The sequence below is a fragment of the Calonectris borealis genome, unplaced genomic scaffold (genome assembly GCF_964195595.1).
Source record: "Calonectris borealis unplaced genomic scaffold, bCalBor7.hap1.2 HAP1_SCAFFOLD_77, whole genome shotgun sequence".
NCBI classification, from domain to species: domain Eukaryota; kingdom Metazoa; phylum Chordata; class Aves; order Procellariiformes; family Procellariidae; genus Calonectris; species Calonectris borealis.
Window position 1 is genome coordinate 323,477 of NW_027441478.1, and position 131,316 is coordinate 454,792.

The 131,316-nt window shown below is 55.7% G+C and overlaps 2 protein-coding genes and 6 long non-coding RNA genes across 21 annotated transcripts; 4 read left to right on the forward strand and 4 right to left on the reverse strand.

The window, feature by feature from the left end:
- Positions 1–4,132: 4,132 nt before the first annotated feature.
- Positions 4,133–90,647, reverse strand: LOC142076650 (uncharacterized). Of its 8 annotated transcripts, XM_075138953.1 has the most exons (14): positions 88,593–90,647; positions 86,443–87,918; positions 85,016–85,083; positions 79,124–79,262; positions 74,350–74,503; positions 73,848–74,104; positions 73,367–73,452; positions 72,823–72,938; positions 72,619–72,736; positions 72,103–72,226; positions 71,519–71,647; positions 71,070–71,215; positions 70,658–70,783; positions 69,953–70,106 (listed from the first exon to the last, which is right to left on the reverse strand). In XM_075138953.1, the coding sequence occupies exons 4-14, from the start codon at positions 79,217–79,219 to the stop codon at positions 69,986–69,988; spliced, it is 1,473 nt and encodes a 490-aa protein (XP_074995054.1). In that variant the 5' UTR covers positions 79,220–79,262; positions 85,016–85,083; positions 86,443–87,918; positions 88,593–90,647; the 3' UTR covers positions 69,953–69,985. The 8 variants fall into 8 exon arrangements, with proteins under 8 accessions (XP_074995052.1, XP_074995054.1, XP_074995057.1 ...); XM_075138956.1 differs by lacking the exon at positions 79,124–79,262 and adding an exon at positions 74,942–75,003 and having other exon boundaries at positions 86,443–90,647; XM_075138954.1 differs by lacking the exon at positions 88,593–90,647 and having other exon boundaries at positions 87,405–87,693.
- LOC142076660 (uncharacterized) lies at positions 4,836–10,052 on the reverse strand. Its single transcript, XM_075138999.1, has 11 exons — positions 9,910–10,052; positions 9,124–9,185; positions 8,532–8,685; positions 8,030–8,286; positions 7,549–7,634; positions 7,005–7,120; positions 6,801–6,918; positions 6,285–6,408; positions 5,701–5,829; positions 5,252–5,397; positions 4,836–4,965 (listed from the first exon to the last, which is right to left on the reverse strand). The coding sequence occupies exons 1-11, from the start codon at positions 9,986–9,988 to the stop codon at positions 4,836–4,838; spliced, it is 1,401 nt and encodes a 466-aa protein (XP_074995100.1). The 5' UTR covers positions 9,989–10,052.
- Positions 14,387–35,049, reverse strand: LOC142076652 (uncharacterized). The gene is made up of 7 exons (XR_012671238.1): positions 34,927–35,049; positions 25,142–25,253; positions 24,756–24,954; positions 23,495–23,536; positions 20,502–22,905; positions 19,075–19,142; positions 14,387–15,840 (listed from the first exon to the last, which is right to left on the reverse strand). It is a non-coding gene; the product is annotated as an uncharacterized LOC142076652 (long non-coding RNA).
- LOC142076653 (uncharacterized) lies at positions 36,646–40,555 on the forward strand. 2 transcript variants are annotated; one of them, XR_012671240.1, is made up of 3 exons: positions 36,646–36,689; positions 37,047–37,917; positions 38,816–40,555. It is a non-coding gene; the product is annotated as an uncharacterized LOC142076653 (long non-coding RNA). The 2 variants fall into 2 exon arrangements; XR_012671239.1 differs by lacking the exon at positions 36,646–36,689 and having other exon boundaries at positions 36,709–37,917.
- Positions 43,709–44,309, forward strand: LOC142076636 (uncharacterized). The gene is made up of 2 exons (XR_012671227.1): positions 43,709–43,876; positions 44,028–44,309. It is a non-coding gene; the product is annotated as an uncharacterized LOC142076636 (long non-coding RNA).
- A 57-nt stretch (positions 90,648–90,704) lies between the features above and the next one.
- On the reverse strand, positions 90,705–100,913 carry LOC142076654 (uncharacterized). Of its 5 annotated transcripts, none has more exons than XR_012671245.1 (6): positions 100,825–100,910; positions 99,656–99,676; positions 92,144–92,195; positions 91,386–91,486; positions 91,079–91,190; positions 90,705–90,891 (listed from the first exon to the last, which is right to left on the reverse strand). It is a non-coding gene; the product is annotated as an uncharacterized LOC142076654 (long non-coding RNA). The 5 variants fall into 5 exon arrangements; XR_012671242.1 differs by having other exon boundaries at positions 91,386–91,577; XR_012671243.1 differs by lacking the exon at positions 91,386–91,486.
- A 134-nt stretch (positions 100,914–101,047) lies between these two features.
- LOC142076655 (uncharacterized) lies at positions 101,048–106,271 on the forward strand. 2 transcript variants are annotated; one of them, XR_012671246.1, is made up of 6 exons: positions 101,048–101,845; positions 101,970–102,093; positions 102,465–102,587; positions 102,945–103,825; positions 104,724–104,790; positions 105,439–106,271. It is a non-coding gene; the product is annotated as an uncharacterized LOC142076655 (long non-coding RNA). The 2 variants fall into 2 exon arrangements; XR_012671247.1 differs by lacking the exon at positions 104,724–104,790.
- A 3,345-nt stretch (positions 106,272–109,616) lies between these two features.
- LOC142076638 (uncharacterized) lies at positions 109,617–110,217 on the forward strand. Its single transcript, XR_012671229.1, has 2 exons — positions 109,617–109,784; positions 109,936–110,217. It is a non-coding gene; the product is annotated as an uncharacterized LOC142076638 (long non-coding RNA).
- The last annotated feature ends 21,099 nt before the right edge of the window (positions 110,218–131,316 follow it).

Here is a 131,316-nt window from a genome sequence, read left to right on the forward strand (position 1 = left end):
CTGCTGAGCAGTTCGGGGAGATGGGTGCTGGTGGCTTGGCATGTACCGGCGTCGAGCAAGCAGCCCGCAGCACCTGGACATGCCCAGCACGCAGGAACCCAGTGCCCCGCACACTCAGCCACCTCCAGCATTCAGCCCCTGGGCACCCGAGCACCAGCATCCGAATATCGAGCACCTGGCCGTCGCGAGCACTGCCAGCTCCTGAGCAAGCCCAGCAACACACATCCAGTACACCGTACCTGGCCGTGCCCAGTACCCAGCACCCCCAGCTCCCAGTACTTGGACATGCCCAGCACCGGGACATGCACGGCACACAGCATGCCAGTGCCCAGCATGCATCCCCTCTCCATGCCAGAGGGACATCGCACCCCACCTCAGGAGAACGTCCCCATGCTAGAGGGATGTCCCCACTCCACTTCAGGAGAATGGCCCCATCCAACCCCACGGGGCTCCAGTGAACGTCGGAGGTACGGGGTAGAGGAAGCCCAGAGCCCCTCGCTTTTCCGGCTGCGAAGGGCTTGCGAAGGGAAGGTGCGAGCCGCCAACACCTTTCGGTCTCGGCTGATTGTGAATTGGAGCCCGACGGGGTGCTTGTCTGTTTTGGAGTTGGGCTCCGGCAGGGTGGATGGTTGTGCGGCAGAGCAAGCGCCGCGCCCCGGTGTCGGGGGGGCTGTGAAGGGGCTGCCCAGGGAAGGGGAGTGCCCCCAACAGCTCCCAGTCCTGTTTTGTCCTGTATTGGAGCGCCATCTGCTGGGTGTCCGCTTCGGAGCTGGGCTCTGCTGACTCTGAGGGAGAGGGTGACGTTAGGTGGGAGAAGAAATGCAGAGGTCCGGTGTTGATGGGGCTCAGAAGGGGCCGCCAAGGGACAGGGAGTGCCACCAACATCTTTCCCTCCAGGCTAATTGTGTGTTGGAGCCGGATGGGTGCTTATCTGCTTTGGAATTGGGCTCCGGCAAGGTTGTTTGTTGTGCGGTAGATCAAGCGCAGAGCCCCGGTGTTGGTGGGGCTGTGAAAGGGCATGTGAGGTGCTGGGCACTGGGGCTGCTGGATGCTGGGTGGTGAGCATGTCCGTGTGCTGGGCATGTCCGTGTGCTGGATGCTGGGCGCTTGGCGTGCACTCTGTGGGGCGCTGGGAGTGCTGGCTGCTGGGCAGGTCAGGATGCTGGGTACCGGGGGTGCTGGTTGCTTGGCGTATACCGGTGCCCAGCACCCAGCCCGCAGCACCTGGACATGCCCAGCACCCAGGAACCCAGCGCCCCACACACTCAGCCACCTCCAGCACTCGGCCCCTGGGCACCCGAGCACCAGCACCCCAATATCCAGCACCTGGATATCGCGAGCACTGCAGGCTCCTGAGCAAGCCCAGCAACACGCATCCAACACACAGTACCTGGACGTGCCCAGTACCCAGCACCCCCAGCTCCCAGTACCTGGACGTGCCCAGCACCGGGACATGCACGGCACACAGCGTGCCGTGATGATCTGGCAGCCTAGCCGCTCACAGCAGACCACCAACGATCCCCCACCAGCGCTGGGTTAGTCCTCTGAGGCCCTGCCTATCCGCCAGGGACCACGCTGCTCAAGACTGATTAGGGAGAAGCAGAGGGGGGCGGTGGCGGAGCAGCAATCCCAGGAGACAATTAAACCAGGAGATGACTTGCCATCCACCTTCAAAGCCACCCATGGCCTCTGTCAAGATCGCACCCAGGCAGCCAGTGCAGCCAGGTCTGATTCAATTCCACCTTTTTCATGAGTTTTGCCTTTCAGCCCCGCAGTGTGCCTCCTACTAGAGCAGGGCACAGCGAGCATGCTCCTCGGGACAAACCTGCGCTTGCTGCTGCCTCCCGGGGATGCATCCACCAAGTGGAGACAGCAAAGGGCCCTGCGAGCTGGGATGCTCAACACCATGGTCCCAAGGACCAAGACGAGGTACCTTTCTAGGGGTCCGTGCCAGCAGCGGCACCCGCTAATCGTGAACCCTCGGAGGCAGGGAACCTCAACTGCTGCTACGGTTCTGGCCTCGGGGCCACCAAGAGCAGCTATGGGCCACCAACATTTTCTTGGGGCCACCTGCAGAGCGTATGCTGGCGGCTGCTCCTGAGACAACTCATTCACCTTCGTTTTCTCAGCTAATATGGGTGCTGACCAAGCCCCGGGCCATGGCCAAATGAATTAGCCTTTGTCTGATGGTTGGTGCCTCCTAAAACAAGCACAACTAGCTCGGTAATTGCCACGCTTCTGGCTCCAGCCTCCATCCTGCACGGGGAAGAGGTGTGAGGTCTCGCCGGGATGCGACTCCAGTTATCCCGAGAGGCTCACGCTGGGGGAGAACCTGGCCCAAACCCTCCTGCGGCACCACGGGGCTGCAGCGAGCTGTCCCAGGAAGCCTCACGAGAAATGCCCAGCCCAGGTCTGGAAGCCAGCTGGGAGGTGGATAGCTTGCATTAGCAAGACTAAGAACGGCGGCTGACACAGCTCCGGGGCTTCTGCGGAGGTGTCTCGCTGCAGTCAGGCCCCGACAAAGGCTTGGAGTTCAGAGAAGCCCCAAATCTCTCTTGGTGATGAGTTTGTGAGCGCTCAGCTCCACTGAGGCAGAAGCTCCGCCCCCCCAGGCCCCATGGTCGCCTCCGGGGGGCTGCCCTGGCCCCGGTCCGGAGCCCCGGTGGAGCCGGGAGGAGGAGGGGAGAGGGGCAGAGCGGCAGGGGGGGGTGGGGCAGGGCGGTGGCGTGGCCGGAGAGGGACAGGAGCCGGACAGAGGGACGGGAGCAGGACAGAGGGAGGAGGAGAACGGGGGGGGGGCTGGGCAGGGAGTGGAGGAAGGAAAACTGGAGCCTGCAGGCAGGGGAGGCACCTCGGCTCCCAGGATGCTGCAGGGTGAGGGACTACAGCTCCCAGCACGCCGCAGCCCAGGTCTTCCTTCCTCTTCGTCTGGGGTCGGTCATGTACAAATCTTCCCGCTGTCCCTCCCCAGATCAACTCCAGGTCGGCCTTGGCTTTCCTAGTCCTACCCCTCACCATCAGACAGCACCTCTCGGCTTCTCCTGGGTCACCTGCCTCTGTCCCCACCTCCTGTACCTTCCTGTCCGTGCCTGAGCTCAGTGAGGAGCTCCTCACTCATCCATGCCGGCCTCCTGCTGCCTTTGCTTCATTTCCCACTTGTCGGAAGGGTCCTTTCTTGAGCTTGGAGGAGGTGGTCCGTGACTATCAAGTAGCTCTCCAGGACCCCTTTTCTCTCCAAGGCCATATCCCCTCGGATTCTTCCAGACAAGGAAGGATCTCTGACAAGGTTGAAATCTGCTGTCCTGAAAGCCAGGGCTGTGGTCCTGCTCCTTGCCCTGCTCCCTCCCTTCCGCATCCTGAACTCCACCATCTCAGGGCCACCGCAGCCAAGGCTGCCGCTGACTTTCAAATACCCAACCAGTTCTTCCTTGTTCACCAGTGCCAGGTCCAGCAGAGCACCTCTCCTTCTTGGTTCCTCCATCACCCGTGCCACGAAATGCACTCTCAAAATCTCCTAGATTGCTTGAGCCCTGCTCGATTGTCCTTCCAGCAGGTGCCAGGGTGGTTCAGCTCCCCCATGAGGACCAGGGCCTGTGAATGTGAGGCTTCTTTCACTTGTTTGAAGAAGGCCTCATCTACAGCTCCCTCCTGAACAGGAGGTCCCTAGCAGGTACCTGCTAACACGGCACCCACATTGGTCTGCCTGCTGATCCTGACCCGTAAGCTGGCTCCTGTCCCACCCCGAGCAGGAGGCAAGTCCACCTCCTCGCCTCCCCAGACGGTCCTTCCTGAAGAGCCCGTGTCCCTCCACCGCAGCCCTCCCGCTGTGCCATCTACCCACCACACCTCCGAGGTCCCAGTGTGGTCCCAGCCCTGTCATCACACACAGACTTCTGGCCCTGCTGGTGGTTCTCCACGCCGCGTGCGGGAGCGTGCTGGCACTTCGGGGAGGCTCCAGCCGTGCTCCTCTGTCGTGCTGCCTGTGTGTTGGGATGTGCAGGAGTGGGGCTGCATGTGTTCGAGCTGTGGGCTATGTGTGGACTTTATTCCCTCCTGCCCCTGCGAGCAGTTCCGGGATCACACAGGGGGTGTGTATAATGCCTTTAGACCAATCCATCACCAGGCACAGGCCTGTCAGTCCGGCTGGGAACAGCCCCAGAGCTCTTTATTTTGTATTTATAGGTGGATCTCGGCAGCTGAGAAGCCTCCCAGCCCCTTTGCTAACAGCCGCTGCCACAGCCGCCGCTCCGGCACCTTCCCCTCTGCTGCGGTACCAGCATCTAGTGCTAGGGAGGAAGAAAGAAAAGTCTATGAGCGTATGGACAGGGAGAAGGCAGAGACATCCTGCAGGCGTAGCTCAGGCCCCCTGTGATGGGACCTGCTTGCGATGAAGCCTCGAGGTGCCTGTGAGGTGGCAGAGGCCCCTGATGCCCAAGCCCAGGAGAAGGTCCCAGGTGCAGCTGATCAGCCTGGGGCTGAGTCAGGTTGGGCCAAGACCTTGAGTGTCTTAGGAGATGTCCCCCCTCGGGGCAAGGTGTCTTGGCCCAGGACTCTGCAAGGGAAGGACATGCTCTCTGGCTTGCAAAGGGGAGAGCCAGCCATCAGAAGAATCCCTCTGCCTTCAGCCAGGACTTTCACGTCCCGCAGGGAAAGCCAGTTCTGGGTGCCCAGGCAGTCCCCTTGCGTGTCAGGGAGGTCCAGCCCAAAGCCAGCCTCCAGAACCTGCTTCTGTCTCGCAAGGGGTGTCAGAGAAATGCCCCCTTTCCCCCAGGGCTGCCCTCCGTAGAGGGATGGGCCTTGCAGCCGAGGGAAGCACCATCCCTTTTTGGAGACAGTTACCAGGGGAGCTGCCTCTGCTGCTCTTGATGCCACCTGTTGTTCTCAGCGACGTGCTTGAATATGTTCCTCTGTGCCTGATGCGGCTCCAGCCTTCTGAGGACCTGGAGCGCTCGTGGGGAAAGGTGGCTGCAACAACAGGGAGACATCATCCCTCAGCCTCTGCCGGAGACCCCTTCTGCCTCTCCCCTCATCCAGCCTCTGCAGCCACCCGGTCCCGCGTGTACCCACCCTTTCACCCTGTGGTGAGCTCTGGGCCTTGGCTGTGGGGGTAACCCAGGTCACGCCCGTGTTAGGAGACATCAGAGGGTGTCCTATGCAGCCCCAGGACGCAGGGACGGGGGTCCTGGACATCTCTGCGGGGTCACGGCTGCTCGACTGCCCCAGGCTGTGGCCAGAGCTGGCGCACACTTACTCAGGCTGGAGTCTCTTCAGCTGGGCTGCTGCTGCCATCTCCTCTGCTGGGAGAGGGTTTTCAGCCTTCCTCCACCTCTCGTTGACCTCCTTTCCCCTGGGCTGGGCGGGAGGGTGGGGAGTCCAAGCGCCTCCAGTGCCGAGTGCCTGCCAAGGAGGAGACGCTCTCAGCAAACCAGACGGCAAACAGAGGTGCCCTTTCCCAGACGACCTCTTGAAAGGAGCCCGCAGCAGGACCCGGGAGCCGGGAGACTCGGCGCCGCGTGCCCGTCGTCTTGGCTGACGGCTGCTTTTGCCCCTCGGATCCTGCTGCCAACCTCTCCCTCCTGGGGATGAGCAGGCAAACCCCTGCCCTGCAGCTGGGTGCCAGTCCTGCTCCCACCCCCTGGAGACCTGCCGCCCTGGGTGCCCCCACAGAGAGGGTCGCTGCTGCTCTCAGCGGTGTCGTACCTGGGGCGGCTGTCGGTCCTCCCCTGCAGACCAGGCTTCCCACGCCGCCCATTCTGCCTGGGCTTGCTGTCGCCGCTCTTGCCACCCGGTCTTCACTTGCTCCCACTCTGCAGACAGCTGCCAGACCTCCTGGAGGGGACGGAAACGCAGCAGCAGGCAGCATTAGTCTCGGCTCCTGGAGGGGCTTCCTTTGGGTCTGACCCGCGTTGGTGCCCCTTGCCTCAGCCGTCAGTCGGCAGCGCTTTGCCCCTAACAGATCAGGGGCCGTGGAGTCATGCCAGGCTCCTCAACTCATGGCAAACAGAGCTGAGTGACCAAAGACCTCCACTGTCAACGACCTAGAAAGGACTTGTCCATTTTCCATAGCCCCTGGCCAGCATAACGTGTTTCATGACAACCCAGGGGGCAAGAACAGGCAGGCAGGGTGTGCAGCACCCTCCTTTTCGTGAAGAAGATCCGAAGGAGGTGACAGACAGGTCACAATGAACGCGTGCCAAGGGATCCTTTCAGGATGGCTCTCTGCACAAAGAGGCTTTTGCCGAGTCTCAAACAGCACGGTAGTTACGGCAAGGCAGAGCACGTACCTGCAACGCTCTCCTGCAGCCTTCAGAGGACGGGAGTGCAGCGGTGGGCCTGGCTGGAGGAGCTGGCTCCTGCCTGCCTGCCTCCTTCGTCCTGGGGGAGCTGCCCGGACATGGGGGGAGCACACTGCGGAGAGACACCAGGAGGAGTCGGCATGAGCACGGGGCAGTTTCGTGTCCCATTTTCGTCTGGTATCAAAGCTCCCCAGGCTGGCAGAAGAAGCGGGGGAGGTGGGGCCGTTTCCCATGGCAAGGGGGAGCCTCTCCTGAACCCCATCCGATGGATGGGAGAGGACCGCACCTCAGGTCTGAAGTAAGGGCAAGCAAAGTGATGTGGGGTGCGCTCAACATCCGCCGCCTTCCCCACTAAGGGGCCTGCGATGGGGCAAACAAGCTCATAAAAACCGTGGCGCAGGTGTCGGGGACCTTCCCGAGTCCCTACAGCCAGAGTGTCCAAAGGGGATGTCCCTCCTACATGGGTGCAAGGATCCCTTTCACCCCTTCCCACAAGGGTCTCACCTGGCAGAAGTCTCCTTCCCCATGTCTTGCTGCCTTGTGCCTGGCCCCTGGCTTGGCAGCACGGGGAGGGAAAGCTTCACCCGCCTCTGCAGCAGCTTGTCAGGATGCCCCTCTGCACCTGGGAAAGGAGGAAGCTCTTCAGAGCAGCCCCATGGAGTGCGTTTTAACCGGGCTGTGGTCGCCCAGCGTGGGGCAGGGCCCCACCTGGACAGCAGGGACCCGCTCCCGTGCCTCTTCTGATCTTGTGCTTTTCTGCAGCCTTCTCGTGCCAGGTGGAGAAACCCTTGGCCACTGCTCCGCGGATCACCAGGAACTGAAACCTGGAAAGCAAATGATGACACAGGCTTGAAGAAGGGTGACCCCCTACCCTCTGCAGCTTCCCAGCACTAATCCTCCTGACTGTCGTGCAAGGCATGGCATCCCTTTCCTTTGTGGCCATGCACAGGTTTGATTGGCAAGCTCCCCCCAACACCAGAAAACGTCGCTTAAAATCCTCTCTGCGTGCAGTTGGTTCTCTCTGATGGGAATGACAGTAGGCTGGGCGTGAGAGACACGATCACGATGCCCGGTCACTCCAGGAGAATACACGCGTAGCCCCAGCTCAGCATTAGTTAACCAGAAACCAGTCAGTTCAGGATTGATCCCTGACTCCCTGCTGAGTGTCGAGCCCCGACAACGCACGCTGCTGAGCAGAAGCTGGGAAGCCACCCGCTCGGTCGCTCGAGGGCTGCAGAGGAAACGCACTCACCTTGGGAACGCGTGGGCAGGAGCAGCCTGTGTCTCCCGAGCGGTGGTGGCTCCACTGGAGACAGCTGCACCTGGCATCCACAGCCTCTGCAAAGTGACACAGAGCTGTCAGAAGGTTTCCAGGGCAGTTTTCTCTTGGCTCCCAAAGGAAGCAGACCTGTCTCCTGCTCCAACAGAAAGCCACTTCTCCAAACCCCTATTCCAAATCCTCCTCCGTGAACATTAGCCCTTGCTCTGCTCTGGAGAAGCTGCACAGCAAACACTGAGACTGCGCAGTAACACTGCTGGGCTTTCTGTAGGGCAAGGATCCAGAAACTCAGCAGAAACTTTCTTTGCTAATGGAGAAGTCAGCGGGGGTGAGCATGGGGAAAGGCGTTTGACTGGCCTGCCACGTCCAGGCTGGCCAACGGCGACTGGGTTGCTCACCCTTCAATAGGCTTCCCAAAGACACTGGAGCAGCCCTCAAAACCGGAGCGACTTACAGTGCGAAGCAGTGCAATCCGGCTGGCCTTGCTCGCCAGCCCTGTGACGCAGTCGTAATAAAACCGCATGCACAGGACGTCGTCTTTGCAGGACAGAACGCCAATGCCCTTGAAGGCGAAGGCGAGGCGCTGCCTGTTCCTCAGCTGGAAAGAGTACAAGAGTACGGTCTCTTGCACACAGTTCTTCACCACGTGCCGCGGGAAGGAGGTGGCTTGCGATAGCCACTTGTAGTTCAGTGGCTTGATCTTGACATCGCCTGTAAGGAGGAGGAACATTGTCACTGCCACAGCAGGCCAAATTTCTCTGTAAGGTTCATAACAAAATGCCATAGAAAAGGTCGTTTATAGAAACAGCCCTTGGGGAGTGGTTTGTTTTGGGGGAGCTCAAGCCGTCCCCCGACCTTTGGAGGCAATTCTCTATTTCTCTCAGCCCTTTCCAAAGAGCAGAGAGCGCGCACCCCACCCCCAGGGGGAAAGTGGAGGGTGGCCGCTGCCTTCTCACCAGGGATAACCACTGTGGGGAACGCGAGCTCCTGCAGACGTAACGCATCCACGTCCAGCCGGAAGACGGGTCTTCGGACCACATACACCTCTCCTTCGCCGTGGAATTGCTCTTGGACCATAGCGAAGGTCCCGAGTCCTGTGACCAGGACACCCTGCCCAGGAAAAAGACAAAAAGGCTCATGAGTGAGTACTTTAGAGATGGGAAAAGGGAAAGCTTTGGAAAAGGCCCACGTTCTCCATTTGTTTTCTTCCCCTCCTCAACATATTTGCTAACCTTCTCCCTTGGCTGGAGAAGACCCCAGGCGTTTCCAGCACAGGGAATACCTATGGAATCGTTCTTGGCACGGACCCAGCATAATCCCCAGTCTCTCTGCTTGGTCTCTCCACTCTGACCACAGCAAAGGGTGAAGCCCTGTCGTGTGCCAAATGCTTTCTCAGACTAGATCTGGACTTGGTTTCCCTCCTGGTTGACCAAGAAGCAGCTCTGGGCACACGGGGTTGTCTCGGCGTGCTGCTGTGATGCTCAGGGAGGGATCACTCCCCGGGGTCCAGGCTCTCCAGGGCAAAGGAGGACCAAGACGCCAGCCCACCTTGTCCAGCTTCAGCTGTCCCAGGATGTACGCAGACACAGCATCCCAGATAGACACAACATCTGGAAACAAGGGAAAGAGGTCTCAGGCTCCGGGCCAGCCAGCTCACAGCCTCTCGGCAAGCTCCTTGCCCAGGGGGTGACAGATGCAGGTGTCCACAAACAGCCCAGACAAACACCGCCACGGCTGCGGAGCTGGGCTGTGCCCCAGTTTCAGACTGCCAGCCTTACTCTGCTCCAGGGGCAGGGCTGGAGCAGAAATGGGGAGGTGGGAAGGGCTCAGGACCAGGGCTGTGGCCATCTAACCCCCAGAAAGCGATGGCACCCCAGCGCCCAGGACATGATCTGCCAGCCTGGTGGCACAAGAGGATCCCCTGGGAAGGAACAGAGGTTCTCCCAAAGGAGACTAGTTCAAGGTAAAGGGTTGATTTACAGCAGAGGCATTTCCAGCTGGCTTGTGAGAGCCCTGTGGGACCTGAAGGACACCCCAGCTCGTGGGACACAGGATCCCTTTTCATCCCAGAGCCAGAACCCCATGGCCCCGTGCAGCCCCCCTCGTGAGGGGACCGAGCCATTTCCACGGGAGCCTTGGGGCTCAGGGCAGCCCCAGCACCATGACCCGGGAGTCCTGGTTGCCACATTGTCCCGAGCCCGGTGGGATCCTCAAGCAGGGCTCTCGCGGCCGCCCCCAGCCCTGTCCAGCCACCCCCACACCCCAGCAGCTGCAGCTTTTGACAGCTGACAGCCCTGGTGCGACCCCTCGGGAAGGAGCTCCCAAAACCCATACCCTTGGTGGAGAGCTGCAGGAGTGTGGGGAACAAGCTGCTCAGCTCCAAGCCGACGGCCACGGTGCAGCAGCCCTCCATCGCGCTTGCCGCTTGCCCTCAGCTCAGGGAAAGGGATGCTCTTCGCAGCTCCTCGCCCAAAATTCCTTTCCAACGTGCCCCTGCTCTGCCTGTCAGCAAGGGTGCTGCCTGTCAGGGAGGGTCCCCCAGCGCAGCCCCGCTGCCTCCCGACCCCGCTCCTGGCTCTGGAGCAGCTCCGAAGGGCAGCAGTGGGGAGCCCCTGAGCAGTGCCCAGCAGCGCCCAGGCCTCGCCGGCAAGTGCCGGCACCGCCGCGGCGCTGGGGAGACCTCCCGGTGATGTGGGTCATCCCCCTGTGACATCAGCCCGCATCATTTGAAGGTGCATTATGACACCAGCAGGGAGACAGCACAAACGGGGAGAGAGGAGATAGATTTCCCCTCTTGTCCTGGGAAATGGTCATCCCCTTTCTCCCCACTGCTGTTCCAAAAACCCTGTCTGCCCCCTGCACCAACATGTCTCTGCTATTGGGAGCCCGTCTGGGCAGGTGGGGTTTGGGGGTTGGCTGCGGTTGGGCAGTTGCAAGAGATGGGATTGAAGGCCTGTGGGATGCAACAGCCCCTCCAGCGTGCCCGAACACTCCTCTCTGCTGTGTGTCGCTTGTGTGGCAGGAGTAGGATGGGCTTTACTGCACTGGTTTTGGCTGGGATGGAGTTAATTTTCTCCCTAGGAGCCCAGATGGTGCTGTGCGTTGGATTTGTGACCAAAACAGCCCTGATAACACACCAATGTTTTAGCTATCGCTGAACAGGGCTTGCACAGCATCAAGGCCGCTTCTGTTTCTCACGCTGACCCACCAGCAACTTGGCTGGGGATGGGCAAGAAGCTGGGAGGGGACACGGCCGGGACAGCTGACCCCAACAAACCAAAGGGATATCCCACACCATATGACGTCGTGCTCAGCAATAAAAGCTGGGGAAAGAACGAGCAAGGTGTGGTGGGGGGGTGTATGTTCGAGGCCATGGCGTTTGTCTTTCCAAGTTACTGTCATGTGTGATGAAGCCCTGAACATGATGAATAGCAAAAGGTTCAGTTGCCCTAAATTTCGGCATCTGCTGCCATTTCAATTGGCCAGAGGAATTTCCCAACAACCTCCATGAAGATGCCCCCAGATGTTGCCTGGTCTCTCAGAGTTGCTCCAGCAGAGCTTGCAGCTACCTGCACGTATCTTGGACCATCTCTAGTACCTCACATGTCACCAGGTGTTTGTGTCCGAGCAGCTCACTGCTGCCCTCCATCTCCATTAATTAGCATCAGAGCTGGGACAAGGACCCTTTCTGGCCCCAGGACTGAAAACACAGGAGGAGGCGCCTTCATTGACTCAGCTGAATCCCTTCCCTCCGCAGGGGTAAAGGAGATCCCTCCCTGGCACTGTCTGGGTGTCCTGCCTAGTGACGGGACAAGGAAAGGCAATTCTCATGCCCAGTTTTTTCCCTGAGATGAGAAACGACACTGCCGGAAAGAAATCTCTCTCCCTGGACAAGGAAGGGAACATCCGTGACGCCTTCGGCCTGTTTCACAGCAGGTTCCCCTGGAGCCCCAGGGACACCTGAAGGGAGCCCAGAGGGGGAAGAAAAAGTGACGCCTTGGGCTGGTCCTCTGCTGCTGAGCCGGGCTGGGCTCCCGGGACGGAGGGAGCTCCCGGCAAGTGGGCAGCGCTGCAGAGAGACAGCTCTGCCCAGGAGCAGCTCCTCTGCAAAGCGCAGCAGGGCTGAGGGCACTGCCTGCAGGCACCGAGGGGAGAGGAGCGAGGCAGAGAGAGGTTAAAGGCAGCCTGGAGTAGGAGGATCCTGAGAGCTGACTGGGGGAGGAACGTTGCAACCACAGAACGAGCTGAAACTGGCAGATGCAAGCAGAATGAAGAAGAAAAGGACCAAGGAAACAATTCCAAGAGAATGAGGTAACTTCAGAAGAAGGCCAGCCCAGCGACCAGGAACACCAGTATTGAAATCAAGAGACCACCGACCAGAATTAAGTGATTGGACTTGGGGATCGGGTGAGGGGTGGTACGTTTCGGGAAATCTCTCTGTAAGGGGTCTGCGATCTGCAGTAGGGGTCCCTCCTTGGAGGCAACCAGCTCGAGCTGCTCTGCATGTCAGATAAATAAACCACTTATTTACTCAGCAGATTGGCGACTTGTCTTCTGTGAGCAGGAACCTAGGGCCGAGCCCTGTTGAGGTGGCACCTGCATAATTCCTACCATGAGACCGTGGTGGCGGCTGCGTAATTCCTGAAACAAGAAGCCAGGTGCCTGCTTCTGCCCTCTCACCTCCTCAGGCACATGTGACATCACAAGAAGCTGGAGAAGCCAGCTGCATGCTCCTGCCCCAAGAGCTGCAGCGCCACCGCTAACATCACAAGCGCCTGCACAAGCCAGGTGTTCATTCATACCCAAACAGCTCCTTACACACCAGTGACATCAGAAGCAGCTGTACAAGCCAGGTCCTGCTCCTGCCCCATCACTGCTCAGCCACCTGTGACACCACAAGTACCTGCGCAGGCCAGGAGCTTGCTCCTGCCATATCAACTACTCAGGCACTTGCGACACCATAAGCAGCTGCACGTAGAATGTTCCGGCTCCTGCCCTATCACCTACTCAGGCACATATGACCTCACAAGCACATGAACAAGCCACGTGCCTCCTCCTACCCTATCACCTACTCATCCACCTATGACATCGCAAGAATCTGCACAAGCCAGGGGCTGGCCTCACACCTCCGCAACCACCTATGACAACACCAGCACCAGCACAAGCCAGGGGCCTGTTCCTAACCTACCGCCTACTCAGCCACCTATGACATCAGAAGCACCTGCACGAGCCAGCTGCATGCTCCTGCTGTAACTGCTACAAAGCCACCGGTGACATCACAACCAAGTGCACATGCTCCTGGCCTATCAGCTACTCAGCCATCAGCGACAACATAAGCAGCTGCAGAAGCCAGGGTCTTTCTCCTGCCCTATCAACTACCTGGGAATATCACAAGCAGCAGCACAAAGCAGGGGCCTGCTCCTGCCCTAACACCCACTCAGCCACAAGTGACATCACAAGCACCTGCACAGCAGGAGTGTCCTCACTGCCAACACCCCGGCTTTTCCACCATCTCCCCGTGCTCCCCTCTCCCCCAGGCACCTTTCTCACCCACGCCACCACCTCCCAACGCCCCTGTCTGTCTCTGTGTTTGTGTGGCAGATGTCACCTCGGAAGCATTGTCCCAGCCGGGTCCCCTGCACCTCCTTCTCCCTCTGCTCTCATCGTGACTGTCCCAGCTGTCTGATGTGCTTTTTGACCTCATGGGTCCTCTCGTCCTGCCTCCCTTCTGCTGTTCAATCCTGTTCCTGCAAGACAAGTGACGACCAGGCGGTGCCTCCTGTCATGAATGAGTAGTTTGAAGGCCGCTTGGAAGATCACTGACAAAGAGATCGGCAAAAGGTGATTTTAATAGAAATTTATAGAAACGTGACTTAACAGAGTTCGATGGCAAGGTTCACTCTATTACTCATTACATGGATTAAGTATACACAGAGAAAATCGTGTCAGAGTTGCGTTGGAATGATTTGTACAGAGACTGAGGATAAAATGACCAGGTGACCCGCCTGGTGGATGAGGGAAAGGCAGTGGATGTGGTCTACCTGGACTTCAGTAAGGCCTTTGACGCTGTCTCCCACAGCATTCTCCTAGAGAAGCTGGCGGCTCACGGCCTAGACAGGTGCACTCTTCGCTGGGTAAAAAACTGGCTGGACGGCCGAGCCCAGAGAGTTGTGGTCAACGGAGTTAAATCCAGTTGGCGGCCGGTCACGAGCGGTGTTCCCCAGGGCTCAGTGCTGGGGCCGGTCCCGTTCAATATCTTTATCAACGATCTGGACGAGGGGATCGAGTGCTCCCTCAGTAAGTTGGCAGACGACACCAAGCTGGGCGGGAGTGTTGATCTGCTCGAGGGTAGGAAGGCTCTGCAGAGGGACCTGGACAGGCTGGATCCATGGGCTGAGGCCAACTGTATGAGGTTCAACAAGGCCGAGTGCTGGGTCCTGCACTTTGGCCACAACAACCCCAGGCAACTCTACAGGCTTGGGGAAGAGTGGCTGGACAGCTGCCCGGAGGAAAAGGACCTGGGGGTGCTGGTCGACAGCTGAACATGAGCCAGCAGTGTGCCCAGGTGGCCAAGGCGGCCAACGGCATCCTGGCCTGTATCAGAAATAGTGTGGCCAGCAGGAGCAGGGAGGTGATCGTGCCCCTGTACTCGGCACTGGTGAGGCCGCACCTCAAATCCTGTGTTCAGTTTTGGGCCCCTCACTACAAGAAGGACAAGGAGGTGCTGGAGCGTGTCCAGAGAAGGGCAACGAAGCTGGTGAAGGGCCTGGAGCACAAGTCTTATGAGGAGCGGCTGAGGGAACTGGGGTTGTTTAGTCTGGAGAAGAGGAGGCTGAGGGGAGACCTCATCGTGCTCTACAACTACTTGAAAGGAGGTTGTAGTGAGGTGGGTGTTGGTCTCTTCTCCCAAGTAACTAGTGATAGGACGAGAGGAAACGGCCTCAAGTTGTGCCAAGGGAGGTTAGGCTGGACATTAGGAGAAATTTCTTTACTGAAAGAGTGGTCAGGCCTTGGAACAGGCTGCCCAGGGAAGCGGTGGAGTCACCATCCCTGGAAGTATTTAAAAGACGTGTAGATGAGGCGCTTAGGGACATGGTGTAGTGGGTATGGTGGTGTTGGGTTGATGGTTGGACTCGATGATCTTAGAGGTCTTTTCCAACCTTAATGATTCTATGATTCTATGAAAAGGGCAAGGGAGACCCTCCCCTTGAGTCACGAGGTTCCTCAACGGGAGGGTCCCCCTTACCCTTTTACCCCCAATCCTCACCTGCCCAATCAGCTACTCAAACACCAGTGACCTCTCAAGCACTTCAACAAGACAGGTTCCCACACCTACCCTATCAGCTAGTCAGCCACCCGTGACATCACAAGCACCTGCAGAAGCAAAGTTCCCATGCCTCCCCATCAGGAACTGGGCCACAAGTGACATCAACACCTGCACAAGCCGGGTTCCCACGCTTGCCATATCAGCTAGTGGCACAGGTGCGGGGACCTGGCTCGTGCTGGTGCTTGTGATGTCACGGGTGGCTGACGAGCTGTTATGGCAGGCACGGGAACCAGGCTGATGCTGCTGTTTTGATGTCACTGGTGACTATGGATCTCATATGGCAAGCGCAGGAACCTGGCTTGTGCAGGTGCTGATGTCACTGCTGGCTTAGTACTTGATAGGGCAGGCGCGGAACCCGGCTTGTGGATGCGATTATGTCACTTGTGGCACAGTTCCTGATAGGGCAGGTGTGGGGATCTGGCTTGTGCAGGGGCTTGTGATGTCGTGGCTGGCTGACTAGCTGATCTAGGAGGTGCGGGAACTTGGCCTAGGTGCTGCTCTGATGTCACTGGTGGCTGTGTAGCTCGTACGGCCGGCGCGGGAACCTGGCTTGTGCATGTGTTTATGTCACTGCTGGCTGAAGTATCTGTAGCTCGTACGGCAGTGTCATTTTTTTCGTGACATCCTCTCCCCATCCTGAAAGTTGTCCTCGAAGGCCGAGAATTGCCCCAGGGGTGCCCCAGAAGCCTACCATTCGGCGCGGGACACTTTACCTCCATCATCGCGCTGTACCCCCAGGAAATGATCGTTCAGGAAGGGCTCCCACTGAAAGCATAACTCGAGTAGGACTGCCTCAAGAATATGAGAGCGATGCGCCATCCTCTCCTATGCAAGATGCTCTCCCCCTTTCGACCCCAGTAATACTTTAGGAGTACGGTTTACAGACAGAAGTGCCCACTTGAAAAACGGTGTTTGGTTCGGTGAATCTACAGCCATTTCTGCAGACGGAAAAGCAGAGTTAACTGAGGAAATGAATGTTTCGCCCAATGACCTGAGTCCCTGGCCAACACCTGAGCCTTTGAAGCTGGAGCCAGCACAGTTGATACTGACTCCGAGGCTGTAGGGGCTGGAGCCACCCCGTGCCTTGGCAACTGGCAAGAGCTGCTGCACTCCCTTCAGAAAAGCTGCAGGCAGGGCTACGTCTCCACTTGTCTTTTGCCTGGGAGAACCAGGAGAACAGCAGTGGCCTCGAGCCTAACCTGGTATTTGAGCCCTGCATTGCTGCCACCCCAGTACTTCAGAAAGGCAACTAACAATTGCACTTGTGACCGGTCCCCCCTGCTCCTGACCCCTGGTAATATGGTTAGCATAACGAACCCCATTTTATGAGGCAAAGAGCCATGCCCTGTGACCGAGCTGGTCACCTAGCAGTCCCCTTTGCCCTCCTCATCAGGCCCTGAAGGTCCTGTGCACCAGGCAGACGACTTCTCCCTCTCCCTATCGTCCTCAAGTTTCCCGGGTGCCTGGCTGACTTCTTCCCTCCTTACAGGCCTTGAAGGTCCCAGGCACCCGGCCAACCCGGTTCTGATGACCCTGCCACAGAACAGGGAAGTGCAGCAGCACACAGAGCACCGTCTATAAAGTCCAGCAGCACTTTTCCCCTCTTCTCCTCCAAGGGCTAATTTGTGGAGGAAATGACAAATGGCACCTTCCTCTCTTGCAGGGCAGAAGTTTTCCGCCTTGATACAACACATAAAATTGCACGGGAATGGTGTGAACCTCACGGAGTTGCCTGGGTCTTCCACCTGCCCTACAGACCCAAAACTAGCAGCACTTACATAAAGACGCTTTAATATCGGGCAGGTACCCACCCGATGCCCAGTGGAATGAGCCCATTTTCCTGCTCTCTCCAACCCACAAACCCTTTAAAACCCCCATTGTCAGTCTGTTGTTTTTCTCACGTTGACATGAGAAAAGGACATATGGAAACCCATTTCTACATGGGGAATCCCTTTACCTATCACTGAGTCCCAGGCACCCAACCAACCAGGTTGTGATGACCCCGTCACAGAGAATTAACAGGAGGACAAACAGGAGGAGGAGAAAAAGAAGGACGACAAACGGGATGAACTGGTGGATGGCAGGTGGAGGAGGAGGAAGGGGGTGAAGAGGACACGGAACATAGAAAGAGAATGAGAACAAGGAGGAAGAAGAGAAAAAAAGAAGGAAGAGGAAGAACATGAGGAGGAGCCAGAGGAGGAGAAAGAAGAGATAGAGGAGGAACACGAGGAACAGTCAGAAGAGGAACACGTGGCACAGGACTAGGAGCAGGAGGAAGAATAGGAAGAGAAGAAGGATGAGCAGGAGGAGGAACAGAAGATAGAGGAACAAGATACAGGACACGAGGAGGACAAACATGAGAAAGAAGAGAAAAAAAGAGGAGGAAGAGGATGATGAGGAGGAGGAGGTAGAGGGGCAGGAGGAGGAGAAGGAGGAAGGAAAAGGAGAAGGAGAATGAAGAGGAAAGGGAATATGAGGAGGAGGAAGACGAAGAGAAGGAAAGGAGGATGACATACAGGATGAAGAGGAACAGAACAAAGAGGAGGTGGTGGAGGAGGCGGGGGGGAAGAGGAGAAGAAGGAGGAGAAACAGGAAGAGGATGAGCAAGAGGATGACAGGAGAACAAGGATGACTAACAGGAGAAGGAGGATTAGGATGAAGTTGGGGACGAGTGGGAGGAAGGGGGAGGAAGAGGAGGAGGATGAGGACAACTACAGCAACGACAAACAGGAGGACAGACAGAAGGAGGAGAAGGAGGGTAACAGGATGACAATGAAGAGGAGTAGGAACAGGAGGTGCAGGAAGACGATCAGGAGGAGGAAGAGGGGGAGGACAGGAGGAAGTATTGAGCGCTAAATGTTCCAAAGCACGCATACAGCAATGTACAATGAGAAATTACAAATAAATATACGTGGTCACAAGTCCCCACAGTCACCTTTTTTCCTTTTTCCCTTCCAGGTGACGCTGGTCAAGCCCCAGGCACCTGCAGCCATTTGCTGTACACAACTCCCCTGATGCTGCATATCTGATACACGTTTAATAAAACAACGTAGCCCAGAGATTTTGTCTGTTCACCTTGAGCTGGGGGGAAGGTGCGTAGGTGCGTGAGGACGATCTGCTTTATCCCTTTCATTTTTAGTCCTCAGCAAAAACACTGCAAGATTCGGACTTGAGGACAGCACTGAAATCAAAGGGTAAGCGACCAAGAAGGCTCCAACCGCACACTTCCACCTGATGGCCTTAAACAAAACACAGCTGGGATCCTGATTGCTCGCTTCAGCCTGGAATAGTCCTGTTCCTCATCTGAAAGATCCTGCGTGCCTGGCTGAGGACAGGGACAGACACAATCCACACAGAGAGCAATCAGAGCTCAACCCTGCACTTCCCTTGGTCACGTTTCCTTGGAAAACTTCTTTGCTGGGTTGTTTGAAAATCTGTAACTGCAAGAACCAGGAAGAAAACCTCCCTGACGGGTTGACTGGAACTTCCTGGCTGTGGTAAAACCATCTGCCCTCGGTACCCCCATTTCACAAGAGCCGGCAGCACAGCTGGGGTGGGGGGAAGGCACAAATCAGACCTCGGGGCCGAGAGACGAGCACAAGCATCTGCCAAGGGAGCTGCATCCAACCAGGAGCGCTCCCCACTTGCTTCTCTGGCAACAAAGCCCCGGTGCGTGCTCCCACCAGGAGGGAGAAACAACTTCCACTTCTCCAAATCCCCATTTATGAAAGACTGTCAGCAGACATGGGGCTGTCCAGGAGCATGAGAACCACATGAAGGCCAGAAGACAGCAAAGACACCTGGTCTGACCCCCCCCCAGAGCATGCCTGCTCCAAAGCGTGGCAGCCTCGTGTCGGAGGGGAGGCAACTCTACCTTCCCCTGGCCTGCTGGCGTGAAACATCGGTCTCCAGATGTGAGGGCTCGGGCTGGCGACACTTGGGGTAGCAGCAGGAACGCTTTGGCCTATGCACAAAGCGTTCCCAGAGCTTTCTGCTGGCATTTGCACAGCTCACAGCCCAGGACAGAAGCGTCCGTGACCGCCACAGGCCTCACACTTCCGTCCCACCTGAGGTGTGTATCTTAAATTTCACTTCCCACTGGTCAAACATTCCTCTTCAGAGCTCTCTTTAAACTGAGGGCTCGCGGTAAGGGAGAGAAGAGAGTTCCTTACCTCTTGCGCAGTCAGGGCATGTTCCCCTGCTAAAAGCGGCCTACTCAGGCCTCCCATTTGGGTAGGAGCTGTTAAAAGAGTAAAACCAAGTCTTAAGTTTATCCATTTGCTTGTTTAAAGAACCTACCATTTGCAGCGTTAAGCCCCCAGAAGACTACTTGCCACAGACACTCTAAGCAAGCTGCCATAAAAGGCAGCTCAAGAGAATCACAAATAACCATTTCTGTACTCTCTGGGAGAGGCTTTCAAGGCTCTTTAAAGGATTTAATTGGATTTGTGTGCTTAACACACCATTGCGTGGATTTACAATTTTACTGCCAAAGGTTTCATGTACTACAGAGATCTTTAAAACAGCAGCTGTAATGATCTCATGCGTAAATATACACAAAGATGCTCTGATATCACGCATGTTCATAACTCAGTGGATGCTCCTACCAAGGGAGTGGCTCCCTTCCGTAGCCACTGAACAAGTAAAAGGATGGAACAAAATGACACGGTCAAGCTCTGAAGCAAAATTTCTATTTTCATTTAGCTTTAATCTAGAGCTGCATTGAGTGGTGAAAAGTGCCAGCCTGACAGCTCTGAAGCACAAAGCGCTTGATCCTCTGTGCCAGAACCGCACAGGCACTGGCCAGGCAACCTGCCTGCCTACTTGTTGCCCTGCCAATACAGTCTATAATTGAGGAAAGTAAAATGGAGATATAAATGTTCTTCCTCCGAGTATTTGATGCTGACAGCTTCTCGCCTCCAGCCTTCCTGCACTTCAGGAGCTCAGAAAATGACAAGAAGAGAAAGCAACGAACACTGGCACTGCACGACTCAGGGAGTGGCTTTTCCACTCAGAACGGTGGTTGCTCTTCATCGTTATGAAGACTAAATGTCTGGTTTTGGGGGAGTGCCTTGGAAGCAATGCAGGGGCCCAATTTAACAGAGTGTCATCTAGAGAGAGGGAGACAGTCTGTGGCCCAAACGTCTCGCACAACAGCCACAGTGTGAGAGAAAGGGAAGCGTTATCCTCGCTGTATTGCTGAGACACCAACTTCACTAATGATCAGACACCAAAGATAAGTAACCTTCCCCAGGTCTCACTAAGCATGCACTCACGTTTTCCAATTTCCTTTCCCGGAACTATACAAAAACTCTCTCTACAACCATAAATTACACGTGCCCGGGACCATTCCCTGGAATGGAGGCCAACTGGCACAATTACCCTTGTCCATTTGGTTGCGTTTTGTTGTGCAAAATTTGGATGCAGGGTAACTGCATCCAAAATGCCCACGGGGAAATCCCCTGGCCCATTCCCACTCGTGAGTGGTGCCGAGGAATTTGCGGAGCTTTCCAGCTGACGTGGGACAAACCTGTACCTGTAAACCTCCAAGCGATTTAGCACTGCAGATGATCAAGGTCCAGTTCACGGGAACACTCACCGGTGCTGTTTAATTCAATACCACAGGTGCTGCCACAAGTTTTCCCTCAGACAGCACCTCACGCTAACATACGCGGGGTAGGTTTTTTCAGTACTCTCTTAGAGCAGCAGTAAACAGAAGCAGAAGAAAGCAATATGAATAAACCAAGCTCATCCACTAACTCTAGCATAGAAGAGTGGCTCATTATCTTAAGAATACAGCCTAAAGAGCATCTGGCTTCAAACCCAATGTTCAACTGGAATTAATTGTTTCCCTTACTGTGACAAACAGGTAGAAGGGGGGGGGGGGTGTTTGGTTTTTTTAGTTTTAGATTTCTTTCTTTTAAATAAAAAAGGGAACAAAAGGTATTAAGCGTCTGCAAAGAGACAAGGCACTATCAAAGGATCTAGTAACAAGAAGTGATGGGGACAGAAATGGGGACAGAAAATGGGAAGGGTCAGCAAGCACCTAAGCACAACCCACAAGTGAAGCGATCCTGCCAGCATAGCACTTTTTGCCATCAAAATACTCGATCAGCAACAGTTCAGTCCTTCAAACAAGAGGACAGGAGAGCAATTAAAAAGTGAACAGGGAACACATATCTTGAAAGACAATGCCTGAAGAGGCAGTTAATTTGGAGGAAGGAGAGATTGGAAGAGATCTCCGGGCCCATCATAAACTCACTGAACTCCATGTTAAGCAATAAGGGGTTGGCTGGGTGCTTTCTACTTTCTTTATTTCCACTGGAAGGCTGTTGCAGAACCCAAACCTTCTAAGCCTTAAAGAGTTTTCTTCCAGTTTTCAGCTTAAATTTACTCAGGGCCAGGCGGCACGCATTTTCTCTGGTGCCCACACCTTCAGGCTTAGTAACTGCTCTCCCTAAATGGTATTTCCCTCTTCTGCATTTACAGGAGTCACCCCACTCTTCTCCCACTTGCTTTTCTAGCCGAAGCAAATCAAGAACTCCTGATGCCATCACGCACCTCCATCTCCCATGTCCCAGCAATCCCTGCAGCTCTCCTCTCCAGTTATTCCAGGGGGAGTTCATCTTTCTTGTACGTGAAGGACCAGCAGAGCAACCCCGTCAGATGAGCTGGGCTCTGTGCAATGGCATTAGCTCTTCTCCACAGTTCCTGAAAATACTTTGCCTGACACACTGCAGTGGAGCACTTCCTTATGCCCACATCACACTGTTGGCTCCCAGCTGCTCTCCTGTGCTTCCCTTTAGCTACCTGTAGGTCTTCTTCCCCCTCCTCAGTTTTGGCCACCTGAAGAACACCCAGCTTAGGGCTCTAAAATTCTTGTCAGCTTTTCGTCCACCAGTACCCCCGAGACCTTCTCGGCAGGGCTGCTCTCAATCCCTTCATCCCCCAGCCTGTATTGATACCGGGGGTTGCCCCGACCCAGGTGCAGGACCCTGCACTTGGCCTTGTTGAACGTCACGAGGTTCACACGGGCCCACTTCTCGAGCTTGTCCAGGTCCCTCTGGATAGCATCCTGTCCCTCAGGCGTTGTCGACGGCACCACATATACACAAACACACAACATATACAAACATTGCCATATGTTTACACTGCCTTCTCAGCACAACGTTTCTGTTATGGCACCAAGAACTTACGGGTACGAAAATTACGAATTTTAAGTGCTCTTTTAAAGCCCGTTATAGTTAAATCAACAGTAGTGAGAAAACAGTCAAGAATTTGACTTGCAGAATGGGAGATGATTCGTGACTATCTCAACAGCTTTTACTATTGATGAAGCTTACAACCACCTCACTACCTGGGAATGACATTCTTTGTTAGGATTGGTCTGGTTAGAAACTCAGCAGGCTGGCTCGTTCATCACTGCAATTCTTCAGTCGGAGGAAAGAAAGAACTGAGGAAGACCTAAGCAGAAAGGCGGCCAGCAGGTACCAGTTTCAATTAACTTTCACCTGGGTGCAGAATGAAGCTTCTTTCTAAACATAAAAATTGCATCTCTGTCAGGGTATTGGCTCCTCCAGGAAGTGTCTTTTTTCCACCCTTTGCCTCACTAAAGAGCTTTTTGGCCAGATGCTTTTCTTCTGATGCAGAAATGTGAAAGTATTGGCAATCTTGCACATTTGCCGAGGAAAGCTGTTGCCCACTTAGCTCTGTAGCTCTGAGGGTAGATGCTGCAATGGTCACGCTCACCTGCAAACAGCGCTTGTCTTTGCCTTACGCCCTCACGTATCACAGGTGAGCCACGTCATGAGAAAAACATGCTCAGTTACAACTTCCTGGCTGGATGAGCAGGGACACCACTAGCGGGTCTGCAGGTCAGAAGCCCAGTGCTGGTGCCACACCTCAGGTTCTTGACACAATCATAGGTCAACGTGAGAAACTGAAAAGTGGGGTGGTTACTATTGGAATGCCAAAAATAAAGGAGAGAGATGGCCTGTGTGGGACTAAAGGAAAAGAAAGGAAGATCTTACTCTCTCTCTATTACATCTTCCAAAATGAAATGGAATATGTAGAAAGCAATCAAGACAGGATTAACAACTACCAACAAGCAAAACAGATTTCCTGGATTTATTCTGGAATCCTATAATCCCTCTCCTAAGGAAGCGATCTGCCTTGAAGATGCAAGACAGTCTGCTGCATTTCTACGCTTGCTCAGCTACATTTTCGTTCATCAGTTAGCACGCAGCCTGGGTTTTAAAAGAGGTTGTACTGGATAGAAGGGTCAGACTTGGATTGAACTATCACGTGAAGTCGAGGGGAGAAGAATACAACAAAACATATTTACCACGAACTGGTATATAGGGGACAAAACAGGAATCCATTTGGCACGGCAGACTTGCCATGCTTTAGATGCTGCCAACATCTCTGTCAGAAGCTGTCGTTATTTTATGGGCTATTGTTATACTCATGAAACAGCCAGCCTTCATTGGCGTGAGGACTGGACTGAGACCCTGTGAATTACTGTGCTCACTGACTCAGTCTGCAGGAACTAAATTAATTAATAATTAGAAAAAAAAAACAACCAAAACCCACCTGTAGCACAAAAGAGGGCCTTCTTCAGAAATGAATGGCGCTCTAGATAAAACAACGGATTAGATGAGTTTCTAATGAATTCTTAAGTTCTCTGTCCTCTGCTTTGGCAGGTGTTGATTCAAGATCTCTCTGTACTCAGAAGCTCTACGGTTGGATATCCCAGCAGGAGCGGTGGGGGACAGCAGCCAGCCAGACCAAGACCTACTACTTGTTCTTTCTGTTAAGTCAATAAACCTTTAGGAGCATAAAAGTTACTCCTCGGACAGAAAAAGCAGAACGGGATGAAGGAAGGGGCTTGAGATTTTTAGAACTCGTCTCCCATATATCATATCCATATAGCACGAAAAACTTTCTTTTGATCACATTTCGCAGCTCCTTCATAGCCAGAAGGAATTTCATCACAGGAATTTTCATACCACTAAACTGGCAAAAAGGTGTACAAGCCTTTTTATCCATCTTTATCCTTTTACACTTGTTCCATAAAACCATTTTCCACTCTCCAGCTCACGATCTCACCAAGCAGAAAAGTCCTATCTGCCACACACTTGTCATAAACTAGGTGGGACATGACAAAGTTTCAGAGACATCAGTGTTTATAAGATTAGAAACTTTAAAACGCAAAGAAGAAAAAAAAAAGAAAAAAGGGTGGTGGGGGAAAACTTATTTTCTACCTTGACTGCTAGGTTCTTAAGCTGCCAGTATTTAGCTTAGAAATCCAACCCTCCAAGGCATAATGGGCAAAAGAGCACGTTTTATGTGAAATTAAATTATGCTTCTCTTGATTTAAATACAAAAAGTGAGCTCCACTGCTACATTCATCCACAAGAACGCCCCCAACTTCACAGACACCCATAAATTATTTTTGTAAACAGCAAATTACTAAACATAGTACGACACTCCATGAAAGAGAAAAAGAATGCACACAATCAGCATCTTCCTTTTTGACCAGAAAATGAAAATCTCTAACAGCAGATAAGCCTGAATTAAAAATCCATCAAATCTAGACCCCACATGGGGTATGGGTTATGATACGCCACATATCTGGACTCAACTCTTGAAAGCAATCATGCACTAAGGACAATTTTAGGTTGTTATGCAGAGGTTTAACTAGAGCCTTGGCAACTTAATCTGGGACACGAATGGTATTTGCATTACACTACCATGTGCAGTAAAGAAAACTGGTCTTGCAGTTCGATTCCAGCGCCGCATCCTCAAACAAAACGAGGCTGCTACCTTTGAGGAACATGGATGGAAATCTCACCTGCCATCCCGAAGTGACGCTGTGGCATTGCTTCACTTTTTGTCACTTTCCTCGGGCTTGGTCAATCTTTTGCAGAGTCTGAAGCCAAGGCCCATAGCTTTTTCCTGTTTGTAACAGCGGATGTCTGGGTCTTCACAGGTCGGTTTGTTGTGGGGCACCGCTTGTACCCCGCCTTTGCCTTCATAAATGCATCCTTCCACTAGAAAAGAAAAGGAAAATTACCAGTCATGCCAGTCATGACATTAGACTATCCACAGGGCAACAGAGTGCACTGCTTGCAAGAGGATTTGGTACAGTAAATAATCCTTAAATATCTTGATTTACTTTCTAGTTGGAATGAAATGAAAACATACGTTTAGCAATAAATGCAGCATGATGCTCCTTACCTTGCACTCGTTCTCTCTAACAGATCTGCCTTGTGGCAGGATCACCGTCGCATGTGTATTGCTCGCTTTCATTTCCGTCTTAATCTGTCAGCTGGCACTTGCCACCTCCAGACTGTAGCAAGGATAAAAACGATTCCGTTTACAAGCAGCACAGCACCCTGTGAACCCGCTCTATGAAGTCCTGTATTTATAGAAATGGCTATAAATAATAAAAATCTGCAGGGACCACTGACCCACATACGTGCCGTATTTTTGGAATAGGGCCTAGGTATTAAATCTACAAACTAAGGACTGCGACACCTCTCACCTTGCCCCTTTCCTCCTTCCCTCCGTTTCGTGTGGGAGCTCGTTCCACCAGTGAAGGCACACCACAAAACCAGCCTCACAGAGGGGAAGGGAGGGGAGGGGCTAAGGGAAGAGGCGGAAAGGAAATACACAGAGAAGCAGCTTTGCCCTCCCTGGTTAAAGCCACAGCCCACTCAGGAATCACCTTTCCCGCCTGCAGAGGGAAAAGCACAGAATCGCTAGCAGTGAAGTACGTAAGCTCTTCGTATCAGCATCGCTGCTTGGAGTAATCGAATTGTTCTGCGGAGTCATTTGACAAGCCGACAGGCTGCTCAACAAATGAGAACCAGAACGCATGCCATTTGCGAGATGAGGCAGCAATAAGCTTCTAATCGGTTCCCAACAAGAGCAATTCAAGTGAGGTGGTGTATTAATGGATTTTGTTCTCTGCAAAGCCAAGAAGCAAACATTAACCGCACTCCCCGAAGGGGAGGGAGCAAACTGAGCGCGGGCAACTCATCGGCCCCTTTCAGAGTTTCAACACTCAAGATAAACGAAAACAAACCCATGTAAAAAGTTAAACAGTGGCCAAGAAGCACTTTTATAAAATGCATATAGGGGCCTGAACCAAACCTCAGAAAGACTTCCAACATTGATTTTCGTGACTGTTAGACCAAGGCCTAGAATGAAGCCAAAGCTTCTGCTTGCCAGGTCATGAGAAGATAACTTAAACGAGCTACACAGTAAAGAGAAAACGCCAAAGGCAATAGCGGAGCTTACTGTTTTCCTCCATTCAACCAACTGTGCAGTAAACCAACTTAACCCAGCCAGCCTAAGTGTTAATGTTAATCTTAATCAACATTAATCTTCAAAGTGTTATCATCCTGTGTATAGCCCTCACCCAGAACTGGGTTAAAAGACCAGTTAATAAGAAACCAGAATGATGAAGCTACTGAGTGGGTGTTTGATTGGAGGAGATCAAGATGTATATGTTTTAATTTAAGAACACTATGGTGATAGATAGTTTAGTTTGTTGTGGATTCTATATTGCTCGCTTCTGTAATTTTAAACAATGAAGACTTGTTGCTTAGAAGTTAGGTAACTAACAGGTGTGTGTTTTAGAAGTAGTGATAATTAATTTTAGCTATGGAAACTATAAACAGACGTGGTCCAAGCATGGCTCAGGGACAAATTGCGACCCTATAAGGTAAAGAGGAAGTAAGTTCATGAAGAGTTCACTACCCTACCGACCACCAGAGACCACCCGAGACCCCCAAGAAGACCCTAAAGGTTTTAGTGCGCATGTGTTTAAGATGATGTAATATTATAATTAGTTCTCGGAAATGTAATGAATATGTAACAAGGAAATTTAAAATATGTATGAGAAGCATGGATATAAACAGAAAGGTGACTAGACCAGGTGTGCTTGATTTGTGGCAAGTCCACCGAGCACCCAGGCCTGAATACAACAATATCTCTCCTGAGCGTGTGGAATTGGTTACTTGCACGCCGGGCACGAATCCGCTTTTCGGACAACAGTTTTTGGCGATCCAGGTGGGACTGCTGGGAAGCCTTGCCCGGATCGACTTGTCGGCTCTTGGTGGGGAGACCCTGCTCTCTGGACTCCAGCGCGCACCGACCTTTTGATCGGGGACTCCGTGAGTATTCTCCCCGACCAGAGCAGGTGAGCGACTCAACGGTGCAACGCTAAGGTAAATGAGATATTGTTCTGGAGTATAAAACTGTGCATGCATTTGGTAAGGAATTGTGGCCACAGGTAAAGAGGTATATTCATATGCGTTTGACAGTGACGACTGGAGTATATGAAGTTGTAGGCGCCAGGGGTAAACCGGTATATTCATATGCGTTTGACAGTGACGACTGGAGTATATGAAGTTGTGGTAAAGAACGTTCTTTTTTGGTAAAGATATGGGAGCTCAACCATCAAAAGTAACACCTTGTTCCCCCTTAGGATGCATCATTAAACATTGGGGAAAATTTGGGGGTGATCCTTTGAGAAAGGATAAATTAATTGAATATTGTACTAAATGGTGGCCAATGTATAAATTAGAAGATGAGGAAAAATGGCCAGAATTGGGAACCTTGCAATATAATACTATTTTACAACTAATGTTATGAGGTACCTTATGTAATTTGTTTTTTTTTTCTTTTTGTTTTGTTTTTTTTTTTCTTTCTTTTCTTTTTTCATAATCTTTTCGATTATGAAATTCGGAAAAAAAAAAATGTAAACTTTTAGGTTTAGATTCTAATGTGATGATGATGATGATGGAAAATAAGGAACCAAAAGTGCACTGTTGTTCTGCATGTAGCATAGGAAAATGATGTTTAAAACTAGGAGAAGAAGAGGAGGATACACAAATGTTAGTACCACCAAGTAAAAATGAAACTTCTGAAACCGAAGCAAGAGGAAGCAATACTTTTAGTCCGATAGCCGGCAGGACTAGAACCCAGCAAGGGTCTGTATTGTTAGCACCCCTTCGCCAGGCAGTGGGCCCAAGGGGGGAGCCAGTATTTGTGAAAGTACCATTTACAACTTCTGATTTAATGAATTGGAAAGAATTAGCAGGATCATACAGAGAGAATCCAGAAAAGGTGTATAGATCCTTTCGAACAATTATTGAAAATCATAATCCAGATTGGAAAGATATTCAAATTCTTTTGAATAATTTGTTTACTCCTGAAGAAAAGAGGGTAGTATTAGAAAAAGCAAATATGGAAAATGAAAGAATAAATGCAAGAGAAGGTCCTGCTCATTTTATGCCAACTCAAGACCCAAATTGGAATCCTAATAGTAATGATGGTAAATTGATGATTAAACAGTATCAACAATTAATTTTGTAAGGAGTAAAGAATGGAATATCCCGCCCAAAGAATTTGGCGAAATTGACTCAAATAATTCAGGAAAAAACAGAGGACCCATCCACCTTTTATGAAGGATTATGTGAGGCAGCTAGGAAATGGACAGACTTAGATCCTGAGAGTGATGAGAATAGAGCAATATTTACTACTTTGTTTGTAGGGCAAGCTGCTCCAGATATTCGAAAGAAATTGCAGAAAGTGGATGGGATTACAGGAATGACTATATCACAGTTAATTGAAATGGCTTATAAGGTGTATAACAATAGGGAAGAGGAGGAAAAGAAAAATCAGGAAAAAGAAAAAATAAAAGATAGGAAACAAAAAGCTGCTATTTTAGCAGCTGCTTTTGTAAATGCCCAAGGATCAGCTGGAGGAAGAGGCAGAAGATATTTGAGAGGTAGAGGTAGAGGGTATTTGAGAGGAAAAGGCAGAGGAGGTAGAGATATGTTTAAACAATATACCCCATTAGGATTTAATCAATGTGCTGTATGCAAGAAACAGGGACACTGGAAGAGTGAGTGTCCGGAGAACAAAGGAGCAGTCGTGACTCAGTCACAGCAGATACCACCTGAAGCTGATTTACTTATGATGGGAGGAGATTCTGAATGATGGGGACCGGGGGTAGAAAATGATATTTTCCCAGCTGAGCCCCTGGTTCCAGTAAAGCTGGGAGATGAAGTAGTCGATTTTTTAGTAGATATTGGAGCAAAATATTCTGTTATAAATACATGTAAAGGACCAATGAGTAAATTTAATGTATCTATTGTTGGGGTCACGGGAAAGAAGGAGATAAGGCCTTTTTTGAAACCTTTAAAATGTAAAATTGGAGGAAAAACACTGATGCATGAATTTTTATATATACCGGAATGCACCATGCCTCTCTTAGGACGGGATTTATTGAATAAATTGGGAGCACAAATCAACTTTAAAAAAGGAAGAATCCAAGTTCATTTTCCTGAAGCTAATGCCTGGCAAGCCCAAGTTTATTTATTACAGACAAACACAGATGAATCTGAAGAAATTCCAGAAGAGATTAAAGATGCAGTTTACCCTTTTGTTTGGGCAACAGAGAAACCAGGAAGAGCGAAAAATGTGGAACCGGTAAAAGTTGAATTGAAAACAGGAGCTCGACCGGTAAGAAAGAAACAGTATCCTATTAGTATAGAAGCCAGAAAAGGTTTGGAACCAATAATAAATACTTTTCTTAAACACGGACTTTTAAGAGAATGTCAATCTGATTATAATACTCCTGTCCTTCCAGTGAAAAAGTCACATAACCAAGGATATAGGCTGGTTCAAGATTTAAGAGCGATAAACCAGTTAGTGGTGGACATTCATCCAATAGTCCCTAATCCATATACGCTGTTAACAACTATCAATGAATCAAATGCATATTTCTCTGTTATAGATTTGAAAGATGCTTTCTTTTGTATACCTCTGGAAGAAAACAGCCAAAAGATTTTTGCCTTTGAATGGGAAGATCCGTCGACTGGGAAGAGGACTCAGCTCTGCTGGACCGTGCTGCCACAAGGGTTTAAAAATAGCCCAACCATCTTTGGAGCAGCTCTGAATAAGGAACTGGAACAGTGGTCCGGTAAGGAAGATCAAATCACCCTCCTTCAATATGTTGATGACATCCTATTGGGAGCAGATACTACTGAGATCTGCAAAGCAAAGACTGTTAGCCTCCTAAACTTTTTGGGAATGGCCGGGTATAGGGTGTCAGAGAAGAAAGCACAAATTGCAAAACAAACTGTAATTTATTTGGGGTTTGAGATTTCCCAAGGACAGCGAAGATTGGGAAATGGTAGAAAAGAAGCCATTTGCAGGATGGCACCCCCTCAATCTAAAAGAGACTTGAGAGGATTTTTAGGAATGGCTGGATGGTGTCGCCTTTGGATTCCAAATTATGGTTTGATGGCAAAACCACTGTATGAGGCAACCAAAGGCCCTGAAGAATTGTTAGAATGGACTCCAGAGTGCCGAAAAAGTTTTGATGACATTAAACAGACTTTAATGAAAGCTCCAGCTTTAGGACTTCCAAATCTGACCAAACCCTTTGAGCTATCTGTTCATGAGAAGAGACATGTAGCTATGGGGGTTTTGACTCAACTTTTGGGAGACTGGAAAAGACCAGTGGCTTACTTTTCCAAACAATTAGATAAAGTAAGCTCAGGATGGCCTAGCTGCTTGTGGGCAGTTGCGGCAACAGTTCTCATCATTCAAGAAGCTAGAAAATTGACATTGGGACAGAAAAGAACGGTTCATGTCCCGCATGCGGTACTTGCAGTACTGGAACAAAAAGGACATCATTGGTTAACCCCTAGTCGTTTGTTACAATATCAGGCTTTGTTAGTGGAACAAGACGACATCATTTTGAAAGTGAGTACAATTTTAAATCCTGCCTCTTTAATGTCAAGTGAAAAAGAGAGTGATCTTAACCATGATTGTTTACAAGTTATCGAACAGGTGTATGCCAGCAGGCCAGATCTGAAAGATGGCCCTCTCCAAACTCCGGATGAAGAATTATTTACTGATGGAAGCAGCTTTGTTGTAAAAGGAGAAAGGAGGGCTGGTTATGCCGTGGTAACTTTAACTGAAGATCGAGAAGTAAAAGCATTACCTCCAAATACATCCGCCCAGAAAGCAGAAATTATAGCCCTCACAAAAGCCTTAAATTTGGCTAAAGGTAAAAGAGTTAACATCTATACAGATTCTAAATATGCTTTTGGAGTTGTGCATGCTCATGGAGCAATATGGAAGGAGCGAGGACTTTTATCTGCTAGCGGTACCCCTTTAAAATATGGAACCGAGATTTTGAATTTGTTGGAAGCAGTACAGAAACCTAAAGAAGTTGCGGTGATTCATTGTAAAGCTCATCAAAAAGGGGACTCAAAAGTAATACAAGGAAATCGAAAAGCACATGAGGCTGCTAAACGTGTAGCATTAAATACTATGATTTATGTTTTAATTCCATCAAAAGAAATTCAGGTGGAATCCCCAAATTATAGTGAGAAAGAAAATAAATTAGCTATGCTATTACATTGTAAGAAAAATGATCAAGGATGGTGGATAACTTCACATGGACAATGTATAGTAACCCCTGAAATTATGAAGAAATTAATGGTCAAAACCCATGCTGAAACACATATGGGAGCAGAGGCAATGGTGGAATCAGTAAGACGATATGCGATAGGAACCAAAATGTTATTGATTGCTAAAAGTGTGAGTAATAAATGTGAGATTTGTCTTAGGAACAATCCGAAAATACAAATCCGACCCCCTCCTGGAGAGGTAAAAAGAGGCATAACTTCCGGTGAGTATTGGCAAATAGATTTTTCAGAGTTACCGCGATGTAACCAATACCGATATCTATTGATATTGGTAGATACCTTCTCTGGATGGCCGGAAGCTTTCCCGTGTCGAACCAACAAGGCAAAAGAGGTTGTGAAACATTTGTTGAAAGAAATAATTTCAAGGTTTGGAGTCCCTTTAGAAATGTCCTCTGATAGAGGCCCACATTTTGTAGCAGAGGTTATTAAAAATGTGAAGAACCAAATATTAAAGAAACAAATTCCTCAAATATATCCAGAAGCTCAGTGGAAATAGATTGAAGCTTTACCATTTGCCTTGTTAAGAATTAGGGTGACCCCGAGAGTTAGAGAAAAAGTAAGTTTATTTGAAATTTTGTATGGTAAACCTTATGATCCTTAATCTAACAGGAAGATCTAAACAAATGCATGTAACAGGAGAAAAAGTATTAACTGAATATCTTTTATCTTTGAGTAAGGTGTTGAATTCTTTGCATAAGTATGTCCCTTTGAAGACACCTTTACCTCTTGAATTTCCAGTACACTCATTTAATCCAGGGGATCAAGTTTATTTGCGAATGTGGAAGGATGACCCTCTTGGAGAAAAGTGGAAAGGACCTTTCCAGGTGCTGTTAACAACAAACACTGCTGTGAAACTGGAAGGAATAGATTCTTGGATTCATTATACGAGGATTAAGAAAATTCCACCTGGACTGTGGACATCTGTATTTAAGGAACCATTGAAGTTAACTTTGCGGCGTGTTCAATGAGATACTGGAGATGCTGCTAAATTAGTGTAACAATTTGATTTTGAACAGAATTAAATTAGAGAGAGAGGGAAGATGTGGAATGTGTTGTTGTTAATAATAACGATCAGTCAGATTGATTCTCAATTTTTGTTATAGAAATCAAAATATCTGGGAACTTTTAGCCCGAGAAGTAACCAACATGTCTTCCTTTTGTATTGCAGCCGAGAATTTTGTGGGAGGGATGTATAGTTCTTGTTTGGTAGGAAAAGGTATAAATTATACCTCCCAAGCACTTTCGACTATTGGTATGGAAATGACACAAATAAGAGAAGCCACACTTGAAAACAGGGCTGCAATTGACTATTTACTTTTAAGACACAATCATGGTTGTGAAGAATTTAAAGGAATGTGTTGTTTTAATTTGAGTGATAATTTACAGTTAGTAGAGAAGAAAATCCAACAAATAAAAGATTTGGCATATGGGTTTAAAGAACGGGAAGGATTTAGATTTTTCTTGGTTGTTCTCGTGGCTTCCAAATTTAAATTGGCTTAAACAATTATTTTTGTTTGTGGTACTGATCGTTATTTTAGTTATGATTATATGTTGTATGATTCAATTTGTATCTTTTTGTAGAAAATAAGTATTGTGAGACTCATGATGCTTAACATCATAAGTCTCAAAGGGGGGAATTGTTAATGTTAATCTTAATCAACATTAATCTTCAAAGTGTTATCATCCTGTGTATAGCCCTCACCCAGAACTGGGTTAAAAGACCAGTTAATAAGAAACCAGAATGATGAAGCTACTGAGTGGGTGTTTGATTGGAGGAGATCAAGATGTATATGTTTTAATTTAAGAACACTATGGTGATAGATAGTTTAGTTTGTTGTGGATTCTATATTGCTCGCTTCTGTAATTTTAAACAATGAAGACTTGTTGCTTAGAAGTTAGGTAACTAACAGGTGTGTGTTTTAGAAGTAGTGATAATTAATTTTAGCTATGGAAACTATAAACAGACGTGGTCCAAGCATGGCTCAGGGACAAATTGCGACCCTATAAGGTAAAGAGGAAATAAGTTCATGAAGAGTTCACTACCCTACCGACCACCAGAGACCACCCGAGACCCCCAAGAAGACCCTAAAGGTTTTAGTGCGCATGTGTTTAAGATGATGTAATATTATAATTAGTTCTCGGAAATGTAATGAATATGTAACAAGGAAATTTAAAATATGTATGAGAAGCATGGATATAAACAGAAAGGTGACTAGACCAGGTGTGCTTGATTTGTGGCAAGTCCACCGAGCACCCAGGCCTGAATACAACAATATCTCTCCTGAGCGTGTGGAATTGGTTACTTGCACGCCGGGCACGAACCCGCTTTTCGGACAACATAAGGACGTCTCTAAAGTCACTTAAAAAAAAAAAAAAAAAGCTAAGTCCTTATCCTGGAATGTAAAGACACCACCTTGGTTCCCACGCAGAGCGGCAGAGATGGCCCAGCAGGGTCATGTCCCCATGTTCCAGGTCAGATAAAAAAAGCACAGGATATGTTTGTGGGGTCGGTTTGATGTATCCCTTCCGTTTTGTGAAAGCTTGGGGAAGCATGCGTTATGCGGTAGGACCGGTGTGACTTTAGATCTGAGGTTAAAAAAGGTGCTGCACTTCAGTGCAACTCCCTGAGTTGCTTTCATCACCAAATAAAAAAAGATTTGCTTTCTCCAGTGTGGGGGGAACAGGAGCTCGCAAGGGGATTCCAGCTACACCGCAGGGTAGCAGTTACCACGTGCTTAACTTCAAAGCTATGCTTAAATCCCACCAAGTGGCTATTAAAGGTCACAGGAATCCCAGAGATCTAACATAAAAAAAAATCCCCAGAAAATACCACACAAAAAACCGGGTTCGCATTACACGTTACCCCTCACCCCGCGAACTCGCCAGACTCCAGCTGGGAAGCCAGAAGATTTGTCCCCTCCCACCCTCCGGCGGCTGCCAAAGCAGCGGCAGAGCAAGGACAGCAAGCTCCCGCTCGGGCTGACTGGACCTGCCAAACCACTGGCCGAGCACCGGTGGCGGGGAGAAGCGTTCAGCTCTGCCTCGGAACGGCAGCAGCCTGGATTCATCAGGCTGCTCCCTGCAGGAAACAATCCCAACTGCCTGGATCTTGCCGATGCAAGGACGCATTTAAAGATGAAGTGTTTTCGAGCGAGGGAAACAAGGCCTGAGCAATAATAATCAGGCTGGCAATTTTCCAAGGCAGCTGAATATTCCCAGTCCCCGAACAGGGCAGCTGGAGTGAAAGCCCCGGGAGAGTTAACAGAAAAACACACTACTCCTATTACTGCAGTAACGAAAAATGCTGGGGTGGCTCAGGGGGGCTCTGGGAGTCGGGCTGCCCGGTGCCTGTGCCCGGGGGGGTCTGTCTCCGTCTCCCTCCCCTCCCCAGCTCTCGGGTCACTCCCGGGGCTGCCCCGGCCGGCCCGGCTCCAGCGGACCGGGACCCCATCACACCGGGCCGTTTGGAGCGCTTCCCCACCACCCCCGGGCGGCCCCAGCCCTCACCTCAGCCGAGCCGCAGCTGGAGCAGAGGCTGCGCCTCCCGAGACCAACATGGCCGCCGCGAAGCTCAGTGTGGGGAACTGACCGCTCCCAGCATGCCCCGGGAACCAACATGGCCGCCGGGCAGCCCCGCGCCCCAGGACTACAGCTCCCAGCATGCCCTGGTGCACACCCTCTCCCAGCATGCCACGGGGCGCCCCTTCCCGCTCTCTGGCCCTGCGGGGACACCGGCCCCAGCCCGGCCCCGCCCCCCCCGGCCCCATGGCCGCCTCCCCGGGGCTGCCCCGCCCCCGGTCCGGAGCCCCGGTGGAGCCGGGAGGAGGAGGGGAGAGGGGCAGAGCGGCGGGGGGGGGTGGGGCAGGGCGGTGGCGTGGCCGGAGAGGCACGGGAGACGGACAGAGGGACAGAGAGAGGCGACAGAGAAGGAGAGAAGAGCGATGGCCTCCAGGGTGGAGGCGTAGGAGGAGCAGAAAGGGCCGGGGCAGACAGGGAGGAATTTAGAAAAAATAGGGACAAGGAGCCAGACAGAGTGAGAAAGAGGAAGAAGAAAAGAGCAAAGGGCTACCGGGTGCAAAGGGAGCAGTTAAAAAATGGGGACCCAGAGCCTGACCGAGAGGGACAGAGAAAGACCAAAAATACCAGTTCTGGGCAATTGCTCCCATTTCCTGAGCACGGCCCAGGAACTGCATTAGCGGGAGCCTCAAAATACGTGCTGCCGGCAAAAGCCCTGCCTTGGGCCCAATCCTGCACCCTAATATTGGTGATGAACATCGCCTTGCAGGGGGGCCAGGGCCAGGGCAAAGAAAAACCCGTCGGGGGGGTGCGGGTGGAATCGCCCAGCTGTTTTCTTGTTTGTTGGTTGGTTTTGCTTTTTTAAAACAATACTATTTAAGCTCTTAATACGACCTGCAAGGCAACAGGAACGAGGCATACCAGACTGGGCACGTTTGAAGCCCGACCCCATTCAACAGCCGCACAAACCACCGCTCACTGCCGCGGCGCACACTCCACCGCCTGCCTGCAGGTACAGGCAGCCCCCCTGTTTCTGGAGCCGTCCCCAGGAGCGGCACCACCAGGCAGCTCAGAAAACGTGCTGCCAGCAAAAACTTGAGCACAGCTTAATTCTGGGCAATTTTTCCTCACTTTAGGCCTGCTGGTTAAAGACTCGTCCATCGAGAGATGGCTCAGGACCACGCCAGGGCCGGCGGCGCTGCTTTCTGGATCCCGTGGTGGCGATGGGCAGAGGGACAGGCGATCAGATCCTGGGGCCAGGTACGCGTGCGGGGTGTCGGGGTCACCCCCGCCTGGTTTTTCCCAGCGAAGCCCCAGCCAGTGCCAGCCCCGTGCTGCAGCCCCGGGGCTGAGGCTCAAGGATCCGGGCGTTTCTGCGGGTGCTGCACCCGGCCAGACCCCGCCGCCGGCTGCCAGCTGCCCTGGGCTTCCCCCCGTTGTCTTCAGCTCTGCTTTCTGCCAGCAGCTGGGGCACAGCAGAACGTCTTGCCTGCGCTCCACAGCCATCCTGACCCACGTCTGCAGCTCGTACGTGGTGTCCACGTGATTTGGGGGTGGCAGGTCTCTGTTGTGGCACCCTGGGAACGGGGGCAAAGCAAACCCAATCCCTCCCTTCCAATCTTTGTCCCCAGGGTGACTGAGAAGATACCTACCGTGTGCCGGAGAGCATCCTGTGGGGAGGTGACAGCCGTTGGCAGAGCGGCACCAAGACCCGCCTGACAGCAAAGGCGCCCGGTAGCCTCAGAGCAGCCCAGGTGAGCTGTTTCTCTTGGAGACCAGCAAAGCAGCCTTCCTCCGCCCCTGGTTTTGGTGAGATATGGAGCAGCACAAAGATGTTTCTCAGGCATCCAGGCCTGAGGAGGATTTCCCAGTGCCCCCGTGAGAGATCCTGCTCCTGGAAGCACCTCCCCATACAGCAAAGGCCGTATCCAGCCACCCGGCTCTGGGCGTAGCTGCCCCGAAGGGTGTCTCAGGGTGGACGGGGTCATCTGCCTGGTGGCTCTGACAGAGAAATGATGAGCTGAAGCCCCGTGGTCATTGCCGGCTGGTTCAAAGTCCCCGAGTGCCTCAGCCTTTCTCCCTGAGAGTGTTTAACCCAGGCACTTTTTCAGGGCATGACGGATGATGTGAAGGTGGATGCTGGTGATGTCCTGGTGGCTCTGTCCCACTTCAAAGTTGTGATGTCTGAGATCTGGGGCCACCTGAAGGCTCTGGCGGAGATCTCCAGGGAGTTTGTGTTCAATGTTTTGATACCTTAAGGCTACAATGTCCTAGGGTCATGGGGTGCTAGGGTTACAGGATGCTAGGGCTATGGGGTTCTAGGGTTATGCAGTGCCAGGGTAACAGTTTTCTAGGGTTATCATGTCCCCTGTCTGCACTTAGGGAGAGCTAGAGTTATTGGGTGCTAGGGTTATGGGGTTCTAGGCTTACAGTGTGCTAGGGTTATGGGGTGGTAGGGTAACAGGATGCCAGAGTGTAAGTGGGCTAGGGTTAATGTTATGGACAGTATCTGGGCTTTTTGGTCCTGGCTTCCCTGAGTTGTTTGGGGTTTTTATGCCTTCACGTGTGTTCTGGATGTTTTTTGGAGGTCCTATTTTAGCTTGTTTTCTTTTTAGGGTTCGGACTGGGGACTCTGGTTTGTGCATGATGTGTCTTCTAGTTGTTTTTTTGCTGTTCTGGTGACTTGTTTTGCATTTTCTGTCTTGTAACCATCATTTCTGGTCTAATATGGCTGTCCGGGTCGGCTGCTGTCGCTTCTGTTGCCGTCCAACTCATTTCCAATGGATGTTGGACTGTTTTAGGTAGGTGTGGATTATTTGCGGTCGATGGAGAACGACTGCCAGATGACTAACGGGCCCTGTCGGAAGGCTAAGCGTACTTCTCCGTTTGTGTAGACTTTCAAAGACACAGTCATTTCCCCTGCCTTGAGGAAGAGTCATGGGAAGACACCAACCGCACGGAAGGACAAGGGTTTTGCCTAGGGTACGTGGCTTTTTGGTTTCTGCTTTTGAGTAAGCAACCTGCAAAGAGGCTGCTGTCATTAAGTTTAGTGGCATTTTGTGAAGTCCTGAGTTGAGTATGGCGTGACTTGAAACATGGCTGAAAAAATGGTAGAGGTTTGTCTGCATGTTCTGGCTGCTTCGGGTTTGCATGTCTGCTCGTGGTGGTGAATTCATACTGTCCTTAGCTCCTACCTCAAGGCAGGACGTGTGCTTAGGGTGAGGTTGGTGCGAATCTGTATTTCAAATAGACTTCTTGATCATTTTGAATTTTGGGGGGCCAGCTTCTTCTCAGATCTGTTCAGTCATCCTTGGTTTTGCCTCTTCACGTAACTGGTGAAGAGCTCGTAGGAGGAGCAGGAGAAGGGTCAGCACTGCCGTTTCCATGTTGGTCGCTTGTGCTGCAGTTATCAGGGTTATCTTCCACCCGCAGTTTCTTTGCAGGAATCTCGTTAAGCCACTTGTCCATTTTGTGAGGGGTAGCGGACTTAATGGGAGACCTTTTGTTCCTCATTAGTGGCTCAGGGATTTACCTGTTGGTTTTTGTTTGTTTGTTTGCTTTTTATTTGCTGTGCTTAATTTAAAAAGCTTGTGGTAGCTCTTTGGATTTCTGTCTTTAAAGAAAGTCTCTAGGATTTCTACCCAGGAGTGAAGTGTCCAGAAAAGACTGTCCTTGTACGCTGCTGTCAGCCTTCAGTTTAGAGAAATGGCTGGTAGTGGTGAATGTTTAACGGTAATGTAACTCAAATGCATCTTGAATATTCAAGCTTTGCCTTTGTTCCTGATATGCCTGGGGGACGATTCTCAGCAGGTCATAAACAGTGTGTTCTGCTGTGTTTTAGCCGTTCAAAATAGTGTATCACCAGAAGTGTCTTCCTTAGGCCTACACAGAGCAAGAACCTCCAGTAGCAAGGGCATGCTGACCCTTGGGCAGCTTCAAAGCGACAGGTAAATATAAACAGGTTAACAAACTAGACCTGTGGTAGCAGTGCGTGCATCCAAGTCCACCTGACTCTCCACACTTTCTCAGCACGTCACAGCTTTTCGTGGGTGAGGGTGGATGGAGTCCCTATAAGCAGGTGTTGTAACTGGCCAGGCAGTTGACCTAAAGAAATGAAAAATTACCTTTGAAGGGAATGGCGTGCCTTTAGATGTAGGGCTGTATTGCCTTTTCCTTCCTTGGTCTGAGCACAGTGTGCTGAGAGGTGTTTCCCTCTGGGGGAGGGAAACTCATCCAACAGCCATCATCAGCCTCAGGGCTTGTGGTCCTTGATGGAGGCCTAAGTGCTTGGGACAGTTTGACCTGTGTTTCTCATTCTGCTGCCAGGTTTTTCCTTTAATGGTTGCTCTCTAGTTTATTTGTCTTTATAGTGTTTTGTAAATATTCTCTCTTCTCCATAGCTCTGAGCACTGAACTACGTGTTCCTTTTTCTGAAAACCCATAAATAGCTTTGGAGTTTACCTTGGGAGCAGAGAAAATGGGGACTCCTTAGAGTTGAGAAGAGAATCTAATATGAGAAACGCTTCAGTGATACACATCTTCTGAGGTTGAAAGTACCTCAGATTTAACTTTTTGGTTGTTTTTGCATTCTTTAGCAATATCTACTTAAAAGTCTACTTCAGCAAAAGAAGAAGAAATGACTTCGCTTTCTGTGTCTGACTAAAAGAACTAACCTGAACATAGAGAAAACTGATGTGAAGAGCCATTTTTGGGGGTTATTGGGTACCACATCTGACTTGTCGAGCTTTCCCTGTGCGTGGGGTGGTGGTTTGTACACGGCATTGCCCAATTTTCTTTCTGAACTGAACAAGTTACTCTTTCACAGCTTTTTTTAGTAGTCTTTCACTTGACGTGCAACTTCTTGCTCTTCACGTGTCAGCTAACGGCTTCCAAAAAGACAGGAGGTGACTCGGCAAGAAGGTGGGACGTTCCTGCGTTCGTTTCTGGCATCTGATGCTCGGTCCACCTCCTGTCAGTTGCCAGATGCAAGGCAAAGGGCTTCTCCTCATTAGAAATTACTTGTCTGATTTCAGAAATGGTCTACGTACACTTGAAAATGAAACTTTTCCTAATCTCTTTGTGCACTAGTAGAGAAGCAGTGGGGATTTTTCAGGGCTGTGCCTGTGGAAGAACCTTTAGGAAATCCTATCCCTTGGCTCTCAGATGGGGAATGAAGAGTTTGAGAAAGTCATGGGTGTTTCTGGTGTTCCCCAAAGCAGTGGGTTCAGCTGCTGCAGAACCTGGACATTCCTCTGAGTACGAACAGAGGAGGGGATAAAGGGTCTTCAGAGGCTGTTTCTTCCCAGGGGCTTTGTGAGCAGAAAACTCGCCCTGAAACTTCTCCTCCTGAAAGGTTTGCTATGCTCTGTACCGGCTGCTCCATTTTGGATCGTTCTTACAAAAACAAATGGGGTTTTTGTTGCTCCTATGTGTTTTTTCCCCTCTCTGCGATGTGAAATGCCTCTGTTTTGGAGAAAACAATCAGGTCCCTCTGGATGGCATCCCTTCCCTCGAGCGTATCGACTGCACCACTCAGCTTGGTGTCACCTGCAACCTTGCTGAGAGTGCACTCGACTCCCACTATCCATGCCATCGATATTAAACCGTATCGGTCCCAGTATGGACGCTTGAGGGACACCGCTCCTTGCTGGTTTCACGTTGGGCATTGGGCCACTGACTGTTGCTCTTTGGTTAACGCTTTCCCTTCCGCATGAGGAGCTGGGGAGGCTGTTGGGGGCGGGACGGAACACGGGGAGCCCCCGCATTCCCTCCTGGGAGACCCCCAGACAGAAGGCCAGAGCCGGCAACCCCAGAGAGTCCTTAGCAGCCAACAGACAGAACGGACCATGGCGCTGCCAGCCCTGCGGCTCTCACTGTGCAGCCCCCAGGCCCCCCTAGGCGCCCCAGGTGCTTCAGCCTTTTGTCCGTCCCAAAACCTTCTACCCCCAAGGTAGGGACCGACCCTGACCCCTGCAGCCCAGGGACGCTCTTGGGGGAAGGAGCGGAGGTGAGCACTGACCATTACTCCTGTGTCTCTCTCTGGCTCAGCCAACCTGTGCCGCTGCCTGGGCAGGAGCAGCCCTTCCCGGCAGCCTGGGCACCCGCGGCGCGGATGGCACCCCAGGCACCCCCAGCAGTTATGGCATCCCCAGCAGATATGGCCATGTCTCCCATTTCACCTGCTATAAGCGAGTCTCCTCCCTGATCTGCAACCCTGTCCCACTGACACAGCAGCTCAGCCCACGGGGAGTGCCCCGGCCACAAGCTCCCCACGTGCCAGGCACAGAGCTGGGGGACGTCGATGATCGGGGCTGGCTCGGCGGGTGCCCCTGGAGGGTTACCCCGGCCCGGCACAGCTCCCCCTCAGCCATGCAGGTCTGCAGATGGCTCCATGCAGCTGCTTCTTTGACCCCCGAGTCTTCCACATCCAGTGGACGAGCACCAACCCGCCTCCACCAGCCATTGCCACACCCGGCCACGGCGCTGCTCCTCTGCCAGGTGCTGCCCTGTGGGGCCACAGGGGCTGCGGGACACCCCTGGCCTGGGCAGCCCCCGGGACCCCTCAGGGCCAACGGCAACACCTTGCACCCCACACCCGTCAGGGGAGAGCGGTGGCCCCAGCCCCCCTGGTGCTGCCGCTGTGCTTCCCCAGCTACCAGCACGTGGGGAGGCAGTTTGCACAGCTCAGACTCTCCGACGCGGCCATCCCCGCAGCAACATCCCCCTGGGCAGCGATGTCCTCCTCAGCCCCTGTGCTGCCCCCCACATCCAAGCCGCTGGGGACCCGGCAGGTGACATTGCACTGCCCAAGGAGATGCTTCTGGGTTGCTTCCTGGTCAGCCAGGATGGTCCCAGCAGCCTCTCCATGTCTGGGGACCCTGGTGGCTCCAGCAGAGCCATCCCCCACTGCAACATCAGCTCGCTTTCGCCGCCCGCGGAGCTGCTCGCCCCCGACTACGGCATCCCCGAGGCCACCATCGCAGTCCTGAGCCTCGAGCAACGCACCACCGTCAGGATGGAGCCCCAGGAGCTGTGGTGGGATGCGGGGACGGAGCTGCCACCACGCCAGCCTGGCATGTCCCAGTCTGGCATGTCAGAAGAACGGGAAAAAGCAGAAGAGCAGCTGGGCAAACCCACCCAGCAAGCCCAGGGCTCTCGCAGCCAGCACTGGGGTGGGAGCGTGGGATTAGACCCACAGCAGGCATGAGATGAGATTGGGGGGTGGTGAGGGGGGTAGTGGTGTAGTTGCAGGGGGGTGGGGGGGTGGTCTTACATGAGAAGAGATTTGATGACACATTTGCTCTTGGTTTTTTTGCATTAAAAGCAGCCACTGCTCTGTGCTTGTGTGGGAGGGGGAGGGAGCGCAGGGGGCACCGAGAAACAGAACCCGAGAAGTGCAAATGCCCCACTGAGCCCCAAATCAGAGCCGGCGAGCCCCGAAGGGCACCGAGCCACCCCCAGGGCTGAGTCACTTCCAGCAGGGGAGACAATGGGGAGGGCTGACTCCCCTGTCCCCTTGCCCAGGGGAAGGAGCCTTTTGGCAGGGGAGCCAGGACAGACGGGTCCCTGCAGGACTCACGGGCACGGCCCCACGCAGAAAGCAGCACTGAGCCCCTGGGACGAAGACAGACCTGGGGGGCTGGGGCCGGGGCCGGGACAGACACACAGGACAACAAGGGCTGCAACGCCTTTGTCTTGAACACAACCAGCGTCCCCTCCCGCGGGGACAGGGCTCAGTGCAAAGCCCTTAAAAGCCCCAAGACAATCACGCCCTTCCTCGGGTCCCACCATGCTCAGCTCCAGAGCCCAGCTTTGCCTCACTGCCACAGCGAAATAGCCCCAAATCACCCCAATAATGCTGAGGGAGGGAGGCCAGGCAGGGACCCTCCTTCCCCTGTCTGGCTGCACCTTGGGCAGCCGCAAGACCAGGAAGGGGGGAAAAATGGAAAGGGGGAAAAAAACCCGTATCTTTCCTTCAGGAAGCAGCATCGCTGTCCCGCTGTGCTGGCGAGAGCTTCCCGGGTCTGGCTTGCAGAAGGTGCAGGGTGAGGTCTCCATCGGGGCGGCCCCCCGGTGCCAGAAGTCGGGGGTCTGAGCCCCTTCCTTAGGGCAGTCCCAGCGATGCCGCTGGGGTGGTGGGTGCCGGTCTGGATGGTCCTCGCCCTGTGGGCGCTCTCCAGGGTCTCAGTGCTCCACCAGTGAGCAGCACTTGCTCAGCAGCTCAGGGAAGCACAGCGTGGACTTGCGCACGCCCAAGGGCAGCAGGATGCAGACAGAGGCGATGGCGCCGAAGGGGCTGAAGATCCCCGTGATGGTCTGCAGGAAGGTCTTGTGGAGCGGCGGCAGCACGTCCTGCTGCTGGGGCAGCAGCTCCTTGTCCTGGCTCTGCCTCACCCCAACCAATGCAGCGCGCGGGAGCTGCCAAGCACACGCAATGGTCACAAGTGCATCGGCCATGGGGCACAAGGAGGCTGACAAGCGGATGCTGCTCGTCAGTGACTGGCAGCCACAAACCAGGCAGCTCATGGTCCTGACCCAGCTCGGCTGAATCAGCCTGTTCTTTTTCCCATCAAATATTCTCCCCAAATCCCCTAAATTCACCCAAAAAAACTCCCCCCACGAGACCCGCGATCTCCTGCAGAGATGGGGGCATCTTCCTGCAGGCACGAACCTCGGGGCACCCTGCCCGCCCCGTGCTCATCCCCCTGCGGCTGCCCATCAAGGTGAGGGGGGGTGTTCCTAGGGGGGTCCCCGCCGCCCTGGGGGAGGGGTCCCCAGCGATGTCACCTCGCTGTCACCCTGTCCCCAGGGCCGTGGCCTGCTCCGTGGGGTACAACCACTGGGGCTGATGGACGACCAGGGGTGAGTCTACATGCAAGGGAGGAATTGCTACGGGCAGCTGGGGACCAGGGACTGGTTGGACCACATGGAGATCACACAGGTGACTGCCACTGTCCCCACAGGTGTCCTGTCCCCATCTCTGACCCTATCCCTCACCCCAGTGTCATCCCTGTAGGTGCCATGTCCCCATCGCTGTCCCCACAGGAGTTCTGTCCCCGTCACTGTCCCCACCCCAATCTCTGTCCTTGCAGGTGCCTTGTCGCCATCCCTGTGCCTGTGACTGTCCCCACGGGTGCCCTGCCCCTGTCCCAGATTGGCCCAGTTGCCCTCTCTTGCCGCAGAAAGCAAATTCCTTTCCATAGTGGCCATGCAAAAGGTCCCTCGGATGGAAAAGGTCCTGAAAGAAGGCCCTGCAGATGGCCCTGCTTCCAGCACCACGTTGGGCTGAGCTCAGAGCCATGGCCGTCTGTAAAAGCCTTCTTCCCTGTTGGGGTGAAGGACTGTTGCGAACAATTAAAGAAGTCGACACTGTTTTGCAACTTCTCCGTTGTGTTTTTATTCATCTCTTTCTCGAGCTCCTTGTGTCCCGAGGACCGATGGACTCCTCTGCCTGGGCTGGGTCACGAACCTCCCGCCCCAGGGCACGAGCATCGCACCACAGCCGAGAGGCCGCTCTCCCGCAGGGGAGGCAGAAAGGGTCACTGGTGCTTGGTGTCACAGGGAGCTGTCATGAGTGTTCCTCCAGGGTGACACAGTTGCAGGTCGCTGGGAGGTTTGGGCCATTCAGGCTGGTGGCTGCCCCTCTGGGGGGGGTGGGGGGTGTGTGTGTACCTGAGTCACGTGATCCCCAGCATGCCCTGGCTGCACCAGTGACAGAAACACCGGGCAGAGCCCGCACCCATGCATCACAGCCCTCTTCCAACAGCCACTGAACAAGGGAGGAAGATGATCAAAGAGCTGCATGGGAGGAGTCCCGGGGAGCTAGCGGCTATGGACCTGCCTCCTACATCGACAAAATTCCTCAGGGAGCTACTTTGGAGGAGTCTGGGGCTGACAGTCAGGACTTCAGTTGTCTCCAGAGACGGCCAAAAGTCTCTGGGAGCTGCTTGGGAGCAGTCACGGGGAGGTAGAATACATGGACCTACCTTGAACATGTACAAAACTCCTTAGCTAGCTACCTTGGAAGAGTCTGGGGCTGCTACCTGGGACTTCAGGTTGCATGATGTGTAGAGGGGACCCTCCCTTTGAACATCCAGCCCAGCACCGGCAGTCGGGGTGCCAGGAGGAGCTGTGCTTCGGTACCAACCACTTCCGAAGCAGCTCGAACCCCTTCATATGCTGCCAATATCTCCTTCCCAGTTGGAGTATAGCGGGCCTCGGATCCTCTGTATCCCCGACTCCAAAACCCTAAGGGTCGACCTCAAGTGTCCCCTGGTGCTTTCTGCCAGAGGCTCCAGGTAGGGCCATTCTCCCCGGCTGCGGTGTAGAGCACATTCTTTACATCTTGTCCTGCCCGGACTGGCCCAAGGGCTACTGCACGGACTATCTCCCGTTTAACTTGTTCAAAGGCTTGTCGTTGCTCAGGGCCCCATTTGAAATCGTTCGTCTTCCGGGTCACTTGATAGAGAGGGCTTACGATCTGACTGTAATGTGGAATATGCAGTGTCCAAAAGCCCACAACGCCTAAGAAGGCTTGTGTTTCCTTTCTGCTAGTTGGTGGGGACATGGCTGTTGTTTTGTTGATCACATCCATTGGGATCTGACGACGTCCATCTTGCCATTTTATTCCTAAGAACTGGATCTCCTGTGCAGGTGCCTTGACCTTACTTTGGTTCATGGCAAAGCCGGCCTTCAGAAGGATTTGGACTATTCTCTCCCCTTTCTCAAAAACTTCTTCTGCTGTGCTGCCCCACACAATGATGTCATCAATGTATTGCAGGTGTTCCGGAGCCTCACCCTGTTCCAGTGCGGTGTGGATCAGTCCATGGCAAATGGTAGGGCTGTGTTTCCACCCCTGGGGCAGTCGGTTCCAGGTGTACTGGATGCCCCTCCAAGTGAAAGCAAAGTGTGGCCTGCACTCTGCTGCCCTAGGGATTGAGAGGAATGCATTAGCGATATCAATTGTGGCGTACCACTTGGCTGCCTTTGACTGCATTCGTATTGGAGTTCTAGCATGTCCGGCATGGCCGCACTCGATGGCGGTGTGACTTTGTACAGGCCACGGTAGTCTACTGTTAGTCTCCGCTCTCCATTAGACTTTCGCACCGGCCATATGGGACTGTTAAAGGGTGAGCGAGTCTTGCTGATCATTTCTTGCCTCTGCAGTGGACGAACCAGCTTATGGATGGGAAGCAGGGAGTCTCGGTTGATGCGATGTTGCCACTTGTGCACTGTTGTGGTAGCGATTGGTACCTGCTGTTCTTCAACCTTCAGCAACCCCACAACAGAAGGGTCCTCTGAGAGACCGGGTAAGGTGGACAGCTGTTTGATTTCCTCCGTCTCCAGGGCAGCTCTACCAAAAGCCCACCGGTACCCTTTTGGGTCCTTGAAATACCCTCTCCTGAGGTAGTCTATGTCAAGGATGCACGGAGCCACCAGCTCGTTTACGGGTTCTGCCTCTTCCTCCTCCTGTTCTCGTGATGGCCCTGGTTCATCTTCATCCCTTACTAAACGAGCTGATTTTCTTGTGCATTTCTTCTTCTGTATAGAGGCGTCTGATACCGGCACAGGTTGGTTCTCTGGTTCAGCCGCAGTGACTGTCGAGGGGGTTGGAGTAACTGCAGGGCCGGTTGCATCACTGTGTTATCAACACAGTTCTCGTACTAAATCCCAAACACAGCACTATAACAGATACTAGGAAGAAAATTAACTCGCTCCCAGCTGAAACGAGGACACATCACCGGTGCCCAGCACCTGGACGTGCCCAGCACCCCCAACATGCAGCACCGTGAGTGTCCAACACCAGCCATGCCCAGCACCGGGTCGTACCCAGCACCCAGCACCCGGGCACTCCCGGCACCTGGGCACCTGCAGCATCCCACTCCCAGCCACCTCCAGCACCCAGCACCCTGAACCCCACACCCAGTCATGCCCAGAACCCAGTACCTGGACGTCCCCAGCACCCCACAGCCAGCCACCTCCAGCAACCCCAGGAACCAGCAACCCTAGTGCTCAGGACCCAGCACCCCGAGCGCCCAGCACGCACCATCCCCAGTACCCAACAGTAAGCACCTGCACATGCCCAGCACGTGGACATGCCCAGCACCCAGACAAGTCCAGCACCCACTGTACCCAGGGACCAGGACGCGCAGAGCCCAGCTCCCCGCACCCGGACATGCCCACCACCCAGTACCCCCAGTCCCCAGCACTCCCAGCATCCAGCACCTGGCTACGTGCAGCATCCCAAACCCAGCCACCTCCAGCACCTCGCACACAGCCATCCCCAGCACCCAGAAACTGGGCACCCACACCCAGCCACCTCCAGCAGCCCCAGGACCCAGCACCCTGAGCGCCCAGCACGCACCATCCCCAGTGCCCAACAGCAAGCACCGGCACATGCCCAGCACTCAGCAAACCCAGCACGCTAGTGGCCAGCACCCGGACATGACCAGCATCCCCAGTGTCCAGCACCAGTACCCGGATATGCCAGCACCCAGACATGCACAGCACCCTCACATGCCCAGCATCCAGCACCTCCAGTGCCCAGCAGCCAGACATCCCAGCACCTGCACATAGCCAGCAGTCCCAGCGCACAGCAACCAGCACCCCATGCCAAGCACCCATCACATGGACATGCCCAGCACCCAGCACCCCCAGAGCCCGGCAAACCAGTGCTCAGCACCTCAACACGCTCAGCACTCGGACATGTCCAGCACTCGGACGTGCCAAGCACCCAGCACTCCCTGTGCCCCACAGCCAGCAACCCCAGCACCAGACACACACCATCTGGACGTACAGAACACCTAGCACCCAGAGAAGCCTAGAAGCCGGACATATGCCCAACTCCCAGCAGGCACAGTGCCCAGCACCCATCACACAGCAGCCGGACATGCCCAGCAGCTGGACATGCCCAGCACCCAGACATTCCCATCACCCAGGCATGCCAGGCAATCTGGACCCGCAGCATCACACACCCATCACCGGGAAATGCCCAGCCCACAGCACCCCATTGTACAGCAACCCCCAGCACCCCCAGAGCCCAGTACCCTGGACCTCAACATGCCCAGCACAGGTACATGGCCAGCACCAAGCAGCCCCAGTGCTCAGAACCTAGCATCCAGCACCTATACATGACCAGAACTCCCGAGCCCAGCATCCGTTCTCTCTGCATGCCAGAAGGATACCTCACCTCAGGAGAACAACGTCATCGAACTCATGCAACAGGGTTCTCTGTGGAACTGAAGAACCCCAAGAGGTTCCCTACAAGGGCATGGATGCATCTCACAATCATGGGGCTTGCCAAACCCAGGGTAGTGGCCACGATCACGAGCAAGCCCAGTGCTGTTGAGCCTGTGAACTGACTGCCAAAGGACGGTGAGGGCCACCAACATCCTTCAGTCCTGGCTAATTCCGTGTGGAAGCTGGATGGGGTGCTTGTCTGTTTTGGAGTTGGGCTCCGGCAGGGTGGATGGTTGTGCGGCAGAGCAAGCGCCGCGCCCCGGTGTCGGGGGGGCTGTGAAGGGGCTGCCCAGGGAAGGGGAGTGCCCCCAACAGCTCCCAGTCCTGTTTTGTCCTGTGTTGGAGCGCCATCTGCTGGGTGTCCGCTTCGGAGCTGGGCTCTGCTGACTCTGAGGGAGAGGGTGACGTTAGGTGGGAGAAGAAATGCAGAGGTCCGGTGTTGATGGGGCTCAGAAGGGGCCGCCAAGGGACAGGGAGTGCCACCAACATCTTTCCCTCCAGGCTAATTGTGTGTTGGAGCCGGATGGGTGCTTATCTGCTTTGGAATTGGGCTCCGGCAAGGTTGTTTGTTGTGCGGTAGATCAAGCGCAGACTCCGGTGTTGGTGGGGCTGTGAAAGGGCATGTGAGGTGCTGGGCACTGGGCCTGCTGGATGCTGGGCACGGCTGGGTGAGGGCACTTGGGTTGCTGCATGTTGGGTGGCGAGCATGTCCGGATGCTGGGCGATTGGGGAGCCCTCTGCGGAGCGCTGGGTATGCTGCTTTTTGGCACGTACCGGTACCAACCACGCAGCCCGCAGCACCTGGAAATGCCCAGCATCCAGGAAACCAGCTCACACCCAGCCACCTCCAGCATTCAGCACTCAACCCCTGAGCACCAGCACCCGAATGTCCAGCACCTGGCCGTCGCGAGCACTGCCAGCTCCTGAGCAAGCCCAGCAACACACATCCAGTACACCGTACCTGGCCGTGCCCAGTACCCAGCACCCCCAGCTCCCAGTCCTTGGACATGCCCAGCACCGGGACATGCACGGCACACAGCATGCCAGTGCCCAGCATGCATCCCCGCTCCATGCCAGAGGGACATCGCACCCCACCTCAGGAGAACGTCCCCATGCTAGAGGGATGTCCCCACTCCACTTCAGGAGAATGGCCCCATCCAACCCCACGGGGCTCCAGTGAACGTCGGAGGTACGGGGTAGAGGAAGCCCAGAGCCCCTCGCTTTTCCGGCTGCGAAGGCCTTGCGAAGGGAAGGTGCGAGCCGCCAACACCTTTCGGTCTCGGCTGATTGTGAGTTGGAGCCCGACGGGGTGCTTCTCCGTTTTGGAGTTCGGCTCCGGCACGCTGAACGGTTGTACGGCAGAGCAAGCGCGGAGCCCCGGTGCTAGTGGGGCTGTGAAAGGGCATGTGTGGTGCTGGGCACTGGGGCTGCTGGATGCTGGGCACGGCTGGGTGAGGGCACTTGGGTTGCGGCGTGTTGGGCACGGGGGGTGCTCAGTGCTGAGCATGTCCGTGTGCTGAGCATGTCCGTGTGCTGGATGCTGGGCGCTTGGGGTGCCCTCTGCGAGGCGCTGAGAGTGCTGGCTGCTGAGCAGTTCGGGGAGATGGGTGCTGGTGGCTTGGCATGTACCGGCGTCGAGCAAGCAGCCCGCAGCACCTGGACATGCCCAGCACCCAGGAACCCAGTGCCCCGCACACCCAGCCACCTCCAGCACTCAGCCCCTGGGCACCCGAGCACCAGCATCCGAATATAGAGCACCTGGCCGTCGCGAGCACTGCCAGCTCCTGAGCAAGCCCAGCAACACACATCCAGTACACCGTACCTGGCCGTACCCAGCACCCCCAGCTCCCAGTCCTTGGACATGCCCAGCACCGGGACATGCACGGCACACAGCATGCCAGTGCCCAGCATGCATCCCCGCTCCATGCCAGAGGGACATCGCACCCCACCTCAGGAGAACGTCCCCATGCTAGAGGGATGTCCCCACTCCACTTCAGGAGAATGGCCCCATCCAACCCCACGGGGCTCCAGTGAACGTCGGAGGTACGGGGTAGAGGAAGCCCAGAGCCCCTCGCTTTTCCGGCTGCGAAGGCCTTGCGAAGGGAAGGTGCGAGCCGCCAACACCTTTCGGTCTCGGCTGATTGTGAGTTGGAGCCCGACGGGGTGCTTCTCCGTTTTGGAGTTCGGCTCCGGCACGCTGAACGGTTGTACGGCAGAGCAAGCGCGGAGCCCCGGTGCTAGTGGGGCTGTGAAAGGGCATGTGTGGTGCTGGGCACTGGGGCTGCTGGATGCTGGGCACGGCTGGGTGAGGGCACTTGGGTTGCGGCGTGTTGGGCACGGGGGTACTCAGTGCTGAGCATGTCCGTGTGCTGAGCATGTGCGTGTGCTGGATGCTGGGCGCTTGGGGTGCCCTCTGCGAGGCGCTGAGAGTGCTGGCTGCTGAGCAGTTCGGGGAGATGGGTGCTGGTGGCTTGGCATGTACCGGCGTCGAGCAAGCAGCCCGCAGCACCTGGACATGCCCAGCACGCAGGAACCCAGTGCCCCGCACACCCAGCCACCTCCAGCACTCAACCCCTGAGCACCAGCATCCGAATATCGAGCACCTGGCCGTCGCGAGCACTGCCAGCTCCTGAGCAAGCCCAGCAACACACATCCAGTACACCGTACCTGGACGTGCCCAGCACCCCCAGCTCCCAGTCCTTGGACATGCCCAGCACCGGGACATGCACGGCACACAGCATGCCAGTGCCCAGCATGCATCCCCGCTCCATGCCAGAGGGACATCGCACCCCACCTCAGGAGAACGTCCCCATGCTAGAGGGATGTCCCCACTCCACTTCAGGAGAATGGCCCCATCCAACCCCACGGGGCTCCAGTGAACGTCGGAGGTACGGGGTAGAGGAAGCCCAGAGCCCCTCGCTTTTCCGGCTGCGAAGGCCTTGCGAAGGGAAGGTGCGAGCCGCCAACACCTTTCGGTCTCGGCTGATTGTGAGTTGGAGCCCGACGGGGTGCTTCTCCGTTTTGGAGTTCGGCTCCGGCACGCTGAACGGTTGTACGGCAGAGCAAGCGCGGAGCCCCGGTGCTAGTGGGGCTGTGAAAGGGCATGTGTGGTGCTGGGCACTGGGGCTGCTGGATGCTGGGCACGGCTGGGTGAGGGCACTTGGGTTGCGGCGTGTTGGGCACGGGGGTACTCAGTGCTGAGCATGTCCGTGTGCTGAGCATGTGCGTGTGCTGGATGCTGGGCGCTTGGGGTGCCCTCTGCGAGGCGCTGAGAGTGCTGGCTGCTGAGCAGTTCGGGGAGATGGGTGCTGGTGGCTTGGCATGTACCGGCGTCGAGCAAGCAGCCCGCAGCACCTGGACATGCCCAGCACGCAGGAACCCAGTGCCCCGCACACCCAGCCACCTCCAGCACTCAACCCCTGAGCACCAGCATCCGAATATCGAGCACCTGGCCGTCGCGAGCACTGCCAGCTCCTGAGCAAGCCCAGCAACACACATCCAGTACACCGTACCTGGACGTGCCCAGCACCCCCAGCTCCCAGTCCTTGGACACGCCCAGCACCGGGACATGCACGGCACATAGCATGCCAGTGCCCAGCATGCATCCCCTCTCCATGCTATAGGGACAACCCAGCTCACCTAACTGAACGTCCCCATCCATCCTGTCCCCATGCCAGAGGGATGTCCCCGCTTCAGGAGAATGGTCCCATCCAATTCCCCTGGGCTCCAGCGAGTGTCAGAGGTACGGGGTAAAGGAAGCCCAGAGCCCCTTGCCTTGTGCGGCTGTGAAGGGCTTGCGAAGGGAAGGTGCGAGCCGCCAACACCTTTCGGTCTCGGCTGATTGTGAGTTGGAGCCCGACGGGGTGCTTCTCCGTTTTGGAGTTCGGCTCCGGCACGCTGGACGGTTGTACGGCAGAGCAAGCGCGGAGCCCCGGTGCTAGTGGGGCTGTGAAAGGGCATGTGTGGTGCTGGGCACTGGGGCTGCTGGATGCTGGGCACGGCTGGGTGAGGGCACTTGGGTTGCGGCGTGTTGGGCACGGGGGGTGCTCAGTGCTGAGCATGTGCGTGTGCTGGATGCTGGGCGCTTGGGGTGCCCTCTGCGAGGCGCTGAGAGTGCTGGCTGCTGAGCAGTTCGGGGAGATGGGTGCTGGTGGCTTGGCATGTACCGGCGTCGAGCAAGCAGCCCGCAGCACCTGGACATGCCCAGCACCCAGGAACCCAGTGCCCCGCACACTCAGCCACCTCCAGCACTCAGCCCCTGGGCACCCGAGCACCAGCATCCGAATATCGAGCACCTGGCCGTCGCGAGCACTGCCAGCTCCTGAGCAAGCCCAGCAACACACATCCAGTACGCCGTACCTGGCCGTGCCCAGTACCCAGCACCCCCAGCTCCCAGTCCTTGGACATGCCCAGCACCGGGACATGCACGGCACACAGCATGCCAGTGCCCAGCATGCATCCCCGCTCCATGCCAGAGGGACATCGCACCCCACCTCAGGAGAACGTCCCCATGCTAGAGGGATGTCCCCACTCCACTTCAGGAGAATGGCCCCATCCAACCCCACGGGGCTCCAGTGAACGTCGGAGGTACGGGGTAGAGGAAGCCCAGAGCCCCTCGCTTTTCCGGCTGCGAAGGCCTTGCGAAGGGAAGGTGCGAGCCGCCAACACCTTTCGGTCTCGGCTGATTGTGAGTTGGAGCCCGACGGGGTGCTTCTCCGTTTTGGAGTTCGGCTCCGGCACGCTGGACGGTTGTACGGCAGAGCAAGCGCGGAGCCCCGGTGCTAGTGGGGCTGTGAAAGGGCATGTGTGGTGCTGGGCACTGGGGCTGCTGGATGCTGGGCACGGCTGGGTGAGGGCACTTGGGTTGCGGCGTGTTGGGCACGGGGGGTGCTCAGTGCTGAGCATGTGCGTGTGCTGGATGCTGGGCGCTTGGGGTGCCCTCTGCGAGGCGCTGAGAGTGCTGGCTGCTGAGCAGTTCGGGGAGATGGGTGCTGGTGGCTTGGCATGTACCGGCGTCGAGCAAGCAGCCCGCAGCACCTGGACATGCCCAGCACGCAGGAACCCAGTGCCCCGCACACCCAGCCACCTCCAGCACTCAACCCCTGAGCACCAGCATCCGAATATCGAGCACCTGGCCGTCGCGAGCACTGCCAGCTCCTGAGCAAGCCCAGCAACACACATCCAGTACACCGTACCTGGACGTGCCCAGCACCCCCAGCTCCCAGTCCTTGGACACGCCCAGCACCGGGACATGCACGGCACATAGCATGCCAGTGCCCAGCATGCATCCCCTCTCCATGCTATAGGGACAACCCAGCTCACCTAACTGAACGTCCCCATCCATCCTGTCCCCATGCCAGAGGGATGTCCCCGCTTCAGGAGAATGGTCCCATCCAATTCCCCTGGGCTCCAGCGAGTGTCAGAGGTACGGGGTAAAGGAAGCCCAGAGCCCCTTGCCTTGTGCGGCTGTGAAGGGCTTGCGAAGGGAAGGTGCGAGCCGCCAACACCTTTCGGTCTCGGCTGATTGTGAGTTGGAGCCCGACGGGGTGCTTCTCCGTTTTGGAGTTCGGCTCCGGCACGCTGGACGGTTGTACGGCAGAGCAAGCGCGGAGCCCCGGTGCTAGTGGGGCTGTGAAAGGGCATGTGTGGTGCTGGGCACTGGGGCTGCTGGATGCTGGGCACGGCTGGGTGAGGGCACTTGGGTTGCGGCGTGTTGGGCACGGGGGGTGCTCAGTGCTGAGCATGTGCGTGTGCTGGATGCTGGGCGCTTGGGGTGCCCTCTGCGAGGCGCTGAGAGTGCTGGCTGCTGAGCAGTTCGGGGAGATGGGTGCTGGTGGCTTGGCATGTACCGGCGTCGAGCAAGCAGCCCGCAGCACCTGGACATGCCCAGCACCCAGGAACCCAGTGCCCCTCACACCCAGCCACCTCCAGCACTCAACCCCTGAGCACCAGCATCCGAATATCGAGCACCTGGCCGTCGCGAGCACTGCCAGCTCCTGAGCAAGCCCAGCAACACACATCCAGTACACCGTACCTGGCCGTGCCCAGTACCCAGCACCCCCAGCTCCCAGTCCTTGGACATGCCCAGCACCGGGACATGCACGGCACACAGCATGCCAGTGCCCAGCATGCATCCCCGCTCCATGCCAGAGGGACATCGCACCCCACCTCAGGAGAACGTCCCCATGCTAGAGGGATGTCCCCACTCCACTTCAGGAGAATGGCCCCATCCAACCCCACGGGGCTCCAGTGAACGTCGGAGGTACGGGGTAGAGGAAGCCCAGAGCCCCTCGCTTTTCCGGCTGCGAAGGGCTTGCGAAGGGAAGGTGCGAGCCGCCAACACCTTTCGGTCTCGGCTGATTGTGAGTTGGAGCCCGACGGGGTGCTTCTCCGTTTTGGAGTTCGGCTCCGGCACGCTGAACGGTTGTACGGCAGAGCAAGCGCGGAGCCCCGGTGCTAGTGGGGCTGTGAAAGGGCATGTGTGGTGCTGGGCACTGGGGCTGCTGGATGCTGGGCACGGCTGGGTGAGGGCACTTGGGTTGCGGCGTGTTGGGCACGGGGGGTGCTCAGTGCTGAGCATGTCCGTGTGCTGAGCATGTGCGTGTGCTGGATGCTGGGCGCTTGGGGTGCCCTCTGCGAGGCGCTGAGAGTGCTGGCTGCTGAGCAGTTCGGGGAGATGGGTGCTGGTGGCTTGGCATGTACCGGCGTCGAGCAAGCAGCCCGCAGCACCTGGACATGCCCAGCACCCAGGAACCCAGTGCCCCGCACACCCAGCCACCTCCAGCACTCAGCCCCTGGGCACCCGAGCACCAGCATCCGAATATCGAGCACCTGGCCGTCGCGAGCACTGCCAGCTCCTGAGCAAGCCCAGCAACACACATCCAGTACACCGTACCTGGCCGTACCCAGCACCCCCAGCTCCCAGTCCTTGGACATGCCCAGCACCGGGACATGCACGGCACACAGCATGCCAGTGCCCAGCATGCATCCCCGCTCCATGCCAGAGGGACATCGCACCCCACCTCAGGAGAACGTCCCCATGCTAGAGGGATGTCCCCACTCCACTTCAGGAGAATGGCCCCATCCAACCCCACGGGGCTCCAGTGAACGTCGGAGGTACGGGGTAGAGGAAGCCCAGAGCCCCTCGCTTTTCCGGCTGCGAAGGCCTTGCGAAGGGAAGGTGCGAGCCGCCAACACCTTTCGGTCTCGGCTGATTGTGAGTTGGAGCCCGACGGGGTGCTTCTCCGTTTTGGAGTTCGGCTCCGGCACGCTGAACGGTTGTACGGCAGAGCAAGCGCGGAGCCCCGGTGCTAGTGGGGCTGTGAAAGGGCATGTGTGGTGCTGGGCACTGGGGCTGCTGGATGCTGGGCACGGCTGGGTGAGGGCACTTGGGTTGCGGCGTGTTGGGCACGGGGGTACTCAGTGCTGAGCATGTCCGTGTGCTGAGCATGTGCGTGTGCTGGATGCTGGGCGCTTGGGGTGCCCTCTGCGAGGCGCTGAGAGTGCTGGCTGCTGAGCAGTTCGGGGAGATGGGTGCTGGTGGCTTGGCATGTACCGGCGTCGAGCAAGCAGCCCGCAGCACCTGGACATGCCCAGCACGCAGGAACCCAGTGCCCCGCACACCCAGCCACCTCCAGCACTCAACCCCTGAGCACCAGCATCCGAATATCGAGCACCTGGCCGTCGCGAGCACTGCCAGCTCCTGAGCAAGCCCAGCAACACACATCCAGTACACCGTACCTGGACGTGCCCAGCACCCCCAGCTCCCAGTCCTTGGACACGCCCAGCACCGGGACATGCACGGCACATAGCATGCCAGTGCCCAGCATGCATCCCCTCTCCATGCTATAGGGACAACCCAGCTCACCTAACTGAACGTCCCCATCCATCCTGTCCCCATGCCAGAGGGATGTCCCCGCTTCAGGAGAATGGTCCCATCCAATTCCCCTGGGCTCCAGCGAGTGTCAGAGGTACGGGGTAAAGGAAGCCCAGAGCCCCTTGCCTTGTGCGGCTGTGAAGGGCTTGCGAAGGGAAGGTGCGAGCCGCCAACACCTTTCGGTCTCGGCTGATTGTGAGTTGGAGCCCGACGGGGTGCTTCTCCGTTTTGGAGTTCGGCTCCGGCACGCTGGACGGTTGTACGGCAGAGCAAGTGCGGAGCCCCGGTGCTAGTGGGGCTGTGAAAGGGCATGTGTGGTGCTGGGCACTGGGGCTGCTGGATGCTGGGCACGGCTGGGTGAGGGCACTTGGGTTGCGGCGTGTTGGGCACGGGGGTACTCAGTGCTGAGCATGTCCGTGTGCTGAGCATGTGCGTGTGCTGGATGCTGGGCGCTTGGGGTGCCCTCTGCGAGGCGCTGAGAGTGCTGGCTGCTGAGCAGTTCGGGGAGATGGGTGCTGGTGGCTTGGCATGTACCGGCGTCGAGCAAGCAGCCCGCAGCACCTGGACATGCCCAGCACGCAGGAACCCAGTGCCCCGCACACCCAGCCACCTCCAGCACTCAACCCCTGAGCACCAGCATCCGAATATCGAGCACCTGGCCGTCGCGAGCACTGCCAGCTCCTGAGCAAGCCCAGCAACACACATCCAGTACACCGTACCTGGACGTGCCCAGCACCCCCAGCTCCCAGTCCTTGGACACGCCCAGCACCGGGACATGCACGGCACATAGCATGCCAGTGCCCAGCATGCATCCCCTCTCCATGCTATAGGGACAACCCAGCTCACCTAACTGAACGTCCCCATCCATCCTGTCCCCATGCCAGAGGGATGTCCCCGCTTCAGGAGAATGGTCCCATCCAATTCCCCTGGGCTCCAGCGAGTGTCAGAGGTACGGGGTAAAGGAAGCCCAGAGCCCCTTGCCTTGGCGGCTGTGAAGGGCTTGCGAAGGGAAGGTGCGAGCCGCCAACACCTTTCGGTCTCGGCTGATTGTGAGTTGGAGCCCGACGGGGTGCTTCTCCGTTTTGGAGTTCGGCTCCGGCACGCTGGACGGTTGTACGGCAGAGCAAGCGCGGAGCCCCGGTGCTAGTGGGGCTGTGAAAGGGCATGTGTGGTGCTGGGCACTGGGGCTGCTGGATGCTGGGCACGGCTGGGTGAGGGCACTTGGGTTGCGGCGTGTTGGGCACGGGGGGTGCTCAGTGCTGAGCATGTGCGTGTGCTGGATGCTGGGCGCTTGGGGTGCCCTCTGCGAGGCGCTGAGAGTGCTGGCTGCTGAGCAGTTCGGGGAGATGGGTGCTGGTGGCTTGGCATGTACCGGCGTCGAGCAAGCAGCCCGCAGCACCTGGACATGCCCAGCACCCAGGAACGCAGCGCCCCTCACACCCAGCCACCTCCAGCACTCAACCCCTGAGCACCAGCATCCGAATATCGAGCACCTGGCCGTCGCGAGCACTGCCAGCTCCTGAGCAAGCCCAGCAACACACATCCAGTACACCGTACCTGGACGTGCCCAGTACCCAGCACCCCCAGCTCCCAGTCCTTGGACATGCCCAGCACCGGGACATGCACGGCACACAGCATGCCAGTGCCCAGCATGCATCCCCTCTCCATGCCAGAGGGACATCGCACCCCACCTCAGGAGAACGTCCCCATGCTAGAGGGATGTCCCCACTCCACTTCAGGAGAATGGCCCCATCCAACCCCACGGGGCTCCAGTGAACGTCGGAGGTACGGGGTAGAGGAAGCCCAGAGCCCCTCGCTTTTCCGGCTGCGAAGGGCTTGCGAAGGGAAGGTGCGAGCCGCCAACACCTTTCGGTCTCGGCTGATTGTGAGTTGGAGCCCGACGGGGTGCTTCTCCGTTTTGGAGTTCGGCTCCGGCACGCTGAACGGTTGTACGGCAGAGCAAGCGCGGAGCCCCGGTGCTAGTGGGGCTGTGAAAGGGCATGTGTGGTGCTGGGCACTGGGGCTGCTGCACGGCTGGGTGAGGGCACTTGGGTTGCGGCGTGTTGGGCACGGGGGTACTCAGTGCTGAGCATGTGCATGTGCTGGATGCTGGGCGCTTGGGGTGCCCTCTGCGAGGCGCTGAGAGTGCTGGCTGCTGAGCAGTTCGGGGAGATGGGTGCTGGTGGCTTGGCATGTACCGGCGTCGAGCAAGCAGCCCGCAGCACCTGGACATGCCCAGCACCCAGGAACCCAGTGCCCCGCACACCCAGCCACCTCCAGCACTCAGCCCCTGGGCACCCGAGCACCAGCATCCGAATATCGAGCACCTGGCCGTCGCGAGCACTGCCAGCTCCTGAGCAAGCCCAGCAACACACATCCAGTACACCGTACCTGGCCGTGCCCAGTACCCAGCACCCCCAGCTCCCAGTCCTTGGACATGCCCAGCACCGGGACATGCACGGCACACAGCATGCCAGTGCCCAGCATGCATCCCCGCTCCATGCCAGAGGGACATCGCACCCCACCTCAGGAGAACGTCCCCATGCTAGAGGGATGTCCCCACTCCACTTCAGGAGAATGGCCCCATCCAACCCCACGGGGCTCCAGTGAACGTCGGAGGTACGGGGTAGAGGAAGCCCAGAGCCCCTCGCTTTTCCGGCTGCGAAGGGCTTGCGAAGGGAAGGTGCGAGCCGCCAACACCTTTCGGTCTCGGCTGATTGTGAGTTGGAGCCCGACGGGGTGCTTCTCCGTTTTGGAGTTCGGCTCCGGCACGCTGGACGGTTGTACGGCAGAGCAAGCGCGGAGCCCCGGTGCTAGTGGGGCTGTGAAAGGGCATGTGTGGTGCTGGGCACTGGGGCTGCTGGATGCTGGGCACGGCTGGGTGAGGGCACTTGGGTTGCGGCGTGTTGGGCACGGGGGGTGCTCAGTGCTGAGCATGTGCGTGTGCTGGATGCTGGGCGCTTGGGGTGCCCTCTGCGAGGCGCTGAGAGTGCTGGCTGCTGAGCAGTTCGGGGAGATGGGTGCTGGTGGCTTGGCATGTACCGGCGTCGAGCAAGCAGCCCGCAGCACCTGGACATGCCCAGCACGCAGGAACCCAGTGCCCCGCACACCCAGCCACCTCCAGCACTCAACCCCTGAGCACCAGCATCCGAATATCGAGCACCTGGCCGTCGCGAGCACTGCCAGCTCCTGAGCAAGCCCAGCAACACACATCCAGTACACCGTACCTGGACGTGCCCAGCACCCCCAGCTCCCAGTCCTTGGACACGCCCAGCACCGGGACATGCACGGCACATAGCATGCCAGTGCCCAGCATGCATCCCCTCTCCATGCTATAGGGACAACCCAGCTCACCTAACTGAACGTCCCCATCCATCCTGTCCCCATGCCAGAGGGATGTCCCCGCTTCAGGAGAATGGTCCCATCCAATTCCCCTGGGCTCCAGCGAGTGTCAGAGGTACGGGGTAAAGGAAGCCCAGAGCCCCTTGCCTTGGCGGCTGTGAAGGGCTTGCGAAGGGAAGGTGCGAGCCGCCAACACCTTTCGGTCTCGGCTGATTGTGAGTTGGAGCCCGACGGGGTGCTTCTCCGTTTTGGAGTTCGGCTCCGGCACGCTGGACGGTTGTACGGCAGAGCAAGCGCGGAGCCCCGGTGCTAGTGGGGCTGTGAAAGGGCATGTGTGGTGCTGGGCACTGGGGCTGCTGGATGCTGGGCACGGCTGGGTGAGGGCACTTGGGTTGCGGCGTGTTGGGCACGGGGGGTGCTCAGTGCTGAGCATGTCCGTGTGCTGAGCATGTCCGTGTGCTGGATGCTGGGCGCTTGGGGTGCCCTCTGCGAGGCGCTGAGAGTGCTGGCTGCTGAGCAGTTCGGGGAGATGGGTGCTGGTGGCTTGGCATGTACCGGCGTCGAGCAAGCAGCCCGCAGCACCTGGACATGCCCAGCACCCAGGAACCCAGTGCCCCGCACACCCAGCCACCTCCAGCACTCAGCCCCTGGGCACCCGAGCACCAGCATCCGAATATCGAGCACCTGGCCGTCGCGAGCACTGCCAGCTCCTGAGCAAGCCCAGCAACACACATCCAGTACACCGTACCTGGCCGTGCCCAGTACCCAGCACCCCCAGCTCCCAGTCCTTGGACAACCCAGCACCGGGACATGCACGGCACACAGCATGCCAGTGCCCAGCATGCATCCCCGCTCCATGCCAGAGGGACATCGCACCCCACCTCAGGAGAACGTCCCCATGCTAGAGGGATGTCCCCACTCCACTTCAGGAGAATGGCCCCATCCAACCCCACGGGGCTCCAGTGAACGTCGGAGGTACGGGGTAGAGGAAGCCCAGAGCCCCTCGCTTTTCCGGCTGCGAAGGGCTTGCGAAGGGAAGGTGCGAGCCGCCAACACCTTTCGGTCTCGGCTGATTGTGAGTTGGAGCCCGACGGGGTGCTTCTCCGTTTTGGAGTTCGGCTCCGGCACGCTGGACGGTTGTACGGCAGAGCAAGCGCGGAGCCCCGGTGCTAGTGGGGCTGTGAAAGGGCATGTGTGGTGCTGGGCACTGGGGCTGCTGGATGCTGGGCACGGCTGGGTGAGGGCACTTGGGTTGCGGCGTGTTGGGCACGGGGGGTGCTCAGTGCTGAGCATGTGCGTGTGCTGGATGCTGGGCGCTTGGGGTGCCCTCTGCGAGGCGCTGAGAGTGCTGGCTGCTGAGCAGTTCGGGGAGATGGGTGCTGGTGGCTTGGCATGTACCGGCGTCGAGCAAGCAGCCCGCAGCACCTGGACATGCCCAGCACGCAGGAACCCAGTGCCCCGCACACCCAGCCACCTCCAGCACTCAACCCCTGAGCACCAGCATCCGAATATCGAGCACCTGGCCGTCGCGAGCACTGCCAGCTCCTGAGCAAGCCCAGCAACACACATCCAGTACACCGTACCTGGACGTGCCCAGCACCCCCAGCTCCCAGTCCTTGGACACGCCCAGCACCGGGACATGCACGGCACATAGCATGCCAGTGCCCAGCATGCATCCCCTCTCCATGCTATAGGGACAACCCAGCTCACCTAACTGAACGTCCCCATCCATCCTGTCCCCATGCCAGAGGGATGTCCCCGCTTCAGGAGAATGGTCCCATCCAATTCCCCTGGGCTCCAGCGAGTGTCAGAGGTACGGGGTAAAGGAAGCCCAGAGCCCCTTGCCTTGTGCGGCTGTGAAGGGCTTGCGAAGGGAAGGTGCGAGCCGCCAACACCTTTCGGTCTCGGCTGATTGTGAGTTGGAGCCCGACGGGGTGCTTCTCCGTTTTGGAGTTCGGCTCCGGCACGCTGGACGGTTGTACGGCAGAGCAAGTGCGGAGCCCCGGTGCTAGTGGGGCTGTGAAAGGGCATGTGTGGTGCTGGGCACTGGGGCTGCTGGATGCTGGGCACGGCTGGGTGAGGGCACTTGGGTTGCGGCGTGTTGGGCACGGGGGTACTCAGTGCTGAGCATGTCCGTGTGCTGAGCATGTGCGTGTGCTGGATGCTGGGCGCTTGGGGTGCCCTCTGCGAGGCGCTGAGAGTGCTGGCTGCTGAGCAGTTCGGGGAGATGGGTGCTGGTGGCTTGGCATGTACCGGCGTCGAGCAAGCAGCCCGCAGCACCTGGACATGCCCAGCACGCAGGAACCCAGTGCCCCGCACACCCAGCCACCTCCAGCACTCAACCCCTGAGCACCAGCATCCGAATATCGAGCACCTGGCCGTCGCGAGCACTGCCAGCTCCTGAGCAAGCCCAGCAACACACATCCAGTACACCGTACCTGGACGTGCCCAGCACCCCCAGCTCCCAGTCCTTGGACACGCCCAGCACCGGGACATGCACGGCACATAGCATGCCAGTGCCCAGCATGCATCCCCTCTCCATGCTATAGGGACAACCCAGCTCACCTAACTGAACGTCCCCATCCATCCTGTCCCCATGCCAGAGGGATGTCCCCGCTTCAGGAGAATGGTCCCATCCAATTCCCCTGGGCTCCAGCGAGTGTCAGAGGTACGGGGTAAAGGAAGCCCAGAGCCCCTTGCCTTGTGCGGCTGTGAAGGGCTTGCGAAGGGAAGGTGCGAGCCGCCAACACCTTTCGGTCTCGGCTGATTGTGAGTTGGAGCCCGACGGGGTGCTTCTCCGTTTTGGAGTTCGGCTCCGGCACGCTGGACGGTTGTACGGCAGAGCAAGCGCGGAGCCCCGGTGCTAGTGGGGCTGTGAAAGGGCATGTGTGGTGCTGGGCACTGGGGCTGCTGGATGCTGGGCACGGCTGGGTGAGGGCACTTGGGTTGCGGCGTGTTGGGCACGGGGGGTGCTCAGTGCTGAGCATGTGCGTGTGCTGGATGCTGGGCGCTTGGGGTGCCCTCTGCGAGGCGCTGAGAGTGCTGGCTGCTGAGCAGTTCGGGGAGATGGGTGCTGGTGGCTTGGCATGTACCGGCGTCGAGCAAGCAGCCCGCAGCACCTGGACATGCCCAGCACCCAGGAACGCAGCGCCCCTCACACCCAGCCACCTCCAGCACTCAACCCCTGAGCACCAGCATCCGAATATCGAGCACCTGGCCGTCGCGAGCACTGCCAGCTCCTGAGCAAGCCCAGCAACACACATCCAGTACACCGTACCTGGCCGTGCCCAGTACCCAGCACCCCCAGCTCCCAGTCCTTGGACATGCCCAGCACCGGGACATGCACGGCACACAGCATGCCAGTGCCCAGCATGCATCCCCGCTCCATGCCAGAGGGACATCGCACCCCACCTCAGGAGAACGTCCCCATGCTAGAGGGATGTCCCCACTCCACTTCAGGAGAATGGCCCCATCCAACCCCACGGGGCTCCAGTGAACGTCGGAGGTACGGGGTAGAGGAAGCCCAGAGCCCCTCGCTTTTCCGGCTGCGAAGGCCTTGCGAAGGGAAGGTGCGAGCCGCCAACACCTTTCGGTCTCGGCTGATTGTGAGTTGGAGCCCGACGGGGTGCTTCTCCGTTTTGGAGTTCGGCTCCGGCACGCTGAACGGTTGTACGGCAGAGCAAGCGCGGAGCCCCGGTGCTAGTGGGGCTGTGAAAGGGCATGTGTGGTGCTGGGCACTGGGGCTGCTGCACGGCTGGGTGAGGGCACTTGGGTTGCGGCGTGTTGGGCACGGGGGTACTCAGTGCTGAGCATGTGCATGTGCTGGATGCTGGGCGCTTGGGGTGCCCTCTGCGAGGCGCTGAGAGTGCTGGCTGCTGAGCAGTTCGGGGAGATGGGTGCTGGTGGCTTGGCATGTACCGGCGTCGAGCAAGCAGCCCGCAGCACCTGGACATGCCCAGCACCCAGGAACCCAGTGCCCCGCACACCCAGCCACCTCCAGCACTCAGCCCCTGGGCACCCGAGCACCAGCATCCGAATATCGAGCACCTGGCCGTCGCGAGCACTGCCAGCTCCTGAGCAAGCCCAGCAACACACATCCAGTACACCGTACCTGGACGTGCCCAGTACCCAGCACCCCCAGCTCCCAGTCCTTGGACATGCCCAGCACCGGGACATGCACGGCACACAGCATGCCAGTGCCCAGCATGCATCCCCGCTCCATGCCAGAGGGACATCGCACCCCACCTCAGGAGAACGTCCCCATGCTAGAGGGATGTCCCCACTCCACTTCAGGAGAATGGCCCCATCCAACCCCACGGGGCTCCAGTGAACGTCGGAGGTACGGGGTAGAGGAAGCCCAGAGCCCCTCGCTTTTCCGGCTGCGAAGGGCTTGCGAAGGGAAGGTGCGAGCCGCCAACACCTTTCGGTCTCGGCTGATTGTGAGTTGGAGCCCGACGGGGTGCTTCTCCGTTTTGGAGTTCGGCTCCGGCACGCTGGACGGTTGTACGGCAGAGCAAGCGCGGAGCCCCGGTGCTAGTGGGGCTGTGAAAGGGCATGTGTGGTGCTGGGCACTGGGGCTGCTGGATGCTGGGCACGGCTGGGTGAGGGCACTTGGGTTGCGGCGTGTTGGGCACGGGGGGTGCTCAGTGCTGAGCATGTGCGTGTGCTGGATGCTGGGCGCTTGGGGTGCCCTCTGCGAGGCGCTGAGAGTGCTGGCTGCTGAGCAGTTCGGGGAGATGGGTGCTGGTGGCTTGGCATGTACCGGCGTCGAGCAAGCAGCCCGCAGCACCTGGACATGCCCAGCACGCAGGAACCCAGTGCCCCGCACACCCAGCCACCTCCAGCACTCAACCCCCGAGCACCAGCATCCGAATATCGAGCACCTGGCCGTCGCGAGCACTGCCAGCTCCTGAGCAAGCCCAGCAACACACATCCAGTACACCGTACCTGGACGTGCCCAGCACCCCCAGCTCCCAGTCCTTGGACACGCCCAGCACCGGGACATGCACGGCACATAGCATGCCAGTGCCCAGCATGCATCCCCTCTCCATGCTATAGGGACAACCCAGCTCACCTAACTGAACGTCCCCATCCATCCTGTCCCCATGCCAGAGGGATGTCCCCGCTTCAGGAGAATGGTCCCATCCAATTCCCCTGGGCTCCAGCGAGTGTCAGAGGTACGGGGTAAAGGAAGCCCAGAGCCCCTTGCCTTGTGCGGCTGTGAAGGGCTTGCGAAGGGAAGGTGCGAGCCGCCAACACCTTTCGGTCTCGGCTGATTGTGAGTTGGAGCCCGACGGGGTGCTTCTCCGTTTTGGAGTTCGGCTCCGGCACGCTGAACGGTTGTACGGCAGAGCAAGCGCGGAGCCCCGGTGCTAGTGGGGCTGTGAAAGGGCATGTGTGGTGCTGGACACTGGGGCTGCTGGATGCTGGGCACGGCTGGGTGAGGGCACTTGGGTTGCGGCGTGTTGGGCACGGGGGGTGCTCAGTGCTGAGCATGTCCGTGTGCTGAGCATGTGCGTGTGCTGGATGCTGGGCGCTTGGGGTGCCCTCTGCGAGGCGCTGAGAGTGCTGGCTGCTGAGCAGTTCGGGGAGCTGGGTGCTGGTGGCTTGGCATGTACCGGCGTCGAGCAAGCAGCCCGCAGCACCTGGACATGCCCAGCACCCAGGAACCCAGTGCCCCGCACACCCAGCCACCTCCAGCATTCAGCCCCTGGGCACCCGAGCACCAGCATCCGAATATCGAGCACCTGGCCGTCGCGAGCACTGCCAGCTCCTGAGCAAGCCCAGCAACACACATCCAGTACACCGTACCTGGCCGTGCCCAGTACCCAGCACCCCCAGCTCCCAGTCCTTGGACATGCCCAGCACCGGGACATGCACGGCACACAGCGTGCCAGTGCCCAGCATGCATCCCCGCTCCATGCCAGAGGGACATCGCACCCCACCTCAGGAGAACGTCCCCATGCTAGAGGGATGTCCCCACTCCACTTCAGGAGAATGGCCCCATCCAACCCCACGGGGCTCCAGTGAACGTCGGAGGTACGGGGTAGAGGAAGCCCAGAGCCCCTCGCTTTTCCGGCTGCGAAGGCCTTGCGAAGGGAAGGTGCGAGCCGCCAACACCTTTCGGTCTCGGCTGATTGTGAGTTGGAGCCCGACGGGGTGCTTCTCCGTTTTGGAGTTCGGCTCCGGCACGCTGGACGGTTGTACGGCAGAGCAAGCGCGGAGCCCCGGTGCTAGTGGGGCTGTGAAAGGGCATGTGTGGTGCTGGGCACTGGGGCTGCTGGATGCTGGGCACGGCTGGGTGAGGGCACTTGGGTTGCGGCGTGTTGGGCACGGGGGGTGCTCAGTGCTGAGCATGTCCGTGTGCTGAGCATGTCCGTGTGCTGGATGCTGGGCGCTTGGGGTGCCCTCTGCGAGGCGCTGAGAGTGCTGGCTGCTGAGCAGTTCGGGGAGATGGGTGCTGGTGGCTTGGCATGTACCGGCGTCGAGCAAGCAGCCCGCAGCACCTGGACATGCCCAGCACGCAGGAACCCAGTGCCCCGCACACCCAGCCACCTCCAGCACTCAACCCCCGAGCACCAGCATCCGAATATCGAGCACCTGGCCGTCGCGAGCACTGCCAGCTCCTGAGCAAGCCCAGCAACACACATCCAGTACACCGTACCTGGACGTGCCCAGCACCCCCAGCTCCCAGTCCTTGGACACGCCCAGCACCGGGACATGCACGGCACACAGCATGCCAGTGCCCAGCATGCATCCCCTCTCCATGCCAGAGGGACAACCCAGCTCACCTAACTGAACGTCCCCATCCATCCTGTCCCCATGCCAGAAGGATGTCCCCGCTTCAGGAGAATGGTCCCATCCAATTCCACTGGGCTCCAGCGAGTGTCAGAGGTACGGGGTAGAGGAAGCCCAGAGCCCCTCGCTTTTCCGGCTGTGAAGGGCTTGCGAAGGGAAGGTGCGAGCCGCCAACACCTTTCGGTCCCGGCTGATTGTGAATTGGAGCCCGATGGGGTGCTTGTCTGTTTTGGAGTTGGGCTCCGGCAGGGTGGATGGTTGTGCGGCAGAGCAAGCGCCGCGCCCCGGTGTCGGGGGGGCTGTGAAGGGGCTGCCCAGGGAAGGGGAGTGCCCCCAACAGCTCCCAGTCCTGTTTTGTCCTGTGTTGGAGCGCCATCTGCTGGGTGTCCGCTTCGGAGCTGGGCTCTGCTGACTCTGAGGGAGAGGGTGACGTTAGGTGGGAGAAGAAATGCAGAGGTCCGGTGTTGATGGGGCTCAGAAGGGGCCGCCAAGGGACAGGGAGTGCCACCAACATCTTTCCCTCCAGGCTAATTGTGTGTTGGAGCCGGATGGGTGCTTATCTGCTTTGGAATTGGGCTCCGGCAAGGTTGTTTGTTGTGCGGTAGATCAAGCGCAGAGCCCCGGTGTTGGTGGGGCTGTGAAAGGGCATGTGAGGTGCTGGGCACTGGGGCTGCTGGATGCTGGGTGGTGAGCATGTCCGTGTGCTGGGCATGTCCGTGTGCTGGATGCTGGGCGCTTGGCGTGCACTCTGTGGGGCGCTGGGAGTGCTGGCTGCTGGGCAGGTCAGGATGCTGGGTACCGGGGGTGCTGGTTGCTTGGCGTATACCGGTGCCCAGCACCCAGCCCGCAGCACCTGGACATGCCCAGCACCCAGGAACCCAGCGCCCCACACACTCAGCCACCTCCAGCACTCGGCCCCTGGGCACCCGAGCACCAGCACCCCAATATCCAGCACCTGGATATCGCGAGCACTGCAGGCTCCTGAGCAAGCCCAGCAACACGCATCCAACACACAGTACCTGGACGTGCCCAGTACCCAGCACCCCCAGCTCCCAGTACCTGGACGTGCCCAGCACCGGGACATGCACGGCACACAGCGTGCCGTGATGATCTGGCAGCCTAGCCGCTCACAGCAGACCACCAACGATCCCCCACCAGCGCTGGGTTAGTCCTCTGAGGCCCTGCCTATCCGCCAGGGACCACGCTGCTCAAGACTGATTAGGGAGAAGCAGAGGGGGGCGGTGGCGGAGCAGCAATCCCAGGAGACAATTAAACCAGGAGATGACTTGCCATCCACCTTCAAAGCCACCCATGGCCTCTGTCAAGATCGCACCCAGGCAGCCAGTGCAGCCAGGTCTGATTCAATTCCACCTTTTTCATGAGTTTTGCCTTTCAGCCCCGCAGTGTGCCTCCTACTAGAGCAGGGCACAGCGAGCATGCTCCTCGGGACAAACCTGCGCTTGCTGCTGCCTCCCGGGGATGCATCCACCAAGTGGAGACAGCAAAGGGCCCTGCGAGCTGGGATGCTCAACACCATGGTCCCAAGGACCAAGACGAGGTACCTTTCTAGGGGTCCGTGCCAGCAGCGGCACCCGCTAATCGTGAACCCTCGGAGGCAGGGAACCTCAACTGCTGCTACGGTTCTGGCCTCGGGGCCACCAAGAGCAGCTATGGGCCACCAACATTTTCTTGGGGCCACCTGCAGAGCGTATGCTGGCGGCTGCTCCTGAGACAACTCATTCACCTTCGTTTTCTCAGCTAATATGGGTGCTGACCAAGCCCCGGGCCATGGCCAAATGAATTAGCCTTTGTCTGATGGTTGGTGCCTCCTAAAACAAGCACAACTAGCTCGGTAATTGCCACGCTTCTGGCTCCAGCCTCCATCCTGCACGGGGAAGAGGTGTGAGGTCTCGCCGGGATGCGACTCCAGTTATCCCGAGAGGCTCACGCTGGGGGAGAACCTGGCCCAAACCCTCCTGCGGCACCACGGGGCTGCAGCGAGCTGTCCCAGGAAGCCTCACGAGAAATGCCCAGCCCAGGTCTGGAAGCCAGCTGGGAGGTGGATAGCTTGCATTAGCAAGACTAAGAACGGCGGCTGACACAGCTCCGGGGCTTCTGCGGAGGTGTCTCGCTGCAGTCAGGCCCCGACAAAGGCTTGGAGTTCAGAGAAGCCCCAAATCTCTCTTGGTGATGAGTTTGTGAGCGCTCAGCTCCACTGAGGCAGAAGCTCCGCCCCCCCAGGCCCCATGGTCGTCTCCGGGGGGCTGCCCTGGCCCCGGTCCGGAGCCCCGGTGGAGCCGGGAGGAGGAGGGGAGAGGGGCAGAGCGGCAGGGGGGGGTGGGGCAGGGCGGTGGCGTGGCCGGAGAGGGACAGGAGCCGGACAGAGGGACGGGAGCAGGACAGAGGGAGGAGGAGAACGGGGGGGGGGGCTGGGCAGGGAGTGGAGGAAGGAAAACTGGAGCCTGCAGGCAGGGGAGGCACCTCGGCTCCCAGGATGCTGCAGGGTGAGGGACTACAGCTCCCAGCACGCCGCAGCCCAGGTCTTCCTTCCTCTTCGTCTGGGGTCGGTCATGTACAAATCTTCCCGCTGTCCCTCCCCAGATCAACTCCAGGTCGGCCTTGGCTTTCCTAGTCCTACCCCTCACCATCAGACAGCACCTCTCGGCTTCTCCTGGGTCACCTGCCTCTGTCCCCACCTCCTGTACCTTCCTGTCCGTGCCTGAGCTCAGTGAGGAGCTCCTCACTCATCCATGCCGGCCTCCTGCTGCCTTTGCTTCATTTCCCACTTGTCGGAAGGGTCCTTTCTTGAGCTTGGAGGAGGTGGTCCGTGACTATCAAGTAGCTCTCCAGGACCCCTTTTCTCTCCAAGGCCATATCCCCTCGGATTCTTCCAGACAAGGAAGGATCTCTGACAAGGTTGAAATCTGCTGTCCTGAAAGCCAGGGCTGTGGTCCTGCTCCTTGCCCTGCTCCCTCCCTTCCGCATCCTGAACTCCACCATCTCAGGGCCACCGCAGCCAAGGCTGCCGCTGACTTTCAAATCCCCAACCAGTTCTTCCTTGTTCACCAGTGCCAGGTCCAGCAGAGCACCTCTCCTTCTTGGTTCCTCCATCACCCGTGCCACGAAATGCACTCTCAAAATCTCCTAGATTGCTTGAGCCCTGCTCGATTGTCCTTCCAGCAGGTGCCAGGGTGGTTCAGCTCCCCCATGAGGACCAGGGCCTGTGAATGTGAGGCTTCTTTCACTTGTTTGAAGAAGGCCTCATCTACAGCTCCCTCCTGAACAGGAGGTCCCTAGCAGGTACCTGCTAACACGGCACCCACATTGGTCTGCCTGCTGATCCTGACCCGTAAGCTGGCTCCTGTCCCACCCCGAGCAGGAGGCAAGTCCACCTCCTCGCCTCCCCAGACGGTCCTTCCTGAAGAGCCCGTGTCCCTCCACCGCAGCCCTCCCGCTGTGCCATCTACCCACCACACCTCCGAGGTCCCAGTGTGGTCCCAGCCCTGCCATCACACACAGACTTCTGGCCCTGCTGGTGGTTCTCCACGCCGCGTGCAGGAGCGTGCTGGCACTTCGGGGAGGCTCCAGCCGTGCTCCTCTGTCGTGCTGCCTGTGTGTTGGGATGTGCAGGAGTGGGGCTGCACGTGTTCGAGCTGTGGGCTATGTGTGGACTTTATTCCCTCCTGCCCCTGCGAGCAGTTCCGGGATCACACATGGGGTGTGTATAATGCCTTTAGACCAATCCATCACCAGGCACAGGCCTGTCAGTCCGGCTGGGAACAGCCCCAGAGCTCTTTATTTTGTATTTATAGGTGGATCTCGGCAGCTGAGAAGCCTCCCAGCCCCTTTGCTAACAGCCGCTGCCACAGCCGCCGCTCCGGCACCTTCCCCTCTGCTGTGGTACTGGCATCTAGTGCTAGGGAGGAAGAAAGAAAAGTCTATGAGCGTATGGACAGGGAGAAGGCAGAGACATCCTGCAGGCGTAGCTCAGGCCCCCTGTGATGGGACCTGCTTGCGATGAAGCCTCAAGGTGCCTGTGAGGTGGCAGAGGAGCCCAAGGTGAGGCCAGGAGAAGGTCCCAGGTGCAGCTGATCAGCCTGGGGCTGAGTCAGGTTGGGCCAAGACCTTGAGTGTCTTAGGAGATGTCCCCCCTCGGGGCAAGGTGTCTTGGCCCAGGACTCTGCAAGGGAAGGACATGCTCTCTGGCTTGCAAAGGGGAGAGCCAGCCATCAGAAGAATCCCTCTGCCTTCAGCCAGGACTTTCACGTCCCGCAGGGAAAGCCAGTTCTGGGTGCCCAGGCAGTCCCCTTGCGTGTCAGGGAGGTCCAGCCCAAAGCCAGCCTCCAGAACCTGCTTCTGTCTCGCGAGGGGTGTCAGAGAAATGCCCCCTTTCCCCCAGGGCTGCCCTCCGTAGAGGGATGGGCCTTGCAGCCGAGGGAAGCACCATCCCTTTTTGGAGACAGTTACCAGGGGAGCTGCCTCTGCTGCTCTTGATGCCGCCTGTTGTTCTCAGCGACGTGCTTGAATATGTTCCTCCGTGCCTGATGCGGCTCCAGCCTTCTGAGGACCTGGACCGCTCGTGGGGAAAGGTGGCTGCAACAACAGGGAGACATCATCCCTCAGCCTCTGCCGGAGACCCCTTCTGCCTCTCCCCTCATCCAGCCTCTGCAGCCACCCGGTCCCGCGTGTACCCACCCTTTCACCCTGTGGTGAGCTCTGGGCCTTGGCTGTGGGGGTAACCCAGGTCACGCCCGTGTTAGGAGACATCAGAGGGTGTCCTATGCAGCCCCAGGACGCAGGGACGGGGGTCCTGGACATCTCTGCGGGGTCACGGCTGCTCGACTGCCCCAGGCTGTGGCCAGAGCTGGCGCACACTTACTCAGGCTGGAGTCTCTTCAGCTGGGCTGCTGCTGCCATCTCCTCTGCTGGGAGAGGGTTTTCAGCCTTCCTCCACCTCTCGTTGACCTCCTTTCCCCTGGGCTGGGCTGGAGGGTGGGGAGTCCAAGCGCCTCCAGTGCCGAGTGCCTGCCAAGGAGGAGACGCTCTCAGCAAACCAGACGGCAAACAGAGGTGCCCTTTCCCAGACGACCTCTTGAAAGGAGCCCGCAGCAGGACCCGGGAGCCGGGAGACTCGGCGCCGCGTGCCCGTCGTCTCGGCTGACGGCTGCTTTTGCCCCTTGGATCCTGCTGCCAACCTCTCCCTCCTGGGGATGAGCAGGCAAACCCCTGCCCTGCAGCTGGGTGCCCGTCCTGCTCCCACCCCCTGGAGACCTGCCGCCCTGGGTGCCCCCACAGAGAGGGTCGCTGCTGCTCTCAGCGGTGTCGTACCTGGGGCGGCTGTCGGTCCTCCCCTGCAGACCAGGCTTCCCACGCCGCCCATTCTGCCTGGGCTTGCTGTCGCCGCTCTTGCCACCCGGTCTTCACTTGCTCCCACTCTGCAGACAGCTGCCAGACCTCCTGGAGGGGACGGAAACGCAGCAGCAGGCAGCATTAGTCTCAGCTCCTGGAGGGGCTTCCTTCGGGTCTGACCCGCGTTGGTGCCCCTTGCCTCAGCCGTCAGTCGGCAGCGCTTTGCCCCTAACAGATCAGGGGCCGTGGAGTCATGCCAGGCTCCTCAACTCATGGCAAACAGAGCTGAGTGACCAAAGACCTCCACTGTCAACGACCTAGAAAGGACTTGTCCATTTTCCATAGCCCCTGGCCAGCATAACGTGTTTCATGACAACCCAGGGGGCAAGAACAGGCAGGCAGGGTGTGCAGCACCCTCCTTTTCGTGAAGAAGATCCGAAGGAGGTGACAGACAGGTCACAATGAACGCGTGCCAAGGGATCCTTTCAGGATGGCTCTCTGCACAAAGAGGCTTTTGCCGAGTCTCAAACAGCACGGTAGTTACGGCAAGGCAGAGCACGTACCTGCAACGCTCTCCTGCAGCCTTCAGAGGACGGGAGTGCAGCGGTGGGCCTGGCTGGAGGAGCTGGCTCCTGCCTGCCTGCCTCCTTCGTCCTGGGGGAGCTGCCCGGACATGGGGGGAGCACACTGCGGAGAGACACCAGGAGGAGTCGGCATGAGCACGGGGCAGTTTCGTGTCCCATTTTCGTCTGGTATCAAAGCTCCCCAGGCTGGCAGAAGAAGCGGGGGAGGTGGGGCCGTTTCCCATGGCAAGGGGGAGCCTCTCCTGAACCCCATCCGATGGATGGGAGAGGACCGCACCTCAGGTCTGAAGTAAGGGCAAGCAAAGTGATGTGGGGTGCGCTCAACATCCGCCGCCTTCCCCACTAAGGGGCCTGCGATGGGGCAAACAAGCTCATAAAAACCGTGGCGCAGGTGTCGGGGACCTTCCCGAGTCCCTACAGCCAGAGTGTCCAAAGGGGATGTCCCTCCTACATGGGTGCAAGGATCCCTTTCACCCCTTCCCACAAGGGTCTCACCTGGCAGAAGTCTCCTTCCCCATGTCTTGCTGCCTTGTGCCTGGCCCCTGGCTTGGCAGCACGGGGAGGGAAAGCTTCACCCGCCTCTGCAGCAGCTTGTCAGGATGCCCCTCTGCACCTGGGAAAGGAGGAAGCTCTTCAGAGCAGCCCCATGGAGTGCGTTTTAACCGGGCTGTGGTCGCCCAGCGTGGGGCAGGGCCCCACCTGGACAGCAGGGACCCGCTCCCGTGCCTCTTCTGATCTTGTGCTTTTCTGCAGCCTTCTCGTGCCAGGTGGAGAAACCCTTGGCCACTGCTCCGCGGATCACCAGGAACTGAAACCTGGAAAGCAAATGATGACACAGGCTTGAAGAAGGGTGACCCCCTACCCTCTGCAGCTTCCCAGCACTAATCCTCCTGACTGTCGTGCAAGGCATGGCATCCCTTTCCTTTGTGGCCATGCACAGGTTTGATTGGCAAGCTCCCCCCAACACCAGAAAACGTCGCTTAAAATCCTCTCTGCGTGCAGTTGGTTCTCTCTGATGGGAATGACAGTAGGCTGGGCGTGAGAGACACGATCACGATGCCCGGTCACTCCAGGAGAATACACGCGTAGCCCCAGCTCAGCATTAGTTAACCAGAAACCAGTCAGTTCAGGATTGATCCCTGACTCCCTGCTGAGTGTCGAGCCCCGACAACGCACGCTGCTGAGCAGAAGCTGGGAAGCCACCCGCTCGGTCGCTCGAGGGCTGCAGAGGAAACGCACTCACCTTGGGAACGCGTGGGCAGGAGCAGCCTGTGTCTCCCGAGCGGTGGTGGCTCCACTGGAGACAGCTGCACCTGGCATCCACAGCCTCTGCAAAGTGACACAGAGCTGTCAGAAGGTTTCCAGGGCAGTTTTCTCTTGGCTCCCAAAGGAAGCAGACCTGTCTCCTGCTCCAAAAGAAAGCCACTTCTCCAAACCCCTATTCCAAATCCTCCTCCGTGAACATTAGCCCTTGCTCTGCTCTGGAGAAGCTGCACAGCAAACACTGAGACTGCGCAGTAACACTGCTGGGCTTTCTGTAGGGCAAGGATCCAGAAACTCAGCAGAAACTTTCTTTGCTAATGGAGAAGTCAGCGGGGGTGAGCATGGGGAAAGGCGTTTGACTGGCCTGCCACGTCCAGGCTGGCCAACGGCGACTGGGTTGCTCACCCTTCAATAGGCTTCCCAAAGACACTGGAGCAGCCCTCAAAACCGGAGCGACTTACAGTGCGAAGCAGTGCAATCCGGCTGGCCTTGCTCGCCAGCCCTGTGACGCAGTCGTAATAAAACCGCATGCACAGGACGTCGTCTTTGCAGGACAGAACGCCAATGCCCTTGAAGGCGAAGGCGAGGCGCTGCCTGTTCCTCAGCTGGAAAGAGTACAAGAGTACGGTCTCTTGCACACAGTTCTTCACCACGTGCCGCGGGAAGGAGGTGGCTTGCGATAGCCACTTGTAGTTCAGTGGCTTGATCTTGACATCGCCTGTAAGGAGGAGGAACATTGTCACTGCCACAGCAGGCCAAATTTCTCTGTAAGGTTCATAACAAAATGCCATAGAAAAGGTCGTTTATAGAAACAGCCCTTGGGGAGTGGTTTGTTTTGGGGGAGCTCAAGCCGTCCCCCGACCTTTGGAGGCAATTCTCTATTTCTCTCAGCCCTTTCCAAAGAGCAGAGAGCGCGCACCCCACCCCCAGGGGGAAAGTGGAGGGTGGCCGCTGCCTTCTCACCAGGGATAACCACTGTGGGGAACGCGAGCTCCTGCAGACGTAACGCATCCACGTCCAGCCGGAAGACGGGTCTTCGGACCACATACACCTCTCCTTCGCCGTGGAATTGCTCTTGGACCATAGCGAAGGTCCCGAGTCCTGTGACCAGGACACCCTGCCCGGGAAAAAGACAAAAAGGCTCATGAGTGAGTACTTTAGAGATGGGAAAAGGGAAAGCTTTGGAAAAGGCCCACGTTCTCCATTTGTTTTCTTCCCCTCCTCAACATATTTGCTAACCTTCTCCCTTGGCTGGAGAAGACCCCAGGCGTTTCCAGCACAGGGAATACCTATGGAATCGTTCTTGGCACGGACCCAGCGTAATCCCCAGTCTCTCTGCTTGGTCTCTCCACTCTGACCACAGCAAAGGGTGAAGCCCTGTTGTGTGCCAAATGCTTTCTCAGACTAGATCTGGACTTGGTTTCCCCCCTGGTTGACCAAGAAGCAGCTCTGGGCACACGGGGTTGTCTCGGCGTGCTGCTGTGATGCTCAGGGAGGGATCACTCCCCGGGGTCCAGGCTCTCCAGGGCAAAGGAGGACCAAGACGCCAGCCCACCTTGTCCAGCTTCAGCTGTCCCAGGATGTACGCAGACACAGCATCCCAGATAGACACAACATCTGGAAACAAGGGAAAGAGGTCTCAGGCTCCGGGCCAGCCAGCTCACAGCCTCTCGGCAAGCTCCTCGCCCAGGGGGTGACAGATGCAGGTGTCCACAAACAGCCCAGACAAACACCGCCACGGCTGCGGAGCTGGGCTGTGCCCCAGTTTCAGACTGCCAGCCTTACTCTGCTCCAGGGGCAGGGCTGGAGCAGAAATGGGGAGGTGGGAAGGGCTCAGGACCAGGGCTGTGGCCATCTAACCCCCAGAAAGCAATGGCACCCCAGCGCCCAGGACATGATCTGCCAGCCTGGTGGCACAAGAGGGTCCCCTGGGAAGGAACAGAGGTTCTCCCAAAGGAGACTAGTTCAAGGTAAAGGGTTGATTTACAGCAGAGGCATTTCCAGACGGCTTGTGAGAGCCCTGTGGGACCTGAAGGACACCCCAGCTCGTGGGACACAGGATCCCTTTTCATCCCAGAGCCAGAACCCCATGGCCCCGCGCAGCCCCCCTTGTGAGGGGACCGAGCCATTTCCACGGGAGCCTTGGGGCTCAGGGCAGCCCCAGCACCATGACCCGGGAGTCCTGGTTGCCACATTGTCCCGAGCCCGGTGGGATCCTCAAGCAGGGCTCTCACGGCCGCCCCCAGCCCTGTCCAGCCACCCCCACACCCCAGCAGCTGCAGCTTTTGACAGCTGACAGCCCTGGTGCGACCCCTCGGGAAGGAGCTCCCAAAACCCATACCCTTGGTGGAGAGCTGCAGGAGTGTGGGGAACAAGCTGCTCAGCTCCAAGCCGACGGCCACGGTGCAGCAGCCCTCCATCGCGCTTGCCGCTTGCCCTCAGCTCAGGGAAAGGGATGCTCTTCGCAGCTCCTCGCCCAAAATTCCTTTCCAACGTGCCCCTGCTCTGCCTGTCAGCAAGGGTGCTGCCTGTCAGGGAGGGTCCCCCAGCGCAGCCCCGCTGCCTCCCGACCCCGCTCCTGGCTCTGGAGCAGCTCCGAAGGGCAGCAGTGGGGAGCCCCTGAGCAGTGCCCAGCAGCGCCCAGGCCTCGCCGGCAAGTGCCGGCACCGCCGCGGCGCTGGGGAGACCTCCCGGTGATGTGGGTCATCCCCCTGTGACATCAGCCCGCATCATTTGAAGGTGCATTATGACACCAGCAGGGAGACAGCACAAACGGGGAGAGAGGAGATAGATTTCCCCTCTTGTCCTGGGAAATGGTCATCCCCTTTCTCCCCACTGCTGTTCCAAAAACCCTGTCTGCCCCCTGCACCAACATGTCTCTGCTATTGGGAGCCCGTCTGGGCAGGTGGGGTTTGGGGGTTGGCTGCGGTTGGGCAGTTGCAAGAGATGGGATCGAAGGCCTGTGGGATGCAACAGCCCCTCCAGCGTGCCCGAACACTCCTCTCTGCTGTGTGTCGCTTGTGTGGCAGGAGTAGGATGAGCTTTACCGCACTGGTTTTGGCTGGGATGGAGTTAATTTTCTCCCTAGGAGCCCAGATGGTGCTGTGCGTTGGATTTGTGACCAAAACAGCCCTGATAACACACCAATGTTTTAGCTATCGCTGAACAGGGCTTGCACAGCATCAAGGCCGCTTCTGTTTCTCACGCTGACCCACCAGCAACTTGGCTGGGGATGGGCAAGAAGCTGGGAGGGGACACGGCCGGGACAGCTGACCCCAACAAACCAAAGGGATATCCCACACCATATGACGTCGTGCTCAGCAATAAAAGCTGGGGAAAGAACGAGCAAGGTGTGGTGGGGGGTGTATGTTCGAGGCCATGGCGTTTGTCTTTCCAAGTTACTGTCATGTGTGATGAAGCCCTGAACATGATGAATAGCAAAAGGTTCAGTTGCCCTAAATTTCGGCATCTGCTGCCATTTCAATTGGCCAGAGGAATTTCCCAACAACCTCCAAGAAGATGCCCCCAGATGTTGCCTGGTCTCTCAGAGTTGCTCCAGCAGAGCTTGCAGCTACCTGCACGTATCTTGGACCATCTCTAGTACCTCACATGTCACCAGGTGTTTGTGTCCGAGCAGCTCACTGCTGCCCTCCATCTCCATTAATTAGCATCAGAGCTGGGACAAGGACCTCACATGCAGGTGGCCATTTTGTGCACACCTGAACTGAGGCGAGAGGAATCCCACCTCCTTTGATGGATTTGTGGGTTTGTGGTGTGCATGGGAGGGAGCCGAGTCCCTTTCTGGCCCCAGGACTGAAAACACAGGAGGAGGCGCCTTCATTGACTCAGCTGAATCCCTTCCCTCCGCAGGGGTAAAGGAGATCCCTCCCTGGCACTGTCTGGGTGTCCTGCCTAGTGACGGGACAAGGAAAGGCAATTCTCATGCCCAGTTCTTTCCCTGAGATGAGAAACGACACTGCCGGAAAGAAATCTCTCTCCCTGGACGAGGAAGGGAACATCCGTGACGCCTTCGGCCTGTTTCACAGCAGGTTCCCCTGGAGCCCCAGGGACACCTGAAGGGAGCCCAGAGGGGGAAGAAAAAGTGACGCCTTGGGCTGGTCCTCTGCTGCTGAGCCGGGCTGGGCTCCCGGGACGGAGGGAGCTCCCGGCAAGTGGGCAGCGCTGCAGAGAGACAGCTCTGCCCAGGAGCAGCTCCTCTGCAAAGCGCAGCAGGGCTGAGGGCACTGCCTGCAGGCACCGAGGGGAGAGGAGCGAGGCAGAGAGAGGTTAAAGGCAGCCTGGAGTAGGAGGATCCTGAGAGCTGACTGGGGGAGGAACGTTGCAACCACAGAACGAGCTGAAACTGGCAGATGCAAGCAGAATGAAGAAGAAAAGGACCAAGGAAACAATTCCAAGAGAATGAGGTAACTTCAGAAGAAGGCCAGCCCAGCGACCAGGAACACCAGTATGAAATCAAGAGACCACCGACCAGAATTAAGTGATTGGACTTGGGGATGGGGTGAGGGGTGGTACGTTCCGGGAAATCTCTCTGTAAGGCTATAATTGGGGTCTGCGATCTGCAGTAGGGGTCCCTCCTTGGAGGCACCCAGCTCGAGCTGCTCTGCATGTCAGATAAATAAACCACTTATTTACTCAGCGGATTGGCGACTTGTCTTCTGCGAGCAGGAACCTAGGGCCGAGCCCTGTTGAGGTGGCACCCGCATAATTCCTACCATGAGACCGTGGTGGCGGCTGCGTAATTCCTGAAACAAGAAGCCAGGTGCCTGCTTCTGCCCTCTCACCTCCTCAGGCACATGTGACATCACAAGAAGCTGGAGAAGCCAGCTGCATGCTCCTGCCCCAAGAGCTGCAGCGCCACCGCTAACATCACAAGCGCCTGCACAAGCCAGGTGTTCATTCATACCCAAACAGCTCCTTACACACCAGTGACATCAGAAGCAGCTGTACAAGCCAGGTCCTGCTCCTGCCCCATCACTGCTCAGCCACCTGTGACACCACATGTACCTGCGCAGGCCAGGAGCTTGCTCCTGCCATATCAACTACTCAGGCACTTGCGACACCATAAGCAGCTGCACGTAGAATGTTCCGGCTCCTGCCCTATCACCTACTCAGGCACATATGACCTCACAAGCACATGAACAAGCCACGTGCCTCCTCCTACCCTATCACCTACTCATCCACCTATGACATCGCAAGAATCTGCACAAGCCAGGGGCTGGCCCCTGGCCTCACACCTCCGCAACCACCTATGACAACACCAGCACCAGCACAAGCCAGGGGCCTGTTCCTAACCTACCGCCTACTCAGCCACCTATGACATCAGAAGCACCTGCACGAGCCAGCTGCATGCTCCTGCTGTAACTGCTACAAAGCCACCGGTGACATCACAACCAAGTGCACATGCTCCTGGCCTATCAGCTACTCAGCCATCAGCGACAACATAAGCAGCTGCAGAAGCCAGGGTCTTTCTCCTGCCCTATCAACTACCTGGGAATATCACAAGCAGCAGCACAAAGCAGGGGCCTGCTCCTGCCCTAACACCCACTCAGCCACAAGTGACATCACAAGCACCTGCACAGCAGGAGTGTCCTCACTGCCAACACCCCGGCTTTTCCACCATCTCCCCGTGCTCCCCTCTCCCCCAGGCACCTTTCTCACCCACGCCACCACCTCCCAACGCCCCTGTCTGTCTCTGTGTTTGTGTGGCAGATGTCACCTCGGAAGCATTGTCCCAGCCGGGTCCCCTGCACCTCCTTCTCCCTCTGCTCTCATCGTGACTGTCCCAGCTGTCTGATGTGCTTTTTGACCTCATGGGTCCTCTCGTCCTGCCTCCCTTCTGCTGTTCAATCCTGTTCCTGCAAGACAAGTGACGACCAGGCGGTGCCTCCTGTCATGAATGAGTAGTTTGAAGGCCGCTTGGAAGATCACTGACAAAGAGATCGGCAAAAGGTGATTTTAATAGAAATTTATAGAAACGTGACTTAACAGAGTTCGATGGCAAGGTTCACTCTATTACTCATTACATGGATTAAGTATACACAGAGAAAATCGTGTCAGAGTTGCGTTGGAATGATTTGTACAGAGACTGAGGATAAAATGACCAGGTGACCCGCCTGGTGGATGAGGGAAAGGCAGTGGATGTGGTCTACCTGGACTTCAGTAAGGCCTTTGACACTGTCTCCCACAGCATTCTCCTAGAGAAGCTGGCGGCTCACGGCCTAGACAGGTGCACTCTTCGCTGGGTAAAAAACTGGCTGGACGGCCGAGCCCAGAGAGTTGTGGTCAACGGAGTTAAATCCAGTTGGCGGCCGGTCACGAGCGGTGTTCCCCAGGGCTCAGTGCTGGGGCCGGTCCCGTTCAATATCTTTATCAACGATCTGGACGAGGGGATCGAGTGCTCCCTCAGTAAGTTGGCAGACGACACCAAGCTGGGCGGGAGTGTTGATCTGCTCGAGGGTAGGAAGGCTCTGCAGAGGGACCTGGACAGGCTGGATCCATGGGCTGAGGCCAACTGTATGAGGTTCAACAAGGCCGAGTGCTGGGTCCTGCACTTTGGCCACAACAACCCCAGGCAACTCTACAGGCTTGGGGAAGAGTGGCTGGACAGCTGCCCGGAGGAAAAGGACCTGGGGGTGCTGGTCGACAGCTGAACATGAGCCAGCAGTGTGCCCAGGTGGCCAAGGCGGCCAACGGCATCCTGGCCTGTATCAGAAATAGTGTGGCCAGCAGGAGCAGGGAGGTGATCGTGCCCCTGTACTCGGCACTGGTGAGGCCGCACCTCGAATCCTGTGTTCAGTTTTGGGCCCCTCACTACAAGAAGGACAAGGAGGTGCTGGAGCGTGTCCAGAGAAGGGCAACGAAGCTGGTGAAGGGCCTGGAGCACAAGTCTTATGAGGAGCGGCTGAGGGAACTGGGGTTGTTTAGTCTGGAGAAGAGGAGGCTGAGGGGAGACCTCATCGTGCTCTACAACTACTTGAAAGGAGGTTGTAGTGAGGTGGGTGTTGGTCTCTTCTCCCAAGTAACTAGTGATAGGACGAGAGGAAACGGCCTCAAGTTGTGCCAAGGGAGGTTAGGCTGGACATTAGGAGAAATTTCTTTACTGAAAGAGTGGTCAGGCCTTGGAACAGGCTGCCCAGGGAAGTGGTGGAGTCACCATCCCTGGAAGTATTTAAAAGACGTGTAGATGAGGCGCTTAGGGACATGGTGTAGTGGGTATGGTGGTGTTGGGTTGATGGTTGGACTCGATGATCTTAGAGGTCTTTTCCAACCTTAATGATTCTATGATTCTATGAAAAGGGCAAGGGAGACCCTCCCCTTGAGTCACGAGGTTCCTCAACGGGAGGGTCCCCCTTACCCTTTTATCCCCAATCCCCACCTGCCCAATCAGCTACTCAAACACCAGTGACCTCTCAAGCACTTCAACAAGACAGGTTCCCACACCTACCCTATCAGCTAGTCAGCCACCCGTGACATCACAAGCACCTGCAGAAGCAAAGTTCCCATGCCTCCCCATCAGGAACTGGGCCACAAGTGACATCAACACCTGCACAAGCCGGGTTCCCACGCTTGCCATATCAGCTAGTGGCACAGGTGCGGGGACCTGGCTCGTGCTGGTGCTTGTGATGTCACGGGTGGCTGACGAGCTGTTATGGCAGGCATGGGAACCAGGCTGATGCTGCTGTTTTGATGTCACTGGTGACTATGGATCTCATATGGCAAGCGCAGGAACCTGGCTTGTGCAGGTGCTGATGTCACTGCTGGCTTAGTACTTGATAGGGCAGGCGCGGAACCCGGCTTGTGGATGCGATTATGTCACTTGTGGCACAGTTCCTGATAGGGCAGGTGTGGGGATCTGGCTTGTGCAGGGGCTTGTGATGTCGTGGCTGGCTGACTAGCTGATCTAGGAGGTGCGGGAACTTGGCCTAGGTGCTGCTCTGATGTCACTGGTGGCTGTGTAGCTCGTACGGCCGGCGCGGGAACCTGGCTTGTGCATGTGTTTATGTCACTGCTGGCTGAAGTATCTGTAGCTCGTACGGCAGTGTCATTTTTTTCGTGACATCCTCTCCCCATCCTGAAAGTTGTCCTCGAAGGCCGAGAATTGCCCCAGGGGTGCCCCAGAAGCCTACCATTCGGCGCGGGACACTTTACCTCCATCATCGCGCTGTACCCCCAGGAAATGATCGTTCAGGAAGGGCTCCCACTGAAAGCATAACTCGAGTAGGACTGCCTCAAGAATATGAGAGCGATGCGCCATCCTCTCCTATGCAAGATGCTCTCCCCCTTTCGACCCCAGTAATACTTTAGGAGTACGGTTTACAGACAGAAGTGCCCACTTGAAAAACGGTGTTTGGTTCGGTGAATCTACAGCCATTTCTGCAGACGGAAAAGCAGAGTTAACTGAGGAAATGAATGTTTCGCCCAATGACCTGAGTCCCTGGCCAACACCTGAGCCTTTGAAGCTGGAGCCAGCACAGTTGATACTGACTCCGAGGCTGTAGGGGCTGGAGCCACCCCGTGCCTTGGCAACTGGCAAGAGCTGCTGCACTCCCTTCAGAAAAGCTGCAGGCAGGGCTACGTCTCCACCTGTCTTTTGCCTGGGAGAACCAGGAGAACAAGAGTGGCCTCGAGCCTAACCTGGTATTTGAGCCCTGCATTGCTGCCACCCCAGTACTTCAGAAAGGCAACTAACAATTGCACTTGTGACCGGTCCCCCCTGCTCCTGACCCCTGGTAATATGGTTAGCATAACGAACCCCATTTTATGAGGCAAAGAGCCATGCCCTGTGACCGAGCTGGTCACCTAGCAGTCCCCTTTGCCCTCCTCATCAGGCCCTGAAGGTCCTGTGCACCAGGCAGACGACTTCTCCCTCTCCCTATCGTCCTCAAGTTTCCCGGGTGCCTGGCTGACTTCTTCCCTCCTTACAGGCCTTGAAGGTCCCAGGCACCCGGCCAACCCGGTTCTGATGACCCTGCCACAGAACAGGGAAGTGCAGCAGCACACAGAGCACCGTCTATAAAGTCCAGCAGCACTTTTCCCCTCTTCTCCTCCAAGGGCTAATTTGTGGAGGAAATGACAAATGGCACCTTCCTCTCTTGCAGGGCAGAAGTTTTCCGCCTTGATACAACACATAAAATTGCACGGGAATGGTGTGAACCTCACGGAGTTGCCTGGGTCTTCCACCTGCCCTACAGACCCAAAACTAGCAGCACTTACATAAAGACGCTTTAATATCGGGCAGGTACCCACCCGATGCCCAGTGGAATGAGCCCATTTTCCTGCTCTCTCCAACCCACAAACCCTTTAAAACCCCCACTGTCAGTCTGTTGTTTTTCTCACGTTGACATGAGAAAAGGACATATGGAAACCCATTTCTACCTGGGGAATCCCTTTACCTATCACTGAGTCCCAGGCACCCAACCAACCAGGTTGTGATGACCCCGTCACAGAGAATTAACAGGAGGACAAACAGGAGGAGGAGAAAAAGAAGGACGACAAACGGGATGAACTGGTGGATGGCAGGTGGAGGAGGAGGAAGGGGGTGAAGAGGACACGGAACATAGAAAGAGAATGAGAACAAGGAGGAAGAAGAGAAAAAAAGAAGGAAGAGGAAGAACATGAGGAGGAGCCAGAGGAGGAGAAAGAAGAGATGGAGGAGGAACAGGAGGAACAGTCAGAAGAGGAACACGTGGCGCAGGACTAGGAGCAGGAGGAAGAATAGGAAGAGAAGAAGGATGAGCAGGAGGAGGAACAGAAGATAGAGGAACAAGATACAGGACACGAGGAGGACAAACATGAGAAAGAAGAGAAAAAAAGAGGAGGAAGAGGATGATGAGGAGGAGGAGGTAGAGGGGCAGGAGGAGGAGAAGGAGGAAGGAAAAGGAGAAGGAGAATGAAGAGGAAAGGGAATATGAGGAGGAGGAAGACGAAGAGAAGGAAAGGAGGATGACATACAGGATGAAGAGGAACAGAACAAAGAGGAGGCGGTGCAGGAGGCGGGGGGGAAGAGGAGAAGAAGGAGGAGAAACAGGAAGAGGATGAGCAAGAGGATGACAGGAGAACAAGGATGACTAACAGGAGAAGGAGGATTAGGATGAAGTTGGGGACGAGTGGGAGGAAGGGGGAGGAAGAGGAGGAGGATGAGGACAACTACAGCAACGACAAACAGGAGGACAGACAGAAGGAGGAGAAGGAGGGTAACAGGATGACAATGAAGAGGAGTAGGAACAGGAGGTGCAGGAAGACGATCAGGAGGAGGAAGAGGGGGAGGACAGGAGGAAGTATTGAGCGCTAAATGTTCCAAAGCACGCATACAGCAATGTACAATGAGAAATTACAAATAAATATATGTGGTCACAAGTCCCCACGGTCACCTTTTTTCCTTTTTCCCTTCCAGGTGACGCTGGTCAAGCCCCAGGCACCTGCAGCCATTTGCTGTACACAACTCCCCTGATGCTGCATATCTGATACACGTTTAATAAAACAACGTAGCCCAGAGATTTTGTCTGTTCACCTTGAGCTGGGGGGAAGGTGCGTAGGTGCGTGAGGACGATCTGCTTTATCCCTTTCATTTTTAGTCCTCAGCAAAAACACTGCAAGATTCGGACTTGAGGACAGCACTGAAATCAAAGGGTAAGCGACCAAGAAAGCTCCAACCGCACACTTCCACCTGATGGCCTTAAACAAAACACAGCTGGGATCCTGATTGCTCGCTTCAGCCTGGAATAGTCCTGTTCCTCATCTGAAAGATCCTGCGTGCCTGGCTGAGGACAGGGACAGACACAATCCACACAGAGAGCAATCAGAGCTCAACCCTGCACTTCCCTTGGTCACGTTTCCTTGGAAAACTTCTTTGCTGGGTTGTTTGAAAATCTGTAACTGCAAGAACCAGGAAGAAAACCTCCCTGACGGGTTGACTGGAACTTCCTGGCTGTGGTAAAACCATCTGCCCTCGGTACCCCCATTTCACAAGAGCCGGCAGCACAGCTGGGGTGGGGGGAAAGGCACAAATCAGACCTCGGGGCCGAGAGACGAGCACAAGCATCTGCCAAGGGAGCTGCATCCAACCAGGAGCGCTCCCCACTTGCTTCTCTGGCAACAAAGCCCCGGTGCGTGCTCCCACCAGGAGGGAGAAACAACTTCCACTTCTCCAAATCCCCATTTATGAAAGACTGTCAGCAGACATGGGGCTGTCCAGGAGCATGAGAACCACATGAAGGCCAGAAGACAGCAAAGACACCTGGTCTGACCCCCCCCCAGAGCATGCCTGCTCCAAAGCGTGGCAGCCTCGTGTCGGAGGGGAGGCAACTCTACCTTCCCCTGGCCTGCTGGCGTGAAACATCGGTCTCCAGATGTGAGGGCTCGGGCTGGCGACACTTGGGGTAGCAGCAGGAACGCTTTGGCCTATGCACAAAGCGTTCCCAGAGCTTTCTGCTGGCATTTGCACAGCTCACAGCCCAGGACAGAAGCGTCCGTGACCGCCACAGGCCTCACACTTCCGTCCCACCTGAGGTGTGTATCTTAAATTTCACTTCCCACTGGTCAAACATTCCTCTTCAGAGCTCTCTTTAAACTGAGGGCTCGCGGTAAGGGAGAGAAGAGAGTTCCTTACCTCTTGCGCAGTCAGGGCATGTTCCCCTGCTAAAAGCGGCCTACTCAGGCCTCCCATTTGGGTAGGAGCTGTTAAAAGAGTAAAACCAAGTCTTAAGTTTATCCATTTGCTTGTTTAAAGAACCTACCATTTGCAGCGTTAAGCCCCCAGAAGACTACTTGCCACAGACACTCTAAGCAAGCTGCCATAAAAGGCAGCTCAAGAGAATCACAAATAACCATTTCTGTACTCTCTGGGAGAGGCTTTCAAGGCTCTTTAAAGGATTTAATTGGATTTGTGTGCTTAACACACCATTGCGTGGATTTACAATTTTACTGCCAAAGGTTTCATGTACTACAGAGATCTTTAAAACAGCAGCTGTAATGATCTCATGCGTAAATATACACAAAGATGCTCTGATATCACGCATGTTCATAACTCAGTGGATGCTCCTACCAAGGGAGTGGCTCCCTTCCGTAGCCACTGAACAAGTAAAAGGATGGAACAAAATGACACGGTCAAGCTCTGAAGCAAAATTTCTATTTTCATTTAGCTTTAATCTAGAGCTGCATTGAGTGGTGAAAAGTGCCAGCCTGACAGCTCTGAAGCACAAAGCGCTTGATCCTCTGTGCCAGAACCGCACAGGCACTGGCCAGGCAACCTGCCTGCCTACTTGTTGCCCTGCCAATACAGTCTATAATTGAGGAAAGTAAAATGGAGATATAAATGTTCTTCCTCCGAGTATTTGATGCTGACAGCTTCTCGCCTCCAGCCTTCCTGCACTTCAGGAGCTCAGAAAATGACAAGAAGAGAAAGCAACGAACACTGGCACTGCACGACTCAGGGAGTGGCTTTTCCACTCAGAACGGTGGTTGCTCTTCATCGTTATGAAGACTAAATGTCTGGTTTTGGGGGAGTGCCTTGGAAGCAATGCAGGGGCCCAATTTAACAGAGTGTCATCTAGAGAGAGGGAGACAGTCTGTGGCCCAAACGTCTCGCACAACAGCCACAGTGTGAGAGAAAGGGAAGCGTTATCCTCGCTGTATTGCTGAGACACCAACTTCACTAATGATCAGACACCAAAGATAAGTAACCTTCCCCAGGTCTCACTAAGCATGCACTCACGTTTTCCAATTTCCTTTCCCGGAACTATACAAAAACTCTCTCTACAACCATAAATTACACGTGCCCGGGACCATTCCCTGGAATGGAGGCCAACTGGCACAATTACCCTTGTCCATTTGGTTGCGTTTTGTTGTGCAAAATTTGGATGCAGGGTAACTGCATCCAAAATGCCCACGGGGAAATCCCCTGGCCCATTCCCACTCGTGAGTGGTGCCGAGGAATTTGCGGAGCTTTCCAGCTGACGTGGGACAAACCTGTACCTGTAAACCTCCAAGCGATTTAGCACTGCAGATGATCAAGGTCCAGTTCACGGGAACACTCACCGGTGCTGTTTAATTCAATACCACAGGTGCTGCCACAAGTTTTCCCTCAGACAGCACCTCACGCTAACATACGCGGGGTAGGTTTTTTCAGTACTCTCTTAGAGCAGCAGTAAACAGAAGCAGAAGAAAGCAATATGAATAAACCAAGCTCATCCACTAACTCTAGCATAGAAGAGTGGCTCATTATCTTAAGAATACAGCCTAAAGAGCATCTGGCTTCAAACCCAATGTTCAACTGGAATTAATTGTTTCCCTTACTGTGACAAACAGGTAGAAGGGGGGGGGGGGTGTTTGGTTTTTTTAGTTTTAGATTTCTTTCTTTTAAATAAAAAAGGGAACAAAAGGTATTAAGCGTCTGCAAAGAGACAAGGCACTATCAAAGGATCTAGTAACAAGAAGTGATGGGGACAGAAATGGGGACAGAAAATGGGAAGGGTCAGCAAGCACCTAAGCACAACCCACAAGTGAAGCGATCCTGCCAGCATAGCACTTTTTGCCATCAAAATACTCGATCAGCAACAGTTCAGTCCTTCAAACAAGAGGACAGGAGAGCAATTAAAAAGTGAACAGGGAACACATATCTTGAAAGACAATGCCTGAAGAGGCAGTTAATTTGGAGGAAGGAGAGATTGGAAGAGATCTCCGGGCCCATCATAAACTCACTGAACTCCATGTTAAGCAATAAGGGGTTGGCTGGGTGCTTTCTACTTTCTTTATTTCCACTGGAAGGCTGTTGCAGAACCCAAACCTTCTAAGCCTTAAAGAGTTTTCTTCCAGTTTTCAGCTTAAATTTACTCAGGGCCAGGCGGCACGCATTTTCTCTGGTGCCCACACCTTCAGGCTTAGTAACTGCTCTCCCTAAATGGTATTTCCCTCTTCTGCATTTACAGGAGTCACCCCACTCTTCTCCCACTTGCTTTTCTAGCCGAAGCAAATCAAGAACTCCTGATGCCATCACGCACCTCCATCTCCCATGTCCCAGCAATCCCTGCAGCTCTCCTCTCCAGTTATTCCAGGGGGAGTTCATCTTTCTTGTACGTGAAGGACCAGCAGAGCAACCCCGTCAGATGAGCTGGGCTCTGTGCAATGGCATTAGCTCTTCTCCACAGTTCCTGAAAATACTTTGCCTGACACACTGCAGTGGAGCACTTCCTTATGCCCACATCACACTGTTGGCTCCCAGCTGCTCTCCTGTGCTTCCCTTTAGCTACCTGTAGGTCTTCTTCCCCCTCCTCAGTTTTGGCCACCTGAAGAACACCCAGCTTAGGGCTCTAAAATTCTTGTCAGCTTTTCGTCCACCAGTACCCCCGAGACCTTCTCGGCAGGGCTGCTCTCAATCCCTTCATCCCCCAGCCTGTATTGATACCGGGGGTTGCCCCGACCCAGGTGCAGGACCCTGCACTTGGCCTTGTTGAACGTCACGAGGTTCACACGGGCCCACTTCTCGAGCTTGTCCAGGTCCCTCTGGATAGCATCCTGTCCCTCAGGCGTTGTCGACGGCACCACATATACACAAACACACAACATATACAAACATTGCCATATGTTTACACTGCCTTCTCAGCACAACGTTTCTGTTATGGCACCAAGAACTTACGGGTACGAAAATTACGAATTTTAAGTGCTCTTTTAAAGCCCGTTATAGTTAAATCAACAGTAGTGAGAAAACAGTCAAGAATTTGACTTGCAGAATGGGAGATGATTCGTGACTATCTCAACAGCTTTTACTATTGATGAAGCTTACAACCACCTCACTACCTGGGAATGACATTCTTTGTTAGGATTGGTCTGGTTAGAAACTCAGCAGGCTGGCTCGTTCATCACTGCAATTCTTCAGTCGGAGGAAAGAAAGAACTGAGGAAGACCTAAGCAGAAAGGCGGCCAGCAGGTACCAGTTTCAATTAACTTTCACCTGGGTGCAGAATGAAGCTTCTTTCTAAACATAAAAATTGCATCTCTGTCAGGGTATTGGCTCCTCCAGGAAGTGTCTTTTTTCCACCCTTTGCCTCACTAAAGAGCTTTTTGGCCAGATGCTTTTCTTCTGATGCAGAAATGTGAAAGTATTGGCAATCTTGCACATTTGCCGAGGAAAGCTGTTGCCCACTTAGCTCTGTAGCTCTGAGGGTAGATGCTGCAATGGTCACGCTCACCTGCAAACAGCGCTTGTCTTTGCCTTACGCCCTCACGTATCACAGGTGAGCCACGTCATGAGAAAAACATGCTCAGTTACAACTTCCTGGCTGGATGAGCAGGGACACCACTAGCGGGTCTGCAGGTCAGAAGCCCAGTGCTGGTGCCACACCTCAGGTTCTTGACACAATCATAGGTCAACATGAGAAACTGAAAAGTGGGGTGGTTACTATTGGAATGCCAAAAATAAAGGAGAGAGATGGCCTGTGTGGGACTAAAGGAAAAGAAAGGAAGATCTTACTCTCTCTCTATTATATCTTCCAAAATGAAATGGAATATGTAGAAAGCAATCAAGACAGGATTAACAACTACCAACAAGCAAAACAGATTTCCTGGATTTATTCTGGAATCCTATAATCCCTCTCCTAAGGAAGCGATCTGCCTTGAAGATGCAAGACAGTCTGCTGCATTTCTACGCTTGCTCAGCTACATTTTCGTTCATCAGTTAGCACGCAGCCTGGGTTTTAAAAGAGGTTGTACTGGATAGAAGGGTCAGACTTGGATTGAACTATCACGTGAAGTCGAGGGGAGAAGAATACAACAAAACATATTTACCACGAACTGGTATATAGGGGACAAAACAGGAATCCATTTGGCACGGCAGACTTGCCATGCTTTAGATGCTGCCAACATCTCTGTCAGAAGCTGTCGTTATTTTATGGGCTATTGTTATACTCATGAAACAGCCAGCCTTCATTGGCGTGAGGACTGGACTGAGACCCTGTGAATTACTGTGCTCACTGACTCAGTCTGCAGGAACTAAATTAATTAATAATTAGAAAAAAAAACCAACCAAAACCCACCTGTAGCACAAAAGAGGGCCTTCTTCAGAAATGAACGGCGCTCTAGATAAAACAACGGATTAGATGAGTTTCTAATGAATTCTTAAGTTCTCTGTCCTCTGCTTTGGCAGGTGTTGATTCAAGATCTCTCTGTACTCAGAAGCTCTACGGTTGGATATCCCAGCAGGAGCGGTGGGGGACAGCAGCCAGCCAGACCAAGACCTACTACTTGTTCTTTCTGTTAAGTCAATAAACCTTAAGGAGCATAAAAGTTACTCCTCGGACAGAAAAAGCAGAACGGGATGAAGGGGCTTGAGATTTTTAGAACTCGTCTCCCATATATCATATCCATATAGCACGAAAAACTTTCTTTTGATCACATTTCGCAGCTCCTTCATAGCCAGAAGGAATTTCATCACAGGAATTTTCATACCACTAAACTGGCAAAAAGGTGTACAAGCCTTTTTATCCATCTTTATCCTTTTACACTTGTTCCATAAAACCATTTTCCACTCTCCAGCTCACGATCTCACCAAGCAGAAAAGTCCTATCTGCCACACACTTGTCATAAACTAGGTGGGACATGACAAAGTTTCAGAGACATCAGTGTTTATAAGATTAGAAACTTTAAAACGCAAAGAAGAAAAAAAAAAGAAAAAAGGGTGGTGGGGGAAAACTTATTTTCTACCTTGACTGCTAGGTTCTTAAGCTGCCAGTATTTAGCTTAGAAATCCAACCCTCCACGGCATAATGGGCAAAAGAGCACGTTTTATGTGAAATTAAATTATGCTTCTCTTGATTTAAATACAAAAAGTGAGCTCCACTGCTACATTCATCCACAAGAACGCCCCCAACTTCACAGACACCCATAAATTATTTTTGTAAACAGCAAATTACTAAACATAGTACGACACTCCATGAAAGAGAAAAAGAATGCACACAATCAGCATCTTCCTTTTTGACTAGAAAATGAAAATCTCTAACAGCAGATAAGCCTGAATTAAAAATCCATCAAATCTAGACCCCACATGGGGTATGGGTTATGATACGCCACATATCTCGACTCGACTCTTGAAAGCAATCATGCGCTAAGGACAATTTTAGGTTGTTATGCAGAGGTTTAACTAGAGCCTTGGCAACTTAATCTGGGACACGAATGGTATTTGCATTACACTACCATGTGCAGTAAAGAAAACTGGTCTTGCAGTTCGATTCCAGCGCCGCATCCTCAAACAAAACAAGGCTGCTACCTTTGAGGAACATGGATGGAAATCTCACCTGCCACCCCGAAGTGACGCTGTGGCATTGCTTCACTTTTTGTCACTTTCCTCGGGCTTGGTCAATCTTTTGCAGAGTCTGAAGCCAAGGCCCATAGCTTTTTCCTGTTTGTAACAGCGGATGTCTGGGTCTTCACAGGTCGGTTTGTTGTGGGGCACCGCTTGTACCCCGCCTTTGCCTTCATAAATGCATCCTTCCACTAGAAAAGAAAAGGAAAATTACCAGTCATGCCAGTCATGACATTAGACTATCCACAGGGCAACAGAGTGCACTGCTTGCAAGAGGATTTGGTACAGTAAATAATCCTTAAATATCTTGATTTACTTTCTAGTTGGAATGAAATGAAAACATACGTTTAGCAATAAATGCAGCATGATGCTCCTTACCTTGCACTCGTTCTCTCTAACAGATCTGCCTTGTGGCAGGATCACCGTCGCATGTGTATTGCTCGCTTTCATTTCCGTCTTAATCTGTCAGCTGGCACTTGCCACCTCCAGACTGTAGCAAGGATAAAAACGATTCCGTTTACAAGCAGCACAGCACCCTGTGAACCCGCTCTATGAAGTCCTGTATTTATAGAAATGGCTATAAATAATAAAAATCTGCAGGGACCACTGACCCACATACGTGCCGTATTTTCGGAATAGGGCCTAGGTATTAAATCTACAAACTAAGGACTGCGACACCTCTCACCTTGCCCCTTTCCTCCTTCCCTCCGTTTCGTGTGGGAGCTCGTTCCACCAGTGAAGGCACACCACAAAACCAGCCTCACAGAGGGGAAGGGAGGGGAGGGGCTAAGGGAAGAGGCGGAAAGGAAATACACAGAGAAGCAGCTTTGCCCTCCCTGGTTAAAGCCACAGCCCACTCAGGAATCACCTTTCCCGCCTGCAGAGGGAAAAGCACAGAATCGCTAGCAGTGAAGTACGTAAGCTCTTCGTATCAGCATCGCTGCTTGGAGTAATCGAATTGTTCTGCGGAGTCATTTGACAAGCCGACAGGCTGCTCAACAAATGAGAACCAGAACGCATGCCATTTGCGAGATGAGGCAGCAATAAGCTTCTAATCGGTTCCCAACAAGAGCAATTCAAGTGAGGTGGTGTATTAATGGATTTTGTTCTCTGCAAAGCCAAGAAGCAAACATTAACCGCACTCCCCGAAGGGGAGGGAGCAAACTGAGCGCGGGCAACTCATCGGCCCCTTTCAGAGTTTCAACACTCAAGATAAACGAAAACAAACCCATGTAAAAAGTTAAACAGTGGCCAAGAAGCACTTTTATAAAATGCATATAGGGGCCTGAACCAAACCTCAGAAAGACTTCCAACATTGATTTTCGTGACTGTTAGACCAAGGCCTAGAATGAAGCCAAAGCTTCTGCTTGCCAGGTCATGAGAAGATAACTTAAATGAGCTACACAGTAAAGAGAAAACGCCAAAGGCAATAGCGGAGCTTACTGTTTTCCTCCATTCAACCAACTGTGCAGTAAACCAACTTAACCCAGCCAGCCTAAGTGTTAATGTTAATCTTAATCAACATTAATCTTCAAAGTGTTATCATCCTGTGTATAGCCCTCACCCAGAACTGGGTTAAAAGACCAGTTAATAAGAAACCAGAATGATGAAGCTACTGAGTGGGTGTTTGATTGGAGGAGATCAAGATGTATATGTTTTAATTTAAGAACACTATGGTGATAGATAGTTTAGTTTGTTGTGGATTCTATATTGCTCGCTTCTGTAATTTTAAACAATGAAGACTTGTTGCTTAGAAGTTAGGTAACTAACAGGTGTGTGTTTTAGAAGTAGTGATAATTAATTTTAGCTATGGAAACTATAAACAGACGTGGTCCAAGCATGGCTCAGGGACAAATTGCGACCCTATAAGGTAAAGAGGAAATAAGTTCATGAAGAGTTCACTACCCTACCGACCACCAGAGACCACCCGAGACCCCCAAGAAGACCCTAAAGGTTTTAGTGCGCATGTGTTTAAGATGATGTAATATTATAATTAGTTCTCGGAAATGTAATGAATATGTAACAAGGAAATTTAAAATATGTATGAGAAGCATGGATATAAACAGAAAGGTGACTAGACCAGGTGTGCTTGATTTGTGGCAAGTCCACCGAGCACCCAGGCCTGAATACAACAATATCTCTCCTGAGCGTGTGGAATTGGTTACTTGCACGCCGGGCACGAATCCGCTTTTCGGACAACAGTTTTTGGCGATCCAGGTGGGACTGCTGGGAAGCCTTGCCCGGATCGACTTGTCGGCTCTTGGTGGGGAGACCCTGCTCTCTGGACTCCAGCGCGCACCGACCTTTTGATCGGGGACTCCGTGAGTATTCTCCCCGACCAGAGCAGGTGAGCGACTCAACGGTGCAACGCTAAGGTAAATGAGATATTGTTCTGGAGTATAAAACTGTGCATGCATTTGGTAAGGAATTGTGGCCACAGGTAAAGAGGTATATTCATATGCGTTTGACAGTGACGACTGGAGTATATGAAGTTGTAGGCGCCAGGGGTAAACCGGTATATTCATATGCGTTTGACAGTGACGACTGGAGTATATGAAGTTGTGGTAAAGAACGTTCTTTTTTGGTAAAGATATGGGAGCTCAACCATCAAAAGTAACACCTTGTTCCCCCTTAGGATGCATCATTAAACATTGGGGAAAATTTGGGGGTGATCCTTTGAGAAAGGATAAATTAATTGAATATTGTACTAAATGGTGGCCAATGTATAAATTAGAAGATGAGGAAAAATGGCCAGAATTGGGAACCTTGCAATATAATACTATTCTACAACTAATGTTATGAGGTACCTTATGTAATTTGTTTTTTTTTTCTTTTGAGAAATGATTATGAAATTCGGAAAAAAAAAAATGTAAACTTTTAGGTTTAGATTCTAATGTGATGATGATGATGATGGAAAATAAGGAACCAAAAGTGCACTGTTGTTCTGCATGTAGCATAGGAAAATGATGTTTAAAACTAGGAGAAGAAGAGGAGGATACACAAATGTTAGTACCACCAAGTAAAAATGAAACTTCTGAAACCGAAGCAAGAGGAAGCAATACTTTTAGTCCGATAGCCGGCAGGACTAGAACCCAGCAAGGGTCTGTATTGTTAGCACCCCTTCGCCAGGCAGTGGGCCCAAGGGGGGAGCCAGTATTTGTGAAAGTACCATTTACAACTTCTGATTTAATGAATTGGAAAGAATTAGCAGGATCATACAGAGAGAATCCAGAAAAGGTGTACAGATCCTTTCGAACAATTATTGAAAATCATAATCCAGATTGGAAAGATATTCAAATTCTTTTGAATAATTTGTTTACTCCTGAAGAAAAGAGGGTAGTATTAGAAAAAGCAAATATGGAAAATGAAAGAATAAATGCAAGAGAAGGTCCTGCTCATTTTATGCCAACTCAAGACCCAAATTGGAATCCTAATAGTAATGATGGTAAATTGATGATTAAACAGTATCAACAATTAATTTTGTAAGGAGTAAAGAATGGAATATCCCGCCCAAAGAATTTGGCGAAATTGACTCAAATAATTCAGGGAAAAACAGAGGACCCATCCACCTTTTATGAAGGATTATGTGAGGCAGCTAGGAAATGGACAGACTTAGATCCTGAGAGTGATGAGAATAGAGCAATATTTACTACTTTGTTTGTAGGGCAAGCTGCTCCAGATATTCGAAAGAAATTGCAGAAAGTGGATGGGATTACAGGAATGACTATATCACAGTTAATTGAAATGGCTTATAAGGTGTATAACAATAGGGAAGAGGAGGAAAAGAAAAATCAGGAAAAAGAAAAAATAAAAGATAGGAAACAAAAAGCTGCTATTTTAGCAGCTGCTTTTGTAAATGCCCAAGGATCAGCTGGAGGAAGAGGCAGAAGATATTTGAGAGGTAGAGGTAGAGGGTATTTGAGAGGAAAAGGCAGAGGAGGTAGAGATATGTTTAAACAATATACCCCATTAGGATTTAATCAATGTGCTGTATGCAAGAAACAGGGACACTGGAAGAGTGAGTGTCCGGAGAACAAAGGAGCAGTCGTGACTCAGTCACAGCAGATACCACCTGAAGCTGATTTACTTATGATGGGAGGAGATTCTGAATGATGGGGACCGGGGGTAGAAAATGATATTTTCCCAGCTGAGCCCCTGGTTCCAGTAAAGCTGGGAGATGAAGTAGTCGATTTTTTAGTAGATATTGGAGCAAAATATTCTGTTATAAATACATGTAAAGGACCAATGAGTAAATTTAATGTATCTATTGTTGGGGTCACGGGAAAGAAGGAGATAAGGCCTTTTTTGAAACCTTTAAAATGTAAAATTGGAGGAAAAACACTGATGCATGAATTTTTATATATACCGGAATGCACCATGCCTCTCTTAGGACGGGATTTATTGAATAAATTGGGAGCACAAATCAACTTTAAAAAAGGAAGAATCCAAGTTCATTTTCCTGAAGCTAATGCCTGGCAAGCCCAAGTTTATTTATTACAGACAAACACAGATGAATCTGAAGAAATTCCAGAAGAGATTAAAGATGCAGTTTACCCTTTTGTTTGGGCAACAGAGAAACCAGGAAGAGCGAAAAATGTGGAACCGGTAAAAGTTGAATTGAAAACAGGAGCTCGACCGGTAAGAAAGAAACAGTATCCTATTAGTATAGAAGCCAGAAAAGGTTTGGAACCAATAATAAATACTTTTCTTAAACACGGACTTTTAAGAGAATGTCAATCTGATTATAATACTCCTGTCCTTCCAGTGAAAAAGTCACATAACCAAGGATATAGGCTGGTTCAAGATTTAAGAGCGATAAACCAGTTAGTGGTGGACATTCATCCAATAGTCCCTAATCCATATACGCTGTTAACAACTATCAATGAATCAAATGCATATTTCTCTGTTATAGATTTGAAAGATGCTTTCTTTTGTATACCTCTGGAAGAAAACAGCCAAAAGATTTTTGCCTTTGAATGGGAAGATCCGTCGACTGGGAAGAGGACTCAGCTCTGCTGGACCGTGCTGCCACAAGGGTTTAAAAATAGCCCAACCATCTTTGGAGCAGCTCTGAATAAGGAACTGGAACAGTGGTCCGGTAAGGAAGATCAAATCACCCTCCTTCAATATGTTGATGACATCCTATTGGGAGCAGATACTACTGAGATCTGCAAAGCAAAGACTGTTAGCCTCCTAAACTTTTTGGGAATGGCCGGGTATAGGGTGTCAGAGAAGAAAGCACAAATTGCAAAACAAACTGTAATTTATTTGGGGTTTGAGATTTCCCAAGGACAGCGAAGATTGGGAAATGGTAGAAAAGAAGCCATTTGCAGGATGGCACCCCCTCAATTTAAAAGAGACTTGAGAGGATTTTTAGGAATGGCTGGATGGTGTCGCCTTTGGATTCCAAATTATGGTTTGATGGCAAAACCACTGTATGAGGCAACCAAAGGCCCTGAAGAATTGTTAGAATGGACTCCAGAGTGCCGAAAAAGTTTTGATGACATTAAACAGACTTTAATGAAAGCTCCAGCTTTAGGACTTCCAAATCTGACCAAACCCTTTGAGCTATTTGTTCATGAGAAGAGACATGTAGCTATGGGGGTTTTGACTCAACTTTTGGGAGACTGGAAAAGACCAGTGGCTTACTTTTCCAAACAATTAGATAAAGTAAGCTCAGGATGGCCTAGCTGCTTGCGGGCAGTTGCGGCAACAGTTCTCATCATTCAAGAAGCTAGAAAATTGACATTGGGACAGAAAAGAACGGTTCATGTCCCGCATGCGGTACTTGCAGTACTGGAACAAAAAGGACATCATTGGTTAACCCCTAGTCGTTTGTTACAATATCAGGCTTTGTTAGTGGAACAAGACGACATCATTTTGAAAGTGAGTACAATTTTAAATCCTGCCTCTTTAATGTCAAGTGAAAAAGAGAGTGATCTTAACCATGATTGTTTACAAGTTATCGAACAGGTGTATGCCAGCAGGCCAGATCTGAAAGATGGCCCTCTCCAAACTCCGGATGAAGAATTATTTACTGATGGAAGCAGCTTTGTTGTAAAAGGAGAAAGGAGGGCTGGTTATGCCGTGGTAACTTTAACTGAAGATCGAGAAGTAAAAGCATTACCTCCAAATACATCCGCCCAGAAAGCAGAAATTATAGCCCTCACAAAAGCCTTAAATTTGGCTAAAGGTAAAAGAGTTAACATCTATACAGATTCTAAATATGCTTTTGGAGTTGTGCATGCTCATGGAGCAATATGGAAGGAGCGAGGACTTTTATCTGCTAGCGGTACCCCTTTAAAATATGGAACCGAGATTTTGAATTTGTTGGAAGCAGTACAGAAACCTAAAGAAGTTGCGGTGATTCATTGTAAAGCTCATCAAAAAGGGGACTCAAAAGTAATACAAGGAAATCGAAAAGCACATGAGGCTGCTAAACGTGTAGCATTAAATACTATGATTTATGTTTTAATTCCATCAAAAGAAATTCAGGTGGAATCCCCAAATTATAGTGAGAAAGAAAATAAATTAGCTATGCTATTACATTGTAAGAAAAATGATCAAGGATGGTGGATAACTTCACATGGACAATGTATAGTAACCCCTGAAATTATGAAGAAATTAATGGTCAAAACCCATGCTGAAACACATATGGGAGCAGAGGCAATGGTGGAATCAGTAAGACGATATGCGATAGGAACCAAAATGTTATTGATTGCTAAAAGTGTGAGTAATAAATGTGAGATTTGTCTTAGGAACAATCCGAAAATACAAATCCAACCCCCTCCTGGAGAGGTAAAAAGAGGCATAACTTCCGGTGAGTATTGGCAAATAGATTTTTCAGAGTTACCGCGATGTAACCAATACCGATATCTATTGATATTGGTAGATACCTTCTCTGGATGGCCGGAAGCTTTCCCGTGTCGAACCAACAAGGCAAAAGAGGTTGTGAAACATTTGTTGAAAGAAATAATTTCAAGGTTTGGAGTCCCTTTAGAAATGTCCTCTGATAGAGGCCCACATTTTGTAGCAGAGGTTATTAAAAATGTGAAGAACCAAATATTAAAGAAACAAATTCCTCAAATATATCCAGAAGCTCAGTGGAAATAGATTGAAGCTTTACCATTTGCCTTGTTAAGAATTAGGGTGACCCCGAGAGTTAGAGAAAAAGTAAGTTTATTTGAAATTTTGTATGGTAAACCTTATGATCCTTAATCTAACAGGAAGATCTAAACAAATGCATGTAACAGGAGAAAAAGTATTAACTGAATATCTTTTATCTTTGAGTAAGGTGTTGAATTCTTTGCATAAGTATGTCCCTTTGAAGACACCTTTACCTCTTGAATTTCCAGTACACTCATTTAATCCAGGGGATCAAGTTTATTTGCGAATGTGGAAGGATGACCCTCTTGGAGAAAAGTGGAAAGGACCTTTCCAGGTGCTGTTAACAACAAACACTGCTGTGAAACTGGAAGGAATAGATTCTTGGATTCATTATACGAGGATTAAGAAAATTCCACCTGGACTGTGGACATCTGTATTTAAGGAACCATTGAAGTTAACTTTGCGGCGTGTTCAATGAGATACTGGAGATGCTGCTAAATTAGTGTAACAATTTGATTTTGAACAGAATTAAATTAGAGAGAGAGGGAAGATGTGGAATGTGTTGTTGTTAATAATAACGATCAGTCAGATTGATTCTCAATTTTTGTTATAGAAATCAAAATATCTGGGAACTTTTAGCCCGAGAAGTAACCAACATGTCTTCCTTTTGTATTGCAGCCGAGAATTTTGTGGGAGGGATGTATAGTTCTTGTTTGGTAGGAAAAGGTATAAATTATACCTCCCAAGCACTTTCGACTATTGGTATGGAAATGACACAAATAAGAGAAGCCACACTTGAAAACAGGGCTGCAATTGACTATTTACTTTTAAGACACAATCATGGTTGTGAAGAATTTAAAGGAATGTGTTGTTTTAATTTGAGTGATAATTTACAGTTAGTAGAGAAGAAAATCCAACAAATAAAAGATTTGGCATATGGGTTTAAAGAACGGGAAGGATTTAGATTTTTCTTGGTTGTTCTCGTGGCTTCCAAATTTAAATTGGCTTAAACAATTATTTTTGTTTGTGGTACTGATCGTTATTTTAGTTATGATTATATGTTGTATGATTCAATTTGTATCTTTTTGTAGAAAATAAGTATTGTGAGACTCATGATGCTTAACATCATAAGTCTCAAAGGGGGGAATTGTTAATGTTAATCTTAATCAACATTAATCTTCAAAGTGTTATCATCCTGTGTATAGCCCTCACCCAGAACTGGGTTAAAAGACCAGTTAATAAGAAACCAGAATGATGAAGCTACTGAGTGGGTGTTTGATTGGAGGAGATCAAGATGTATATGTTTTAATTTAAGAACACTATGGTGATAGATAGTTTAGTTTGTTGTGGATTCTATATTGCTCGCTTCTGTAATTTTAAACAATGAAGACTTGTTGCTTAGAAGTTAGGTAACTAACAGGTGTGTGTTTTAGAAGTAGTGATAATTAATTTTAGCTATGGAAACTATAAACAGACGTGGTCCAAGCATGGCTCAGGGACAAATTGCGACCCTATAAGGTAAAGAGGAAATAAGTTCATGAAGAGTTCACTACCCTACCGACCACCAGAGACCACCCGAGACCCCCAAGAAGACCCTAAAGGTTTTAGTGCGCATGTGTTTAAGATGATGTAATATTATAATTAGTTCTCGGAAATGTAATGAATATGTAACAAGGAAATTTAAAATATGTATGAGAAGCATGGATATAAACAGAAAGGTGACTAGACCAGGTGTGCTTGATTTGTGGCAAGTCCACCGAGCACCCAGGCCTGAATACAACAATATCTCTCCTGAGCGTGTGGAATTGGTTACTTGCACGCCGGGCACGAACCCGCTTTTCGGACAACATAAGGACGTCTCTAAAGTCACTTAAAAAAAAAAAAAAAAAGCTAAGTCCTTATCCTGGAATGTAAAGACACCACCTTGGTTCCCACGCAGAGCGGCAGAGATGGCCCAGCAGGGTCATGTCCCCATGTTCCAGGTCAGATAAAAAAAGCACAGGATATGTTTGTGGGGTCGGTTTGATGTATCCCTTCCGTTTTGTGAAAGCTTGGGGAAGCATGCGTTATGCGGTAGGACCGGTGTGACTTTAGATCTGAGGTTAAAAAAGGTGCTGCACTTCAGTGCAACTCCCTGAGTTGCTTTCATCACCAAATAAAAAAAGATTTGCTTTCTCCAGTGTGGGGGGAACAGGAGCTCGCAAGGGGATTCCAGCTACACCGCAGGGTAGCAGTTACCACGTGCTTAACTTCAAAGCTATGCTTAAATCCCACCAAGTGGCTATTAAAGGTCACAGGAATCCCAGAGATCTAACATAAAAAAAAATCCCCAGAAAATACCACACAAAAAACCGGGTTCGCATTACACGTTACCCCTCACCCCGCGAACTCGCCAGACTCCAGCTGGGAAGCCAGAACATTTGTCCCCTCCCACCCTCCGGCGGCTGCCAAAGCAGCGGCAGAGCAAGGACAGCAAGCTCCCGCTCGGGCTGACTGGACCTGCCAAACCACTGGCCGAGCACCGGTGGCGGGGAGAAGCGTTCAGCTCTGCCTCGGAACGGCAGCAGCCTGGATTCATCAGGCTGCTCCCTGCAGGAAACAATCCCAACTGCCTGGATCTTGCCGATGCAAGGACGCATTTAAAGATGAAGTGTTTTCGAGCGAGGGAAACAAGGCCTGAGCAATAATAATCAGGCTGGCAATTTTCCAAGGCAGCTGAATATTCCCAGTCCCCGAACAGGGCAGCTGGAGTGAAAGCCCCGGGAGAGTTAACAGAAAAACACACTACTCCTATTACTGCAGTAACGAAAAATGCTGGGGTGGCTCAGGGGGGCTCTGGGAGTCGGGCTGCCCGGTGCCTGTGCCCGGGGGGGTCTGTCTCCGTCTCCCTCCCCTCCCCAGCTCTCGGGTCACTCCCGGGGCTGCCCCGGCCGGCCCGGCTCCAGCGGACCGGGACCCCATCACACCGGGCCGTTTGGAGCGCTTCCCCACCACCCCCGGGCGGCCCCAGCCCTCACCTCAGCCGAGCCGCAGCTGGAGCAGAGGCTGCGCCTCCCGAGACCAACATGGCCGCCGCGAAGCTCAGTGTGGGGAACTGACCGCTCCCAGCATGCCCCGGGAACCAACATGGCCGCCGGGCAGCCCCGCGCCCCAGGACTACAGCTCCCAGCATGCCCTGGTGCACACCCTCTCCCAGCATGCCACGGGGCGCCCCTTCCCGCTCTCTGGCCCTGCGGGGACACCGGCCCCAGCCCGGCCCCGCCCCCCCCGGCCCCATGGCCGCCTCCCCGGGGCTGCCCCGCCCCCGGTCCGGAGCCCCGGTGGAGCCGGGAGGAGGAGGGGAGAGGGGCAGAGCGGCGGGGGGGGGTGGGGCAGGGCGGTGGCGTGGCCGGAGAGGCACGGGAGACGGACAGAGGGACAGAGAGAGGCGACAGAGAAGGAGAGAAGAGCGATGGCCTCCAGGGTGGAGGCGTAGGAGGAGCAGAAAGGGCCGGGGCAGACAGGGAGGAATTTAGAAAAAATAGGGACAAGGAGCCAGACAGAGTGAGAAAGAGGAAGAAGAAAAGAGCAAAGGGCTACCGGGTGCAAAGGGAGCAGTTAAAAAATGGGGACCCAGAGCCTGACCGAGAGGGACAGAGAAAGACCAAAAATACCAGTTCTGGGCAATTGCTCCCATTTCCTGAGCACGGCCCAGGAACTGCATTAGCGGGAGCCTCAAAATACGTGCTGCCGGCAAAAGCCCTGCCTTGGGCCCAATCCTGCACCCTAATATTGGTGATGAACATCGCCTTGCAGGGGGGCCAGGGCCAGGGCAAAGAAAAACCCGTCGGGGGGGTGCGGGTGGAATCGCCCAGCTGTTTTCTTGTTTGTTGGTTGGTTTTGCTTTTTTAAAACAATACTATTTAAGCTCTTAATACGACCTGCAAGGCAACAGGAACGAGGCATACCAGACTGGGCACGTTTGAAGCCCGACCCCATTCAACAGCCGCACAAACCACCGCTCACTGCCGCGGCGCACACTCCACCGCCTGCCTGCAGGTACAGGCAGCCCCCCTGTTTCTGGAGCCGTCCCCAGGAGCGGCACCACCAGGCAGCTCAGAAAACGTGCTGCCAGCAAAAACTTGAGCACAGCTTAATTCTGGGCAATTTTTCCTCACTTTAGGCCTGCTGGTTAAAGACTCGTCCATCGAGAGATGGCTCAGGACCACGCCAGGGCCGGCGGCGCTGCTTTCTGGATCCCGTGGTGGCGATGGGCAGAGGGACAGGCGATCAGATCCTGGGGCCAGGTACGCGTGCGGGGTGTCGGGGTCACCCCCGCCTGGTTTTTCCCAGCGAAGCCCCAGCCAGTGCCAGCCCCGTGCTGCAGCCCCGGGGCTGAGGCTCAAGGATCCGGGCGTTTCTGCGGGTGCTGCACCCGGCCAGACCCCGCCGCCGGCTGCCAGCTGCCCTGGGCTTCCCCCCGTTGTCTTCAGCTCTGCTTTCTGCCAGCAGCTGGGGCACAGCAGAACGTCTTGCCTGCGCTCCACAGCCGTCCTGACCCACGTCTGCAGCTCGTACGTGGTGTCCACGTGATTTGGGGGTGGCAGGTCTCTGTTGTGGCACCCTGGGAACGGGGGCAAAGCAAACCCAATCCCTCCCTTCCAATCTTTGTCCCCAGGGTGACTGAGAAGATACCTACCGTGTGCCGGAGAGCATCCTGTGGGGAGGTGACAGCCGTTGGCAGAGCGGCGCCAAGACCCGCCTGACAGCAAAGGCGCCCGGTAGCCTCAGAGCAGCCCAGGTGAGCTGTTTCTCTTGGAGACCAGCAAAGCAGCCTTCCTCCGCCCCTGGTTTTGGTGAGATATGGAGCAGCACAAAGATGTTTCTCAGGCATCCAGGCCTGAGGAGGATTTCCCAGTGCCCCCGTGAGAGATCCTGCTCCTGGAAGCACCTCCCCATACAGCAAAGGCCGTATCCAGCCACCCGGCTCTGGGCGTAGCTGCCCCGAAGGGTGTCTCAGGGTGGACGGGGTCATCTGCCTGGTGGCTCTGACAGAGAAATGATGAGCTGAAGCCCCGTGGTCATTGCCGGCTGGTTCAAAGTCCCCGAGTGCCTCAGCCTTTCTCCCTGAGAGTGTTTAACCCAGGCACTTTTTCAGGGCATGACGGATGATGTGAAGGTGGATGCTGGTGATGTCCTGGTGGCTCTGTCCCACTTCAAAGTTGTGATGTCTGAGATCTGGGGCCACCTGAAGGCTCTGGCGGAGATCTCCAGGGAGTTTGTGTTCAATGTTTTGATACCTTAAGGCTACAATGTCCTAGGGTCATGGGGTGCTAGGGTTACAGGATGCTAGGGCTATGGGGTTCTAGGGTTATGCAGTGCCAGGGTAACAGTTTTCTAGGGTTATCATGTCCCCTGTCTGCACTTAGGGAGAGCTAGAGTTATTGGGTGCTAGGGTTATGGGGTTCTAGGCTTACAGTGTGCTAGGGTTATGGGGTGGTAGGGTAACAGGATGCCAGAGTGTGAGTGGGCTAGGGTTAAAGGGTGTTATTGTTATGGACAGTATCTGGGCTTTTTGGTCCTGGCTTCCCTGAGTTGTTTGGGGGTTTTATGCCTTCACGTGTGTTCTGGATGTTTTTTGGAGGTCCTATTTTAGCTTGTTTTCTTTTTAGGGTTCGGACTGGGGACTCTGGTTTGTGCATGATGTGTCTTCTAGTTGTTTTTTTGCTGTTCTGGTGACTTGTTTTGCATTTTCTGTCTTGTAACCATCATTTCTGGTCTAATATGGCTGTCCGGGTTGGCTGCTGTCGCTTCTGTTGCCGTCCAACTCATTTCCAATGGATGTTGGACTGTTTTAGGTAGGTGTGGATTATTTGCGGTCGATGGAGAACGACTGCCAGATGACTAACGGGCCCTGTCGGAAGGCTAAGCGTACTTCTCCGTTTGTGTAGACTTTCAAAGACACAGTCATTTCCCCTGCCTTGAGGAAGAGTCATGGGAAGACACCAACCGCACGGAAGGACAAGGGTTTTGCCTAGGGTACGTGGCTTTTTGGTTTCTGCTTTTGAGTAAGCAACCTGCAAAGAGGCTGCTGTCATTAAGTTTAGTGGCATTTTGTGAAGTCCTGAGTTGAGTATGGCGTGACTTGAAACATGGCTGAAAAAATGGTAGAGGTTTGTCTGCATGTTCTGGCTGCTTCGGGTTTGCATGTCTGCTCGTGGTGGTGAATTCATACTGTCCTTAGCTCCTACCTCAAGGCAGGACGTGTGCTTAGGGTGAGGTTGGTGCGAATCTGTATTTCAAATAGACTTCTTGATCATTTTGAATTTTGGGGGGCCAGCTTCTTCTCAGATCTGTTCAGTCATCCTTGGTTTTGCCTCTTCACGTAACTGGTGAAGAGCTCGTAGGAGGAGCAGGAGAAGGGTCAGCACTGCCGTTTCCATGTTGGTCGCTTGTGCTGCAGTTATCAGGGTTATCTTCCACCCGCAGTTTCTTTGCAGGAATCTCGTTAAGCCACTTGTCCATTTTGTGAGGGGTAGCGGACTTAATGGGAGACCTTTTGTTCCTCATTAGTGGCTCAGGGATTTACCTGTTGTTTTTTGTTTGTTTGTTTGCTTTTTATTTGCTGTGCTTAATTTAAAAAGCTTGTGGTAGCTCTTTGGATTTCTGTCTTTAAAGAAAGTCTCTAGGATTTCTACCCAGGAGTGAAGTGTCCAGAAAAGACTGTCCTTGTACGCTGCTGTCAGCCTTCAGTTTAGAGAAATGGCTGGTAGTGGTGAATGTTTAACGGTAATGTAACTCAAATGCATCTTGAATATTCAAGCTTTGCCTTTGTTCCTGATATGCCTGGGGGACGATTCTCAGCAGGTCATAAACAGTATGTTCTGCTGTGTTTTAGCCGTTCAAAATAGTGTATCACCAGAAGTGTCTTCCTTAGGCCTACACAGAGCAAGAACCTCCAGTAGCAAGGGCATGCTGACCCTTGGGCAGCTTCAAAGCGACAGGTAAATATAAACAGGTTAACAAACTAGACCTGTGGTAGCAGTGCGTGCATCCAAGTCCACCTGACTCTCCACACTTTCTCAGCACGTCACAGCTTTTCGTGGGTGAGGGTGGATGGAGTCCCTATAAGCAGGTGTTGTAACTGGCCAGGCAGTTGACCTAAAGAAATGAAAAATTACCTTTGAAGGGAATGGCGTGCCTTTAGATGTAGGGCTGTATTGCCTTTTCCTTCCTTGGTCTGAGCACAGTGTGCTGAGAGGTGTTTCCCTCTGGGGGAGGGAAACTCATCCAACAGCCATCATCAGCCTCAGGGCTTGTGGTCCTTGATGGAGGCCTAAGTGCTTGGGACAGTTTGACCTGTGTTTCTCATTCTGCTCCCAGGTTTTTCCTTTAATGGTTGCTCTCTAGTTTATTTGTCTTTATAGTGTTTTGTAAATATTCTCTCTTCTCCATAGCTCTGAGCACTGAACTACATGTTCCTTTTTCTGAAAACCCATAAATAGCTTTGGAGTTTACCTTGGGAGCAGAGAAAATGGGGACTCCTTAGAGTTGAGAAGAGAATCTAATATGAGAAACGCTTCAGTGATACACATCTTCTGAGGTTGAAAGTACCTCAGATTTAACTTTTTGGTTGTTTTTGCATTCTTTAGCAATATCTACTTAAAAGTCTACTTCAGCAAAAGAAGAAGAAATGACTTCGCTTTCTGTGTCTGACTAAAAGAACTAACCTGAACATAGAGAAAACTGATGTGAAGAGCCATTTTTGGGGGTTATTGGGTACCACATCTGACTTGTCGAGCTTTCCCTGTGCGTGGGGTGGTGGTTTGTACACGGCATTGCCCAATTTTCTTTCTGAACTGAACAAGTTACTCTTTCACAGCTTTTTTTAGTAGTCTTTCACTTGACGTGCAACTTCTTGCTCTTCACGTGTCAGCTAACGGCTTCCAAAAAGACAGGAGGTGACTCGGCAAGAAGGTGGGACGTTCCTGCGTTCGTTTCTGGCATCTGATGCTCGGTCCACCTCCTGTCAGTTGCCAGATGCAAGGCAAAGGGCTTCTCCTCATTAGAAATTACTTGTCTGATTTCAGAAATGGTCTACGTACACTTGAAAATGAAACTTTTCCTAATCTCTTTGTGCACTAGTAGAGAAGCAGTGGGGATTTTTCAGGGCTGTGCCTGTGGAAGAACCTTTAGGAAATCCTATCCCTTGGCTCTCAGATGGGGAATGAAGAGTTTGAGAAAGTCATGGGTGTTTCTGGTGTTCCCCAAAGCAGTGGGTTCAGCTGCTGCAGAACCTGGACATTCCTCTGAGTACGAACAGAGGAGGGGATAAAGGGTCTTCAGAGGCTGTTTCTTCCCAGGGGCTTTGTGAGCAGAAAACTCGCCCTGAAACTTCTTCTCCTGAAAGGTTTGCTATGCTCTGTACCGGCTGCTCCATTTTGGATCGTTCTTACAAAAACAAATGGGGTTTTTGTTGCTTCTATGTGTTTTTTCCCCTCTCTGCGATGTGAAATGCCTCTGTTTTGGAGAAAACAATCAGGTCCCTCTGGATGGCATCCCTTCCCTCGAGCGTACCGACTGCACCACTCAGCTTGGTGTCACCTGCAACCTTGCTGAGAGTGCACTCGACTCCCACTATCCATGCCATCGATATTAAACCGTATCGGTCCCAGTATGGATGCTTGAGGGACACCGCTCCTTGCTGGTTTCACGTTGGGCATTGGGCCACTGACTGTTGCTCTTTGGTTAACGCTTTCCCTTCCGCATGAGGAGCTGGGGAGGCTGTTGGGGGCGGGACGGAACACGGGGAGCCCCCGCATTCCCTCCTGGGAGACCCCCAGACAGAAGGCCAGAGCCGGCAACCCCAGAGAGTCCTTAGCAGCCAACAGACAGAACGGACCATGGCGCTGCCAGCCCTGCGGCTCTCACTGTGCAGCCCCCAGGCCCCCCTAGGCGCCCCAGGTGCTTCAGCCTTTTGTCCGTCCCAAAACCTTCTACCCCCAAGGTAGGGACCGACCCTGACCCCTGCAGCCCAGGGACGCTCTTGGGGGAAGGAGCGGAGGTGAGCACTGACCATTACTCCTGTGTCTCTCTCTGGCTCAGCCAACCTGTGCCGCTGCCTGGGCAGGAGCAGCCCTTCCCGGCAGCCTGGGCGCCCGCGGCGCGGATGGCACCCCAGGCACCCCCAGCAGTTATGGCATCCCCAGCAGATATGGCCATGTCTCCCATTTCACCTGCTATAAGCGAGTCTCCTCCCTGATCTGCAACCCTGTCCCACTGACACAGCAGCTCAGCCCACGGGGAGTGCCCCGGCCACAAGCTCCCCACGTGCCAGGCACAGAGCTGGGGGACGTCGATGATCGGGGCTGGCTCGGCGGGTGCCCCTGGAGGGTTACCCCGGCCCGGCACAGCTCCCCCTCAGCCATGCAGGTCTGCAGATGGCTCCATGCAGCTGCTTCTTTGACCCCCGAGTCTTCCACATCCAGTGGACGAGCACCAACCCGCCTCCACCAGCCATTGCCACACCCGGCCACGGCGCTGCTCCTCTGCCAGGTGCTGCCCTGTGGGGCCACAGGGGCTGCGGGACACCCCTGGCCTGGGCAGCCCCCGGGACCCCTCAGGGCCAACGGCAACACCTTGCACCCCACACCCGTCAGGGGAGAGCGGTGGCCCCAGCCCCCCTGGTGCTGCCGCTGTGCTTCCCCAGCTACCAGCACGTGGGGAGGCAGTTTGCACAGCTCAGACTCTCCGACGCGGCCATCCCCGCAGCAACATCCCCCTGGGCAGCGATGTCCTCCTCAGCCCCTGTGCTGCCCCCCACATCCAAGCCGCTGGGGACCCGGCAGGTGACATTGCACTGCCCAAGGAGATGCTTCTGGGTCGCTTCCTGGTCAGCCAGGATGGTCCCAGCAGCCTCTCCATGTCTGGGGACCCTGGTGGCTCCAGCAGAGCCATCCCCCACTGCAACATCAGCTCGCTTTCGCCGCCCGCGGAGCTGCTCGCCCCCGACTACGGCATCCCCGAGGCCACCATCGCAGTCCTGAGCCTCGAGCAACGCACCACCGTCAGGATGGAGCCCCAGGAGCTGTGGTGGGATGCGGGGACGGAGCTGCCACCACGCCAGCCTGGCATGTCCCAGCCTGGCATGTCAGAAGAACGGGAAAAAGCAGAAGAGCAGCTGGGCAAACCCACCCAGCAAGCCCAGGGCTCTCGCAGCCAGCACTGGGGTGGGAGCGTGGGATTAGACCCACAGCAGGCATGAGATGAGATTGGGGGGTGGTGAGGGGGGTAGTGGTGTAGTTGCAGGGGGGTGGGGGGGTGGTCTTACATGAGAAGAGATTTGATGACACATTTGCTCTTGGTTTTTTTGCATTAAAAGCAGCCACTGCTCTGTGCTTGTGTGGGAGGGGGAGGGAGCGCAGGGGGCACCGAGAAACAGAACCCGAGAAGTGCAAATGCCCCACTGAGCCCCAAATCAGAGCCGGCGAGCCCCGAAGGGCACCGAGCCACCCCCAGGGCTGAGTCACTTCCAGCAGGGGAGACAATGGGGAGGGCTGACTCCCCTGTCCCCTTGCCCAGGGGAAGGAGCCTTTTGGCAGGGGAGCCAGGACAGACGGGTCCCTGCAGGACTCACGGGCACGGCCCCACGCAGAAAGCAGCACTGAGCCCCTGGGACAAAGACAGACCTGGGGGGCTGGGGCCGGGGCCGGGACAGACACACAGGACAACAAGGGCTGCAACGCCTTTGTCTTGAACACAACCAGCGTCCCCTCCCGCGGGGACAGGGCTCAGTGCAAAGCCCTTAAAAGCCCCAGGACACTCACGCCCTTCCTCGGGTCCCACCATGCTCAGCTCCAGAGCCCAGCTTTGCCTCACTGCCACAGCGAAATAGCCCCAAATCACCCCAATAATGCTGAGGGAGGGAGGCCAGGCAGGGACCCTCCTTCCCCTGTCTGGCTGCACCTTGGGCAGCCGCAAGACCAGGAAGGGGGGAAAAATGGAAAGGGGGAAAAAAACCCGTATCTTTCCTTCAGGAAGCAGCATCGCTGTCCCGCTGTGCTGGCGAGAGCTTCCCGGGTCTGGCTTGCAGAAGGTGCAGGGTGAGGTCTCCATCGGGGCGGCCCCCCGGTGCCAGAAGTCGGGGGTCTGAGCCCCTTCCTTAGGGCAGTCCCAGCGATGCCGCTGGGGTGGTGGGTGCCGGTCTGGATGGTCCTCGCCCTGTGGGCGCTCTCCAGGGTCTCAGTGCTCCACCAGTGAGCAGCACTTGCTCAGCAGCTCAGGGAAGCACAGCGTGGACTTGCGCACGCCCAAGGGCAGCAGGATGCAGACAGAGGCGATGGCGCCGAAGGGGCTGAAGATCCCCGTGATGGTCTGCAGGAAGGTCTTGTGGAGCGGCGGCAGCACGTCCTGCTGCTGGGGCAGCAGCTCCTTGTCCTGGCTCTGCCTCACCCCAACCAATGCAGCGCGCGGGAGCTGCCAAGCACACGCAATGGTCACAAGTGCATCGGCCATGGGGCACAAGGAGGCTGACAAGCGGATGCTGCTCGTCAGTGACTGGCAGCCACAAACCAGGCAGCTCATGGTCCTGACCCAGCTCGGCTGAATCAGCCTGTTCTTTTTCCCATCAAATATTCTCCCCAAATCCCCTAAATTCACCCAAAAAAACTCCCCCCACGAGACCCGCGATCTCCTGCAGAGATGGGGGCATCTTCCTGCAGGCACGAACCTCGGGGCACCCTGCCCGCCCCGTGCTCATCCCCCTGCGGCTGCCCATCAAGGTGAGGGGGGGTGTTCCTAGGGGGGTCCCCGCCGCCCTGGGGGAGGGGTCCCCAGCGATGTCACCTCGCTGTCACCCTGTCCCCAGGGCCGTGGCCTGCTCCGTGGGGTACAACCACTGGGGCTGATGGACGACCAGGGGTGAGTCTACATGCAAGGGAGGAATTGCTACGGGCAGCTGGGGACCAGGGACTGGTTGGACCACATGGAGATCACACAGGTGACTGCCACTGTCCCCACAGGTGTCCTGTCCCCATCTCTGACCCTATCCCTCACCCCAGTGTCATCCCTGTAGGTGCCATGTCCCCATCGCTGTCCCCACAGGAGTTCTGTCCCCGTCACTGTCCCCACCCCAATCTCTGTCCTTGCAGGTGCCTTGTCGCCATCCCTGTGCCTGTGACTGTCCCCACGGGTGCCCTGCCCCTGTCCCAGATTGGCCCAGTTGCCCTCTCTTGCCGCAGAAAGCAAATTCCTTTCCATAGTGGCCATGCAAAAGGTCCCTCGGATGGAAAAGGTCCTGAAAGAAGGCCCTGCAGATGGCCCTGCTTCCAGCACCACGTTGGGCTGAGCTCAGAGCCATGGCCGTCTGTAAAAGCCTTCTTCCCTGTTGGGGTGAAGGACTGTTGCGAACAATTAAAGAAGTCGACACTGTTTTGCAACTTCTCCGTTGTGTTTTTATTCATCTCTTTCTCGAGCTCCTTGTGTCCCGAGGACCGATGGACTCCTCTGCCTGGGCTGGGTCACGAACCTCCCGCCCCAGGGCACGAGCATCGCACCACAGCCGAGAGGCCGCTCTCCCGCAGGGGAGGCAGAAAGGGTCACTGGTGCTTGGTGTCACAGGGAGCTGTCATGAGTGTTCCTCCAGGGTGACACAGTTGCAGGTCGCTGGGAGGTTTGGGCCATTCAGGCTGGTGGCTGCCCCTCTGGGGGGGGTGGGGGGTGTGTGTGTACCTGAGTCACGTGATCCCCAGCATGCCCTGGCTGCACCAGTGACAGAAACACCGGGCAGAGCCCGCACCCATGCATCACAGCCCTCTTCCAACAGCCACTGAACAAGGGAGGAAGATGATCAAAGAGCTGCATGGGAGGAGTCCCGGGGAGCTAGCGGCTATGGACCTGCCTCCTACATCGACAAAATTCCTCAGGGAGCTACTTTGGAGGAGTCTGGGGCTGACAGTCAGGACTTCAGTTGTCTCCAGAGACGGCCAAAAGTCTCTGGGAGCTGCTTGGGAGCAGTCACGGGGAGGTAGAATACATGGACCTACCTTGAACATGTACAAAACTCCTTAGCTAGCTACCTTGGAAGAGTCTGGGGCTGCTACCTGGGACTTCAGGTTGCATGATGTGTAGAGGGGACCCTCCCTTTGAACATCCAGCCCAGCACCGGCAGTCGGGGTGCCAGGAGGAGCTGTGCTTCGGTACCAACCACTTCCGAAGCAGCTCGAACCCCTTCATATGCTGCCAATATCTCCTTCCCAGTTGGAGTATAGCGGGCCTCGGATCCTCTGTATCCCCGACTCCAAAACCCTAAGGGTCGACCTCAAGTGTCCCCTGGTGCTTTCTGCCAGAGGCTCCAGGTAGGGCCATTCTCCCCGGCTGCGGTGTAGAGCACATTCTTTACATCTTGTCCTGCCCGGACTGGCCCAAGGGCTACTGCACGGACTATCTCCCGTTTAACTTGTTCAAAGGCTTGTCGTTGCTCAGGGCCCCATTTGAAATCGTTCGTCTTCCGGGTCACTTGATAGAGAGGGCTTACGATCTGACTGTAATGTGGAATATGCAGTGTCCAAAAGCCCACAACGCCTAAGAAGGCTTGTGTTTCCTTTCTGCTAGTTGGTGGGGACATGGCTGTTGTTTTGTTGATCACATCCATTGGGATCTGACGACGTCCATCTTGCCATTTTATTCCTAAGAACTGGATCTCCTGTGCAGGTGCCTTGACCTTACTTTGGTTCATGGCAAAGCCGGCCTTCAGAAGGATTTGGACTATTCTCTCCCCTTTCTCAAAAACTTCTTCTGCTGTGCTGCCCCACACAATGATGTCATCAATGTATTGCAGGTGTTCCGGAGCCTCACCCTGTTCCAGTGCGGTGTGGATCAGTCCATGGCAAATGGTAGGGCTGTGTTTCCACCCCTGGGGCAGTCGGTTCCAGGTGTACTGGATGCCCCTCCAAGTGAAAGCAAAGTGTGGCCTGCACTCTGCTGCCCTAGGGATTGAGAGGAATGCATTAGCGATATCAATTGTGGCGTACCACTTGGCTGCCTTTGACTGCATTCGTATTGGAGTTCTAGCATGTCCGGCATGGCCGCACTCGATGGCGGTGTGACTTTGTACAGGCCACGGTAGTCTACTGTTAGTCTCCGCTCTCCATTAGACTTTCGCACCGGCCATATGGGACTGTTAAAGGGTGAGCGAGTCTTGCTGATCATTTCTTGCCTCTGCAGTGGACGAACCAGCTTATGGATGGGAAGCAGGGAGTCTCGGTTGATGCGATGTTGCCACTTGTGCACTGTTGTGGTAGCGATTGGTACCTGCTGTTCTTCAACCTTCAGCAACCCCACAACAGAAGGGTCCTCTGAGAGACCGGGTAAGGTGGACAGCTGTTTGATTTCCTCCGTCTCCAGGGCAGCTCTACCAAAAGCCCACCGGTACCCTTTTGGGTCCTTGAAATACCCTCTCCTGAGGTAGTCTATGTCAAGGATGCACGGAGCCACCAGCTCGTTTACGGGTTCTGCCTCTTCCTCCTCCTGTTCTCGTGATGGCCCTGGTTCATCTTCATCCCTTACTAAACGAGCTGATTTTCTTGTGCATTTCTTCTTCTGTATAGAGGCGTCTGATACCGGCACAGGTTGGTTCTCTGGTTCAGCCGCAGTGACTGTCGAGGGGGTTGGAGTAACTGCAGGGCCGGTTGCATCACTGTGTTATCAACACAGTTCTCGTACTAAATCCCAAACACAGCACTATAACAGATACTAGGAAGAAAATTAACTCGCTCCCAGCTGAAACGAGGACACATCACCGGTGCCCAGCACCTGGACGTGCCCAGCACCCCCAACATGCAGCACCGTGAATGTCCAACACCAGCCATGCCCAGCACCGGGTCGTACCCAGCACCCAGCACCCGGGCACTCCCGGCACCTGGGCACCTGCAGCATCCCACTCCCAGCCACCTCCAGCACCCAGCACCCTGAACCCCACACCCAGTCATGCCCAGAACCCAGTACCTGGACGTCCCCAGCACCCCACAGCCAGCCACCTCCAGCAACCCCAGGAACCAGCAACCCTAGTGCTCAGGACCCAGCACCCCGAGCGCCCAGCACGCACCATCCCCAGTACCCAACAGTAAGCACCTGCACATGCCCAGCACGTGGACATGCCCAGCACCCAGACAAGTCCAGCACCCACTGTACCCAGGGACCAGGACGCGCAGAGCCCAGCTCCCCGCACCCGGACATGCCCACCACCCAGTACCCCCAGTCCCCAGCACTCCCAGCATCCAGCACCTGGCTACGTGCAGCATCCCAAACCCAGCCACCTCCAGCACCTCGCACACAGCCATCCCCAGCACCCAGAAACTGGGCACCCACACCCAGCCACCTCCAGCAGCCCCAGGACCCAGCACCCTGAGCGCCCAGCACGCACCATCCCCAGTGCCCAACAGCAAGCACCGGCACATGCCCAGCACTCAGCAAACCCAGCACGCTAGTGGCCAGCACCCGGACATGACCAGCATCCCCAGTGTCCAGCACCAGTACCCGGATATGCCAGCACCCAGACATGCACAGCACCCTCACATGCCCAGCATCCAGCACCTCCAGTGCCCAGCAGCCAGACATCCCAGCACCTGCACATAGCCAGCAGTCCCAGCGCACAGCAACCAGCACCCCATGCCAAGCACCCATCACATGGACATGCCCAGCACCCAGCACCCCCAGAGCCCGGCAAACCAGTGCTCAGCACCTCAACACGCTCAGCACTCGGACATGTCCAGCACTCGGACGTGCCAAGCACCCAGCACTCCCTGTGCCCCACAGCCAGCAACCCCAGCACAAGACACACACCATCTGGACGTACAGAACACCTAGCACCCAGAGAAGCCTAGAAGCCGGACATATGCCCAGCTCCCAGCAGGCACAGTGCCCAGCACCCATCACACAGCAGCCGGACATGCCCAGCAGCTGGACATGCCCAGCACCCAGACATTCCCATCACCCAGGCATGCCAGGCAACCTGGACCCGCAGCATCACACACCCATCACCGGGAAATGCCCAGCCCACAGCACCCCCATTGTACAGCAACCCCCAGCACCCCCAGAGCCCAGTACCCTGGACCTCAACATGCCCAGCACAGGTACATGGCCAGCACCAAGCAGCCCCAGTGCTCAGAACCCAGCATCCAGCACCTATACATGACCAGAACCCCCGAGCCCAGCATCCATTCTCTCTGCATGCCAGAAGGATACCTCACCTCAGGAGAACAACGTCATCGAACTCATGCAACAGGGTTCTCTGTGGAACTGAAGAACCCCAAGAGGTTCCCTACAAGGGCATGGATGCATCTCACAATCATGGGGCTTGCCAAACCCAGGGTAGTGGCCACGATCACGAGCAAGCGCAAAAGCCCAGTGCTGTTGAGCCTGTGAACTGACTGCCAAAGGACGGTGAGGGCCACCAACATCCTTCAGTCCTGGCTAATTCCGTGTGGAAGCTGGATGGGGTGCTTGTCTGTTTTGGAGTTGGGCTCCGGCAGGGTGGATGGTTGTGCGGCAGAGCAAGCGCCGCGCCCCGGTGTCGGGGGGGCTGTGAAGGGGCTGCCCAGGGAAGGGGAGTGCCCCCAACAGCTCCCAGTCCTGTTTTGTCCTGTGTTGGAGCGCCATCTGCTGGGTGTCCGCTTCGGAGCTGGGCTCTGCTGACTCTGAGGGAGAGGGTGACGTTAGGTGGGAGAAGAAATGCAGAGGTCCGGTGTTGATGGGGCTCAGAAGGGGCCGCCAAGGGACAGGGAGTGCCACCAACATCTTTCCCTCCAGGCTAATTGTGTGTTGGAGCCGGATGGGTGCTTATCTGCTTTGGAATTGGGCTCCGGCAAGGTTGTTTGTAGTGCGGTAGATCAAGCGCAGAGCTCCGGTGTTGGTGGGGCTGTGAAAGGGCATGTGAGGTGCTGGGCACTGGGGCTGCTGGATGCTGGTCATGGCTGGATGCTGGGCACGGCTGGGTGAGGGCACTTGGGTTGCTGCATGTTGGGTGGCGAGCATGTCCGGATGCTGGGCGATTGGGGAGCCCTCTGCGGAGCGCTGGGTATGCTGCTTTTTGGCACGTACCGGTACCAACCACGCAGCCCGCAACACCTGGACATGCCCAGCATCCAGGAAACCAGCTCACACCCAGCCACCTCCAGCATTCAGCACTCAACCCCTGAGCACCAGCACCCGAATGTCCAGCACCTGGCCGTCGCGAGCACTGCCAGCTCCTGAGCAAGCCCAGCAACACACATCCAGTACACCGTACCTGGACGTGCCCAGCACCCCCAGCTCCCAGTACTTGGACATGCCCAGCACCGGGACATGCACGGCACACAGCATGCCAGTGCCCAGCATGCATCCCCTCTCCATGCTATAGGGACAACCCAGCTCACCTAACTGAACGTCCCCATCCATCCTGTCCCCATGCCAGAGGGATGTCCCCGCTTCAGGAGAATGGTCCCATCCAATTCCCCTGGGCTCCAGCGAGTGTCAGAGGTACGGGGTAGAGGAAGCCCAGAGCCCCTTGCCTTGTGCGGCTGTGAAGGGCTTGCGAAGGGAAGGTGCGAGCCGCCAACACCTTTCGGTCTCGGCTGATTGTGAGTTGGAGCCCGACGGGGTGCTTCTCCGTTTTGGAGTTCGGCTCCGGCACGCTGAACGGTTGTACGGCAGAGCAAGCGCGGAGCCCCGGTGCTAGTGGGGCTGTGAAAGGGCATGTGTGGTGCTGGGCACTGGGGCTGCTGGATGCTGGGCACGGCTGGGTGAGGGCACTTGGGTTGCGGCGTGTTGGGCACGGGGGGTGCTCAGTGCTGAGCATGTGCGTGTGCTGGATGCTGGGCGCTTGGGGTGCACTCTGCGAGGCGCTGAGAGTGCTGGCTGCTGAGCAGTTCGGGGAGATGGGTGCTGGTGGCTTGGCATGTACCGGCGTCGAGCAAGCAGCCCGCAGCACCTGGACATGCCCAGCACGCAGGAACCCAGTGCCCCGCACACCCAGCCACCTCCAGCACTCAACCCCTGAGCACCAGCATCCGAATATCGAGCACCTGGCCGTCGCGAGCACTGCCAGCTCCTGAGCAAGCCCAGCAACACACATCCAGTACACCGTACCTGGCCGTACCCAGTACCCAGCACCCCCAGCTCCCAGTCCTTGGACATGCCCAGCACCGGGACATGCACGGCACACAGCATGCCAGTGCCCAGCATGCATCCCCTCTCCATGCCAGAGGGACATCGCACCCCACCTCAGGAGAACGTCCCCATGCTAGAGGGATGTCCCCACTCCACTTCAGGAGAATGGCCCCATCCAACCCCACGGGGCTCCAGTGAACGTCGGAGGTACGGGGTAGAGGAAGCCTAGAGCCCCTCGCTTTTCCGGCTGCGAAGGGCTTGCGAAGGGAAGGTGCGAGCCGCCAACACCTTTCGGTCTCGGCTGATTGTGAGTTGGAGCCCGACGGGGTGCTTCTCCGTTTTGGAGTTCGGCTCCGGCACGCTGGACGGTTGTACGGCAGAGCAAGCGCGGAGCCCCGGTGCTAGTGGGGCTGTGAAAGGGCATGTGTGGTGCTGGGCACTGGGGCTGCTGGATGCTGGGCACGGCTGGGTGAGGGCACTTGGGTTGCGGCGTGTTGGGCACGGGGGGTGCTCAGTGCTGAGCATGTCCGTGTGCTGAGCATGTGCGTGTGCTGGATGCTGGGCGCTTGGGGTGCCCTCTGCGAGGCGCTGAGAGTGCTGGCTGCTGAGCAGTTCGGGGAGATGTGTGCTGGTGGCTTGGTATGTACCGGCGTCGAGCAAGCAGCCCGCAGCACCTGGACATGCCCAGCACGCAGGAACCCAGTGCCCCGCACACCCAGCCACCTCCAGCATTCAGCCCCTGGGCACCCGAGCACCAGCATCCGAATATCGAGCACCTGGCCGTCGCGAGCACTGCCAGCTCCTGAGCAAGCCCAGCAACACACATCCAGTACACCGTACCTGGACGTGCCCAGCACCCCCAGCTCCCAGTCCTTGGACACGCCCAGCACCGGGACATGCACGGCACATAGCATGCCAGTGCCCAGCATGCATCCCCTCTCCATGCTATAGGGACAACCCAGCTCACCTAACTGAACGTCCCCATCCATCCTGTCCCCATGCCAGAGGGATGTCCCCGCTTCAGGAGAATGGTCCCATCCAATTCCCCTGGGCTCCAGCGAGTGTCAGAGGTACGGGGTAAAGGAAGCCCAGAGCCCCTTGCCTTGTGCGGCTGTGAAGGGCTTGCGAAGGGAAGGTGCGAGCCGCCAACACCTTTCGGTCTCGGCTGATTGTGAGTTGGAGCCCGACGGGGTGCTTCTCCGTTTTGGAGTTCGGCTCCGGCACGCTGGACGGTTGTACGGCAGAGCAAGCGCGGAGCCCCGGTGCTAGTGGGGCTGTGAAAGGGCATGTGTGGTGCTGGGCACTGGGGCTGCTGGATGCTGGGCACGGCTGGGTGAGGGCACTTGGGTTGCGGCGTGTTGGGCACGGGGGGTGCTCAGTGCTGAGCATGTCCGTGTGCTGAGCATGTGCGTGTGCTGGATGCTGGGCGCTTGGGGTGCCCTCTGCGAGGCGCTGAGAGTGCTGGCTGCTGAGCAGTTCGGGGAGATGGGTGCTGGTGGCTTGGCATGTACCGGCGTCGAGCAAGCAGCCCGCAGCACCTGGACATGCCCAGCACGCAGGAACGCAGTGCCCCGCACACCCAGCCACCTCCAGCACTCAACCCCTGAGCACCAGCATCCGAATATCGAGCACCTGGCCGTCGCGAGCACTGCCAGCTCCTGAGCAAGCCCAGCAACACACATCCAGTACACCGTACCTGGCCGTGCGCAGTACCCAGCACCCCCAGCTCCCAGTCCTTGGACATGCCCAGCACCGGGACATGCACGGCACACAGCATGCCAGTGCCCAGCATGCATCCCCTCTCCATGCCAGAGGGACATCGCACCCCACCTCAGGAGAACGTCCCCATGCTAGAGGGATGTCCCCACTCCACTTCAGGAGAATGGCCCCATCCAACCCCACGGGGCTCCAGTGAACGTCGGAGGTACGGGGTAGAGGAAGCCCAGAGCCCCTCGCTTTTCCGGCTGCGAAGGGCTTGCGAAGGGAAGGTGCGAGCCGCCAACACCTTTCGGTCTCGGCTGATTGTGAGTTGGAGCCCGACGGGGTGCTTCTCCGTTTTGGAGTTCGGCTCCGGCACGCTGAACGGTTGTACGGCAGAGCAAGCGCGGAGCCCCGGTGCTAGTGGGGCTGTGAAAGGGCATGTGTGGTGCTGGGCACTGGGGCTGCTGGATGCTGGGCACGGCTGGGTGAGGGCACTTGGGTTGCGGCGTGTTGGGCACGGGGGGTGCTCAGTGCTGAGCATGTCCGTGTGCTGAGCATGTGCGTGTGCTGGATGCTGGGCGCTTGGGGTGCCCTCTGCGAGGCGCTGAGAGTGCTGGCTGCTGAGCAGTTCGGGGAGATGTGTGCTGGTGGCTTGGCATGTACCGGCGTCGAGCAAGCAGCCCGCAGCACCTGGACATGCCCAGCACGCAGGAACCCAGTGCCCCGCACACTCATCCACCTCCAGCACTCAACCCCTGAGCACCAGCATCCGAATATCGAGCACCTGGCCGTCGCGAGCACTGCCAGCTCCTGAGCAAGCCCAGCAACACACATCCAGTACACCGTACCTGGCCGTGCGCAGTACCCAGCACCCCCAGCTCCCAGTCCTTGGACATGCCCAGCACCGGGACATGCACGGCACACAGCATGCCAGTGCCCAGCATGCATCCCCTCTCCATGCCAGAGGGACATCGCACCCCACCTCAGGAGAACGTCCCCATGCTAGAGGGATGTCCCCACTCCACTTCAGGAGAATGGCCCCATCCAACCCCACGGGGCTCCAGTGAACGTCGGAGGTACGGGGTAGAGGAAGCCCAGAGCCCCTCGCTTTTCCGGCTGCGAAGGGCTTGCGAAGGGAAGGTGCGAGCCGCCAACACCTTTCGGTCTCGGCTGATTGTGAGTTGGAGCCCGACGGGGTGCTTCTCCGTTTTGGAGTTCGGCTCCGGCACGCTGGACGGTTGTACGGCAGAGCAAGCGCGGAGCCCCGGTGCTAGTGGGGCTGTGAAAGGGCATGTGTGGTGCTGGGCACTGGGGCTGCTGGATGCTGGGCACGGCTGGGTGAGGGCACTTGGGTTGCGGCGTGTTGGGCACGGGGGGTGCTCAGTGCTGAGCATGTCCGTGTGCTGAGCATGTCCGTGTGCTGGATGCTGGGCGCTTGGGGTGCCCTCTGCGAGGCGCTGAGAGTGCTGGCTGCTGAGCAGTTCGGGGAGATGGGTGCTGGTGGCTTGGCATGTACCGGCGTCGAGCAAGCAGCCCGCAGCACCTGGACATGCCCAGCACCCAGGAACCCAGTGCCCCGCACACCCAGCCACCTCCAGCATTCAGCCCCTGGGCACCCGAGCACCAGCATCCGAATATCGAGCACCTGGCCGTCGCGAGCACTGCCAGCTCCTGAGCAAGCCCAGCAACACACATCCAGTACACCGTACCTGGCCGTGCGCAGTACCCAGCACCCCCAGCTCCCAGTCCTTGGACATGCCCAGCACCGGGACATGCACGGCACACAGCATGCCAGTGCCCAGCATGCATCCCCTCTCCATGCCAGAGGGACATCGCACCCCACCTCAGGAGAACGTCCCCATGCTAGAGGGATGTCCCCACTCCACTTCAGGAGAATGGCCCCATCCAACCCCACGGGGCTCCAGTGAACGTCGGAGGTACGGGGTAGAGGAAGCCCAGAGCCCCTCGCTTTTCCGGCTGCGAAGGGCTTGCGAAGGGAAGGTGCGAGCCGCCAACACCTTTCGGTCTCGGCTGATTGTGAGTTGGAGCCCGACGGGGTGCTTCTCCGTTTTGGAGTTCGGCTCCGGCACGCTGAACGGTTGTACGGCAGAGCAAGCGCGGAGCCCCGGTGCTAGTGGGGCTGTGAAAGGGCATGTGTGGTGCTGGGCACTGGGGCTGCTGGATGCTGGGCACGGCTGGGTGAGGGCACTTGGGTTGCGGCGTGTTGGGCACGGGGGGTGCTCAGTGCTGAGCATGTCCGTGTGCTGAGCATGTGCGTGTGCTGGATGCTGGGCGCTTGGGGTGCCCTCTGCGAGGCGCTGAGAGTGCTGGCTGCTGAGCAGTTCGGGGAGATGGGTGCTGGTGGCTTGGCATGTACCGGCGTCGAGCAAGCAGCCCGCAGCACCTGGACATGCCCAGCACGCAGGAACGCAGTGCCCCGCACACCCAGCCACCTCCAGCACTCAACCCCTGAGCACCAGCATCCGAATATCGAGCACCTGGCCGTCGCGAGCACTGCCAGCTCCTGAGCAAGCCCAGCAACACACATCCAGTACACCGTACCTGGACGTGCCCAGCACCCCCAGCTCCCAGTCCTTGGACACGCCCAGCACCGGGACATGCACGGCACATAGCATGCCAGTGCCCAGCATGCATCCCCTCTCCATGCTATAGGGACAACCCAGCTCACCTAACTGAACGTCCCCATCCATCCTGTCCCCATGCCAGAGGGATGTCCCCGCTTCAGGAGAATGGTCCCATCCAATTCCCCTGGGCTCCAGCGAGTGTCAGAGGTACGGGGTAAAGGAAGCCCAGAGCCCCTTGCCTTGTGCGGCTGTGAAGGGCTTGCGAAGGGAAGGTGCGAGCCGCCAACACCTTTCGGTCTCGGCTGATTGTGAGTTGGAGCCCGACGGGGTGCTTCTCCGTTTTGGAGTTCGGCTCCGGCACGCTGGACGGTTGTACGGCAGAGCAAGCGCGGAGCCCCGGTGCTAGTGGGGCTGTGAAAGGGCATGTGTGGTGCTGGGCACTGGGGCTGCTGGATGCTGGGCACGGCTGGGTGAGGGCACTTGGGTTGCGGCGTGTTGGGCACGGGGGGTGCTCAGTGCTGAGCATGTGCGTGTGCTGGATGCTGGGCGCTTGGGGTGCCCTCTGCGAGGCGCTGAGAGTGCTGGCTGCTGAGCAGTTCGGGGAGATGGGTGCTGGTGGCTTGGCATGTACCGGCGTCGAGCAAGCAGCCCGCAGCACCTGGACATGCCCAGCACGCAGGAACCCAGTGCCCCGCACACCCAGCCACCTCCAGCACTCAACCCCTGAGCACCAGCATCCGAATATCGAGCACCTGGCCGTCGCGAGCACTGCCAGCTCCTGAGCAAGCCCAGCAACACACATCCAGTACACCGTACCTGGACGTGCCCAGCACCCCCAGCTCCCAGTCCTTGGACACGCCCAGCACCGGGACATGCACGGCACATAGCATGCCAGTGCCCAGCATGCATCCCCTCTCCATGCTATAGGGACAACCCAGCTCACCTAACTGAACGTCCCCATCCATCCTGTCCCCATGCCAGAGGGATGTCCCCGCTTCAGGAGAATGGTCCCATCCAATTCCCCTGGGCTCCAGCGAGTGTCAGAGGTACGGGGTAAAGGAAGCCCAGAGCCCCTTGCCTTGTGCGGCTGTGAAGGGCTTGCGAAGGGAAGGTGCGAGCCGCCAACACCTTTCGGTCTCGGCTGATTGTGAGTTGGAGCCCGACGGGGTGCTTCTCCGTTTTGGAGTTCGGCTCCGGCACGCTGGACGGTTGTACGGCAGAGCAAGCGCGGAGCCCCGGTGCTAGTGGGGCTGTGAAAGGGCATGTGTGGTGCTGGGCACTGGGGCTGCTGGATGCTGGGCACGGCTGGGTGAGGGCACTTGGGTTGCGGCGTGTTGGGCACGGGGGGTGCTCAGTGCTGAGCATTTCCGTGTGCTGAGCATGTGCGTGTGCTGGATGCTGGGCGCTTGGCGTGCACTCTGCGAGGCGCTGAGAGTGCTGGCTGCTGAGCAGTTCGGGGAGATGTGTGCTGGTGGCTTGGCATGTACCGGCGTCGAGCAAGCAGCCCGCAGCACCTGGACATGCCCAGCACGCAGGAACCCAGTGCCCCGCACACCCAGCCACCTCCAGCACTCAACCCCTGAGCACCAGCATCCGAATATCGAGCACCTGGCCGTCGCGAGCACTGCCAGCTCCTGAGCAAGCCCAGCAACACACATCCAGTACACCGTACCTGGCCGTGCCCAGTACCCAGCACCCCCAGCTCCCAGTCCTTGGACATGCCCAGCACCGGGACATGCACGGCACACAGCATGCCAGTGCCCAGCATGCATCCCCTCTCCATGCCAGAGGGACATCGCACCCCACCTCAGGAGAACGTCCCCATGCTAGAGGGATGTCCCCACTCCACTTCAGGAGAATGGCCCCATCCAACCCCACGGGGCTCCAGTGAACGTCGGAGGTACGGGGTAGAGGAAGCCCAGAGCCCCTCGCTTTTCCGGCTGCGAAGGCCTTGCGAAGGGAAGGTGCGAGCCGCCAACACCTTTCGGTCTCGGCTGATTGTGAGTTGGAGCCCGACGGGGTGCTTCTCCGTTTTGGAGTTCGGCTCCGGCACGCTGAACGGTTGTACGGCAGAGCAAGCGCGGAGCCCCGGTGCTAGTGGGGCTGTGAAAGGGCATGTGTGGTGCTGGGCACTGGGGCTGCTGGATGCTGGGCACGGCTGGGTGAGGGCACTTGGGTTGCGGCGTGTTGGGCACGGGGGGTGCTCAGTGCTGAGCATGTCCGTGTGCTGAGCATGTCCGTGTGCTGGATGCTGGGCGCTTGGGGTGCCCTCTGCGAGGCGCTGAGAGTGCTGGCTGCTGAGCAGTTCGGGGAGATGGGTGCTGGTGGCTTGGCATGTACCGGCGTCGAGCAAGCAGCCCGCAGCACCTGGACATGCCCAGCACCCAGGAACCCAGTGCCCCGCACACCCAGCCACCTCCAGCATTCAGCCCCTGGGCACCCGAGCACCAGCATCCGAATATCGAGCACCTGGCCGTCGCGAGCACTGCCAGCTCCTGAGCAAGCCCAGCAACACACATCCAGTACACCGTACCTGGCCGTGCGCAGTACCCAGCACCCCCAGCTCCCAGTCCTTGGACATGCCCAGCACCGGGACATGCACGGCACACAGCATGCCAGTGCCCAGCATGCATCCCCTCTCCATGCCAGAGGGACATCGCACCCCACCTCAGGAGAACGTCCCCATGCTAGAGGGATGTCCCCACTCCACTTCAGGAGAATGGCCCCATCCAACCCCACGGGGCTCCAGTGAACGTCGGAGGTACGGGGTAGAGGAAGCCCAGAGCCCCTCGCTTTTCCGGCTGCGAAGGCCTTGCGAAGGGAAGGTGCGAGCCGCCAACACCTTTCGGTCTCGGCTGATTGTGAGTTGGAGCCCGACGGGGTGCTTCTCCGTTTTGGAGTTCGGCTCCGGCACGCTGAACGGTTGTACGGCAGAGCAAGCGCGGAGCCCCGGTGCTAGTGGGGCTGTGAAAGGGCATGTGTGGTGCTGGGCACTGGGGCTGCTGGATGCTGGGCACGGCTGGGTGAGGGCACTTGGGTTGCGGCGTGTTGGGCACGGGGGGTGCTCAGTGCTGAGCATGTCCGTGTGCTGAGCATGTCCGTGTGCTGGATGCTGGGCGCTTGGGGTGCCCTCTGCGAGGCGCTGAGAGTGCTGGCTGCTGAGCAGTTCGGGGAGATGGGTGCTGGTGGCTTGGCATGTACCGGCGTCGAGCAAGCAGCCCGCAGCACCTGGACATGCCCAGCACGCAGGAACCCAGTGCCCCGCACACCCAGCCACCTCCAGCACTCAACCCCTGAGCACCAGCATCCGAATATCGAGCACCTGGCCGTCGCGAGCACTGCCAGCTCCTGAGCAAGCCCAGCAACACACATCCAGTACACCGTACCTGGACGTGCCCAGCACCCCCAGCTCCCAGTCCTTGGACATGCCCAGCACCGGGACATGCACGGCACATAGCATGCCAGTGCCCAGCATGCATCCCCTCTCCATGCCAGAGGGACAACCCAGCTCACCTAACTGAACGTCCCCATCCATCCTGTCCCCATGCCAGAGGGATGTCCCCGCTTCAGGAGAATGGCCCCATCCAATTCCCCTGGGCTCCAGCGAGTGTCAGAGGTACGGGGTAGAGGAAGCCCAGAGCCCCTCGCTTTTCCGGCTGTGAAGGGCTTGCGAAGGGAAGGTGCGAGCCGCCAACACCTTTCGGTCTCGGCTGATTGTGAATTGGAGCCCGACGGGGTGCTTCTCCGTTTTGGAGTTCGGCTCCGGCACGCTGGACGGTTGTACGGCAGAGCAAGCGCGGAGCCCCGGTGCTAGTGGGGCTGTGAAAGGGCATGTGTGGTGCTGGGCACTGGGGCTGCTGGATGCTGGGCACGGCTGGGTGAGGGCACTTGGGTTGCGGCGTGTTGGGCACGGGGGGTGCTCAGTGCTGAGCATGTCCGTGTGCTGAGCATGTCCGTGTGCTGGATGCTTGGGGTGCACTCTGCGAGGCGCTGAGAGTGCTGGCTGCTGAGCAGTTCGGGGAGATGGGTGCTGGTGGCTTGGCATGTACCAGCGTCGAGCAAGCAGCCCGCAGCACCTGGACATGCCCAGCACGCAGGAACCCAGTGCCCCGCACACCCAGCCACCTCCAGCACTCAACCCCTGAGCACCAGCATCCGAATATCGAGCACCTGGCCGTCGCGAGCACTGCCAGCTCCTGAGCAAGCCCAGCAACACACATCCAGTACACCGTACCTGGCCGTGCCCAGTACCCAGCACCCCCAGCTCCCAGTCCTTGGACATGCCCAGCACCGGGACATGCACGGCACACAGCATGCCAGTGCCCAGCATGCATCCCCGCTCCATGCCAGAGGGACATCGCACCCCACCTCAGGAGAACGTCCCCATGCTAGAGGGATGTCCCCACTCCACTTCAGGAGAATGGCCCCATCCAACCCCACGGGGCTCCAGTGAACGTCGGAGGTACGGGGTAGAGGAAGCCCAGAGCCCCTCGCTTTTCCGGCTGCGAAGGGCTTGCGAAGGGAAGGTGCGAGCCGCCAACACCTTTCGGTCTCGGCTGATTGTGAGTTGGAGCCCGACGGGGTGCTTCTCCGTTTTGGAGTTCGGCTCCGGCACGCTGAACGGTTGTACGGCAGAGCAAGCGCGGAGCCCCGGTGCTAGTGGGGCTGTGAAAGGGCATGTGTGGTGCTGGGCACTGGGGCTGCTGGATGCTGGGCACGGCTGGGTGAGGGCACTTGGGTTGCGGCGTGTTGGGCACGGGGGGTGCTCAGTGCTGAGCATGTCCGTGTGCTGAGCATGTGCGTGTGCTGGATGCTGGGCGCTTGGGGTGCCCTCTGCGAGGCGCTGAGAGTGCTGGCTGCTGAGCAGTTCGGGGAGATGGGTGCTGGTGGCTTGGCATGTACCGGCGTCGAGCAAGCAGCCCGCAGCACCTGGACATGCCCAGCACCCAGGAACCCAGTGCCCCGCACACCCAGCCACCTCCAGCATTCAGCCCCTGGGCACCCGAGCACCAGCATCCGAATATCGAACACCTGGCCGTCGCGAGCACTGCCAGCTCCTGAGCAAGCCCAGCAACACACATCCAGTACACCGTACCTGGCCGTGCCCAGTACCCAGCACCCCCAGCTCCCAGTCCTTGGACATGCCCAGCACCGGGACATGCACGGCACACAGCATGCCAGTGCCCAGCATGCATCCCCTCTCCATGCCAGAGGGACATCGCACCCCACCTCAGGAGAACGTCCCCATGCTAGAGGGATGTCCCCACTCCACTTCAGGAGAATGGCCCCATCCAACCCCACGGGGCTCCAGTGAACGTCGGAGGTACGGGGTAGAGGAAGCCCAGAGCCCCTCGCTTTTCCGGCTGCGAAGGGCTTGCGAAGGGAAGGTGCGAGCCGCCAACACCTTTCGGTCTCGGCTGATTGTGAGTTGGAGCCCGACGGGGTGCTTCTCCGTTTTGGAGTTCGGCTCCGGCACGCTGAACGGTTGTACGGCAGAGCAAGCGCGGAGCCCCGGTGCTAGTGGGGCTGTGAAAGGGCATGTGTGGTGCTGGGCACTGGGGCTGCTGGATGCTGGGCACGGCTGGGTGAGGGCACTTGGGTTGCGGCGTGTTGGGCACGGGGGGTGCTCAGTGCTGAGCATGTCCGTGTGCTGAGCATGTGCGTGTGCTGGATGCTGGGCGCTTGGCGTGCACTCTGCGAGGCGCTGAGAGTGCTGGCTGCTGAGCAGTTCGGGGAGCTGGGTGCTGGTGGCTTGGCATGTACCGGCGTCGAGCAAGCAGCCCGCAGCACCTGGACATGCCCAGCACCCAGGAACCCAGTGCCCCGCACACCCAGCCACCTCCAGCACTCAACCCCTGAGCACCAGCATCCGAATATCGAGCACCTGGCCGTCGCGAGCACTGCCAGCTCCTGAGCAAGCCCAGCAACACACATCCAGTACACCGTACCTGGACATGCCCAGCACCCCCAGCTCCCAGTCCTTGGACATGCCCAGCACCGGGACATGCACGGCACATAGCATGCCAGTGCCCAGCATGCATCCCCTCTCCATGCCAGAGGGACAACCCAGCTCACCTAACTGAACGTCCCCATCCATCCTGTCCCCATGCCAGAGGGATGTCCCCGCTTCAGGAGAATGGCCCCATCCAATTCCCCTGGGCTCCAGCGAGTGTCAGAGGTACGGGGTAGAGGAAGCCCAGAGCCCCTCGCTTTTCCGGCTGCGAAGGGCTTGCGAAGGGAAGGTGCGAGCCGCCAACACCTTTCGGTCTCGGCTGATTGTGAATTGGAGCCCGACGGGGTGCTTCTCCGTTTTGGAGTTCGGCTCCGGCACGCTGGACGGTTGTACGGCAGAGCAAGCGCGGAGCCCCGGTGCTAGTGGGGCTGTGAAAGGGCATGTGTGGTGCTGGGCACTGGGGCTGCTGGATGCTGGGCACGGCTGGGTGAGGGCACTTGGGTTGCGGCGTGTTGGGCACGGGGGGTGCTCAGTGCTGAGCATGTCCGTGTGCTGAGCATGTGCGTGTGCTGGATGCTGGGCGCTTGGCGTGCACTCTGCGAGGCGCTGAGAGTGCTGGCTGCTGAGCAGTTCGGGGAGCTGGGTGCTGGTGGCTTGGCATGTACCGGCGTCGAGCAAGCAGCCCGCAGCACCTGGACATGCCCAGCACCCAGGAACCCAGTGCCCCGCACACCCAGCCACCTCCAGCACTCAACCCCTGAGCACCAGCATCCGAATATCGAGCACCTGGCCGTCGCGAGCACTGCCAGCTCCTGAGCAAGCCCAGCAACACACATCCAGTACACCGTACCTGGACATGCCCAGCACCCCCAGCTCCCAGTCCTTGGACATGCCCAGCACCGGGACATGCACGGCACATAGCATGCCAGTGCCCAGCATGCATCCCCTCTCCATGCCAGAGGGACAACCCAGCTCACCTAACTGAACGTCCCCATCCATCCTGTCCCCATGCCAGAGGGATGTCCCCGCTTCAGGAGAATGGCCCCATCCAATTCCCCTGGGCTCCAGCGAGTGTCAGAGGTACGGGGTAGAGGAAGCCCAGAGCCCCTCGCTTTTCCGGCTGCGAAGGGCTTGCGAAGGGAAGGTGCGAGCCGCCAACACCTTTCGGTCTCGGCTGATTGTGAATTGGAGCCCGACGGGGTGCTTCTCCGTTTTGGAGTTCGGCTCCGGCACGCTGGACGGTTGTACGGCAGAGCAAGCGCGGAGCCCCGGTGCTAGTGGGGCTGTGAAAGGGCATGTGTGGTGCTGGGCACTGGGGCTGCTGGATGCTGGGCACGGCTGGGTGAGGGCACTTGGGTTGCGGCGTGTTGGGCACGGGGGGTGCTCAGTGCTGAGCATGTCCGTGTGCTGAGCATGTCCGTGTGCTGGATGCTTGGGGTGCACTCTGCGAGGCGCTGAGAGTGCTGGCTGCTGAGCAGTTCGGGGAGATGGGTGCTGGTGGCTTGGCATGTACCAGCGTCGAGCAAGCAGCCCGCAGCACCTGGACATGCCCAGCACCCAGGAACCCAGTGCCCCGCACACCCAGCCACCTCCAGCACTCAACCCCTGAGCACCAGCATCCGAATATCGAGCACCTGGCCGTCGCGAGCACTGCCAGCTCCTGAGCAAGCCCAGCAACACACATCCAGTACACCGTACCTGGACGTGCCCAGCACCCCCAGCTCCCAGTCCTTGGACATGCCCAGCACCGGGACATGCACGGCACACAGCATGCCAGTGCCCAGCATGCATCCCCTCTCCATGCTATGGGGACAACCCAGCTCACCTAACTGAACGTCCCCATCCATCCTGTCCCCATGCCAGAAGGATGTCCCCGCTTCAGGAGAATGGTCCCATCCAATTCCACTGGGCTCCAGCGAGTGTCAGAGGTACGGGGTAGAGGAAGCCCAGAGCCCCTCGCTTTTCCGGCTGTGAAGGGCTTGCGAAGGGAAGGTGCGAGCCGCCAACACCTTTCGGTCCCGGCTGATTGTGAATTGGAGCCCGACGGGGTGCTTGTCTGTTTTGGAGTTGGGCTCCGGCAGGGTGGATGGTTGTGCGGCAGAGCAAGCGCCGCGCCCCGGTGTCGGGGGGGCTGTGAAGGGGCTGCCCAGGGAAGGGGAGTGCCCCCAACAGCTCCCAGTCCTGTTTTGTCCTGTGTTGGAGCGCCATCTGCTGGGTGTCCGCTTCGGAGCTGGGCTCTGCTGACTCTGAGGGAGAGGGTGACGTTAGGTGGGAGAAGAAATGCAGAGGTCCGGTGTTGATGGGGCTCAGAAGGGGCCGCCAAGGGACAGGGAGTGCCACCAACATCTTTCCCTCCAGGCTAATTGTGTGTTGGAGCCGGATGGGTGCTTATCTGCTTTGGAATTGGGCTCCGGCAAGGTTGTTTGTTGTGCGGTAGATCAAGCGCAGAGCCCCGGTGTTGGTGGGGCTGTGAAAGGGCATGTGAGGTGCTGGGCACTGGGGCTGCTGGATGCTGGGTGGTGAGCATGTCCGTGTGCTGGGCATGTCCGTGTGCTGGATGCTGGGCGCTTGGCGTGCACTCTGTGGGGCGCTGGGAGTGCTGGCTGCTGGGCAGGTCAGGATGCTGGGTACCGGGGGTGCTGGTTGCTTGGCGTATACCGGTGCCCAGCACCCAGCCCGCAGCACCTGGACATGCCCAGCACCCAGGAACCCAGCGCCCCACACACTCAGCCACCTCCAGCACTCGGCCCCTGGGCACCCGAGCACCAGCACCCCAATATCCAGCACCTGGATATCGCGAGCACTGCAGGCTCCTGAGCAAGCCCAGCAACACGCATCCAACACACAGTACCTGGACGTGCCCAGTACCCAGCACCCCCAGCTCCCAGTACCTGGACGTGCCCAGCACCGGGACATGCACGGCACACAGCGTGCCGTGATGATCTGGCAGCCTAGCCGCTCACAGCAGACCACCAACGATCCCCCACCAGCGCTGGGTTAGTCCTCTGAGGCCCTGCCTATCCGCCAGGGACCACGCTGCTCAAGACTGATTAGGGAGAAGCAGAGGGGGGCGGTGGCGGAGCAGCAATCCCAGGAGACAATTAAACCAGGAGATGACTTGCCATCCACCTTCAAAGCCACCCATGGCCTCTGTCAAGATCGCACCCAGGCAGCCAGTGCAGCCAGGTCTGATTCAATTCCACCTTTTTCATGAGTTTTGCCTTTCAGCCCCGCAGTGTGCCTCCTACTAGAGCAGGGCACAGCGAGCATGCTCCTCGGGACAAACCTGCGCTTGCTGCTGCCTCCCGGGGATGCATCCACCAAGTGGAGACAGCAAAGGGCCCTGCGAGCTGGGATGCTCAACACCATGGTCCCAAGGACCAAGACGAGGTACCTTTCTAGGGGTCCGTGCCAGCAGCGGCACCCGCTAATCGTGAACCCTCGGAGGCAGGGAACCTCAACTGCTGCTACGGTTCTGGCCTCGGGGCCACCAAGAGCAGCTATGGGCCACCAACATTTTCTTGGGGCCACCTGCAGAGCGTATGCTGGCGGCTGCTCCTGAGACAACTCATTCACCTTCGTTTTCTCAGCTAATATGGGTGCTGACCAAGCCCCGGGCCATGGCCAAATGAATTAGCCTTTGTCTGATGGTTGGTGCCTCCTAAAACAAGCACAACTAGCTCGGTAATTGCCACGCTTCTGGCTCCAGCCTCCATCCTGCACGGGGAAGAGGTGTGAGGTCTCGCCGGGATGCGACTCCAGTTATCCCGAGAGGCTCACGCTGGGGGAGAACCTGGCCCAAACCCTCCTGCGGCACCACGGGGCTGCAGCGAGCTGTCCCAGGAAGCCTCACGAGAAATGCCCAGCCCAGGTCTGGAAGCCAGCTGGGAGGTGGATAGCTTGCATTAGCAAGACTAAGAACGGCGGCTGACACAGCTCCGGGGCTTCTGCGGAGGTGTCTCGCTGCAGTCAGGCCCCGACAAAGGCTTGGAGTTCAGAGAAGCCCCAAATCTCTCTTGGTGATGAGTTTGTGAGCGCTCAGCTCCACTGAGGCAGAAGCTCCGCCCCCCCAGGCCCCATGGTCGCCTCCGGGGGGCTGCCCTGGCCCCGGTCCGGAGCCCCGGTGGAGCCGGGAGGAGGAGGGGAGAGGGGCAGAGCGGCAGGGGGGGGTGGGGCAGGGCGGTGGCGTGGCCGGAGAGGGACAGGAGCCGGACAGAGGGACGGGAGCAGGACAGAGGGAGGAGGAGAACGGGGGGGGCTGGGCAGGGAGTGGAGGAAGGAAAACTGGAGCCTGCAGGCAGGGGAGGCACCTCGGCTCCCAGGATGCTGCAGGGTGAGGGACTACAGCTCCCAGCACGCCGCAGCCCAGGTCTTCCTTCCTCTTCGTCTGGGGTCGGTCATGTACAAATCTTCCCGCTGTCCCTCCCCAGATCAACTCCAGGTCGGCCTTGGCTTTCCTAGTCCTACCCCTCACCATCAGACAGCACCTCTCGGCTTCTCCTGGGTCACCTGCCTCTGTCCCCACCTCCTGTACCTTCCTGTCCGTGCCTGAGCTCAGTGAGGAGCTCCTCACTCATCCATGCCGGCCTCCTGCTGCCTTTGCTTCATTTCCCACTTGTCGGAAGGGTCCTTTCTTGAGCTTGGAGGAGGTGGTCCGTGACTATCAAGTAGCTCTCCAGGACCCCTTTTCTCTCCAAGGCCATATCCCCTCGGATTCTTCCAGACAAGGAAGGATCTCTGACAAGGTTGAAATCTGCTGTCCTGAAAGCCAGGGCTGTGGTCCTGCTCCTTGCCCTGCTCCCTCCCTTCCGCATCCTGAACTCCACCATCTCAGGGCCACCGCAGCCAAGGCTGCCGCTGACTTTCAAATCCCCAACCAGTTCTTCCTTGTTCACCAGTGCCAGGTCCAGCAGAGCACCTCTCCTTCTTGGTTCCTCCATCACCCGTGCCACGAAATGCACTCTCAAAATCTCCTAGATTGCTTGAGCCCTGCTCGATTGTCCTTCCAGCAGGTGCCAGGGTGGTTCAGCTCCCCCATGAGGACCAGGGCCTGTGAATGTGAGGCTTCTTTCACTTGTTTGAAGAAGGCCTCATCTACAGCTCCCTCCTGAACAGGAGGTCCCTAGCAGGTACCTGCTAACACGGCA

Bases quoted from the DNA above. Each gene is read 5' to 3' on its own strand.
- LOC142076660 (XM_075138999.1), bottom strand. From the start codon at position 9,988: ATGGAGGGCTGCTGCACCGTGGCCGTCGGCTTGGAGCTGAGCAGCTTG. The intron at 8,686-9,123 runs GTGGGCTGGCGT...TTTCCTGGGCAG, and splicing joins GACAGCTGAAGCTGGACAAG to GGTGTCCTGGTCACAGGACT. The intron at 6,409-6,800 runs GTGAGACCCTTG...GTCTCTCCGCAG, and splicing joins GGGAAGGAGACTTCTGCCAG to TGTGCTCCCCCCATGTCCGG.
- LOC142076650 (XM_075138951.1), bottom strand. From the start codon at position 79,597: ATGCTGTGGGAGACAGTGTCAAAGGCCTTACTGAAGTCCAG. The intron at 74,105-74,349 runs GTGAGAAGGCAG...TCCTCCTTACAG, and splicing joins CCCCACAGTGGTTATCCCTG to GCGATGTCAAGATCAAGCCA. The intron at 71,216-71,518 runs GTACGACACCGC...CCTCCTTGGCAG, and splicing joins AGGACCGACAGCCGCCCCAG to GCACTCGGCACTGGAGGCGC.